At 47.5% G+C, this 130518-nt stretch overlaps 6 protein-coding genes across 8 annotated transcripts; 2 read left to right on the forward strand and 4 right to left on the reverse strand.

Annotated features, from left to right (window-relative positions):
* Positions 1–30665: 30665 nt before the first annotated feature.
* Positions 30666–32932, reverse strand: mrpl19 (mitochondrial ribosomal protein L19). The gene is made up of 6 exons (XM_062559710.1): positions 32792–32932; positions 32465–32588; positions 32268–32386; positions 31878–32012; positions 31425–31606; positions 30666–31211 (listed from the first exon to the last, which is right to left on the reverse strand). Exons 1-6 carry the CDS (start codon positions 32868–32870, stop codon positions 30990–30992), a joined length of 861 nt encoding a protein of 286 aa, XP_062415694.1. The 5' UTR covers positions 32871–32932; the 3' UTR covers positions 30666–30989.
* Positions 32933–33491: 559 nt separating this feature from the next.
* LOC119194525 (protein eva-1 homolog A) lies at positions 33492–92392 on the forward strand. 3 transcript variants are annotated; one of them, XM_062559709.1, is made up of 8 exons: positions 33492–33764; positions 48986–49209; positions 50537–50660; positions 51978–52130; positions 57957–58100; positions 88822–88965; positions 90870–91076; positions 91515–92392. In XM_062559709.1, exons 1-8 carry the CDS (start codon positions 33656–33658, stop codon positions 91892–91894), a joined length of 1485 nt encoding a protein of 494 aa, XP_062415693.1. In that variant the 5' UTR covers positions 33492–33655; the 3' UTR covers positions 91895–92392. The 3 variants fall into 3 exon arrangements, with proteins under 3 accessions (XP_062415693.1, XP_037304508.2, XP_037304509.2); XM_037448611.2 differs by having other exon boundaries at positions 88822–88956; XM_037448612.2 differs by lacking the exons at positions 33492–33764; positions 48986–49209; positions 50537–50660; positions 51978–52130; positions 57957–58100 and adding an exon at positions 75540–75711.
* A 1665-nt stretch (positions 92393–94057) lies between these two features.
* Positions 94058–98421, forward strand: efhc1 (EF-hand domain (C-terminal) containing 1). Its single transcript, XM_037449929.2, has 10 exons — positions 94058–94142; positions 94882–95103; positions 95206–95493; positions 95610–95759; positions 95939–96128; positions 96410–96636; positions 96809–96949; positions 97085–97292; positions 97417–97563; positions 97633–98421. The coding sequence occupies exons 1-10, from the start codon at positions 94080–94082 to the stop codon at positions 97665–97667; spliced, it is 1671 nt and encodes a 556-aa protein (XP_037305826.2). The 5' UTR covers positions 94058–94079; the 3' UTR covers positions 97668–98421.
* Positions 98138–104945, reverse strand: tram2 (translocation associated membrane protein 2). The gene is made up of 11 exons (XM_037449930.2): positions 104384–104945; positions 102531–102594; positions 102215–102324; positions 101321–101437; positions 101087–101145; positions 100567–100651; positions 100220–100290; positions 99853–99957; positions 99563–99706; positions 99020–99177; positions 98138–98911 (listed from the first exon to the last, which is right to left on the reverse strand). The coding sequence occupies exons 1-11, from the start codon at positions 104501–104503 to the stop codon at positions 98835–98837; spliced, it is 1110 nt and encodes a 369-aa protein (XP_037305827.1). The 5' UTR covers positions 104504–104945; the 3' UTR covers positions 98138–98834.
* Positions 104946–105081: 136 nt separating this feature from the next.
* Positions 105082–111088, reverse strand: xkr5a (XK related 5a). The gene is made up of 7 exons (XM_037449985.2): positions 110847–111088; positions 109764–109947; positions 109375–109559; positions 108911–109123; positions 108481–108650; positions 108217–108328; positions 105082–107565 (listed from the first exon to the last, which is right to left on the reverse strand). Exons 1-7 carry the CDS (start codon positions 110974–110976, stop codon positions 106610–106612), a joined length of 1950 nt encoding a protein of 649 aa, XP_037305882.2. The 5' UTR covers positions 110977–111088; the 3' UTR covers positions 105082–106609.
* Positions 111089–111722: 634 nt separating this feature from the next.
* prdm1c (PR domain containing 1c, with ZNF domain) lies at positions 111723–120374 on the reverse strand. The gene is made up of 7 exons (XM_037449984.2): positions 120154–120374; positions 118545–118802; positions 117069–117188; positions 115851–116103; positions 113453–114447; positions 113138–113266; positions 111723–112864 (listed from the first exon to the last, which is right to left on the reverse strand). Exons 1-7 carry the CDS (start codon positions 120178–120180, stop codon positions 112334–112336), a joined length of 2313 nt encoding a protein of 770 aa, XP_037305881.2. The 5' UTR covers positions 120181–120374; the 3' UTR covers positions 111723–112333.
* Positions 120375–130518: the final 10144 nt, after the last annotated feature.

The following is a 130518-nucleotide window of genomic DNA, read 5'->3' on the forward strand; positions in this document are numbered from 1 at the left end:
AGCTGTCGTCTGCTTTATAACAGATGAACTGCGACTTTTGTTGTGGACTTGTGAACACGCGCGCAGGCGTGTGCGTGTGCCACGTGCACGCTATGCAGTTAAGTGGCTGGAATGCAATAAGGACATATGAGTGTTAACAGGTCCCCTCGTACTTATAAGCCGTTCCCACTCAAATTTACTCAATGCTTCAATGACACATTACGACATGATTGATAACCGGGTCTCCCCCCCCCCGAAATGCAGAAGCAGCATCAAACATGCTGCAGCAGTGTCAGACCTCCCCATCTTTATTTTATTTAATCTTAAAACTTGCAAAAGGTTTCTAAGCAGGGCCATTCCTGGTGTGGCACTGTTTGCTCTGTATGAAATGTTGTGTTATGAACACTATGTTTTCCCCCTGACGCATATGAACATATTCCTCTGTGTGCAGTCCCTGTTTATGCATCTCCACCCATGTTTAGCATACGTTAGGCTCATGACTCAGCCGTTCCACCGCCGCCACCGGGACAGTTTGGTCGGCCTCCTCGCTCCCTCCCGCAAAACGAGGGCTTTCTCTCTCCAAGGACTCTCCCCTACCCTTTCCCCTTGGCTCACATGAAGGAGCCTGACGAAGCCTCCTTTAATTGTAGCGTGTAATCTGCCTTAAACACAAGGCTGATAATAGCGCTTGTCTGTGTGGAGGCCGGGATTTAGAAAGGCCCCTGATTCCTAGCAGCTCTCTCATTATCCCCTCAGCCCCAGCCGCAAGGAACCGAGGGGCCGAGGAGCTTGTTTCAAGCAGCGCCAGTCACCCTGTGACTCATCGAGGTTGAGGAACGTTCGGAGGAGAATGGAGCCCCTGTTTTGGCGCGTCGGCGCGCCGCTTGCGGCTCTCTGACAGATGGCCCGTGAGAGACGCAAAGGCGGATCTCCTTCCGCGCCGCGCGAGGATGGAAAATGCAGAGGCCCTCACCTCAAGCTATGCAGCCGGGCCGTACTCCCGGAGAGCCACTGGGACCGTCGGAAGGAGGCTGCATAGTTGAGGTTACAGTGTGAGCCATTCCTTAAAGGTGGAAATGAATGTTTTTACTGGCATTGCTTTGCTCAGCTCTTCCCAAACACATTAATAGTGAGCTCTCTTTTTCAAACTTAGAAAAACACAAGACGTGAGTAATCACGTCCTCGTATCCGCTTCTCCTATCATTTGATATAATACCGGGGGAAAAAACAAGACGGTTTTCAATTACATAATACTTTCCTCAATGAGAGGGTATTCTAGGGTTGAAGATAGTTTTGAAAATGCCAGAAGGAGAAAGTTCAATAGTACAACACTCCAACAGAAAATCCCATTCAAAATGCATGGATTATTGTAAAGAACCAAGGTGGACATTGATTTAATGATATTAGTATTTTCTGTAAAATAGGTTCAGATCCCCAAACACGACTCCACTGTGTAAAGATAATGAACGGCCACACGTTTTCCATTTAACTTTGCCCCACACTAATGCTGAACTAAATTGCTTTTAAAAGCAGCAGCAGCTAAATGGTCCAAGCTCTCGCTGGTTAGACGGCGTTAACCGTGGTCCTATGGATTGGTGTTGAGCTTAAACGACCAGCAGTGTGCATCAGGGAATATTCCACTCAAACACCCCGGATCGATAGACGTGTTTAATGCTAATCAACCCCCCCCCCCACCCCCCCCCGCTCCTCCCATCGGTATATTGATTCTCAGATGCCGCCATAAGAATTACTCCAGCTGTAGTTGGGATTAGACACACACACACACACACACACACGCACGCACACGCATGTTCACCCAAACACAAGCGGATGCAGCTTGTGTTTGATGAAGCCGGGGGCGAGCCCTTTGTATTTATTGATCCTCCGGCCTCTGAAGGACAAGGTCGTCGGGGTCATCCGTCACGCGGCTCGAGGAGACGGCGACACGCGCGGGAACATCAAACAGAACCGACGGACAAACGGCGGCGGGCCAGAGGTAAGGCGGTTAATGAGGGTCACGGGGGGGGGGGGGGGGGGGTGCGGGTTGCGGTCGGGGCAGAGCTAACGTCGTTGGGCCGCATTTGATCATGTTGGACGAGGCATCTCGGAGGTTACAGGAGATAACTGGAAAACTACAAAGGCGGCCTGTGCTGTCAACAAGTATCGGGGGATTTCCTCACCTTTTTACCCACTTATCAGATTTCATCATCTGGTGTAAACTCTTCAACTGATTACACACTGGATGGCAGTTTACTTGATGTGATATAAGAGGGGACTCACTATTGTACACACTACGTCTCTGTGTGTGTGTGTGTGTGTTTAAGTGCAGAAATAGAAACTTGAAGGGAGTTTTTTCATCGACGCGATATCTGTATGTTTTCACTGTATCGGCACATCAGCTGGGGCTCCCGAAGCTGAAATAAGACAGCGGCTCACTTGAGTCCACTGCTGAATGCAAAGCATGCCGCTGACCCAGCCTGAGAAGTATTCCTGCTATGCTTTATTGTGTTTCCGCGCGGCTACATCCTCACTTTGACATTTGGCTGTGATAAGAGGAAAGCCTTGAATCCCACACATGTCCACAGCGAATTCCGCCACAGCTACAGAGCGCTGGATCCTCGCTCCCCTCCCACTCCGCCGTACAGTAGGACTACGGCGCAGTCCTTTAGACAATGCCCGGATTCAGGCTGCATGCATGAGGCCCATTCACACTTCCTATCGCTAGCATCTGCAATGCTAATGAGCGAGCGTGTCGCTCTCTCTCTCTTTCTTTCTCTCTCTCTCTCTCTGGAAGGGCGGGTTGTGATTCCTCTATGCGTCTCTGTCCCTGACCCCCTCTTTTTTTTCTTTTTTTTCTTCCTTCTTCCAACAAATTTCTTTCTGTGTCCCTCCTTTTCGTGGCGGCGCAGTTGCGTAGGCGGCGCATCACAAGTCGCATCAAAGCTCAAAGACGTCAAAGGAGAAGCCGCGTGGCTCGGGCCAGTTCTCGGTAGCGAAGGTCATTTGAAAGATTGTTTACGGCATTTCTCCGCGCTTGCGCCGTCACGTGACTATCAGTGCCGTGCAGTTGAAACGGATGGGAGAGCAGTTCTTCTTTCCCTCATCTCCCCTCCGAGGTTCAAATATCCGTTCAGTACCAAACACCTCCTTGTAAAGTCATGAGTCTGTTCCCACCGCGGAGGATTTATTCATCCTGAGAGATGTTCTTTATTAATCTCAAACAAATCCTCCCCTTTCCCAGTCTCTCCCTCCTGCAACTGCTCTCCATCCGACATCTCTGGGATTGACACACACGGCCCGAGCACACTGGGATTCTTTATTAAGACTTTGTTGTATCAGTCTCCGTTTTGACTTCCCTCCCTTAAACCGGCTGCCGGCCAGGCAGCGATCAGGACTTCAGGCTGCGCGGGGCCGTGCCGGAGGTGACTTCCTGTTCAACAGCTGGGCCCTTGTTCGGGGCCCCCGGCCCCGGCTCCGCAGCCATAATCTCCCATGAGTCTTTCCACATGGGCAGAGAAGCCGCCGTGTCGCACCACTGTTTTTCCTGCTGTCCAACAAAGAAGAAAAGGTGATTGTGTTAAGACCTCTCAGCCCCCTGCTTGGGGTCCAAATGTGTTTGTGTAGCGTGTGTGTGTGTGTGTGTCTGTGTGTGTGTGTGTGTGTAAGCTGTGAATCATTTTGCTACCGGGATGAATGCATGAATCAGCCTTTTGACGAGGTCTGTGAAGCAGTAGCTGGCTGAGGTGTAGGCCCGCAGATTGGGAGCGTTCAGCTGTCACCAGCTGACCTCACCACAGACATACTTTGTGCTCAGAAGGAAACAGGGCTTCTCTCTGTCTCCCCCGCCCCCCCCCTCTCCTCCCCTCCTCCGGAGAACACTTACACCTCAGTTGGTTTTCCTTAGATAATCAGGACTGAGTTGTGTGCGGCGCATGTTGGAGGGGCCAAAACTTCCATCTTTTTAAAGATCCCTTTTCACATCGTACCCTCTTCCTCCCCCTTTCCCCCCTCTCCCTCCCCCCCCCTTTGCCATGACCTTTGGCTCGCTGCGAGCCCCGAGGCGCCCCTGGGCGCAGGAACTGACCTGCACAGAGGTCGCCCGGGGTCGCCTGAGTCTGCCTGGGTCCTTGTGTGCACTGATAGGACTTTGATGGCTTATTAGTGAACGTAATGGTGGGTAAAATAGTGGGAGTCCCAGACTGCACCGCCTGCTGGGAAGGGAACTAGACCAACCTGTTATTAGAAGGATTATAGAGGAAGAGGGAAAAGGTAAACACTGAGCTACCATGAGAATCAAACATCAGGCCGCTGGGTTGTTTTTCAGCTAAAACAGATCTAAACTCCTCTCTGAAGCGGAATCTCAGATATCAGTATTATAAATCTGCTTCTGAAGCTTAGTACTTTAATTAGTCCCAGAATGTATCGGCGCGCATGTCTCTTAAAAATCTATTTTGAATCTGAATGAGACTCGTGATAAATGAAATCCTTTCTGCTGCAACCAAAAGGAGAGACGCCGTTGGGTTCACACAGTGCTATTCTGAACTTCATTTCCAACTGAAAGGCAGATGACACACGTGCAGCTACGATTGGACGCGACAGCTGCTCCCAGGATGTACAGAGGGCTTTGATTGGCCTTGGCAGCTGCCCATGCCGAGCTTAGTTTTAGTGCTCGCTAAGTGTGTGTGTGTGTGTGTGTGTGTGTGTGCATTATCAGTGAGGTCACCACTTTACCATACCATACTAATGCCTTTGAGCTGATGTTTATCCCGCTAATTAAGTTATGGTTTTGACCGTTGTGGCCATCATTGAAAGGAGGGTTGTTCAAAAAGCTGCATTGTGTGGGTTGTGTTCGGCGCCTGTTTCAAACATTATTGAGTTGTTTTTGTGCTGGGAGGGTTTCAACCTGCATAAGTGCTTTGGGATTACTTAAATGTTGATGTTATTCTCCAGGTCGCGGAATAATCAGACATCTTTAATGGTGGCTGTTACAAAAAACCCTGATGTACTGAAGCTGTTTTGTATTTACATTTGCATTTAAAACAACATTTTGCAGGCAAATCGTTTAATTCCAATGCAATCAGAAGATCTGCTCATGGATGTTGAAAATCGAAGCTTTGCAAATATCTGCCAATGACAAATATCAATTTGAAACAAACTTTATTAAAAACTGAACTATGCTAATAAAGCAATAAGGTACAAGAGGCTGAACTTTATCTTCAATTATGTAACTGTTTGCTGCGCGTCGGGCCTAACAACACCCTCGAACTGTTACATTGAAGATAAAGTGCGGCCTCAAGTACTTTATTGCCATTATAACACGGTTACCAGCAACATTATAAATGGTAAGTCAATAGCTGCCTTTCAGCACAAAATAGTTGCAGCCACCAAACGTTTTGTATCACGTTGCATCAGTCTAGAGGAAAAATAGTCCCTGTACGTGCATGTAAACAGCATTGGGTCCCGCTCCATCTCATTCATTCACATCGCTCATAACGTCCACCTTAATTGTCCGGTTGCAAAAGCTCGCATTGCCTCAAAATGATCATTTGTGGGATTTTCGGCCTTTTTTCTGCGATCGCTACAGAGCTGAAAGCTAAAATGTAACTGAAATGTCACTTTGAGTGCCCAGTGATGTGGAACGCTCGGGTCAATGTGAACAGCAACTGTACATTATCGCTGAATAATGCACCCCTCATGACTCGCTCTCAACCAATGAGAACGCTGGATTTCATCTACCCGTGTTATGATACAGCCTACGAGTTCCACCATTGATCTTTATTTTACTTCTTCATCAATCAACATTGTGCAACAATCAAAGGAGCGAAAGGACTAGTCTCTACACCACACACCTATTTCAGGTGGACGAGCAGATTCGCTCAACGGGACGAAGAACGGCCAATGACCAGTTGCTTTGAAACTGATAGCTGACCCCTAAAACACACACACACACACACAGTTATTCATGGAGTCCTGTTGGGAGTCCGCAGCACCCATCTTCCCTCCCTCTGTGGTTAGATTTGAGCTGGACCGACAGCTGAAGTGATTACATAACCGGGCCTCTTACGGAGGGCCGCACCACCACTGCGACGGGACGGGTGCCACCGCCGGCCGCGCCGCAGATGGCGGTCCGGCCTGGCCCGCACCTGTGAATCATTTGGACCCCAAATTGTTTATTTGGCTTTCCCTAAGTGCTACCAGTGTTTCCTCTGCGCATTTGTGTCCCCTTAGAAAAAGAAAAAAAAAAGAAGAAAACATCCACCGCAAACAGCGTGTCCCTCTGGGCGATGCACAGCTTCAGCGTGACCATCAACCAAATAGGGCCAAATTAACCCAAAGGACACCCTCCACTTTCCTGCCCTTCCTTCCTCAGGCGGTCCACTAGCAGTAACGCACAGGACCTCAACCAAATCAAGGAGCATTTCAAACAAGCTTTTGAGAAAGACACACACGCGCCGAGCTGTTGTTTGTTGGTGTTTGTTGTTGTTTTTCTTTCTTCTTTGCAAAAACATCTCTTCCCCGCTATTCTAAATGTATTTGTGTTTGTTGGTACGGGCGGCTGGCGTCTCATTAGTTAGACGTTCCTCTGAAACCATCCAAACAGCAGTGTGCCGTGGCTGACAGAGGCATGCGGTTCAAATTCATGGGCCGCAAGCCGCGGCTTTAAGGTTGCAGGGCGATGCACACCGACCACGACTGATGATGAAGTAACTCTCCAGCACAGCGAGTCCAAAGGAAAAAAACAAACAACAAAAGAAATGTCAAATAAAATGCATATTGTAAATTAAGCTCATTAACAAACAGCGCTGTGTTAACCAGCAGCGTCCTGGCGAAGCGTACAGGTCCCACCAAGGCCCCCCCCCAACCTCCTAATGAGACAACCAGCAGGCTAATGAGGCCCCGAAAGAAGGTCATGATGTAATGGAATACCCAGCTCTCACCAATACGGTAATGGGAAAGATGTACTCTTCTGGGGAATAAAATATTTTAAAATGAATATGTAATAAAGTAGGCTATTAAAACTAATCCCTGGTGGGGATGTTTCTTAATAGGAGCTTAGATGATTATAGTCAAGAACGGCAAGTGGTGATGAAAAATAAAGATTAAACCAAATACAATGAAGGGGAGATGTTTCTGATGATTAGAGGATAAGTAAAGAATGCAAGGACACGAGGAAAACACATCTTCGGTGTGCATTACTCAGCACAGTTTAAGTAGATTTTCAAATATAGTCTGATGATATCTCTTTTTCATTGTTAACGTTTCTGCTGTGTCAATGTTTGAAGATTCTTCTTGAGCAGCCGGGGGGGGAGGGGGGGGGGGCAGTGTGTGACTGATTGGATGCCCCGTGCCTTTGTCTAATGGCAAAATTGTCCTCCACTGCCTCCATAAATTCTCCTTATGTATTGAAAGAAATGTTTTAAACGATCTTGGAAAGTGAACCTAGTCCATATTCAGATGGTCAAAGCATATTCTGTTGTTCCAGTATTATTTGTGGTATGTGTGAGTACTTACTCTGCATACTTGTACTCACATCGACGGTGCACATTTTTCTGTGATTGCGTGTGCAGACCCCGATCTGCAACACCTCTGTTCCTACGAATCAGTGGAAAATTCCAAGGTTGCCTTTGTGCCGGTTTAGAAAACACAGAGGCTGTAACCAAAGCTGCGGCTGTTTCAGCCATAATCCCTGGTGCCTCTCCCTGCACTGCTTCCCCATCAAAGGAGCGCTGATTACTGGGAACTCCGCTGGGAGCCGGGCTGGGAGACTGGAAGTGGGCATGGAGAAGGACGTGCAGACATGCTTCTGAAGACTGTCACCGGGGATGCAGTGCTGAATTTTAAAGATACATGCCGCAACTCCAGGAATGAATCTTTTCCATCGTTGCCCAGCTGTTATGAGTTCATGTTTGTTTATGCAGGACACCCGCTTTTGTTGTTACAAGTAGCAGTTACGTTAAATTCCCTCGCAAAGTGATGGCGTTTCTACTCATTGAATGAGCCTACGCTCTGTATTTATGTCTAGTGATCAAAGCTGCTCTGTGTTGTGGAGACAAAGTGGGGGCGGCCGTGTTTGTGTGGCCGGTACCTAAATACATGCATTTTGAAACAGGAACAAATACAGATGCAAACACATGTGTCCAGCAAAGTACAATGTGTTATATTGTTTTATGCTAAAAACCATTGAATTGTTAAACAGTGGCGTGAAAGGTGAAAGTAAAGAAGAGGAGAGACTCGGTGAACTATTATTCATGTCAGTTAGGCACTATTGAAATAATATGCCAATAACCGATATTAAATAATGCCAATTAAATGATTAGAGAGACTTCTTTTCGTTTGATGAAGAAGCATTGTGTTGCACGTTTTCCAAGATCAAGTGAATCATTCCAACATCTGAGTTTGCACTGAAACACTTATTTTGTATTTTGTTTAAACGGCAACGCTTTCACTGTCGGCTTCCAAAAGGAAGAGGTATTCAAAACAAATCACGGCAAGAGTAAAATCGTCTGACTCACTGGTGGCAAAAGGCAGGAAGCAAAGGATGCTTAGTGTGTGTGTGTGTGTGTGTGTGTGTGTGTGTGTCTGTGCGTGAGTGAGTGTGTGTGTGTGTGTCTGTGAGTGTACGTGTGGCCCAAAATAGACTAGGGAGTGCATCCGCACATTCTCTACTCGTGTTTTTAATCTTCCTGTCCATTTGTCCATCATGTAGTGGTGCAAGCACTTCCTGTCTGCGTCGTGGCGGTGATGACTGCATGCAGCCAATAAAAAGTCAAACAGGAAACTGAGCGCAGACCCTCTGATTGTTACGGAGGTGTCTGTAGCGGGAGCGCCCATTGTACACACGCCGTGCTTTTTCCCTTTTCATAGCACACGCACACACACACATATGAGCACAGAGGTATATGCACATAAGCAAACAAACACTCAAACAAGAGAAGCAGGGACAAAAAGGAGCATGAAACTGTGATTTCGGCACAAAAAGGAGATAAACAACTCCACTCAAACATAAACACGGTGGAGCGCTCACTTTGTGCAGAGAGATACAAACACACACGTAGGCTCTGCGGGACACTAAGGAGAGTGGAAGTAGCTTGATGTGAGCAACAAACAGAGAACACAGAGCTGCTGGATTTGTGATGGAAACGGGCCAAGAATAGTTAAAAATGACTTGCGTTTTGTTATTTCCTGCAAAAAGGGAGGGTGCGAACAACGTTTCAGTAGCAGTCAAATCACACTATGTTTACTTCCTGGTATTTCCCTTGTCACATCTTTTCCACATTTTGGTTATGCGGCAGGATTACCCAGATCCAGCAGATCGTCAGGGTGTCTCACAGAGGACGCTGCGTGCAGACGCTCCAGCGAGGTGCTCTCGTGTCCCAGACAGGGTGGGATGTGCGGGGCTGCTGTCCGAACAGGAGCCACCTGGTGAAAGGCCAAGGTCTGGGCTGTAACCCTGGAAGGAAGCGGGGGTCCTGAGGAGCATATGAGAGGCTACGAGGGGGCAGGATGTGTGGGAGGGGGGAGGGGGGGGGGAGGCTGGAAAGAATCTCCCGCTTTTCGTTATTGTTTTGCACTTTGCGGCTTTTTTTAACCATTCTGCTCTGTTTTGATCGATTGCATTCTGTTCAGTTCTAATTGGTACTTTTCTATCCACTCCATTGAGGCTTATTCACGCTGTTCTTCTTTTTAGCTCGCCGAGTGAAACGTTGTGTGGATAGTGATGCTTGTTACCCGGGAATGGCCTTTTAAGGCCTTTTAAGCCATGAATGATGAAATTGTTGTAAAATGCACCGCAGTGGCTCCCGGTGAAAGTACGCAAAAAGCCTGAATCGGTGAAAGCATCTTTTGTTTTGTCCTCGCTTTCACTCGTTTTAGGCTAAATACAGCGTCACGGTGTGCCCGCGTGCCAGTTTCAGCCATGCCAAACCCATCCACGGTACGTACGTACAGACATGCTGCTGCCCATGGCAAGCATGCTCTCGCTTGTGTGTTTGCCCACAACACACACACACACACACACACACACACATACCCTGGTATAATGAAGCGATTTAAAAAAGGAATTATTTATTTCCACATCATTTTGTTCACACACACACACACACACACACACACACCTCAGTGCACTTTAGTGAACAGCAAGCCTCTGTAATATGATTTTATAATAAGAACGTTTATAGTGCTCGGTATAACCAGCTCAGTGTGTCTTAATTGAAAGTCTCACAAGCTCTCACACTGTTTTCCTCTGAGAATCAGCTGGGGAGAGGCTCTGGGGTGTTGCTGGCGCTGCGTGCAGAAGCTTGCGCAAAAAAGCCAACCAATTACAGACAAAGGCCTGAAGTTTCATTTGGTTTTGATTCAAATGTTTCCCTTTATTCTCCCAGGACATCATGCCCTTCAATGTGTATCCCCCCCCCCCCCCCCCAGTGGGAAAGGTTGACACGTGCTAAGTGGAGGCTCACGCCTTATTGTCTCTCCAATACAATCACCAGACGGAGGCAGTAGATTTGATTCGTTCTGCAATAATACACGAGTGGAGTTATCTAATTTAGCTAGGATTCTGTCAGAGGTCAGAGAGCAATCCCCTCCTGCGCCTTTGAGCTCCGTCTCGTAGGGTCAGCGGGGGGCGAGGGCACAGCCGCAGGCGGCCGCTAAGGAACCGCGCAACATGCGTTATTGCGTTAGACAGCCCCGCTCTATCTGAGGATCAACACAAGGTTCTCTGGGGTCGTTCAGCGGGGGGGGAATCGTTGCGTTCTGGTCCCGCGGAGATCACAGCCACGGGTCAGTCACATTTCTCTGAGTCCACACTGCACGGCACTGTTGCTGGCACCCAGGATGCAAGAGGCCCCCCCCCGGTCACATGTTACATCTTCGGGACGAAGGACGAGCCTGAGCAGATCAAAGCTCGCCCGCTCCCGGGTTCTCCGTAACCGCTCGCAAACACAGTCGGACCCACAACAGAGACACCCCTTCGTGTGTCCCCCCCCCCCCCGCCCCATGACCCTGTGAACTGTGCGTGTACAGAGCCGAGGCGTAACTAAACGGGTGGCTCCGGCGGCGTCATGAGAAGAACTCGCCGTCATCCATGCAGAATGCGTGTCAGGGGATTGGGTAACTCCGCCGCCGAGGGAAAGAAAGGCAGGCTGCACACACTGCACACATTGTTGAAACAGAAGACATCTTACTTACTCAAGACAAGTGCGTAGTGTGTGCGGAGGGCCCATGTGTGTGTGTGTGTGTGTGTGTGTGTGCGCCCGTGTGTTTGTATGTGCACACGAAGACTGCTCGTGTGTTTGCATGTTTTTCTCTGCTGCTATTTATGTGTGAGTAGGATTGTGCAAACACGCAGATATGTCTATTTCCATGCATGTGCATCAGTGTATGTGTGCGCCTCTTTGTGTGTCCGCATGTGTTATGCCCCTGGTCACATACCCCCTATAACCTAAACATATTTAGCCCAAGCAAATTACCCCTCATTACTCAATGTGCCACAATCAAAGGTGAAAGGTCACTTGTGTGTGTGCACGTGTGCGTGCGTGCGTGCGTGTGTGTGTGTGTATTTGTTTGTGTGTGCACGAGCATCCTTGCATTACAGCAGGTTTTTGTGTCCTTTAGACTGTGTTTGTGTGTGTGTGTGTGATTTATCACAGAAGCTTTGTTTCCCCTCCTCTCACAGTGTTTTTGTTTACCTGTGGCTCTGATCCGGCCGCACAGGAGGTCAGAAGTGTGACAGCACGCCCACGCAAGGTTTCTGTTTGGTTGATCCCAAGGACAGATCAGCGAGGGGTCGGCTCCCGTCTGGCATATCACTCGCGCGCCGTGACACATGAAAAAGGCGGAAGACAAAGACCCTTCCAACACTTCACAAGCGAGACGAGGCTGAAACTAGACGTGTTTAGAGGGATTGTTCAGGGAGAGATTTGTAGCCGGGCCGGTAGCTCCGGGCCGGTGTTGATGGATGTGGTTCCATCCGTGCACTGAAACGTCTCTCTGGTTTGTTCATTCAACAATTTGAGTTTCACCCTGAAATACTGTTGTGCTTCCCTGCAGAGCAGAGGCAGCTTGTGCTCCATCAAAGCCACTTGAAAGCGCAGCTTTGGCTGCTGTTTGCAAGCTGCACAGACTGTAAAGACCCCTTTCCCTTCATTTGCTATTTAGTAACATTGACATTGTGTTGCTGTACTTCTAATTGACTACTAGTTGTCAATCACAGGTATAATGCTCCCACTAAGTTAATCTGGTGTTACTTTTAGGCAGCGCGTGGTCAAGCTTTAATTAAACTAGTCCCTATTTCTTTAATGGTTAACCTTAAAGGGGCCCTCCACTGATCTGACCCATCAAGGTTTGTTTCTGTTTCAGTGCACGTGTGAAAAAAGGCACGGGAGTCAGTATGTATGGGCTCGCCAGACATCTGCACCTCCTCGTTTTCCAACCGGTTGAAGTCAGGTTGCATTGTGGGTAATGTAGACGCCATATTTCAACAAGTAAGATGAATGCAAATTAAAAAGGACAATAAACCTGTTTTTGCTTCATCCATTTTTATCCTTTGGTTATAGTGTTACATTATATTGTGAGCACTACGTTGACCGGGTTTAGTGTCAACATTTTGTTTCTTGGCAGAAGTTAATTAATAACATTTCCTCATGATGATAGAAAAAATAATACAGGCTGTGTTACAACGTATTTGCAGCTGAAGAACAGTAGGATACTATACTTCTGTGTTTTCTAGCAGATAGAGCTGTTTAGAAAACTTGCTGCTTCCTTCTTGATTAGTTAAAAAGTGATGTTTTTCTTATCATCATCATCATCATCATCATCACTACCACCACCCTTGGCCATATCCGTTTCCCGTGAACCTCGCAGTGCTAAAAGACAGCAGTCATCCAGACAGCGCATACAGTGAGCCCCATTATGGGTTTCCTGAGTCACATTCCAGCCAAACGAGCCGGTCGACTGATGGGAAGGGAACGGCATTCCCATCCTCACGCTGATCCCAGCACATGCTCCTAACCATACCCATGCTTTGAAAACATCCGGGGCCCTATCGGATGCCTGGCGGAACGCCGCCTGGCGACTCCTCGCGTCCCCCCGCGACTCCTCGCGTCTCCTCGTGTCTCCTCGCGTCTCCCGACCAGCTGGCTCACATAATCAGGAGCTTAAAGGAGACACTCGGGAACGCTGGCATTCCCTTGGATACCATTCCTGCTCTCGCCAGTGTTGCTGTCAGCATGAGTGAAAAGGGGCTCAGGTTCGGCACCAGCTATGGTAATGGGATGGACAGATGTTTAGATGTGAGGAGCCGGGCCCCCCCCCCCCCACCCTCCCCCCTGGGGCCCCTACAACAGTACTCTCTGACAGAAAGCAATCAGCTTGATGTGGAGGAACAGAACACTGTACGGTATATTCACAGAGAGCTGCAACGTGAGCCTGGGGGGAAGGATTTAGATATGGGGATGGATAAGAGAAAATGCAGCAGAGAAGAGTGAAATCAAAGAATTAAGGTTCACAGAGATGAAAAAAGGACGGTTTGGAGAGGTGCTACATAAACAAGTCGTGTAAATAATACCTTTAAGAAAAGGTGCAAAAAATATATTTTTAAACAATTGGAAAAAGTGCAAGAGACCCAGTTTTAATTCATGCGATTCAATTCTTGGATAGGCTACTGAGCGAGACTGGGAGTATGACAAGAGGGGGAGAGGGAGGAAGGCGGGGGGGGGGGGGGGGGGCGGATAAAAATGAGTCATGTTGGCAGGAGTGAAGGGGGAAACAGCTGAGAGGTTTTTGAGGTGCGTCTTTGGCTCTGATCACACTTTTATTTTGGCTGAAGTAAGGTGATACTTAGGAGCAAAAAGGGTCTCTTTCTCTCTCTCTCTCTCTCTCTCTCTCTCTCTCTCTCTCTGCACACACACTCGTTCTCGATGTCTTTTTGCCCTACTCCCCCACCTCCCATCTGTCCCTGCCAAGTTTCTTTTTTGTCCTGGGAGTGCTTCCACGTGTGTAAGGCCAGTGCTACTAGTTTGGCTTGTAACACTGACTCGACACAAAGACTTTTTATGGACACACCAGCGCTGACAGGGACGAGGCCGTGATTACCTCCTGCTGATTTACTTTTAACTTCAGAGAGTCGGCGGACATATGTGCGCTGCATCACAGCTGTCAGCTTATTACATTGAGCCATGTGCCACCATATTATAGTTATAAGACGTTTTTAAAGCATTTGTTTGTTGTTCTTTTTCATCTACCATTCTGCACTTGTGAAACCACTGGGGCGGGGTCACTGTGACACACATCGGGATGGATCAACACAAGAGCCCGCTCCGGAGGCTGAGGATCCTTCATTTAAGTGAAATAAACAGCTGGCGGCCGCACACTTCATCCGAGAGAGAAGATGGTTCAGTTCTGTTTGCTTCTGTACCGTTTCAATCGGGGCGAGCAGGGCCATCATAGTGTTTCCAGTTGCTTTATTCTTATAATATTAATAATTATTATATGGATATCGATGATTGCAGCAAAATAGGTATAGTTGCTCTAAGACAATATTATTATCTAATATTATATCGAAATGGGTTGCAAAGATTAAAATATTTTGCACGTCCATTACCAGAGGTCAGTTTTATATTTTTTTACTCAAGAACAAAATGTAGGGACCCTTTCCTTGAGTGTTACATCTCATACTATTACATTTCAGAGAGAAATACAGGGGAAGCAAATGTGGAAAAATGTTTTACTCCACTGCATTTACAGATTGTTCTGCACTTTTCCTTTTGGTATACGATTTGTCATGTAGAACTTGTGCTTGTATCGGATCGTTTTTACACTGACCTATTGCAACAGTCACCGAAGTAAAGAATCTGAACACTTCTTCCGGCCACTGAGCCAAACATTGTGAAATCACCTTAGCTTTTAGTAACAGAAAGTCGACCATTTAAACGCAAAATGTTGTTAATCTTCATTCTTTTAAATTTGATATTTTGTTGACATTTCTGTGGAGGTGTGCGACCGCCGTGGCGAGCACAGTTGCTCTCTCATGTAGTCATGTATTCATGTAGTCATGTATTCATGTAGTCATGTAGTCATGTAGCCATGTAGTCATGTATTCATGTAGCCATGTAGTCATGTAGTCATGTATTCATGTAGCCATGTAGTCATGTAGTCATGTATTCATGTATTCATGTAGCCATGTAGCCATGTAGTCATGTAGTCATGTAGTCATGTATTCATGTAGCCATGTAGTCATGTAGTCATGTATTCATGTAGTCATGTATTCATGTAGCCATGTAGCCATGTAGTCATGTAGTCATGTAGTCATGTATTCATGTATTCATGTAGCCATGTAGTCATGTAGTCATGTATTCATGTATTCATGTAGCCATGTAGTCATGTAGCCATGTAGTCATGTATTCATGTATTCATGTAGCCATGTAGTCATGTAGTCATGTATTCATGTATTCATGTAGCCATGTAGTCATGTAGTCATGTAGCCATGTATTCATGTAGCCATGTAGTCATGTATTCATGTAGCCATGTAGTCATGTAGTCATGTATTCATGTATTCATGTAGCCATGTAGCCATGTAGTCATGTAGTCATGTAGTCATGTAGCCATGTATTCATGTATTCATGTATTCATGTAGCCATGTAGTCATGTAGTCATGTAGCCATGTAGTCATGTAGTCATGTAGTCATGTAGCCATGTATTCATGTATTTATGTAGCCATGTAGTCATGTAGTCATGTAGCCATGTAGTCATGTATTCATGTAGCCATGTAGCCATGTAGCCATGTAGTCATGTATTCATGTAGTCATGTAGTCAAGTAGTCATGTAGTCATGTAGCCATGTAGCCATGTAGCCATGTAGTCATGTAGTCATGTAGCCATGTAGCCATGTAGCCATGTATTCATGTAGTCATGTAGTCAAGTAGTCATGTAGTCAAGTAGTCATGTATTCATGTAGTCATGTATTCATGTAGTCAAGTAGTCATGTAGTCAAGTAGTCATGTAGTCAAGTAGTCATGTATTCATGTAGTCATGTATTCATGTAGTCAAGTAGTCATGTAGTCATGTAGTCATGTAGTGGAGCATGGTGGAAGGAGAAGCAGGAGAAGGAGGAGGTGGAGGAGGAGGAGGAGGAGGGGGATGGTGATGAAAAGGAGTTGGAGGATAAGACACACACACACACACACACTTTTCTCAGTCGTCCGTTAGTGCCTGCCACCGTCACAGTGGGGGGGCTGTGGCCTCTGCATAGCCTGAGAATGCTAAAGGCTAATCCTACAGGAATTCTCCAGGAATGTGAAAGTTGAGTCAGGGATCGAACAAGAGAGGGGTGGAGAACAAGTGGAGGGAGAGGAGGGGGGGGGGGCAAAGAAAAGGGTGGCATTCAGGAATAAATGAAATGAAAGAGAGAGACAGAGAAAAGGGGGGGGGAGGTGGATTTAGGTCCATAGAGAGTAAAAAAAGAGGTGGAAACGAGGAGGAGAGGTTGAAAATAAAGAAAAGAAGAGTTGGGCAAAAAAAAGGAAAAACAAAGCAGAGAATAGGAACAAAGACAGAAAAAGAGTGGAAGAGGGGGATTGGCAGGAGGGCTAACGGCTGAGTGTCTAGTTCTAGGATAAACGCCGGGATGCTTTCTTCCTTTTTTCCCACCGCCATTTAAAAGCAGTTGTTTTGGAAACAAAGCAAAACCGGCTGGAACACCCCGTGTCCTGCAGGTACGCGTAGATCGCCCCGATAGTTTCGCTGAGAGAGAGAGAGAGAGAGAGTGTGTGTGTGTGTGTGTGCGAGCCTGTCTTGTCATGAAACAAAACGAACTTTGTGCAGGCTTTCGTAACAATGGCAGTTAGGCGTCCACCCTTTGCGGCTCTAAGCTGTCAGGATGAGTCTGGGCTTGCCCCCCCCCCCCCCCCCCCCCCCCCGGCTTCCTGGTCCCTGCTACATAGATGGCCTTTCCGCCTCGCGGGTGACGTAGAGGCCTCGCAGGCAACGCTGATCCCCGCCGGGAGCTGGTTTGTTTGCACTCGACAATCTGCTTTCTGTTCCACGTGAGGGAACTGCTGGTGCTGTTTTACCTGAAATTGGGAGAGGGAAGTGTTCCCTTGAAAAAGAAAAGTGGACAAAAAAAAAAGCGAGGGGAAAAAAAAAGGGACAAACCGTGCCGGATAAAATCATATGACGTCTTCAATTACCTGTAGGCAGGTGTGGGTGTGTGTGTGAAGTTATGTGTTTCTGCCTGAATGACAGCTTCCATCTGTAAAAAGAGAAGCTGCCTACACTGCACATGTGAGTGTGTGAGAGTGTGTGTGTGTGTGTGTGTGTGTGTGTGTGTGTGAGAGAGTGTTTTCTTTGTCTGGCTGCTGTTGTGAAACATTAATTACAGTTGCAGTTACGGTTACAGTTAAACTTGCTGACAAAACAGTGCAGGCAGCACTTGCACACAGGCAGCTGCTCCAATGTTGGATGTGGGTGAGTGTGTTTGTGTGCGTTGATGCAAATTTGTGCGAGAGTGTGTGTGTGTGTGTGTGTGTGTGTGTGTGTGTGGGTGGTTTCTGAGAAGAAATGGGGGGGGGGGGGTTCTTCATATGATGAATTCATTAACGGAAACATTCTTCTGTTCTGTAATTTCAATGCTCCCGGGTCGTGGCGTTGTCCACGCTGTCATAACACTTGAATATTAGTGAACACTTGGAATTTTTTCTAATGTGAATTTTTTTTCGGCAAGGAAAATAATCGGTATCCATCTATACAGAAATTGATGAAACTTTGTTGCACAATACGTTGCACATATTATTATTTGGTCTTTTTTAACAGCCATCGATAGTAATGATTTGACTGATCAGAACGACGCGTACTCTTGTACGTACTCTCATGACCACCGAGAGCTTGAGTGAGGCGTTCAAATTCTGCCTACTTACACCGAGGTGTTGTGAATGACGAGCTGTGCTGAAGCCATACTGTCTGTTACAGCCCCGTTGAAGAGTTGTTCCTTCAGCTTTTTATGTTTTGTTTTACCATCTCACGGGGTAAACTAGCCGCTTAAATGTCCCACATGTCGTCCGACCGCACGCGTGAGGCAAAGTCGGTGCTCGGAACCGCCACACGGGCCTGTTGAGAGAGCGCCACACCCGCCCTGGATGCGGCGTGGTCGCCCCCTGAACACCCTCGACTCTTTGTGTCCTTTATGTTCGTCGCTCGCTGGGGGGAGTGAAAGCATGTAATCCTGAGTGGCAGCGCAGGAAGCAGCCCCTCTCTCACCGTATCAGCTTTTTTTCACCTTCACCAAGCGTACAGACGCCAGAAGGCTTTTGGGAGCAATTGGGGAGGGGGGAGCAATTTGCTTATTGGGAGATCGGTGGTCTGCATGTTGAAGTGAGATACCGAAACCGCCTATGTGTGAGTGTGTGTGAGTATGTGTGTGTGTGTGTGTGATATGCATGCAATTAGATCCTGCTGTGCAGGCCGCCACCTCGCCTGACATGTACACATGATGTGATGTTGACATGAACTGTGCGGCCTTTTTGAAGTGGTCGGATGCTCAGAGAGGCGCTATGTAAATGCAATGCTAATAAAAAAAACTTTATGTACACTACTGGTATTTAATCATAAGCAGGTGTGTCATTAGTTGAACATATCTAATAAAAGAAGAAGCCGACTGGTTACAGTTGATCATCTGTCTTGTAGATTCTTTGGCCGTGTGAGTATAATGTGCGTATTGTGAGCTTGTGTGTGTGTGTGTGTGCGTGTGTGTGCGTGCTGGCTCTTCAGGAAGCGCTGACACCATCAGGCCGGCTGGCTTGTTGTGCCGCTGTGGTCCCCGGATTCCCCAGGAGACAAACTCCCTCACCTACCAGAGGACAGGCATCACACATAAAAAACAATACCACCGAGAGAGCATCGAGGGAGGGGGGGACGAGTGATAAATAGTTTGAAGCTGAGTGTTTGAAGCACACCGAGGGTGAGCGGGAGAGGAAGAGAGCAGATGGAAACCGAGCGGCGATGAGAGATTTTAAGAGGGAGGGATATGGGGAGAGACAATAGGACCCAACTGGGGGGGGGGGGGGGATACAGAGAGTCATGCAGTTGGAGGAAGTGCCCCAATAAAAGGTTTCCTGTCTCGCTAAGCGTCCTGAGCCTCTGATGGCTTTTCACTGGGGCCTGCTTGACACCAATTAAACTTCTCTGGGGCTGACTGCACCCCCGTCCCCTCAAGGCCACAGCAGACAGACGTGCAGATGATGGCTGAGGGCTGGCTGAGAGGACATCCTATGGAGGGATACAATAAACACAGTAACACTGACACACACACACACACACAGTCCGGGGGGGTTTCAGCAGAAATAAAGTTGTAAATTCAATGAATTCTACAAAGGTTTGTCAGCCAGTATTCTGCTGACGGCGATCTGGGTAAAAAGATGATATTTGCACTTTGTCTCATGGATCACTGCATTCCAGTGCAAAGCTTTTTGCAAGTGAAACACATCAGAAAAAGAGGTCTCACTCTGGCACGAGCGGTCTGTTTGTTTCATTGGTGCAGTTCTCAGAGCAACAGTTGGGTGCCCTGTGGTTTGAGGGTTAGGGTTAAGGCTGGTGCATGGATCCGCGTCTGCGGAGGAAAACTCAAAATGTTGTTATTGGCAAATTACATTTTGATGAAGTAATGCACAATTCCAAATGAACACCCAGATCTGATTCAGACTTTAATGCATACTCCAGTTCTGTGATGTCTGCATGGGAATGTGATCTAACACGTGTTGGTCGTAGAACCTGTAAAAACATACATGACAGATTGACCTCCAGGATAAGTTCTCCATTTGTGTGGCCCTAAAGATCCTGGTGGATCTGGGGTGACGCGGTCCAGGATAAAGGATTGGGACGTAGATTACAGCAAGGGGGTTGATTGGGCGAATTGGAAATTGGGCCCAAAGCCCGGCACAGCATGCCACGCTCCGGGCTTTATCCAGCGCCGCTTCAAAGAGCCCCGCAATCTCTCCAGAGCCACTCAGACAAATTGTAGTAATAAACAACAAGTCCCCCCCCCCCAATCTCACCCGCCTCACCTCCCAGGGGGAAAACAAACGGCCCGGGACCCCGTTGCCCCAGCGACTGAACCTTGACCAGCCCGCCCAGCCTTCCCCGACCGCCTGTTTCCGACTTTGTTTGTTTGTTTGTTTGTTTACTCAAAAACACCAGGGACCGCGACGGGAAGGGAGGGCTATCTGTACTGAGCTCAGACTGAAAGGAGTTGGAAAAAAGAAAGAACCTGCAATTACATGCGATTTAGTCCATCCTGGGGTATTACGGGGCTGCTGTATTTGATTGGGGGCAGATAAGCCGGACTGTGAGTGGGGCCCTAATGACCGACCGGGCCTTACGGGAACCCCGGGTGCGCTTGCTGTAAATCATCAAGTGTCCGCCGATCATAATCGCATCCCCGTTTCACAAAGCCCGCATGGAAGATCTGTCGTCTGTCATTTCCGTTTTCAAACAGATCCGAGAGAAGGGTGGGGGGTTCGGGTGGGTCTGAGGGCAGTGTGGCACACGGGGAGGACACGTCAGGTACCGGCAAGGTCCATATTTGCCAAGAGCTCTGTTTGTTCCCTACAGCCTTTTACCATGTGTTCAGATGGTCTTGAGACTAAAGTCTAAGCTGTAATCCCGATGTTGTGTCTGGTTGCTTGTTTTTCTTCCACCCCCCCCCCCCCCCCCCCCCCCCCCCCCACCCCCCTCTGCCATCTTTCGCACAGCGTGACTAAAGAGGCCGAACAGACTTCATCAAAGACAAAAGAAATGGACAACGCGCACGCTTGTGTGCAGCAGGGAAAGTCCTTCCCTCCCGCCTGAAGCCAACGGCGCTCGGGAAGGTGTGGAATTTGCCATGAGAAGAACTCGCAGGCCTCTGCTATCGCATGGACCTGCTAACGGGGAACCCGCCGAGGCCCGCCGCCCAAGAGTGGCCGATCATTCACGACTCGCTTCTTTTATCTGGTGTGCAGCTGGTGGAGGAAAGCCGGATAAACAACGCTACCGGTACCGTTTTTTTTCTTCTTCTTTTTCTCCACAAGGTCAATCTCTGCGTGACATTCAAGCCTCGCCCCCGGAGCTCCGCCAGACGTTCTGGGGCGAGGGACGGAGATAGAGATGTGCAGACACACACACACACACACACACAAAAAAAAAGAAGAATAGATCGAAAGACTCGGCGACCAGAACGTAAATGTTTAAGTTCAGGAGCTTAGTGGGGAGTGTACCTCCCAGAGCCTCGCTCCGGCACATCCATCATGCTAATATCAGAGAGTCGTGGGAGGAATGTCAACAGCACTCACCTCTAACCTCATGTGTGAAGGCATTACAGTGGAGCAATGACCCCCTGATTCTCCTCGCGCCGACCTCTCGCCAGCCCTGCTCTAATGGAGATTTTATGGACGGCGGTTCACTTTATAGAAACCGTGGGCCTGACTTCGGTGCCTCTGGGAGCCAGATGTGTTATATGTAAGCCAATTATTTGCGATGGAAAGAACTTTTGATGTGTTTTTCAGGTACGGCCACGGGAACGTCGCTTCGGCTTGACTCAAAGGCCGAGAAATTACTAATGGAAAGAAAAAGAGAGCTTGCCTTCTCCAGAAAAGAAACTAAAGACTTGGTACTTGCCAATTAACATTGTCATGCTGTTATAAGACATTGGTGATGCAGTTGTTTAGTTTACGGTGCTGGAAAATGTAGATTTTTTATATTCAAAGATTTAAAAATAATATAAGATATTGATCTAAAAGAAAAGAAACTAGTAAGCAGACGCAGTTTCTTTTGTGCAACCTTTTTTCCTATCACAAAGGCACTAATTAACTGTTAACAGTAACAGTTAAGACACTGAAGCTTTTATTGTGGAGTACAAGACTAATAAAGATTGTGAACTAGCTTTTATATGAAAACCCCTTTAAGAACCTGAAGTTCTATAGGAAGCATCATAAGACGCAACTTTTAGATGAAATGTTAAACTGCACCGTTAATGCATGGATCAATTTAAAATATTTTGTTCATGGCCGTGTGTGTGCTTACAGGCCTACAAATGGGGTTTTTTAATGCAACTTTCTAAAAGCCTATTCTTTAAGTTCAGCCAACTCTTTACTTTATCCTTGTAGATCGACAAAGTAAAAGAAAGACAGACAATGAAAGGAATGATTGAGCAAGACAGATACAGAGTTAGTGCACAGAGAGAGAAAGAGAGATAAAAGGACTAGAAAGAGAGGCAGTGAAAGAGTAGAGAGATCAAGTGTCAGGTCCACTGTGGTCCATTTTGCCCGGAGACAGCTGCAGCCACAACTGTCAAATCCAGAGGGGCCCCTTCCTCTATAGGCATCGGGAAAGCACCGGGAATTATCCAACGTCTCAGCTCTCTGCTCCTTAGGGATCCTCTCTCTGTCTCCCTCTCTCACACACACTCCCTCTCTCTTTAGTTAGCAGGGAAGAGGAGGAGGAGGAGGAGGAGGAAGAGGAGGAGGAGGAGGAGGAGAGGGTCACGGCCAGTTCCACTTTCAGTGCCTCCTCTGATACCCTTGCTCCACATGTCTTTGCCGCTTTGCAGTCCTGTGACGGGGTAAATCCTGGACATTCAGGGGCCACAATCCCCTCTCCCCCCTTCCGTGCTCCCACTTCCTCCTCCATGCGTCCTCTAATAATGATTTTTATACGTTAAAGGGATTGTGGAAGGAGAGGAAGGGGCAAGTGTGAACAACGGTGATGTATTGTCGTCGGGGGCATGCTAACTTACCAATGTCATTAGAGCTGGACATTGCTAGTACGTGTGTGTGTGTGTGTGCGTGTGTCTGTGTGTGTGTGACGGTGGGTTTTGAAACAAGCTAATCACAGTTCAAAGGAGGCCACGGCGTGCGAGCAAAGCCCCGATACCTGCTGCGCCCGTAAAGGCAGCAGAATGACGCGGGTCGGGTGCAATCAATGCGAAGAAAAGACTCAGAACAGGATGCAAATATTAGTGAGAGAAAGGGGCTTTCAGGTGTGTGTGTGTATGTGTTTGTGCTAGAAGGAGGGGGCGGGGGGGGGGGGGGGGGGCGGTAGCTAAAAGGGTGAGAAAGGTAGAAGGTTTTGATGTTTGGAGAGAGTGTGCAGCAGGGGAGTTCGTCGTAATGTATCCATTGAAGTGCAGGCCTCGGCGTTTGATACAGTACATCTGTACCCCATTTCCCTCTTTTCCCCCAGCTGTGCGCTCTCACGTGTGCACGAACAATAAGGGAACCGGGGACCATAAATTCCCTCGCTCCCTCCCTCTCTCCTTTCGCATCCATCTCCCTTAGCCCCCGTGTTTCTCTCTGTTTAATCTCTTCTTTTCCTCATTTTTTCCCCCCCATCAGTTCTGTACACCAACAACCTCTTCTCGCCCCCCCTTTCCCTCCCCCCACACCTTCTTTCTGATGTAATGCAATGATACTAGCCTTTGCTATTAGCTCTGTCGTCCACCCCTCAATTGCTGACTTGCCTGCGGACACAAAGCCTCGTAAAACAGGGAGAAGAAGAATAAATTGATTTCCTCTCAGTAAACGGGGGTCGCGTGTTGTGCTCCGGTTTCCTCCGTCCCTTCCGCGCGTTTCACCATCTCCTCGCCCACGTCCGACCGTGCGCCGCTCTCCGGAAGTACCCGTTGTACCCATTGGCCCCCACCGGGCTCCATGAAATATGGTAGCTGTCGCATTAAGGAAAGCTATTGAAGTTAATTAGGGCCGGTGTTCTCCGCGGAGCCACATCTGCCGCTGCTTAGGCGCCAAACAACTCCCCCCCCCCCCTTCCCCCGTAGGGGGGGACTGGTGCTGGGGAACAAGAGGGTGGTGGGGGTTGATACCAATGGGGAAACAGGACCTGGGGTATTGAGTGGTACTGGCCAGCGGTTGGCTGGGGAGAGTGGCAAGGAAGCCCAGTGGCTCCGAGGTCGTGACCTCCAGGTAATTTGTAACGGTGGCTGGATGGGGAATGGAGTAATGGAGTAATGGATACTGCGTCGCTATCGGGGCTATCAGCTGGCTAAGCTGTTGTAAACCAGCGACTCCACACACACACACACATGCTACGATTAACATACGATATCGACCAGCCGACTGGGATCGTTTCAGGATGTATGGTCCTTCAGTCCCATTGGTTGACCGCCCTGTTGGTTTAATTGCGGGTCACGCAATAAAGGGGCAATAAAGTAAATGAAACCGTCCTCTATTATTTGTCTGTGCAAAGCTGTGAAACAGATCTCAGTGATTTGGTCTGTGGGGTCTATTGCAGGGACGTGGTGTGGCGGCGGTGGTGTGGCGGCGGTGGTGCGGCGTGATGCTGCACAGGACCCTCACAGCAGCTGACTCGCGTCGTGAGGCGTGTGGGCCAGAGAGTGATAACGGAGAGCAAACAAACTGAGACAGGACGAGTAAACTCACGGCACGACACGGACGGTAGTCACAGGACTCAAAAGCGACGGACCCGGCGGGGGGTCAAAGGTTCAGCGGCTGTGTGCGCGTGGTGCGCGGCGGGACGTGGGCAAACGGTTCAGAGCCGCCTCGAATGGACGGTGCTGGACCGATAGGTTCTAAATTATCTGTCGGATTCAAAGAGGGCCGAGTCTGCTGGAGCCTTCTTCTTCTTTCTTTTGTTATTTCAGACTATTTTGCTAATGAGTTTTACTTTTTTGGCTTGAGGTTTGCAGAAAGGAAATATTTGACTTGGTCTCCATGGTTCAAAAAGCGTCTGGTTTGAGTGTCAGCGTCACTGAGTAGTAGTTGTGTTGCCTTACAAAGAAAACCCACCTATCTGGTTTAGTTTAGATAGTTTACTAAAAAGATGACTAAAAAACACTATGTTTTGGAATGAGCCTTAAGGAAACCCATATACTGTATATATAAGCCCATCTTTTACCCTCCACTCTTTAACTCTAACATTAATCTCTAAATTAACAAAAAGATGTGTTCCAAAGTGTTTCTTTAACATTGACGGTTGTTATTTGTCTAATAGTCATTAACTTTACATTCATTGAGAGTGTAATTGCACTTTGTTGACATTGTAAAGTTCTTTGAAGTAAATACAATGAACCTGATGTGACTTTCAGTTATTTGCTCCCAAAGAGAAGAACATGAAAAAGGCGTGATTAGATTATCTGTGGGTCTTCCAATCAGCTGGAGAAGAGAAGGTGAAGAAATGGTCACTTAACCTTTTGTCTAATCACAGAATAACCCACCCTCGGTCAGCCACAGCGGGGGGGTCGCTGCACCCAACCGGGGGGCCGATCATTTGTCACCTACAGTTCAGTTCAGAGAGCGTCTTCACCCTGTCATCCGTCTTCACTTTGCATTCAAAGTGTGTGTGTGTGTTTCACGCCATTTGTCAATAGTTCAGGGTGCATCTCCACTCATTTGTCTTCAGCGAGCGTCTTTAAGTGTGCATTCTTTGTGTCCATCTCAGGCCATTAGTGGTCAGCGCGTATAATGGATGAATGGGGTGGGGGGGCGATCGGGGGGGGGGGGATGATGTGAAGGGTTTCTCTCCTTCTTGTCTAAAAACTGATTGGACAACGTAATGCGATTAAACAGATATCACAGAAAGGAGGACAGGAGGAAAACAACAATAACTGTGTTTAATGGCGCTGGCACTGTACATGCATAACAATGCCTCTGAGACATGTGACTTCACAGTCCAGTTCGACCTTTTAAATATCGTGCAGACTTTGACACCAGAATAATATTTTCACATGCATCTGCAGAAGGTGGAAGGAGTTTCTGAGCTCACCTTAAAAGGAAGATGTGTTTACAGACCAGCATGATTTGTGACATCACAGCCAGTTCAGAGCCAATCATGCGCAAATATAAAAATCAATGTTTTGGCATTTTGTACATCATTTTACAAGATAGTTTTCAAATACCATCAAACCTTTTCTGGAGGGGACGTTAAAGTTGAACTTAAAGTGGCCGTGTTACCTCACAGGATCTTATACGATTTGTTTGTTGACCCCGTTGACCCCGGACCTGGCAGTGTTTGGCTTGACTTCCTCCCACAGCCATATACAACTCTGGATTCCCCATCAATGTGAATGACTTTCAATCTACGTTCACAGCACAGTGCAAAACATACACTGCAGACGATCTGAGGCGATTGTGATCCAAACGTCGCTCCGAGTATATCAATAGCAATTTGCCTCTAAGCTGCTGTTTGATATGGGAAAGAAAAAAAAATGAGAAGAGGCCGAAAGCTGAAGCTGGCAGTACCAAGTCCTGTGAATGCGGTGTTCTGCCTGCATACTTGGCATCAGATCAAGCGAGGCAAAAAGCTAAGGAAAGTGTGTGTGTGTGTGTGTGTGTGTGTGCATTTGCAGCCCTCATTAAAAAGCTCCAGCCCCACGTTCACAGTATGAACACACCACTCCTCCTCTTCCCCTCACTCTCAGCCTCTCTACTAAATGAGGTTAATAAACTCAAGCGTTTACCACCATCACCAACACCATCCCTCCTCCACTGCTTTCTCCTTCATCTCCCCCCCCCCCCCTCTCTCTCTACCTCCACTGCGCTTTGCACTTCCCAGAGCCAGCACTCCTCCGCATCCCCTCTCCTTTCCTGAGCCTCCCTCCTTCTTTCATCTTAGCTGAAATGCTTTCTTCCTCTTTTCCTCACCTCCTTTTTTATTGTCATTGTTGCAGGGTGAAAGCTCTGGGATTTCCTCCCTCTGCTTCCCAGGACAGAGCTGCAATTACAGCTCAGGAGAGAAGAAGACCAGCTGTACGGAGGAATCACCAGCAATGCTCCAGCAGTGTGTGTGTGTGTGTGTGGGGGGGGGGGGGGGGGGGGGGGGGGGGGGACAAAGATGAGGGCGCCCCTCAGAGGAAAGGACATGAAACTGCTCGTATTTCTTCATCGCATCAAAGCAGAGGCGTTCATTTCAGAACCACATTCAGGTTTCCTTTTCTTTATGTACCAGGCAGGGTCATCGTGACAAAAACAGGAGCAACAACAACCTACCGCGGCGAAGGATGCTCGTTGTTGTGATGGAGCTCCGGAGCGCCGGAAACACAAGGGAACACCCGCCCACATTGGGTGCAGGGGGCCGTGGCTGGAACACCCTGTTACACCGGGGCAAATGTGAAGAATGCTTTTAAACAGCCTTGGGTGCTCTTATCTCGGGGAAAGCGCATGTGGACGGGGACATCCTAAAAGGCTGGAGGAAAACACAGAATGTGATTAAAGAGGGAACACGTAAATATAAAACACCCGAATACGTGAAGGTGTGCTGCTGGGGCTGTGCAGAATGGTTATTTGGCAGCGTGTTTAAAAAAAAAAACGAATTCAAGTTACCTCTCAATGCTTACGGCCTCCGGGCATAGAACACATGAAGTATAGTATTTCAGGCGATTTAGTATTACATATTACATATTACCCAGATGCGTGAAAGTACCTTCTGTAACAGTTCAGGACACGCAGATGGAAGTGAAACAGCCTCTGAGGCGATCCATCATCTGACTGGAACTACCCCTCAAACAATAGAATGATTTTCACCTCACGTCTGGTCACTGTGTCCTTCTGGCTGAGGGCCTGCTATCCGTCAAGGTCGCAGGCTGTTCAAGGGGAACGATTTCCTCCACTGAAGCAGTGAGACCTCCTCCGGGTTTTCACTGTATTGTCTTGTACGCGGCAATGACGGGGAGGTTGGACTGATTTTTGATCCCTTCATCTCGTCACTCATCCTGCTGCCCTGCCAAAACACTCCCAAATATATATATATATACATATATTTTTATCGTCAACACATCCGACAAAACAAAGTGTTTATTCTTACCTCTATACCTTCTTTGATGCAGCTAAACATTACTCAAACGGAGGATACACTCAAGGCGTTTCATTGACAATAAAAAGAAGGAAAAAGAAGAAGCCAAACACAAAAAGCGCTCGCCTTATTTTGAGGAAAGTATCTCGACTAATAACATCTCATGAATTCAATTTGACTATCAAAGTATGTGTGCTAGTCACAGGAAGTTCGAGGGTCTGAGGATCCAGTATTTTATGTCTATTAAATCCCTCAACGTCGTGGTTGCAGTAAAATACTGAACTGCGGAAGTAGTCTTTCGACTGATCCCTTTCCTGCCTTTCCTTGCACACTCATCCCCGTCCTACTTTGATGGACACTTTAATCCGCACATTTTTCACATGTTCGCCCCCCCCATCCCGACTGGAAACGATTCTGTGACCCCCGGACAGCGGTGCCAAGACCCAACCGAACGGCGTTATTAAAACGACTGCGATGTGTTCCCGTTCGACTTCGGCCATCAGCTGCTGCTGGCCATGTAATGTTTCCTAGCAGCTGTCCCACCGTCGGCGTGTCTGCGCGTAACAAAGAGAGAGTGATGGCAGCAGGAGCTCCCGTCGGGGCCCACGGGACAGTCGGGGGGGGGAGCAGACGGTCGTGTCGTTTCACTGGAAACATATGGTGAAACTCAAGTGTGTAATTTACCTAAGACTACGGGTGGCCCCCGAGTAACACGCACGCACGCGCACACACACACACACACACACGCACACACAGTGACAGGGTGTAATTTACCTGGAGCCTATGGGTGGCCCAGTATCCCGTTGCACTTGTCATACACACAGACAACTCAAAGTCAGTTCACACTCCCTGGCTGAGACGAGAGAGAGAGAGAGAGAGAGAGGGTGAAACTCATTTCCCCCCGGCCTGCAGGGAGGGTCGTGAGAACAATGGCGGCAGACGTCAGAGATCAACGCGCTCGGAGGGGCTCGAGAGGAGGGGCCCGCGAGGAGGAGGCTGAGGCAGCGTCCGGCGCGTCGGGCCCAAGTGGACGACTTCAACCCCCACGGGAATCTCCACCTGTGGGAGTCGCCCCACGCGCCGCATCACATCCCGTTCACTTCATCAACCCGGGCTCCCTTTTCAAAGACGCCGCGCTTTCCTCCCTGGGAGAGAGAGAAAGAGCTGAAGGTCATGGGAGCACCAGCGAAGGGAAGGGAAGACAGATGAGAGGAGTGTGTCCCTCCCTACATTCCTGCACTGACCTTCACAATAGTGTGGCACTGTAGCCATCATCGGCCCACCATGTTTTTTCACGCTCGCCGTTTGTTTGAGGGGTGAGATTGTGGGCTCTCCCCCTCCCCGGAACCCGCGTAGCCCCACCCCACGTTTCCACGGCAACCGCAAATGGAGCGTATCTTGTTTGGCGACGGGGATTGACGGACGGGCAGTCCCAGACACTTGGCACTGTTTGAGGTGTCTGTCTGTGAAGGCTGATATGATAGTGTGTCTGCAAGTCGCTGTGTGTGTGTGTGTGTGTGTGTGTGTGCGTGTGTGTGTGTGTGTGTGCGTGCGCAGGAGAGTGAGAGCTGGTGTTTGATCTTCTTTCCCAGCCAAGGGGCTTTTACTTTTACTCCAGGTGCAGAGAAGTCAACCTGAGGGCATGGGAGGCACGTACAGTTGAGATCACAACACTGTAGGACACACACACGTGCACACACATACACACACTGTGAGGCAGGAAGTTTCCTTGAGGCAGTAACTCAGACTGAGTAACTTTGTGGTTTAAACTGGTTTACCAGTCCAGTGGTGTCGCCGTCTAGAGACCCTGAGCCTCGAGGATGAAAACCGCCTCCACACGAGTACATCAGTCAGGGCCCAAACACACAAATACTGGGAGCAGGAGAAAAAAAAAAAAGGAAAAAGGTGAAAGGGCCGGCTGGTCCAGTGGGCAGCGTAATGACAATGTGCAGGACAGTCTACTGTAACCACACGACTTGGCCTCCTTCGCTGTGGTTGGGCGGAGAGCAAACTAGGTGAAGAGTCAGCGACCAACGCGTCGAAGGGAGGCAGAGGCCCGCCGTCGATCAACAGGTGCACAATTAATTTGGCTAAAATAATCTGCAAACCATTAACTCTATCCAGTATAGGGGATCGCTGCGTAGTGGCGTTAAAAGCTCTAAGCGGCATTCCTTCCATTCCATTACCTTCGAGCGTAGCAGGAATAATTCCTGTGTATCTCCACACGGGAAATGTGTGTGGTCCATAATGAACTCAGTAAACATCTGCTACTCCTGTATTAAAGAGCATTTTCTCTGCGTCTCATCCTGTAATATGGAGAAATTAGAGTGCAGGGACTCATTCGGCGTGTTTATATGCACACACATTTACAGAGAGCAGACATAACATACGGAGTCCAAGTGTTTTTATGCTAGCCCGAATGACGCTCCAACATACCACCTCAACACCACAATTTTCCGTCCACAACAGTAAAACACTAGCGGGTGTCCTTGGTGCACGGGCCCCGAATACCACGGTTTGGGTTTTTCAAAGTAAAGAACCGATGCCTGATCGAAGAAGCAGGTTCACTATTTAGTGGAATTCTTCTCGTAATCTATATTAACGTAAAGCCAGAAGCACCTCAAATCTAGAACATGTAGGTGTAAGAATATTTTGTTTTTAAGTTCCAAACAGATAACTTGGTAAATATTATTTTTACAATGAGGCGGCATTTGTTCAACTGAAATAATACGTTTACATTCATTTCTGTTTATTTAGCTTGGAAACGTTTCCCTCAAAACACTACAGGGCACCACGAAGACTTGGTTATGCAACTGCTGATAAGTGCAACATTCATAGCACAGCAGCGCCACCTAGTGGCAATACTCCACAGCAAAAAGCTAGCTAACGGAGATCTGACAGGAGTGAACAACAACATCTATCTTTAGGGTTTAATGGTTTTATTATGGAAACCGCTTAATGGATGTCACAACTGGGGACAATGACATTGAAGAAGCATTTACAGCACAGCAGACTGGCAAAACAAAAAGAAGAGAGCATGCCTCCTCAGACTACGAGACCGTTCTCCATGCAGGCTTCTTCCCCGCTGACACGCTGTAGTGGCTGAAGTGACTCGATCCGGTGCAGTTTTTCACATCCTTGCCCACTTTGTCTTCCCCCCCCCCCCCCCCACTCTTAGAAAGTCTGTTGATGGTGCGTTGATCCTTTTGTGGAGGGTCTTTGTCACTTGCTCATCTCCCGCTGGACCTCACTGAGGATCCGCTCCTCCAGGTTGGACGTGTCGTAGTCCCTCAGCATGTCGTACTCCAGCCATGGTTGTGCCCACTTCTGGGCGTGCTCCATCTGCTCTGGGGTCAGTGCCAGGTCAAAGCGAATGCCCTGGATGTTGAACTTGGGTCGCTCCCAGCGTTTGGACCAAGGCTTCGGCCGCATCCTGACCCTGATCTGGTGAATAAACCGGAAATGTTAATATGCTGCAGTTCTATAACATCAAATCAAACCCATCGAGGGCACAGGTTTATCTAAATGACTGAAAACATTACCTGCATTATTAAGAATAGAGATACATGCAGGTGTATGAAAATGTCAAAATATTAAGTGCAACGAATGAGTTTGGAGAAGCCCCACTTAATCCAGGCCACCTTGAAGACCTCTCACCTTGTTGACAGGCACCTCCCCGGTGGGGGAAAAGGGCACAGGCTTCATCTCCGGGTCCACGGTGCTGTACTCGCTCAGAGCATCTCTCAGATACATCAGGTTGTCATCCAGCCTCTTCTCAAGCTTCAGCACGTCGATCTTCTGGATACGGGGGCTGTACATCTCGTAGCAGATTTCCACCCCTGAGCGACACAGACATGAAGAAACAGGAGGTTTAGCTGAAGGACAGCTGGTTCACGTCTCGTAAATATTGAGTAACTCTAAACGAGGAAAGATAATAAGCAGGCATGTCATCTTCCTCAACCAGCCTAATAACTGGCAAACACTTCCACAGAGATGTGTACATAGACACAGAGACTGACTTGAATCAAGGCGTTCCTTCATGTCAGGAGGCAAGGATGACACTGCAGCATGTGTGACATTAATCTAACACAGAAAATAAATAAAACTCACCTTGATTATCAATGATGTTCCTCAGGACAAATGTGGCCCCCAGCCCCTTCCCACCTCTCTGGATGCAAATGCCCACGAAGCGATTGACTTTCCCGCTGGCGTTCGGGTCGGCCATGGTCACCGCCAGGATGCTCCCTTAGAACGATCCAAAGCAATTGATACTGTTTAAAATAGTGCAAACAACTTTTTGCAAGAACATAATTGAAACCAATGCAAACTTTCACTAAGTTTAGGGGAGATTAACGTCCATTAAAAAAATGATCTGAGGAGCAACTTAATGAGGACAGGACTTTGCAAACAGGAAGTTCAATAACTGAGGAGCCAAGACGGGTACGGGCCATCTTGGAAAGGTCACGTGCACCTGTTGAGCCAATAAAGAGGCTTTCTCACCTACGTAGAATTCGGGGATGTGAAGGACTTTCCTCCTGCGAATCATATCTTTCCGCTCGATGGCAAATTTAAACGGATCGGCCCTCTGTCTCGGGGGGACAAACTCTGGGCTCAGAAACCTGAGAAGCAAACAACAAAGACATCTGTGTAAGAACACACACACACACACGCACACACAAATTGACGCGGCTTCATACTTCCGCAGAGACGCCACGGTCTGTGTTTTGTCTATGATGACAGGTTTAGGTGGAGGAGAGAACTTCGGCGGCTCCTCGCTGCTGTGAGCTGAAGCCTGACGACGCAGTGACGTCGATATGAACCCTGGGAAATACAAGAAAAGCGCGACGGAGGTGAGTTGATCGCGTTGCTTAAAGCGGCGGTCGTTTGTCACGTTGAACGGCGGCTGTTAGCTAGAAGTCCAACGTTAGCTACCGCGACGTTAGCTCACAGTTTACGCCTTCAAAGCCCGACATGGGAACCGTGAAGTCTACCGGAGAGACGAGAGCGTGTATTAGTTTGCTTACGTTCATTTTGGAGCCGCGGGTTCCGTAGTAACCTTAGTGAAAACATGCATTTGTGAAGCCCTTTCGCACAGCCTGCCATGTCTGACCTTCTGTTTTCACATGGGAAGTTTTTACGGAAGCCGCGTAGGGGAAACGTCTATGAAACGCGATTTCGTATGAGCTGCGGTAACGTCCATCGACCGCAAGATGGCGCAACCGTTTCATCATTCACCGGCTTCCGGTTCCATTTCAAATGCAATGTGCAATATAGGAAGTAGCACTGCCATACTATGTATAGAGTGCCATATTGGGATGATTCAAAACCAAATTTGTTAAAGTATATTTTACTTGATTCCTCTAAAACATGTATTAGTGGTGTGAGCGACATAGCACTTTAAATACACACCCAATACAAGGAAATGCCATGTATCCAACATTTTAATTCAAAGCTAAAACTATCTAACAGCGTAGTCTACATAAACTATTTAAATAAATATATTATAGTCATTCCGGAGAGGGGGGGGGGAGTAAATGGGGGTGTAATTGGATAATAGCATGTGTCTTGGTAGTGAAATGTGGCTCTTTGAGACCATGCAGGGGGAGCGGCGGTCCTCCAGGTGGGCTGCCTCCAGGAACACGCAGTCAGAAGCGCGCTAGGGAGAGGGAGAGAGAAAGGGAGAGGGAGTGAGAAAGGGAGAGGGAGAGCGAGAGAGAGAGAGAGAGCGGGGCACTGCTCGACGCACGCAGGGAAGGATGAGGGAGGACTAGTGAGACCCGGGAGCGCACATCTCCCGCACGCGACGCGCCACCTGGAGAAAACCCGATGCGGCTGCGGGGACTTTCTGGCGCTACGGAGAAACTCCCGCACGCGTTGGGGCTTCAAGGATGTTCCTCTCAGATGGGACTCTCTCAGCCGTCTCTTCTGCGCTCCTGTTGGGAATAACGTGTCTGAGTGTCCTCGGCGATCTCACCAAGGGCTCCACAGACTTTTCAGGTTGGGAATCATTTCGTTCGCCTTCTTGTTTTTGGAGACACAAGTGGTCTAAAGCTTCTTTTTTAATTTGTTTTATACACTTTCAAAAGCAAATATACAAGCGCACGCTGCAACGACCCGTTGGGATTCATATTGTCGAGGTAAACAATTGGCACCGGAGATGAAACGTGACGCATTAAGTCATTGCGCATGCTTTGAACGCGGGGCACTCTGAAATAAGTCCGAGCAGTGTGTCGCATGAACTTCTCCTCCCAGGACGACCCGCGGCGTGCTGCAGCATGCTCACTACTATGCTTGTTCCAGAATGAACAACTTTAACACGTGAGGGGGGGGGGGGGGGGCGTGCTTATCTTATGGCCAATTCTGACTCACGTTAAGGGCACTGCGAACAACAGGGGGTCCCCTTTCCCAAAGCCACCTGGCTGTAAGGATTAAGGCTTGGTTTATCGGTACAAGCGATACACACACATCCCACTGATGCAATGGAGATAGGTGGGTTAATGTGTTACTCTACATGAGAACTGTGGTCTAGACCAAGTGCGTGGATTTATGGCTCAGAGGATAAAAAGCAAACTTCAGAGCAGCCCCCCCCCCCCCACCCCTCCCCCCTTCCTTCCCCATCCTCTCATGCAATCAGTTTGAAAGGTAAAGTCAATGTTAGTCATATCAGTGCCTGGGTCCCGCCAATTACTTCAGGTTTATGTGCAATCCGGTGTGACGGAATCCGCAGGCTTTAAAAGGCGGCGTTTGGCAGAACTAATTGGTTTTTTTTGTGGGGTTTTTTGCATTAAAGGCCTCCGAGCTCCGTTGAGCCCTAAGCCGGCCTGCGGGTTTTTGTTTACTGTGCCATAAAGCCGGAAAGCAGCGTTGTGTCGGTGTTAATTGGCCTCTAATGGGTCTAATGGTTGGAAAAGGGCAGACTAACACTCTGGGGGGGGGAGGTGATGCATGTAACATACCCCCTCTCTCTCTCTCTCTCTCTCTGTGTGTGTGTGTGTGTGTGTGTGTGTGTGTGTGTGTGTGTGTCCAATGTCTGCTCCTAATGAGCGGCAAAATATCGCGGTGAAGCGAAGGCCGTTAACAGGGTGAAACGGTTGTAATTACCATCGGTGTGGTTTTATCCATGAGCCCCACATGACTGAGTGGCTTTACTGATTCCCTGGTGGCAGGAGTTGATTTGATGGAATCTCGGCTTTCGTGTGGTCTCATGTTTTGGTCCTGGAAGTGGCTCCATAGAGACGTGGGGAGGAGCCGCCCGCCGTCATTTGCGTCACCTGAACTTTTTTGAGGTCGGTTTTGTCCGGACCTCAGTCCCTCAGATCCGGTTCGTCCGTCAAGAACTCTGTGCGACGTGCATGTGCAGAAAATGCTGACCAAGCACGGCCCGGTGAATGACGCGAGAGAGACGACCAAGAATCCCTCCGGGACAAAGAAATCCTTCAGTCCTCGCATTCCTGGCCCGCAGAGTCTCCCTGGAGAGTGAGGGGAGGGGTCGTTTTGATTGGCAGGTGCTGCCAGGCCGATGGACGTGGTGGATCCCAAATTCCCCCCGTGGCCTCAGACCTGTTATTGGCGATGTGGTCGGACCAGTGATGGCGGTCAGACGGGGCCAAGTCATCTAGCCGTTGATTTCCAAAGACGCGCACATCATTTTTTTCCTTCTGTTTGTTGACATCTGGAGTAATAGCACCACCGGGCCGTCATGTCGGCGGGTGTTTGGGTTCTGCGTCTCCCCCTGTTATCATTTTCTATTATACAGCTGCCTCAGCGGGTAATTACACGTGTGGAGTGAGCCCAGCAACACTTAAGAGCCCCCGGGGCCAACGTAGCGGGGCCAGCTAATTATGCTCAATGTTTAACAAGTCCTCCATGTTGTTTGTGAAGATTTGCTGCTTTTCTTTGTTTTAAGGTTTGAGTAGCGATGTTTTTTTTGGGTTTTTTTTTGTCTCCGTTGGAGGATACAAATATAGCTGAATGCTTGGGATTGTCGTCCAGGGGGAATTTGTGTGATGGATGTGATGGATGACCACTCACGGTGTCTAGAGTTGGTTCTCAGTGCTTGAGTTAGTGCTGCAGTCGGCGTTATTTCTGCCTCTCTGTCCGGGTTATCATCTTTGTCAACAACCAAATGAAGTAAGAGGAATCTGGCATCTGCCTACGGCCGGGCCTCTCCAACGCGAGCTACTCGCCAAACAAAGATGTATTGTTTGTCTCCTCCAACCGCAGAACCTTTTGGACGCATGTGGTTTGGACCCAATGTATACGACGCTGCCGAAGGGCTACAGTGCAGCAACTTCTCTTCTTTCATTGAGCCCTTTAGGCAAAAGCCCATTTAGACCCTGTGAATGGGATGTGAGGCTGTTTAGGGGCCGAGGGGTCAACCGAGGTCGTCCCATAGTAAGTGACTGAGTGTGTGCTTAGGGGGGGAGTTATCATCCGTCTTGCTCTTTGTTCCCCCCTCCTGTCCAGCCTCATCACACATGTGGACCGCTGTCGGGAAGGATAGGTCATGAATTTAAATTCCGTTCAGATGGTCGGCTGTGAAATGGGAAACTTTGATTCTCTTCAGTTTGCAGTTAAATTCTGTGATTGGAATTTAGAACAGAATTTGTGTTTTGCGGAAATACTTTTATTTTAACAGTTCAAAAATATCCAAACCAAATTTATTTAGTGAGCTTTTGCAAACTCAAGAAACGGCATAATTTGATTTTGTTTGTTTGTTTTCCGATGTTAAGTAAGATATAAACGTATTTTACTGCATTACTTGTCTTCTACAAAAAATGAATTCCTATTTTTAAGTAATTTATTGAGCAGAAGTGGTTTGACTCTGATTCTCAAATGTGAGGATTTGCTGTATGTCTCCTTCTGAAAGTCTGACATTATTGCAAACCTGAAGAAGCTGACAGACAAGTAGCATATTTATATTTGAAGAGCTAACATTTGGTGTGGAGAAATGAACTCAAGACAGATCTGAGGATCCGGAAAATGGAAAAGTACCATCTCAAACAATCAGAGTTGTGTGTATTCTGACACACACACACTGCCCCTCCCCACGTGGTTGTGGCCTCCATGTGAAGCTGGTAGTCTGCTTAACGTCCCACCGGCGCTGATTAATGACCCCCCCCCCCCCCCCCCCGCCCCCCCGGCCCACACAATCACCCGACCCTCGTCGAAAAAAAACGCGGGGAGCTCCATCCTTTCAACTGGGACCGATCAGCTGGTCGCTTCACTACGGGAAAGTGCTCGAAGCCTCCTGACACACACACACACACACGCACACACACAGCTATGCTTTTACCCCATGCCCTATAGTCCATATCACTGAGCGCTACCAGAGGCCCCCCCCCCCCCCCTCACATCTTCATCAGCTCTGCTTTTCGGTAGCACACTGAACCCCGCGCTCTTCTGTCGAAGCCCCCTTTCCCTTCCCTCCCCCCTCCCCCCCCCCCGGGGCTCTGGTGATCACTGTTTGTGTGTCTAGTGCGCGCCAGGTGAGCTCTGTCTAAACGAATCCCGCCCTCCCACTTGTTTTGTCTACCGCGGCGGAGGAGGCAGGCGGCGGGGCGGGCGGCGAGGGCCTGGCGCAAGGCCGCCTTTCTCCGCGGCTCAATGGAGAGAGAGGGGGGGGGTGGTGGGGGGCGGTGGGGGGCCCTGCTGTTCAAAGAGTGTTCTCCCTGTGAGCGATTTTCCCCCCCGAAGGAGCGGAAAAAGTCAAGGTGTTTTGATTCATTGCGTGATCGTATCACAACACTGAGTTGTTGTTGGGCGTCAACGAAGGAGGGGGGAGGGGGGGGGGGTTCTTTAATTTGATGTATTGTTTGGAGACGCGCTGTGTGTATATAAAGCAGCAGACATTTTTGCAGTTTCAACGGGTCTAGACTCGACCTTATTTGTCGTTTCTAAATCCACTAAATTCGCTTTGTAGACGGGAGAAATGTTGCAGAGGGATTTCGTCAGAGCTTTCAAAATGTTTTTTATCAAATTTGAACCTGGTTTTATATCCGCTTATAAAATCTAAATCCTTTCAGATCCCTTCTGACATCCATTTAGGTGACGCTTTAAAAAAAAAAAAAAATTTACAACATAAGTGCTAAGCACCAAAACCCTTTATGTCCACAAAAACCTCGACATTCTCCCGTGACGTGCGCTTTTAGGTGCACGTCACGTGGAGAACGGCACGCCCCCCGCGTGCATCCATGGCGCCGGGGGTTGCCATACAGCGGGAGCGTGCGCTTGTGTCACTTTGGAGCGGATGTCTGGCTCACAACGCGATGAAAGCCCGTGTTAGTGCTTGCCCCTGGATACAATAAGCACATATACAAACACACACACACACACGCACATCAAGCAACAGCGTGGGGCTGGTGATGAGAGATGGGTGTTTACAACAGGAAACGACCTTCAGCGGGAGGAAGGGACGTCACTTTACCCCGTGAGGTACGCAAATTTGTCAACTTGAGCTTTTTTTTTACAAAAGGAATATCTTTTCTTTTTGGACTACATCAACACCTCGCTGCAGGGGGGGGTGGGGGGGATTCGGGACAAAGCTTTTAATACAAAAGTGTTAACATGATTAATGTGGAAAATGTGATGCAACTTGGACGTAGCTTTAAAAGCCAGCTTTGTATCAACTGAGTCAAGTCTCGGCCCATAATGCCGCGGTTAAGGTGCACCAGTAGAAACCCGCTTGGTGCGTCTTTGCCAGGATGTGTGTGGGAGGTCCTGACCGTACGTAATGCTTCATTCATGGTTTGGCTGCTGTCGGAGTAAGTAAAGTCAGATCTGTCCTGGTACTACAAACCCTACCCAAGTGCTTTCTTTGAGCATTTCTACTGTTATTCAGCAATATCCAGTCACTCCGTCTGCATGAGCTTCCAATGGGACGATGTCCTGTTCCCGCCTGTAAGCATTGGTGTGAAGGGCCGTGACTGCAGAGAGGGGTGAGCTCAGGCTGCACGGGGGGGGGGGGGGGCTGGGGGGCTGAGGCGGGTGTCTTCGGTGTGCGGGAGAAGGCCCCCACAGGTGGTCGTGGCGCCTGGTGGGGCAACCTGGACATTTCCTAAATTGGTCTCGCACAATCACGGCTCTCAAAACGAATTCACCGCTGAAAGCGCGACTTTTGCAGCACAAATGGAGCTTTTGTCGAGATGCTTAAGAAGCAAAGAGGTCACCAAAAGCTTCCTTTTTAGATTATACATTTTACCAGACGAATCAACTTGTTTTCAGGATTCCTTTTCCTTCTTTCAAATAAATGACACTGATGTTGTATCTTTAGGGGCTTGCACAAAAGCAACACATTAGGCTGACACCTAGAGTTCCTGGCTCTCGCGCTGCATCTGCAGAACGCTGTGGCGCCCAGATGTAAACCAAGCTCAAGTGTTTGTGTGTCCTACCTCTCTGACGAGTGGTGTCTAGTGCCCACGCTGTAACTATCTGCTGCGCACGGCGAGGAAAAAGGGCTTTGGAAATCCCAGTTATGATACTAGTCACAAATTTCTTTAGTTTTCACAATCAAGTGGTGAATAACTTGGTTGATTTGTAAAAAGTCTTCAACAGTTCATATAGAAACTCAACAATTCACTGTTTTCTTCTCTAAATTCAAAAAACCAAACATGTTATCTGTATGTTGACTGAGGGGTTTACACAGACTGAAATATCACTATAATCTGAGGGAGAGTAGGCGTCTCCAACTTGCATTTTGGGAGGAAACTCCCAAAATTAACTGAAAATGACCTGCGTGGGCTGTGGATGACTTCCAACGAATCAGCTGAACGAGGCATTATGTCTTAATCGAGGCTTAAAATCAGCCCATAATTTGGTAATCATCATTTAGCGTGAATCACCGTCGATCCCTAAAACCACCCAAATTTCTGGTAATAACTGTAATTGGGGATAAAAGGAGGGGCCTCATTCCTAAAGCGCTTAACTGCGACGATGTACACCAAGACGTCGTCGCAGGTGTGTGTTTGCACTTGCCCCCTCGCGCTCCGGCGAGGTGCGAAAAGCCCCAAAGAAAACAGCCACAAAACGTGTGAGGGCAATTCTTGAGTGACTTCACCCCCACCCCCCCCCCCCCCACCCTCAGTTGCACACGGCTGCAGTTTAGTGAGCGATTCCCACGTCTCTCTTCGCGCAGCCATCGACAACGCAGCTCCGGTTTGTCATATTCGGGAGCACCGACGGGGGTTTCAAGAGAGACAGTTTGTGTCTGGGATCTGACAAGCGGTGATACCGGGGGGGGGGGCGCACACCAACCCTTTAAAGGATGGAGCTGAGCCATAAACACAAACAAGTGTTGAGAAAGAGGCCCATGGGCGTGTGCACATGTCCTCCCCACTTATGTGCAGGCTGCTAAAATTGTGCTCTCGGCGGGCCACATGACGCACACACACACACACACACACACGCACGCACACCTTTTTTTGTTCCTGCGTCTCAGAGAATGTCAACCATGCTTTGATGCCCCCTCCTCTTTTCTCTGTTTCCTGGGATCTGATTTATGTTCCGTTTCAGAGTCAACTTGTCCGCCTTGATCTGGCTTCCTTTTTTTTTTTTTTTTATCCGACGCCCCCCCCTCCTCCCCACCCCGCCGCTCCCTTCCGTCCTCCCCTCAGTCTTCACCTCATGCTTTGTTAGGAAAGAACGTTCTGAACGCCATTAGTTTTTTTTTATGGTTTGATTAAACCCCCGAGAGGCAAATAGGGGGAGAGGGAGAGAGCAGGGAGAGATGGCGAGGTAAGGAGGTGGGGCATGGAAGGGCCAGTCTGAACAAGGAGGCATTGTGTAGCCCCCCAACTGTGTCGGACTGACAGTCTGCATTACAGCACGCTACAGCAGCCCGCTCCCCAAAGCACTGCTAATCGGCTGCTTACGGGCCCCTCCGGCCAGCTCAGGTAAGGGGGGAGGGAACCAACCACAGAGGGTTTTTTCGCTCCATGTTTAACCCCCCAACAATTACAGCTTTTCTAGATTTGTGGTCGATTGGTTGGTGGAACTTCAGGACTCGATGTCATTGGTTGTTTCGTGGTATGTTTTTACAACGGCAATGGACATCCTCATCCTTTTTGTAACTATCGCCCGTGTGAATTGCATTACGAGTACATTTGTACCAAAGATCAGCCTTTGAGCTAAAGGCTAACCTCAGCATGCCAACATGGTCACCATGACATAAATAGGCTGATTGGCAAGTTCAATGTCTTATAATCACATGTCAGGCATTTGCTTATTTGCTTAAACCGATACCTGACACTATATAAACTAAAACATTGGATGGCTCATGCAGGGTGCACGGATGCACGGTTCATCCTCAGGGAAACATGAATGCGTGCACCGGATGTAATGGTAATTCATCTAATAGTCGTAAGGCTGGCAAGTCCAGAGAAGCAATGACACACCAGGCAGTTTAAGGGCAATAATTGGAAAACAATGTGGAGATTTATTAAAATAATTTGAGTACGTTCGTAGTACAGCAAAGGTGTAGCACTGGGTGTTATACAGAATGCAGACCCCGGTCCCTTGGTAGCTACAAAAACAAACCCCGTGTGAAACACAGAGTGAAAAGGGCAAAGTAAGCTTTCACATCCAGTCTGTTCATTCCTGAAGATGGGTCTGGTTTTGTTGTAACTGGGGGGGGGGGGGCCTCTCCCTGCTAAGTCCCATTGGACATGCTTCAGGCAGCTTTTCCCTCCCTCGGCTCCTGAGGAGCTGCTCTATTGCTTGTTTTCACAGAACAGTCCTCAGATAAGCTTGTTAATTCCCCCCCAAAAAAGCCCGGCCTCTCAGTGCCCACCCACTTCTACCTTTTTTTTTCCTCTCAGAGGAATATATTCTCACAGCACATGCACGCACCTGGATAGAGGTTTGCTAAAACTCATTAAATGAAGGGAAAGAGGAGAGAGTACTTTCTGTCAGGGTGTAATAATTAGAATAATAGAGTTGCGTAGTGTGAGAGTGTCGGGTTGTGGAGGTAAAGCAATGATTCTTGAACGTTTGCTGACTTAATATAACAAATATGTAACTTTGTAATGTATTACTTAATTATCAAGGGCAAAGATTCTTATTCACCATCATTGTATAGGATTTTTCATTTCACTGTCGTGATTGATAACACTCTGAAAACAACAAGTAAAAAGTCCACAGAATGTTGGGCCTACTGCAAAAAAACTTTCACTTTCAGATCTTAAAATAATTTTGGTGCCAAATGCATCAATGAAAGTTTCCAAATTTGTGCTTCTCGTCTTCCATCACCTCAGCAACGCCATCAGGTGCTCATCGGTACCAAAGTGTTGTCCAGTTGTTGTTTTTTGGGGGAATAGTTGGTTTTGTTGAGGGCTCCCTCGTAGAGAACAGCCTTCTGCGACTCTAAACCCTAGATTTTGGCTGGAAGCGAAACGGGATCCTTGCGTTTTGACCCCTCTCTGTCACAAGCTGTCCTCTCTAAGCCTCGGACTGCCGCTGCCCCACCCAGCGATCACTTAAATCCAATCTGCCGGTGAGAGGACGCCTAAAGGAAGGTGCATCTGTCAGTCACTTTGGGACACTAGGTCTCTCTACCAGTGACGAGGCCGTCTGGGTGCCACCCAACTCTCCCGGGCCATAAAAGTGACCATTAAAATGACAGATTCCCCTTCCTTCCGGCTCTCCGGGGCCCTCTCTCTGGGCTTTTCTTTCTGTCACACGCCTTTTTCTTTTTCCACTCTGGCGGCCGTCTGGACTGGGCATCCAAACATCACGGAGGCCCTTAAACCACCCCCCCCCCCCCCCCCCCCAAGTCCTGTGTCTGAGCAATGGTAAGAGACATGCATCTTCAGAGGCTCTTGAGTAAAAGCGTCCTCTCACCCAGTGCCCTTTGACCCCTGGGGGGGGGGGTCATAAGGAGGGGCACGTGCTCACAGAGGTCACGAGAGGTCTCGGGTGGGACCAGTTTTACGGGGATTGCGTCGGTTAGACTCCTCTGTCCAACCGGGAGGCCATCTCCCCGAGCCCGGCAGATGTCTGGTACCCAATCACCCCCCTCAGGATGAGCTTAGACAACAGACCCACAGGGGGGGGGGGGGGGGGGACGTCCTCCCATTGTCTGCAGCAGTAAGCTGACGCTGATATCCCGAAACATTCACCGCTGTCTTTTTGGCCACCGTGGCCTGGCTGTTGGCCTCAGCTTCTCTTGTGATTTTGTCCAGGCCGAAAAAAAACATTTATTTATATCCATTTTGAGTGCAAAGGTTCCTTAGAGCGCCAACTTTCATACGCATCGTCCTTTTGTAGATACTCAACTGTAGCAGTCTTTGACCACACTGTGTTTGCCACAACAGTCATCTTTCCAAAATCATAATTAATATGTGCAAAAATCAACAATTTAAAAAAACATTTAATGTAATAATGAAGCTCAAGTTGTCTGGGCTTATTTATTGTCTTAAGACGTCCCTTTTTTGGTATAATGAAAATGTATCTTTTATAGTTTGATCCTATCCAGTTCCATTCGTCCTAATACACACACACACACACCGTCCACTATAAGCCCGGGAGACTGCTACTGTTGGACTCGTCTGCAAATAAATGAGCTGTGCTCCTGTCCAGCAGATTGCCATTACTAGGCCTCTGCATGCCGCCGTGGGTTTAAGTGCATATACACACGTGTGTGTGTGTGTGTGTGTGTGTTTGTGTGCATAGGTGTTCGAAAGATAAGCCATCGGGTAAGAACAGTGTTTGTGTCTCCGCTTTAATGACTTCAGCTGCTCGGGCTGCGGCCCCTGTCTGTTGGGAGAGGAAGGGGGGGGGGGGGGGGGATGTGTGTGCAGACTGTAGGAGACCATCACCTGTGGATATTTATGTGCGGAAAACACACAGCTAGCCCTGTGGAAACATGTTTCAATGCACTCCTCTCCTACGGCCGGATCCGTATTCCTTTGTGCGCTGTTCACACTTACATTAGCTGATCAGTGGGATGTGACGCTTTAAAGCAAAGTGGGAAGCACACGCTGCTTTACATCCTGGAGAGAAGGGGAGGAAACTCTTTAGTGGAAAGTCAGAGAGCAAAACCACTGCTGGGGTTAAATCCAGGGGACCAACCTCATGTTATTAAGCCCACTCAGCTGACACTCCCCCCCCCCCCCAAAAAAAACCTTGTACGGTGTGTGTGTGTGTGTGTCTGTGCTAACGTGTATAGTAAGTAGTCTAGGAATCCTGCACCTCACTCACTTCTTCAGCCGTCACGCGGCACCCAGTGATGCTGCCAATGCGACACGGCCCCCACTTGTGCTGCACATCAATGCGCTGCCAATGACTAAAAAACACATGTATTCATGGTATTTAAACTGGTCAGGTTTTTAAAACGTGTTGGAGAAGGCTCAAAGCCCTCGACGGGGAGCTAGCTACCTGTGTCTTGAATAGCGAAGCGCTACGTAGAAGGAGTCCCTCGTAGTGACAAGCCTGCAGCGTGTGAACAGCCAGCTTTTGCTTTTACAAGCTTTAAGTTTTATCCCCCAAAAAACTGTAAGCTCTCCCTTTTCTGGTCGACTTCGTTTCTGAAACGGCCTCCTATTTTGATTAAAATATTGCTCAAATCCCCTTTTTGTCGATCTAAATCCTGCCTTGTGAGCAAGGCACCGCCCAAAAACAGAAATGGAGAAAATAATTAAACTAAACCACAACAATTCGAACAGGAAGTCTGTGTTCATACTCTTGCACAATAACAAACTGAACAATGTTGCTTGTCTGATGTGAGCCAGCAGCATGTTTGTTCATCCAATCTCCAGATCACAACAGTTCATCAAATATCATCTCTTTGCCAAGAGGGCAAGAGGTGCGTGCTTGCAATGGTCATTTAGTCACTCAGCACTTAATACCTTTTGACTTTGAATGTGCAGCACTTTTAAAAGCAATCCTGCTCAACTCAAATTGAAGGTTTGAGCAAAATGCTCTTTTTCTGCCCTTGAGCCGAGATAAGTAGGTAGAAAGTAGGTTAATCCAAAACATGACTATAGCTGCACGACTAATGCATTGTGCGCATAGGAATGCAGTGCATTTTAGGAATGCTTTTTTTTTTTTTTTTTTTTTGACCAGAATTTAAAAAGCTTTCACTCTGCAGTTTTCTCTGGCATCTTTACAGCAGGCCGTTGGCCGTAGCTTTCTTTCTTTCATCATGTCTGCTGTGCAGCGGTGTGTCCTCTGCGGCGTCCCACGTCTCTTCATGTCTAAGGTCCCATTTCATGTCGAGACACCTCCTCGGCCCCCAGTCTGAATCGGCCTCCTCGTCTTCAGCCCAAGTAAGTTCGGCTATGAAGAGGTGTAATGCAGACTTGTGACGCGGCGGTTGTCCTTATGCAAACGGCGTGCCCTTGTGCCGCCTCTGGGGTCGGAGCAGGAATGTAATTACTACGAGGCCTAAAGCCACCAACTCGGGCCTTTTAGACCTCTGCTGCCACATCCTGTGAGCATTGGCTTCCTCTTAAAGTTTCCCTCAGCTTTTTTTCGTCCAGAACAATACGCTGTTTTTCCTCTTCTCTCGTCCATGTTACGCCTTAATTATTTTGCAATTGTCCTTTGGTTTCAGTATGTCTTTATCTTCCGCTTTCCTTCTCCGTCACTTGTCGTCTTCTTTTCATAGTCCTCTTTGTCTCCTCTAGAGTGTTGCCAGAGCGCCTTTGAGAGAAAACCTTCGCTCTTCCCAGTAATCACCAGTTGACAGAAAAAGCTCCTCCTCCTCCTCCAGCAGCAGCAGTCCTCCATCTTTGAACATTTGATGGCTATAATTTGCCTAAAATAACACCAATAAAATCATGAAGCTGTAAATGCCTAAATAGCTAATGTACCAAGATGAAACGCGATACAGCCTTTGATTTGGTGATTCTGAAGAAAGTCTTGGTTCCTTTCTTTCTATGGAATGTTCTTTTGACGCACGATCTATTTGAAACTATCAGTTACAACTCTTATTCCTTCCTGCTGATTATCACCACAAAACAATGGGAACTGGAACCTTTGAACCACTAAGCTAAGATTTAATGTTCTACTATTACTGCAATATTAATCATTCTTTCCACACACAAGAGGCTTTACAAACCTATTACCTCACAAGCAACATGAACGCCCGTTACATGAGCAAGCTGTGCGATAATGAGCAGCATAAAGCCTCACCTCCTGGCTCCAGCCAATAGGAGGAGGTGGCATCTTTCAAATGCAGTGGAAGCCCTGACTCCGCCTGAGCTCCACCTGAGCAGCGCTCTGGAGTCGACACCCCCACGTCGCTCATTCGTAACAGACACTGAACACCTCAGCCTAGTGGACCATGAAGAAATTGAATGAAAGCTTCCCTCTGGTCTGATCTGAAAGGAGGGACAGGTTGCAGATCGCATCGATTGCATCCAGCTGGGGAAATGCACGTTATGTAGAAGTAATAAAGAAGCATATTTACCCACAACCTGCAATGGTACGCTACCTGCGCCAGGTTGTGTCCAGTCCGTGAACCCCAGTGGGGAAGGACCAAACAGGACTCTTTCTTTGTCATGTTGACACAACATAGCAACCCGTCACTAATCTCCATCACACCGGACCTCTCAAACGACGGGTCAGACTTCCCGGGTCATTACATGACCACAAATGATGAGCCGGCGATCACAAGGGGTCTCCCATACAGTCTTTACAATTTGCTGAAAGGTTACGGAAACTCTTGCCCCTCGCATTGTGTGACAAGCCCCCATCAGAATAAAAAAAAAAAGCAGGAGCTGCCGTCGGCGTTGTTGTTTATAACAGAATAAATTGACCTTTTTCGACCCGCTTCGCGACAAAAGCTGGTTCCCGGACATCATCGCGACCGCAACCTCCTGTCTTTTTAATGATGGAATAAAGAAACCAGCAGACATAATAGAGCAGTGCCTTTTGTCAAGGGAAAAGGGCAGAGAGCTAGTTAAGGAAGGGGTCTGGCCCCACATGAAAAGGAACCGGGAGGACAAGAGACGCCTGGGTGTTCCTCCTGCATTGTTCGGCCTTCTGCCTCTGAGGGACACCTGTCATTGGCTGGCCCGAGACGCACAGGTGCCTCAACCCCGCCTGATTCGTTGGCCTTGAAAGGAGTCTTCAGTCAACAGGTATAGCGGGAGGGGAACAATAGTGATGATCCTGAAGAAGACAGAGGGGGAGAGAAAGGGGGAGAGGATGTCTGAAAAAGAGATTCTTTAGAAAGCACCTGAGGGTTTGTGTGAGATAATCTGTTTTTGGCTTTATCCAAAATCTCACTTTGTAGGAAGGAGGAAGGCGGGATCAGTGTTTTGGTTGGTGCGCGGCATCTGCAAAAATGTCAGTCATCCACCTTCATAACCTCGCCGCCATTTCCACGGTTACACCCCTGCAGCCGAGGCGTCGGTATAACTGGAGGTGGTGGGGGGAGGGGGGCGTAGCTAACTCGTGGTTTCTCATGGCACGGGCGCTCTGCCAACAACCAGTCTTAATAATGTGATACTGTTACCCCGCCACGCCACACACCCGCGCCTCAAGAACCCAGCGCCATGGCTTGCCCCTACTTTGTTTGTTTTCACGTGTGTGTGTGTGTGTGTGTGTGTGTGTGTGTGTGTGTGTGTGGTCTGACTGCCGGGGGGAATGCCAAGTTCCCTCTCACCCTGGTGGAATGTGGCAGACCTGTGTGTGAGCCGGGGATCGCTGTGGGAGGCAGAGAGAGAGACTAGTTAAGTCCACAAGACTCAAAGAAAGAATCTAAATTTCAGTAAGTGACGGCATAAGTGCAGCGGCTTTAAAAAAAAAAAAGAACATTAAGTCGTATAAAGAGAACTTATTTTCATTATTTAAAGATGTTCTTTTACCAGATCTTATCTCAGGGTTCCAATTTCTTTGATATTAAACCGGTATGGCGGATAGAACCTGGTTTGGATCAAATAAAATAATCAATTTAAAGGCAGCTACTGTTTCTAGTTCACATACTGATCATTTTGAAATGGGAACGCTCGTGCACCTGTTTTTCCATTTTCACAACCCAGCCCCAGGTGGAAACCTGTTACTGTGAGGTTTAAATACGCATCTCCATTCAAAGCGGCCGACCTTTCAAAGCCTGAGAATGTTGCTAGTTTTCCTTCAGTCTTTTATCTGTGGCCATGGTGATAAGGGGACAATGTGTGTGCTTTGCGTCTGTGCATGTGTACCAACGCGTGTGTTAGAGAACGCCGTTGTTTCCACTTCTCTACCCAAACACTAACCAAATACAGGTAATTTAATCCCAGTGTTTCCACTTTGTGTGTGTGTGTGTGCGTTTGTGTGTTCACTTCTCTTTAAATGTGTTTGCAGAGCACTTAGAAGGAAGCTCGAGCTCAACCAGGAAGTGGTTTTCAGTTAAAGTTGTACAAATTGTTGCATTTCTTTGAATTGTCTCCGTATGAGTTTGATCAATTCATAGTAACCTTGATGCATTTGGGAAATGAGACATTTGAGACTCGGAGTCTATTATATTATATGCTATTATTTAAGTATGTCTTTTTGCTGTTTTAAAGGAATCAGAGCTTTTATGTGATTTGAAGCGGCCTCCAATGCTCTGTCCAATGAATGGTTTATATAATGTTTCTATTGACTAGGTCTAATACCAGCTAGCTGCGTGGGCAAGACACACTAATGGAAATAGAAAACGTATGCATGGAATAAAGCCCGCTCCGTGATGTCTGAGGCATCAGGTGGCTTCTCAGTGGCAAAGCGAGGCCTCAACACCGTGGAAAACTCCCAAAGGGGAGGCATCTGTGCCTCCCGGTAACAGAAAGTGTAATAAAGTCAGGATTTAAAAACCCTCCTTGTCAGGTATTCAGCTCATATCAAGCAGATAAGCGTGGGTTCCACGGGCATTACCGTAGGGCCGAAGCCAACATAAGCTCCGGCTTCACCTTCTCTGTGTTATTGTGGCGTTCTAGGCCTGGAGGAGGGGGGGGGGCTTCTAGATGTGAGCAGTGATCTGCAGAAATGCAGCGACTGTCCGTGGAAACGCGCAATTTTGGAACAAAAAGAAACCATAGCATGCCTCCAGCCCTGTGCGTACCATGCAAATGAGGGATTAAATGGTTGTTTAGCTCGGTCAACGCAAAGCAGTGGTAAGAGCTTTAAACTGCTAAGTAAGGATTTTCTTCTTCATTGGTTCCAGTTTAGTTAAATGAACGTGCGGCTTAAAGACGCGCACGGAGCGCGAACGATGTCATCGGGCTGCGGCTCATTTGGCCTCTTTTGCTGTCCCGCAGGGTACCTGTCCAAAGTGTTGAGGAACTACACAGAGCAGGCCTGTGACGGGGACTTCCTGTCCGCTCGCTGCCCGCCCCGCACCACCATCACCGTCCAATCCGCTTTCTATGGGAGGAGAGGTGCCTCTGACCTCACGCAGTGCCCTCAGACCTACCAGGCCCTCCTAAGTTCTCACGACGCTTGGGAGGATGAGCGACAGTGTTCTGTGTCCACCGCACTACAGGTCGGTAACCGCCTTTGTGTCCGAAAATGGTCTTTTTCTTTTACCTTTTCTTCTATTCCTCATAATTGGTGTACTAAGACTCCGTTAAAATGTGTCCCGTGTGTCTCCTAAGTGTCGCAGACCTGGATCCTTTCGCTCTTTGGTATTGGCTCTTATTCTCACACACAAATACACATGCACACACCCGCAAAAAAAAAAGTTCCTCCTGAGAGAAAGTGTCCTATAAAATTGACCACGGGGTAATATTTCCGAGCACCATAACGATTATGTAAGGCTTTGTGAGGAGGTTTTCCGGCAAATTACGCTCGCTAAAGAGGAAGCATGCTTGTTCCCGTGTACACACAAAGAGATTTCATGGGGTCTTTGCCTCAGCATCCTCTCCTAAATGGGGGTGCGGCTGGACTAGAACCCTCCCCTTTCAGCGTCAATACAAACACACACACAAACACATCCTGTTCAGCATTCATCCTTTGGTTTATTCCTGGTGGCCCCTGCCTTCTAGCATCGAACACCCTCCACTTCCACAATAGACGGGGCAGCCATGAATGCCCGGGCACAGAGGGGGCTTTGTGCTGAAGTGAGAGAATGACTGACTGCTGCGCCACACGCATTAGCACGACCCCAGAGAATCCCATCATACGACCCGTTTGTGACCCCGGGTCGGTTGGTATTTTTCATGTACGTCTCCGTAGGAATATGGTCGCTGCCAATAATAATAATAATAATAATAATAATACTGTTGCATGATACAAAATACAAATAGAAAGGTGGTTCCTTAATAGACAAATTGTTTCACTATTACAACTAGAAGCATTCAGCATTGCGGTACTTTTATATTTGATTGTTGGTGTCTAACATTTTCCATCGTACTACAAAACGAGTTATGTCTCTGAACAATGTTACCTTGAAATGTTAAACTTGCTTTAATCTATTCTTTTCTATTTTTCTAAATCCCCCCGTGTCTCCTCCTGCATTGCGTGCTCTATCGTGGTAGATCCTTCTCCTCCTCTGTTAAACTCTGGGTCAAACGGAGCAGAATCCATCGAGTCAATCCCCTCAAGAGTGGGATTTCGGTACCGGGGGAAGCTGTTGTGTTGGAATGTGCTCACCCGGGTTTCAGCTGGCTGAAGAAGATGAAACCAGAGAAGCTAAAGGATGCCATGAAATGAGCGGCGGTGCTTTCTCTCCAGCCTCCTGATTCCTGTGGCTATGCGTTTGTAGTGGTTTTAGGTTGTTGTTTTTTCTGATGTTTGGTCTCACCATCATTGGCTTTTTGTCCCCTCCCCCCCTTCCCCCACCTACCTGCTGTCACTCTGTCCTGCTTTAGAAAATGCTGGACGAGTGCCAGGACAGAAGGAGCTGTCAAGTCCTCGTCAACAGCCGCGTGTTCGGGACGGACCCGTGTCCTGGCAGCAGTAAATACCTCATTGTCTGGTACAAATGTCGACCCAGTAAGTCCCTCACCGCCTCGTATTTTGACCGTGATACATGTTTGGGTCTTTCCCTCCTTTCTTAGACACCTCCACATAACGCACCGTTGATTGATTACATTATAAACATTCAAAGAGGATTATTAGTGGAGCTAGAAGTGTTGCTTTGGAAGTGGATCTTCGTTTCAAACAAAGGCAATGAGGTGAATTGATGATTTGTCCTCTGCATGTATTTCCTCACTTAGTATTGCACATAGTTTTTCATCTGGTATTTAAAACATCAACAGTCTCACAACGCTTTTCGGACTACCCTTCTCTGTTGGTGGTACCCTGCTGCACACCTTTTGATTCCTACACAAGATGGAAATGTTTAAGAATGTTCTAAACGCCTTGAAAAGTGAAAGAGGAGAAATTTCCAAATAGCTGGCTAATGTAGTTTTTGACACCTGCCACTCAAACTGGAATACAAAGTGTTTTTGTTTATGTTTTTAGCAGCTATATCTTTTACAATTGGGATCTTTATATAATTTACCTCTCCACTGACTTAAAAATCGGGTCGATTCTACACCGAATCAAGCATTGCAGTATCTACGCGACTCTTTCATTCCGTTGCTTCACTTCACAAAAAAAACCAAAAAACTCTTCACGCCTCTTCCCTTTATGCCTCTCCTTCCCTCTCCCAGTGAGCCAGGAAGCTAAGAGTATCACTCCAGAGGGGAGCCACAACAGTGCAGTAATCCCACCCACATTCTGGTCCCCATTCACGGCTCAGTGCTGCGCAGCAGCTCACACTAGAGCGACCAGTAGTGGGCATTAATCCACTCCTACTTTTTTCTTCTCCCACTGGACCCGGGAGGGGGGGGGCCCAATCAACAGATCTTTGTTCCCTGTCACTTAACCAATGACTTGTCAGTGAAGGAGAGAGAGAGGCTGCATGGGGGTGTCAGTGAGCTGCAACGGACAGGTGTCGCTGCCTCTGAAAGGAAAGGACAGGCGGGTGAAGGACAGAGGAAGTGAAGGAGAAAGGAGAGAGGGAGCAAGGCCCACCAGTGGAGCCGCTGCGTGGGTCACAGGTCACTGTGGCTGGCTGGATGTGTGTGTGTGTGTGTGTGTGTGTGTGTGAGGAATGCCTCTGCGTGGCTCTACACGTCCACGGAGAACAACTCCACCTGCCTTCTCTGCCCACGGAGCCTTCTCTGCCCACGGAGCCTCCTCCTCCGGTCCTCTGCTCCCAGGAACATCTGCTACTTTGTGTTTGTTCGTTCGTTTGTTCGTTTTTTTTTGTCGCCGTCAACCCTTCCTGACACACGTGCGCGTGCTCTGCCCTTCTGCCCCCAGACGAGTACAAGAGCAAGGTGGTCTGTGAGGAGGAGCGCATGAGGCTGAGCTGCAAACCGGGTATGCAGATCGCCGTTTACTCCGCCATGTTCGGTCGAACTCAACAGGGCACCCTGGAGTGTCCCCTGCACCACAGGAGGGCCCCGTCAGTAGGTGAGGCACCTCGTCCCCCTCGCACACTGACGTTAGCAAGAGAGGAGAGGGGCGACATGCTATCACGTGATCATACACGTGGGAGAGTCAAAGATTGGATATGAACTGAGGCGGTGTTCAAAATGCTGTTTGATCATGCTGTAAAATGTGAAGACTTAATAGTAATATTTCAATTAAAATCACCAAAAGCCAAGCAGATGATTGTACACAGTATAAGTGCACAATATAGTACCAACTGTCAACCACACACACGTGCACACACCCGTAACCAGTAAGCAAGTTGACCGTGAGACCTGGGCGGCTAAAACTGTACATGTCGCCATGTCCAACACTTTCTTTGACAGTTATTGAATTTCAATGTAGTCTTTTTAAAATTGTCTTTAATTGACCACCATGCGTGCAGAACGCTGCCATTTTTGTTGGTGGGTAAAGAACAAAGACACGTTTTCTCTTTGTCATGACAACTAACTGTTGGCGTACTGACAGGTTCTGTCAGACAGAGCTGAAAGCCTCACAGCAGAAGCCTGAAAGACATTCCTATGGGCCTGAGGCTGGTGTTTTGTAGTGAGAGTGAATCATAACATCATCAATACTATACCATCGGTGTTTTGCTCCATTCACAGCTCTAGTCTTGGGGTCAGCGTGGGCTCAGGAGAGGAAACAGATTTCTTACATGAAGACACAAGCTGAGGATGCAAACTGAGCCAATTTTGCATGATGTTCAAATGGGTCTCCTTGTCAGGCTAACGTTCTCATACATATTCATGATGTCGGAGAGAGGAGCTTCCCTCTCGGCTTTGACTTTTTTCTTGTTGCTGCCACACTCCTAAGTGGTTGCATCTCTTCCTTGCCTAGAGATGCCGTTGTGGTTGGGTAAGATTTCCTCATTTCCTCCTCAGCCTGATCTTAAAGAAACACCGGCCTTCCACGCCCCTCCTCGATGTCAGCTGTTCACACCGCTCCATAGCGACTACTCCAATATCCTAACTTAAAAAAAACAAAAACATATCACTTTTTAACATGTATTCCTCTTGTCATGTAAGGAGATGTGTGGAACCACCCACTCAAGCTCCGGAAGCTGCGGAGATCAAACATGCAAACACACATTGGCAGGAGAATTGGGGTGGAATGTAGATCAGGTGTCTCTGTCGTCCCGTAGAAAAGGGACAGTATTGAGTTCCCTGTGTGTGTGTGTGTGTGTGTGTGTGGGATATCCAGATGTAACTTCACTCTTATTTAGAATGTTAATGACTCTAAGCTTGGATCCATGACAAGTTTTACTAAAACCACAGCTAGTGCTGATCCCAGCGTGCTTTATTTTGCCTTAACTTGTTCTGCCTTTGTTTCATTAACGTAGGGATGGAATTGTGAGCTGATGTTAGTGCTTGTGAATAAGTTGCCCGAGCAGGGGCCACTTTACTATATTAAAACACACAGGCGTCAGCCACCTAATAATAAGACCGATATAGAATGGCATTGTGTGCGTGTGTGTGTGTGTGTGTGTGTTATTGTATACCATACAAGCATCGAGGTCTGCTTTGAAGGAATCTCCGCCCTCCTCCTCATGCAGGTGGACCAGGAATGTGTACGTAGGTGAGACAACGTTGGCCTGATATCTGGTTTCACTGAGGATTAAATACAGTAGCCGAGTTCTGGAAAACTCTACTGTTACAGTCGTACAAAAGCCGGATTACAGCAGAAGATAATGGTGGTGTTTACCATCAGATCTCCATGACTTTGTTACACAAACGGTTTCGTTGACTTTACGTACACAAACGCCTTGCTGTTCCTGTTCGCACGTTACACTGCACGTATTTTTTTCCCTCCCTCTCCATCAAATTCACACACCCACAGGCGTGTACACACTGGGAAAACGCCTCCTCGGGCGCCTCCAGACTGCCGAGACGTCCCTCTGTGGGATTTTCCCCCGTCCACTCTGCCTTTTGATGATGTGGCTCCCACGTCAACCAGGAGCAAGGGGCGAGGGTGTCTGGAGTGACAGCCGAGACGCACGCAGTCGATTCACATGAAATGACTTTTCCTCCCCCCCCGCCTGCAGGCCGAGGTGGTGCGTGGTTCCTCACTCGTGTGTGTGTGTGTTTGTGTGTGGCTATTCATGACGGAATCATCTCTGATTGGCAGCTTGTTTTGTTTTCTATTTGTCTCTTTCAATGTTCAATGTGAGTTTGAATCAACGAGGTGTGTTATCGTGATCCCGTAAAGCACGCCGCGTCGGCAGCCTCACTGCTAAGCGAGGTCGCACACGGCTGGCTGCACCTGCCCAGGTGCACTGTGCGTGTATATTCAGTCAGACATTACAGTGTGCAGCAGCCACCTGTCGCGTAGAGCTAGATTTGTTGTTGCGGCCTGCTAGCGATCGCCTGCGAAGCCTCTCGTGGATGTGGTTTACCTTGTGAATTCCGCACGCAGCGTGTTTGAAAACACGGGAGGAAAAGACGGCTTGTCGCGGAAAATATGAGCAGTGCGTCCCCGAAGGTAAGACCCCTTTGATCTCGGGGGGTGGGGGTGGGAGTGGTGGAGCTGGGGCAGGTCTTGGCGGCGATGGAGAATCCTCAAAGCAAAGGGGCCTGCTTCAGCCCTCCTCTCTCATCTGCCCCATTACCATCACACACACACCTCTTGACATCTAAATAGCCCCCCCCCCCCCCCTCGGCATGCAGGGTCTCAGGCTGCTTCTTTTACTTTTTGAAAGCCATTGCGCTTTCACTTTTGAGGTTTGTGCTCCGGGGACAACAGGGCAAGCAGCAAGACGTGTGAAGCCATGAGCGCGGACGGACCGGTGTCTCATGTGATCACAGTAGCTTTTAAAAGCCCAGCATGCACAGCTGCAGGTCAAATTTAACGCCTTGCTTTTAGAATTCGGTTCCAGTTGTTGGCGTGAACGCTGACTTTCTGACTCTGATGCGTACAGAGCCGATATGACGCGGTATGTAGGTGTTATGCTGGACTAGATTAGATCAAATACAGCTGGTTGTGTCGAAACCTGTCCTATAGTCTACCTAAAGCAGGAGTGGACTGATTTCTTATATATGTTTATATTCCAGGTAACAATAGCATCAGTCTGCATATGTTTTCAAGGATAACCGGTTCAGGGTGAAGGGTCCCTACTGATTGGAATGGAGATGTGGTGTTTGAATGTATGAAGTAACATGCTGTATGTCAGGGATTACATACTTGAGTTTGACTGTTTTTGTACCAAGCGCCTCTAGAATAAACCTGATTGACTTACAAAGAGCTGCAGAGGATCTCTGTGTATTCTCAGTGACACGTTTAGACTGCATGCTGTAATACTCAAATTCATGTATTATTATGTTCTAGTAGCATTAAATCCTGCTGGAGGAAGTAGAACTTAAACGAGCTGTCACAAATGCATGAAGGCTTTTCCTAGAACACACATGTTTAACCTTCACAGCATCACAGCATCTGAAAGTCTTTAGTTTTTTTTAATCCCGCAAAAAGGACTTAAGCCACCCGAGCAAATGATACGCATCTCCGGTGAGTCGTGGTAGAGGAGGAAATAAGTGCTTTTTTCCCAGCCCATTGTCTTGTAAATTCCAGTTGTGAGGATTGTTGTGGAGCGTCGCCATGAGGATGTTTCTGGGAAAGGTTGCTTCCTGCTCCTGTGTTTATATTGGAAGATGCGGGGGGAGGGACAACCGCTGGCTGCACCCACAACACACCCCACACTTCCCGAAGCTCTCAAAAAGTCCACCATCACAACACACAACAGCTCCCATTGGATGATGTCACTGTTACACAATCCTGGGGGGGGGGTTGATGCTGGTTTCAGGGCAAGCGGCCAGAAAGTCCGATACACAATGGATGAGTGATGTGACACACTGAGCTGCTGGTACGTGGCTGCGTACCAAGGCACACCTTAAGAGCAGGAGCCTCACTCCGCTTCAGCAGGTAACGGCAACAATAACAGGCCGTGTATCACCCATCTGAAGAATCTGCTTCCCCTCGACACTGTGTTGGAGGGAGTACCCTTGAGGGTAAAGGTCAGAGGTATCAAGAGTTATATGCATGCTCTTGTAGGTGTGTGCGTGTGTCAGGGAGAGAGAGAGGGGGGGGGGGGGGGGGGTTGTATCGAATAAAAGCCGGCAATGACAGTCAGAGGAGGTCAGACCCTGAGGAATGCTCATTGCAATGTCTCTATGTGCGTATGTGTGGCGAGCCAGTGGACAAAGAATAAATGTGTGTTTGTCTTGTCTTATCTGTCCCTGAAACCCCTCTCTGGACCCCCCCCCCCCCTGCTCAACGAATCACCCAGCTGCAGCTAATGGGGGGGGGGGGGGGCTGCTGTCTGTCAGTGGCCTCCCTCGTCAGAGAGGAAGGTCTTCAGCGTCGCACACCAGCTCAAACGAGCCAAACGGAGAGCAGATGCTAATTGGCAGCCAATCAGGGAGGCCAATAGGTCTCTGCCTTGCAACATCTGCACGTGGACACGGGTACAGATGCAGGCAGAAGTTACTGTGCTCCTGGGTGTGTGTATTAATGCTGTCAACAAGTATTCTATAATCGAGTACATATTCAAATAGTTCACGTCCGAGTGGACGGACGTTGATTCGGGTTCTCAAGAAGCTTTCTACGCGCTTTGTTTGATCGGGTTTCGCTACTAGCAAAAGAGAAAGTAAAGTGTCGCCCTTTGATTCAGATGGTTGTAATCCAAGATGACGGGACTGCACAGTTGGACCACTCAGTGAGTTCCCACTGGATTGCTCTCTTTTCTCCCCCCTGAGACTGGGATGTTTGACCCTTTGACCCTGTGCCATAACTCATTGTGGCCTGTCGACGTGTGAGCCCAGCTTCAGCCGTCTTTTTCTCCCTACCTGTCGGGTCCCTGGGTGTGTTTGGGGGCCCACCGGGGCAGACGCTGCCCAGTGTCCACTTTCAAAGGCCTGTCTCCTTGTGTTGTTTTGAGCGGTCGAGGGGGGGGGCCGCGGAGAACCCTCGGCCCATCCACGTTCCCACAGGGTTCAGCGCTGCGCTCTCCTCCAGTTTGGGGTGTCACGGGAGTTCACTTGGTGGAACAAAAAAAATACTGATTCCACCTGTCGCGCCCCCTTCGCCAATGCAGTTGAAGTTGAATTGCATTTGGGCTAGCAACACGACGCTGGTTTGTGGATGGCTGAAATCAAAACCAAACTGAAATTAGTTTGTCAAAAGACAAAAAAAACACTTTCAAAATCCTTTAAATATGTAATTATCTCTGTAGGTTAGACAATCACTGTTGTCTAAACCAAACAATAACTAATGAATCATTAGTATGCAGATACTTTTAGCTCAAACGTAAACCCAGTAAACAGTTGGCTTTAAAGAAGGGGAAAAGGCAAGAGAGCCTAATCGTTCCGTCCACACTCCCCCAGAGGAGGAGATCTGCAGAACAGACGAGCTGGAGGAGCTAGTGATGACGTATTTAGAGTTACAACCGTCACTAGTTTTCTGGTCACACACACACACACACACACACACACTGGATCAGGTAACCTTTAGACAATGTGAGGCCCCTTTGAGGTTTCTGTGGTCTGATGAGGATCCACCTTGGAAGCTGAGGAGACTGTATCGTACATATACACCGGTTTTAAGAAGGAAATGATAGTAGTTACGTAGCAGCTAGAAACCTTTTTTTACTGAGAAATGCATAATCACCAAAGGCTCAGTGATTCATCTCCAGATCATTTCATTTTCTGATTCATTTAAAGGAATCTCATCATAGGCTCAATATCCCAGAGCCTATGATGAACTCCTCCGGATGTCTGATACTCACTCAAAACCTCCTCTTCCTCTCCATCTTTCTGTCAGACTGCCAGTCGTCGGTGGCTCTGCAGGTTCTGACCGCCCGCTGCCAGGGAAAGAAAAGCTGTCTGGTCCGAGCCTCCACCAGAGACTTTGGGGACCCGTGTTACCCCGGCACCAGGAAGTACCTCAACGTCATCTACACCTGTGGTGAGTCCGCCATGCGCCTTCACCGAGGGCTTAACTCGCTGCCACTAGGGGGCAATGTCCGCTCACTAATGTGCTTGTCCAGGAGGGAAAAAAATGGTGCCATGTTTTACTGAGAAGGTCTGTGCGTATTTTTAAGGTGTGATGATGGTCATGATGAGGATGATGCTGTTGGGTTTTTGTTGTTGACCTCTATTGATCTCTCTAAACAGTGCACAATAAAGGGGCCACGTTTTGTGGGGCCAGCAGTGGGACTATTGCTCCTTGGCTGCTTTCATTAGTCGTTTGAATATTATTTCTAAGTAAATAGAAAAGCTCTTCAAAGATTTAAAGGTCATGATTGCTTTGCAGCCCTTTAATGGTTCCTGAACAAATGCAGGGTTGGTTTCTTGGCAAGTGAAGGAGGATCCTGGCGCTATACCTTCTATTTTGACCTAATGTCTGGAGAAAGACAGTCTTCCTTATCTGTTCCCCACCCCTGGGATTATCCTGACTTGTCAAAGCTGTAATACATTAACCTCTTGTGTTGAGACAAACTGACACACACACACACACACACACTATCCAGACTACTCTAACACCAGGAGTTGATCAATCAGCACCATGGTGTGATTACACAGAAAAGACATTGGCACATGGTCTATGGATCACTGTTACACTTGACCTTTCAGTGGGTTTTTGAGTTCTGAATTTAAATCTTGAGTTTCATAAGATATATTCTCCCCTGGGCTTGAAAATCTATATAATGTTTCTCTTAGGACTGCAAACGGACCCAAATCGTGTGTGTGAGTGAGTTGCTATTCCCCCCCCCGCAGCCCTTTTGATGCGTGAATTTACGCACAAGCCCGAACTGTAATTCTGAACTGGTGATCACACTTTATGGCCGTGGCGTCTGGTTTATAAAGATCCACCACCATAAATCCTTCGTCTCCGAACCCCCCCGTGCGCTGCTCCAAGAAACCATCCATCCTTTATCCCAGCGACAACAGCTCCGCACCAACGAGAACACACGGGCTACCCGGCTGTGTTTATGGAGTCTTTTTTTTTTTTTTGTTGCTCCGACTGACCTCCCCTTATCGCTCTCTGATAACGCCACCTACTCTCCTCACAGCTCCGGTGCTGAGTTGGGTCGGTAAATGTGCGAGGTATGTGGGACGGTGTAAATGTGTGTGTGTGTGTGTGTGTGTGTGTGTGGGAGGGGGTTAGAGATGGAGGCTGCTGGCGTGGGTGGAAAAGGTTGAACGTGAGTAAATCACGTCCAGCCGCCGCAGACGCGCAGTCACCGGTCGCTCCGGGCTGCAGCCAAAGTGGTCGTTTTGTTTTTTGGGGGGGGGGGGGGGGAGATCCTCTTTCATTGAGTGTGTGCAGAGTTGACCCCATTTGTGTCGGAGTCGGGGGACGGAGGATGTCTGTCTGCACATGATTGGATGCATTACTGCGTGTGCGAGGTGGTCGTTGCAATATTTTGTTTCCGACTGATAAAAGTGGAACTTACCCAAAGAAAGTGATGGTATTCAGTTCGGCTCTACATTACATTACATTACATGTCATTTAGCTGACGCTTTTATCCAAAGCGACTTACAATAACTGCATTTCCACATAGAGATACAAACTCCGAAGAACAAGTAACAAGAAAGTACAATTTTCATCAAATAAGCAGTTTCAAAACATGTTATAGAAAAGTGCCATTATAAGTACAATTTAAGTGCTACCAATTTGTTAGTGCTACGGTTTGCTAGTGTTTTAGTCAAGGTAGAGTCTAAAGGGGTGTGTCTTGAGTTTTCGAGGGAAGATGTAGAGGCTCTCTGCGGTGCTGAACAGTGATTTATTAAGCCATCAGACCTCGGAGCTCTGGCTTTTTCTTTACACGGCCCTCGGGCGTAGACTCGCTCGTGAGCAATAAGACTGAAGCAAATGGCCCGGAACCGGCCATCAGACGCGCCCCACACGGGCCGCCGCTGTCGCGCTTCACTTCCATGCATGCGCCCCCCCCCCCCCCCCCCCCCCTCCTGGAGGAAGTCCTTACGGTCTGTTTGTTTGTAGAAATGAAGCACTTCAGGCAGGAATCCGATCGCACCTCGAGATGTTTGACATCTCTGTATTTTAACGCGATGACGTTCGAAACCAGCTTGCAGCAATGAGTTATGTCCTTCGCAACTCCTCTGTAGTTTCAGCTTGGAGATATTTACCCAGAATGCAACTGTTGATGAATGAGCTTGCTTAGGGCACTTTCTTCAAAAGCGACCTTCAAATGTGGTCCCCTTTTGAAGTATTTTTTTTGTGTAATCTTGTGTTGGATAGTTTGTCAGGCCTATTAATGTATCAATTTATGTGTTTGAGGAAAACGGCCACTTCTGGCTGATGTCATAAAAGTAAAATGTGTCTTTTGTCATGTGTAGTATCCTATTTTTTTTTTACAGCTCGCTGAACCAGACCTCTGAGGGCCCTCGGTGTGCCTTTGTACCATAAAGCACAGCGATGGCTCTAATCGCATCGCACCACACGTGGTGCATAGACGTCCTCACATGTTGCTCACATCTTATCCGGAAGAAGTCACAGGCTTCCCTGCACAGTTCTTCCTCCCCTGAAGCGTTATTAAGGCTTCAAGCTTCATATCGAGGCCTCTCTCCTGAACTCCGCCCTAGAGCTCTCGCGCTGTTGTAGCAGATCACCGATTGAACCATCTACACACTAAGAGCAGACTTTCAGGGGGATAAAAAGGTTACGGAAAGCCTAATTAACAGGTCCAATTTCTGCGCAGGAAATGGATTGATTGGGGGCCGTTAGCTGGTTAACACGAGGTCTGGTTTTGGAGAAGGGGGGGGATCTCGCGATGGAACAGGCGGCTTGAGGCATTTCGTATTCTAGGGTTGAAACCCCAAAAGGGAATTTGAATCTTCAAGTAAATCCTTATAAAAGTATAATTAGTCCAATTGATATCCTTATGTCTGGGTTCAAATACGGGACTACTGTGGCTTTTGAATAGGATTCAGGAAAACGATATGCAGTCTAGCTTCTGAACCATTACTGTGTATCAAATATGACGAGTCTCAAAATAGTCGGTGCGGCGTTATCACAAAATCTAATTAGCCAAGAAATATTTTTTTTCCTGTTGAGCAAACCGATAGTAACATTTTGAAAATGTTTGTGAGGTTTTAAGGATTTTTCAGTTATGAAATTGCAGTCAATAAAACCGTAGAGAAGAATCACTGGGCGTGATTTAAACCCACATTATATTTATTAAATAAAACACAGATAATGGATTGTTACCTCATTGTCCAAGCTGGTCTTGAAATGAAATTCCCCTCTTATTTTTTTATAATCCTTTATTTCTTTGGCAATGAGGATCCCGAAGTAGCTTCTAGAGGAGCGGTGCAGTTACTGAGCCGTGCTACTGCTATTTTGAATGCACACAATCCGAGCAGCAGAGGCTCTGTCAGCCTCCATGTGGCTCGGACGGGTCGCTGGCGGGTCAGCTGCAGGACGGAAGGCAAAAACACACATGTGGATTCAAATGTTATGCTATTGCAATGTCATACATTGACGAGGCTTGTCAGTGCTGCTCTTATGATGAACGGCACCTCCATGAACGGCAACGGTCGCAACGGCTCTCTTCGATTGGCCGGCTTGTTTTACCAGCTGACCCTGCGGGCAGGACGCGCACCATCGGCGCACATGTGCCCAGATGCCTGGCCAGTAAAACCGGGCCATTATCCGGTCCAGTTTTGTCACTACCCACGTGTCTGGTCATCGGGTTCTAGTGAGCCGCCTGGAAAGTTTTTTCCAGACGGCTTTTCGGCACCAACAACTGGGTGTTCTCCTGACCGGTTTGAGTGTCACGATTCACCCTGTACAGCCTGTCCCTGATCAATGAGAAGTGCGGGTATGATAACGTTGCGTCGGGGCGCACCATTTGACCATCACTTGGTCTGAAGCAAAGCAAAGCGTAGAGTATCATCACCAGACTGTTTGCAATTCGAGAGCCAGCGGAGTCTCCGTATAGGAGGCTACGTCGGTTCCCCGTCCCTGTCTGCAGCGTCGGAGCACAGCACACATCCCCTATGTCCCTGGCTGTCGTGACCGCAGCCCCACGCACTGCCCCGCTAATTTATGAAACCCTCACTAGTCCGTCCCCAAGATTAGAGGGTGCGTAAGGTGGGGAGCCAACCTTCACTTTATGCTGCCCGCACCTCAAACACTCCTGTCCTGCCAGTTGAGGTGCTCTCTGCGGGTCAGGAAGAGTGCCGGGTCAGGGTGGTTCTGGAAGCTCGCTCCCCCGGGTAGGGCCTAGTGACTGCGGGGTCTGTCGGGGCCGAGTCCCGACCAGCGGTTCGGACCTCCTTCGCGGCACGAATTTATTATAATTGTATAATATTTATTTATTTATCTATCTATTTATTTTACACAACGTTTTAATAAATGTATAATTTTATGATGACATTATTTGTTTAATATTGAACAGTTTTGAGAGTCCAGTAGTTCCGTATAAAAGTAGTTCCTTGTTGCCAAGCCAAGAGCAAATTTGTTTTGTTTTGTTGTGTAGCCTGATTAAAAGGACGAGACAGGACACGAAGATACATTTATTTTTCTTTAATGTGGGTTCTTTATTTCCCCCGACTGCACTCTTGGAGCACAGCGTTAATGGGTCAAATTAAGAAAATACTTAGGACGGTGTACACAAATAACAAAGTGCTTTTCTTTACGCAGCATAACCTAGCATAAAACTAACTTACAAAACAACCGTAGCGACTCTCTCCTGTTTAAACAGAGACAAAGAACATGTACATCGGTCTCGTACCAAACTACTGTCGTTCCTTCAAAAGCTATGAAAACGATGAACTCACTCGGCGCCGGAGTGCACGGCTCCATACACGTGCACACCTCAATCCACGGCAGCTTGTATCTCCCCTCCAAACGAGACAGTAGCACATAACCCAAGAACACACGGTGAACAGTTAAATAATCACAATTTACATGGTAAGTCAGGTTTATTAATGCACAAACACTTACGCTGAAACGACACACTCCCAGAGGTGTCCCGATGCTAACCGCCAATCTGTTGTTGTCAGTAGCCGCCAGGTCCCGTTCGGCAAATCCCGCGATTAAAGTGGCAGCACGCCCGCACCCTCCTGCCCCCACTTCACCCGGCAACACATGCGTCACTCCATTCCAACCAGTGACATCATAGGAAATTACGTCACTGGCCTCGATGCGTCATTGTTGCCAGGTGACATCATAGGAAATTACGTCACTGGCCTTGATGCGTCATTGTTGCCAGGCAACAAGGTGACGTCATAAGAATTGAAGTCAACAATCCATTCTGTGAGTCATTATTTCTTTGCTGGTGATCCAAAGGAACACACTCTTGGTTATTGGGGAGAAATTCTCTGTTCTTGATTGTAAGTCAGGTCATTGGCTCATAACCTTTTGAACACTGACAACAATACAACTGTTTTTAAGTTATCTAAACCAACATTTAAAACAACAGGTGAAATGGCTGAAGCAATCACACCGGCTTCCCTTTTAAACCAGGGACCATCAGTATCAAGGTTCAGCGCAGATGATATGAGCCTGCCGGAGATCTCCGAAGTTCTCAAGGTTCTTCGCATGAAAATTCATATGAGTGGAATAACGGTAGCAGGATGGGAATCTTTAAAGGTAAAAAATGATCAAATCGAACACCACAGAAAGGAGGAAGCCATTTTAAGGACAGCTTGTGAAACCCTTCAGAAAGAGGCGAAGAGTCTGATTGATAAGGTCAAAAATCATCAACATTTTGAAACAATCTACAAAGACAAAAAGGAATTAAACAAAGAAATGTCCTCTAAACATAAAAGACTGCAAGAAGAGGTGTTAAAAGAGCAGGAAAAGCTGACGGCTTTAAAGAAACTGATGATGGACAGTGCAGTCATGACAAAAAATAATGAGGATTACGACAGAAGGATTCAACACCTTGAGGCTGAACTGAAAAATGTATCAGATGAATTTAAAAACGTCTCCAAGGCTAATAAACAGCACATTGATCAGCTAACAATAAGGAAGGAGACTGTTAAATATTTGATGACTTCCTTGGAGACCACAAGAGCTACGAACCGCTTGGCTATCCAGCGTCAGCAACATAAGATGGATGAGCTGAACACAGAGATAGGGGACATAAGAAGCAAGCTTCCAGCTCTCTATAATGAAAAAAGGGAATTCAACCAGATAAATATAGATCTGCAGCAGGAACACGATCCTCTGATCAAAAGGGTGAAGATGTTGCGTGAAGAGCGTGACCAAATGCTCCACGACACGGACGCTTTGAAGAGCCAAAACATCAGTTTAAAACAGGAAATCCAGGACTTCAATCAACAGCTTGCGTCTTTGCCGAACCAGTTGCTTGAAGTGGGAGTCCAGAGGACGATTCTGGAATTGCAGCAACAACAATTAATTAAGACCCACACGGAGGCCTCTAACCAGCTCCTCTGTAAAAAAGACTGGAAGTCAGAGTATGACGAGAAGAAAGCTCTAAATGACAACTTGCAGCAGAGCATCAATGAATGGAAAGAAAAGATCGAGCCTCTAATGAACAGTCTCACGGATCTGGATGCCTGTGAAGCAAACTACAAAGCACTGAAGGTCAGTATAAAAGACTCAGTGAAAATGAACAACAGTCTGAAAAAGCAACATCGGTCCCTGGAAGCCAAGCTCTCAAGCAGACAGGAGTATGTACAGAAAAAGAAGGCAGTAAAATTAGAGAACCAAACAGTGGAGGCTGAAAACCGCACCCTTGAGCAGCAGGTTGAGGAACTGCGCTCTGCAGTTCCACAACCTGCCCTTCAGGTAAAGGACAATTTGCCTCGTACCAAAAGGCCCTGGTTTAGGGTAAGATGGCCATTAAGCAAAAGTCGGAAGACCTGAGATCTGAGAGGCCGGGCATCGCAGCGTCGGCAGTTCGATAACCAGCCGCTCAATGTCCCTGAGCGAAACAGCCGAACTGCTCCCCGGCGTGTTTACGGCAGCCCACTGCTTCCGCAGTGGGTCGAATGCAGGGAACAATTTCCCCAAGGGGCCTTCTTAATGAAGGTGAACATCTTGCATGGTACTTTACTGTGCTAATGTAACGTCAATAGGCCTCCTATTGGAGTAACATCTTCGGTTTTCTCCCGGTGCTCGGGTTTCCTAAAAATACTGTAACATGGTACTCTACTGTGCTAATGTAACGTCAATAGGCCTATTGAAGTAACATCTTCGGTTTTCTCCCGGTGCTCGGGTTTTCCTAAAAATACTGTAACATGGTACTCTACTGTGCTAATGTAACAGCAATAGGCCTATCTTCGGTTTTCTCCCGGTGCTCGGGTTTTCCTTAAAAATTACCGTACATGGTCCTCAACTGTGCAAATGACGTAATTTGACATCACCTCGTAAGGTCATTTTACATTACATTTAGACATGGACGGTTTTCTACCGGTGCTCTGGGTTTTCCTCAAAAAGAATCTTTCTTGGTCGATTACATTCGTTCTGCTATAAAAGTCCCTTATCCGAAACAACACAAACCAACATCACAAAAAAAGAATGTCTCTCGGTTACGTATGTAACCTTCGTTTCCTGAAGGGAACGAGACGCTGCGTAAAGACGCTTGGGAACGCCCCTGCGTGACCGCGTCATGAGGCACGTGTAAAAACTAGCCAATGGCGAGCTGGTACATCATAGGCGGGGACGCCGGACCAGGGCGCTATAAAGGGACCCGAAGGGCAGGACCATTCATCTCTGAAAGGCCGAATCGAGTACCATGGGCAGGCCGGGAGTATGGCAGAACGTTTACGCAGCGTCTCGTTCCCTTCAGGGAATGAAGGTCACATACGTAACCGAGAGACTCAGGGAACTCAACCTTTCTTAAAGACGCTGTGGGAACCCTATACCCACTCACCATACGAGCAAGTGACCGTGGTGTGAAGTTTTAAAAACGCACACTCGATGAGAGCACCTGTGCTCAAGGCGAGGGTCAGTCCCCAACAGGAGGGCTTCTGCAGCCGCCATACCCAGATGTTATACGCCTGGTCCGACGTCAGGAACGGAGGACAGGGTGCCACAAAGGAAGAGAGATGCCCAAAGGCAGACGGGAAGACCTGTGGAAAACATAACAGTAACGTCAATAGGCCTATTGAAGTAACATCTTCGGTTTTCTCCCGGTGCTCGGGTTTTCCTAAAAATACTGTAACATGGTACTCTACTGTGCTAATGTAACAGCAATAGGCCTATCTTCGGTTTTCTCCCGGTGCTCGGGTTTTCCTTAAAAATTACCGTACATGGTCCTCAACTGTGCAAATGACGTAATTTGACATCACCTCGTAAGGTCATTTTACATTACATTTAGACATGGACGGTTTTCTACCGGTGCTCTGGGTTTTCCTCAAAAAGAATCTTTCTTGGTCGATTACATTCGTTCTGCTATAAAAGTCCCTTATCCGAAACAACACAAACCAACATCACAAAAAAAGAATGTCTCTCGGTTACGTATGTAACCTTCGTTTCCTGAAGGGAACGAGACGCTGCGTAAAGACGCTTGGGAACGCCCCTGCGTGACCGCGTCATGAAGCACGTGTAAAAACTAGCCAATGGCGAGCTGGTACATCATAGGCGGGGACGCCGGACCAGGGCGCTATAAAGGGACCCGAAGGGCAGGACCATTCATCTCTGAAAGGCCGAATCGAGTACCATGGGCAGGCCGGGAGTATAGCAGAACGTTTACGCAGCGTCTCGTTCCCTTCAGGGAATGAAGGTCACATACGTAACCGAGAGACTCAGGGAACTCGACCTTTCTTAAAGACGCTGTGGGAACCCTATACCCACTCACCATACGAGCAAGTGACCGTGGTGTGAAGTTTTAAAAACGCACACTCGATGAGAGCACCTGTGCTCAAGGCGAGGGTCAGTCCCCGACAGGAGGGCTTCTGCAGCCGCCATACCCAGATGTTATACGCCTGGTCCGACGTCAGGAACGGAGGACAGGGTGCCACAAAGGAAGAGAGATGCCCAAAGGCAGACGGGAAGACCTGTGGAAAACATAACAGTAACGTCAATAGGCCTATTGAAGTAACATCTTCGGTTTTCTCCCGGTGCTCGGGTTTTCCTAAAAATACTGTAACATGGTACTCTACTGTGCTAATGTAACAGCAATAGGCCTATCTTCGGTTTTCTCCCGGTGCTCGGGTTTTCCTTAAAAATTACCGTACATGGTCCTCAACTGTGCAAATGACGTAATTTGACATCACCTCGTAAGGTCATTTTACATTACATTTAGACATGGACGGTTTTCAACCGGTGCTCTGGGTTTTCCTCAAAAAGAATCTTTCTTGGTCGATTACATTCGTTCTGCTATAAAAGTCCCTTATCCGAAACAACACAAACCAACATCACAAAAAAAGAATGTCTCTCGGTTACGTATGTAACCTTCGTTTCCTGAAGGGAACGAGACGCTGCGTAAAGACGCTTGGGAACGCCCCTGCGTGACCGCGTCATGAAGCACGTGTAAAAACTAGCCAATGGCGAGCTGGTACATCATAGGCGGGGACGCCGGACCAGGGCGCTATAAAGGGACCCGAAGGGCAGGACCATTCATCTCTGAAAGGCCGAATCGAGTACCATGGGCAGGCCGGGAGTATGGCAGAACGTTTACGCAGCGTCTCGTTCCCTTCAGGGAATGAAGGTCACATACGTAACCGAGAGACTCAGGGAACTCGACCTTTCTTAAAGACGCTGTGGGAACCCTATACCCACTCACCATACGAGCAAGTGACTGTGGTGTGAAGTTTTAAAAACGGACACTCGACGAGATCACCTGTGCTCAAGGCGAGGGTCAGTCCCCGACAGGAGGGCTTCTGCAGCCGCCATACCCAGATGTTATACGCCTGGTCCGACGTCAGGAACGGAGGACAGGGTGCCACAAAGGAAGAGAGATGCCCAAAGGCAGACGGGAAGACCTGTGGAAAACATAACAGGACCTCCAGTACTGAACCGACCGGGCAGTTAACTGGGTCCGCAGTTGTTCCTACAGCAGGTGGCACCATCTACCGGCATACGCCCTCCTAGACAGGAGTATGTGCAGAATAAGAAGGCAGTAAAATTAGAGAACCAAACCGTGGAGGCTGAAAACCGCACCCTTGAGCAGCAGGTTGAGGAACTGTGCTCTGCAGTTCCACAACCTGCCCTTCAGGTAAAGGACAATTTGCCTCGTACCAAAAGGCCCTGGTTTAGGGTAAGATGGCCATTAAGCAAAAGTCTGAAGACCTGAGATCTGAGAGGCCGGGCATCGCAGCGTCGGCAGTTCGATAACCAGCCGCTCAATGTCCCTGAGCGAAACAGCCGAACTGCTCCCCGGCGTCTTTACGGCAGCCCACTGCTTCCGCAGTGGGTCAAATGCAGGGAACAATTTCCCCAAGGGGCCTTCTTAATGAAGGTGAACATGTTACATGGTACTTTACTGTGCTAATGTAACGTCAATAGGCCTATTGAAGTAACATCTTCGGTTTTCTCCCGGTGCTCGGGTTTTCCTAAAAATACTGTAACATGGTACTCTACTGTGCTAATGTAACAGCAATAGGCCTATCTTCGGTTTTCTCCCGGTGCTCGGGTTTTCCTTAAAAATAACCGTACATGGTCCTCAACTGTGCAAATGACGTAATTTGACATCACCTCGTAAGGTCATTTTACATTACATTTAGACATGGATGGTTTTCTACCGGTGCTCTGGGTTTTCCTCAAAAAGAATCTTTCTTGGTCGATTACATTCGTTCTGCTATAAAAGTCCCTTATCCGAAACAACACAAACCAACATCACAAAAAAAGAATGTCTCTCGGTTACGTATGTAACCTTCGTTTCCTGAAGGGAACGAGACGCTGCGTAAAGACGCTTGGGAACGCCCCTGCGTGACCGCGTCATGAAGCACGTGTAAAAACTAGACAATGGCGAGCTGGTACATCATAGGCGGGGACGCCGGACCAGGGCGCTATAAAGGGACCCGAAGGGCAGGACCATTCATCTCTGAAAGGCCAAATCGAGTACCATGGGCAGGCCGGGAGTAAGGCAGAACGTTTACGCAGCGTCTCGTTCCCTTCAGGGAATGAAGGTCACATACGTAACCGAGAGACTCAGGGAACTCGACCTTTCTTAAAGACGCTGTGGGAACCCTATACCCACTCACCATACGAGCAAGTGACTGTGGTGTGAAGTTTTAAAAACGCACACTCGACGAGATCACCTGTGCTCAAGGCGAGGGTCAGTCCCCGACAGGAGGGGTTCTGCAGCCGCCATACCCAGATGTTATACGCCTGGTCCGACGTCAGGAACGGAGGACAGGGTGCCACAAAGGAAGAGAGATGCCCAAAGGCAGACGGGAAGACCTGTGGAAAACATAACAGGACCTCCAGTACTGAACCGACCTGGCAGTTAACTGGGTCCGCAGTTTTTCCTACAGCAGGTGGCACCATCTACCTGCATACGCCCTCCTAGTGGCGGGGCTCTGGAGTAGGAGGTGGTCTCTACGACCTCAGTCGAGCGACCGGACCTTCAAAGGCGGGCCCTTTCAAGGTCCACGCCCATAGCTTCCAGAGCTCGGGGCGGGGGTGAACTATGGACCCCGACGCCTGAGACAGCAGGTCCGACCTGATAGGGATCTCCACCAGGGGGCCTGCGAGAAGCGATATTAGGTCCGCAAACCATATGCGGGCCGGCCAGAACGGGGCTACTAACAGTAGGCTGACGCTGTCCTGACGGACCCTATCCAGAACCCCTGGGAGCAGAGCAACCGGGGGGGAAAGCGTACCGGCGCATGCTCTTTGGCCATGCCTGTCCCAAAGCATCCAAGCCTCATCGAGCCGTCCTCATTGAAGAGAGCTCGACGGAAGATGTGAGATTGCCACGGCAAATGCTCACAGTCTGCACAGCGTAATCGTAATATAAACAAAACGACCAAAGTCTGTGTGTGTTGTATGGTGCTTGGTGTGTCCCTAACTTCCTCCTTGTCAGACTTGTGTCTGCCTGCTCAGCACATCCTGCTTGCCCTCTGACCTTGAAATCTTCAGCAAAACAGGGCAACGATTCTCTAACTTGGCACTACGAAAAAGCTTTTGATTATCAAAGACACTGCCGAGGGGGAGGGGGAACCGGCGGAGCCTCCCGTGGCGTCTCCAGCGGTTCCAGAGTTCCGCTCCATGGAAGATTTTCCACTCGAGCAGTCTCGTGATGATACTCTATGCTCAGCCTATGACCAAGTGATAAAAATGTATGGTCAACTGGTGCACCCTGACGCAGCACAGTCGTACCCGCACTTTTCGTTGATTAGGGACAGACTGTATGGAGTGAGTCGTGACACTCGGACGGGGCAGGAAACACCCAGTTGCTGGTGCCGAAAATCCGCCGGGAAATGATTTTCCAGGCGGCTCACTATAAATCCAATGGGGGGTCACATGGGATACGGGAAGACACTAGACCGGATAATGGCCCGATTTTATTGGCCAGGCATCCGGCGAGACGCGCGCCGCTGGTGTGCGTCCTGCCCGGAGTGTCAGTTAGTCAATTCACCAGCCATTCCGAGGGCCCCATTGCGGCCTCTAACTTTGGTGGAGGTTTCCGTTCCAGCAAATTGGCATGGATCTTATCGGGCCATTTCACCGGAGCTCACGCGGATACCGCTTTGTGTTGGTCCTCATGGATTACGCAACACGATATCCGGAGGCAGTGCCATTACGCAATATCTCTGCAAAGACCGTCGCGCAGGCTCTGTTTCAGGTCATCTCCCGGGTTGGAATCCCGAAAGAGATTCTAACAGACCAGGGCACCTCGTTCATGTCGCGCACACTGAGAGATCTTTACGGGTTACTGGGCATTAAGTCGGTCCGCACAAGCGTGTACCAACGTATGAATAGGACACTGAAGCCCATGATCCGTAAATTTATTAGCAAAGATGAACGTAATTGGGACCAATGGCTTGATCCTCTGTTGTTTGCAGTCCGGGAGGTCCCCCAGTATGGAATGCCGTTTTAGTCAAAATTAAATAAATACACGGTAATGCATAATGACACTGCATTTCATAATAAATAAATGAATAAATACACGGTAATGCATAATGACACTGCATTTCATAATGAATAAATACACGGTAATGCATAATGACACGGTAATGCATAATGACATTTAGGCAGATCTGGAAACCTTTGCCTCTTTTAAAAACCATATAAATGAGTGGGAAAAAAACACTATTCGCCATACAAGTTTAAGTTGTTTTAACTCTGGCCTACTAGGGGTCTTAAACTACGGCCCCGGTCAACCACACTGTTCACCAGTCGGACCGTAATGCCCCCCCACTGTTGACCGTAATGGTCTGGCCCGCGTTCGGTCAAAGTGGACGGAATCTGGCACGAACCTGAATTGAGTTTCCTAGAGAAAGGAATGAAGCGGCCTCGTAACGCAAGTCGGACTCTGCAGAAAAACACACAGCCCGTGACCTCAGCCCGGGTGTGTGTGCGCGTGTGTGTGTGTTGCATTAATAATGGTAATGAGTGGTTGAGCCAATGCCCATAAAAGGTATTGAATTTGATTGGTTTAGTATAATGTGGAAACTCTCCAAACTTAACCGGCAAAAGGTTTAAGCCACCTCCCGGGTGGGGTCTCCATAGTAGAAATTTTTGGCAGGAACACACTGTTGGCGTGGTGAATTGCTGACGTAAGCGGTCGTGGGACTGTGCTTTCAGGTTTTGTTCAGCTGCAACTGGCCCTGATCAATATCCTGTTGACTTTAAAAATCGACTTCGAATTCTGGTCCCTCTTTTCAAACTGACTTTGCAACACACAGTGTGGTCACATAAAGTCGAATTTAATATCTTAACATCTTATCTGTCATCCTCGGTTTTTCTACAGCCATAACAGCTGCAAGTTGACTGATTAATGTACCTGACTGTTACAACTTGATTTTTTCTTTTTGTAAAAACTTAGTATTTTATATTGCATCAAAGTCAAGTTTTTTACTTTAGTTAAAAATGCTCTAATTTTGTTACAGGCAAATTGATCAGCTTTCGTCAAGTTCAATTTCTCATTCAGTACAAATTAAGATGATTTAGACTCCACTGAAAGCGGACCACTGTACGTCAGACGTCCCTGTCACTGCCTGTTTGTTATGTGGACTGAGTGGGTGCAAGAACTGTTGACAGTTCGGTAAATTTGGCAAGATATTGGATTCTGACTTCAAGGTTCAGTAGCTCACAAACCACACCTCTCTGTAACCCTAGTGACGTCAACAACCAGCTGCAAGGAGCCTGCGCAAATCCTAAGTCACAAGGCAGAAATGGGCTTCCATTGTAAAACACAAATTTCTCTGAAAACAACAAAAATTCAAACTCTTACCCTTTTTAGCAAGAAGTTTTTTTCGTCCTGCAGAAGGTGCTCAGCTTCCCGAAGGAGCGTGGTAATGACGACAGGCAAAATATAGGATGATTTGGTGACGTCATGTAGTCACGTGACATGAAAACTTCTGGTTTAAAATAAAAAATAACCCTTTAAGTAAAAGTATTGCTTTTCATTTACTCTGGGGGGCGTATGTTTTAGTTTTAGGCAAACTGAAAAACGCTGGTGTACACCAAAAATGACAATTTTCACTTGGACTAAAGTGCAAATTCACTTTAAGTCAATGACATGACCTTTGACTTTTTTCACTGAACTGCAGAAAGCATCTCGAGTTGCGTATTGAACTGGTTTTAAAACCCATAGGCTTTAAATAACAGCGTTTTCAACTAAACTACTAAATTCTGTTAGTGGCATCATCATTTAACAATAAATCGCCGATGGCCACAGTAAAGACATTTCTTATCTATGTGTGGTAAAGTTCTTAAGTGCCACCAATTCCTTAATCTGAGTTAAACCTGTTCTTCTCAGAGCTCAGTCATTTCTCTTTTCCCGTGTTTGGTATCCATCATTGTTCACTTTTTTGCTGTGTCATGGTGCCAAAACTTAAAAATGTCCCCCTTTTAATAAAAAAAAGAAAACCAGGCTGTGTGTCGTACGTTGGTGCTCCCCTGATTAACTCCATCACAACCTTTTGAGACAGTCAAAAGGCTCACCAGCTCTGTGGTACCACATCATTATACTACTAGTTAGACTATACGTTCTCTTTACTGTTGATACTTGATATTATTTGCTAATAATACTTTTTGATGTTGTCATGGAGTCTTTATTTTTTCATATAGCTAAATTTATTTGAAAGAAAAATGGGAATTATTAAGCTTATTAAGCAAGTCTGGCTCCTTCAGGATGTACTATTTTTAGTTTTTGCCTAATTTAGGAGTCAGGCATTGTTGAATCTCTGTAAATATTGTGGTCCTTGCGAAGTGTGTGCTCTTGGCCGCCTTATGTCAAAATCTACAGTAATTACTGATGATTTGGTTTTCTTTATTAACTGCAGTAATGCAGTTTGCAGAAATGCTCCCTGGTTAGATTTCCTTTCCTTCATTCTGCAGGCGGCCTCATGACGTTGCCTGGAATCAAAAGTCCATAGTTTATAGTTGCCCTGCTGGCTCAGATTTAGACATTAGTTCTCATTAGCTGGGGTCTGTATGGTAATTGAGAAAAAGCGGTGCCCCTCAGATGATCATTTTTGGGGTCCCTCGCTCCGCTGCTGCTGGTTAAAGCCACTTATGCGGAGGAATGTTCTACGTTTGGCTTTAGGCTGTTTGTCTGCTTTAGAAACGTCGGATAATAGGAGCTGTGCAGTTAACGTTGACGTCCATACAGTCACATGTATACAAACAGGCCTAAACATGCGTGAATAGATAATACCGTGAATGCGAAAAAAAACTGAATGCACAAACATTGTACCCCACCCACCCCCATCCTGTGGTTTTTTACTCGGCTGAAATTAGCAACGGCGTCATTGTTGGGTTGGAAACTGCAAAATAAGCAAATCTCCTGGACGAGAAGTCGCTGCTAACTTTGTCTGATTTCTCAAAGTCGTGAACTGTGTCCACGAGCCGTGTCCCCGGGTCGCAACGAAAACTCTTCTCTCCGGTGTGTAATCCATAGTTCTTGTGGGGGGGGTGCACACAGAGTAAAGCTTTCCAGTCTGTGGCTGGTTTCAGTTTTCCTCCTGCGGTGGACAGAGGGGAGAGAGGAAGGCAGAGGGGGGAGTTAGCGGAGGGGGTGGGGGGGTAAGCTAGAATTATAGTTCTGCAGGGTACATTTAAATGCTTCTGTGGGTCCGGTGTGGACGGTGTTCTGGGTAACTTTAGGTCTGAGACCATCGCAGAGGAGTCAACGCTCACAATTATACTTGTACTATTTTCAAGGGCGGGTCCCTTTTTTTTTTTTCCTTTTTTTTTTATCACGGGTGCACACGCGCCTGCCAACGCAATAGACATTCCTGATGGTGATGGTTTCCCACTGTTACTGTTCACAGCCAAGAAAGGGAAGAAAAAGACTGCAAGCTCCCAAAGTGGATTCAAGCAGATTAACTCTTAGCTCTTATACATTTAGTTAAACACTCTTCCAAATTATAGGGAACAGAAATTGCATTCTCCAGGCATAACTTTCATTTTTTAGTTATGATTGGGGAACGTTCAACGTTGTTGAGAAGTTGCAGCTCAATGCATTGCACACCTTTGCATGTCCAACAAGCTGATTGGTTTATTGGTTAATAAAATTTACTATAAACTATAAAAACTAAACTATATCCACCGCTACATGGATATTAAGAGAATGATGGTACGTTTTCTACTAAATCAATCAAGAACAAACGTGTGTGATTGCTGCACAATGTGAGCGTGCACGCTCCCTCACCTGCAGCCACGAAGGAGCACGTTCCTCCGATCGGAGCTGAATGAAATCCTCAGGTCATTTCCTGCAGCTTTTCATCTCTCTCTCTCTCTCTTTCTCTCCCCCCTCATGCACCCATAGCCCCCTCCTCCTCTTTTCCCTGCTCCTTCTCTCCCCTTTCCCCCTCCCTGTGACTGCTCGCTCACACACAGCAGTGGGCTGTGTAGGTGGACACTACATGTCCCTGCTTCTGTCTCTCTGCTCCCCCCTTGCCCACCCCACTTCTCTCTCCCTCTCTCTCTCTCTCTCCCTCACCTCCTCGTTCTCTCTCCCTCGCTTTCTCCCGCTGTCACATTCCAGTTGTCTAAAGCCGGGTTAAACTTTCTTTCTCCCTGAGTGCAGGAAGGAAGGAGGACCTAAAACAGGAGAAGCATTAGAAAAGCATTATTCTCCGTGGGAGAAAAGAAGAAAGAGGAAACTCTTCACTTTCCATTAGACTTAAAAAGGGGGGAGTCATCCTAAAGGATCATGCCTTTTTAAAAGGGGCTATCCTTGTTCTTTTACTCCCTCCCTTCCTCTCTCTTTTCCTTTTTTGGAGTCGTAGTCTCTCGCTCTGGTCGCACACAGACGGTGGAGTATTCACGTGAGCGTCCCGTTTTCACGGCAAAGTTACTCCGAGCTCTGCTGGCGGGACCGAGAGGAGGAGGAGGAGGAGGAGGGGGAGGAGAGGGGCGACGGCGGCAGCATTTGACAAGACAGACACCCAAACACGCGCTCAGAGAGAGAAAGTTCTAGCCTGGACCCTCGGAGGATTTCCCGTTCAGCAATGTGTGTGTAAGTGTCCCCTCGTCTTCACCCTTCAACACGCTTTGAATCTCGCTGCTTTGATCCAGCTACTTTTCCCCTGTTGGTGTCTTTGCCGAATGCTGTGTTGTTCGAAGAAGTTGGAACATCCTTCTTGTTGACACAGCTTTTTAATGATTCAATGTAATTTTTTTTTAGTGACTGTTGGTTTGCCTCTTGAAGGGGTTTAAATGCCTCGGCGTGCGCTGGCCCTCAGGAATGTCTCGCTGTTGAGCATGATGACTTCTGAGTGGACGACTTAACGTGCTGTTAATTATTTGGTAGAGTGTGCGCGTGCGGTTGTGTGTGTGTGTGCGTGTGTGTCAGTTCAGTCATCCAGCAGGTTAGAGTGACTGCGACACAGATCTGTACTTTCATTTGGGGGCAGATGATGTAACGACCCCGTGAGATCACTTGGACACACACGCTTGCATACGCCTGTAATAGAGCGATACCTGACAACGTCTCACTCGCGTGTGTGTGTTTTTTCCGTAGATGGTGTGTGTGTGTGTGTGTGTGTGTGTGTTACCTAACAGGCTGCTGGTAGAGGGCGGGCTGTGCTGGCTGGAGTTTGACTCCACTGTAATTGACCACTTGGTGCATAATACAGTAAAACCAACAGTGGCAGCAAGGCGCTCACACGGTGCAGAGGGGGGGGGGCTGTGAAGAGAAGAAAAAAAGAGTTTGATTTGTTTAATGCTAAAATAAACATCTGAAACAAATAATCAATTAACTAAATGGTTGCTCATTATTTTCTACTGATTGACCAATCATTTGGTAGTGTAAATCACAATCACTGTCACATTTATCTCCAAAATGTGTTTCCGACAATGATGTCTCCTTTCTGGTGCCGTCTTAACTTTTATTTATTCATGTTTGGGAGTAAATATTGTATGGCTTCTGGGCCAGAAATCAGGTGGATTGATTAGTTGATCTTCTGTTTATCAGTTTTGGGTTGGGTTTAAAGGGATTTCAAACATGAAAGTCATGAAATATTTAGGAGATTTTATAATCAATATATATATATATATATATATATATATATATAATGTAACTTTTAACCTTTAACCACGTTTTACATGCAACGTGTTTTTCCCCCGGCAGCCTACCTTGAGCCCAACACAACTGCAGCCTCACAGCAACGCCCAACAGCGCATGACCTCCACCTTCTCTCACACACACACCTCGTAAACAAGATGGAGGCAACCAGCGGCTCCTGCGCTCCAAAATGACACAATTGCTTAGATGGCTTCCAAATGGTGTGTGTTTTAAACGCGTGTACACACACACCTTGGTTTCTCCCTAATCGACACGTAGCCGCTGTAGCGGCAGTCTGCGGAGCCGACTCGCTCCCCTCCCGAACCACAAGGGACTCTTTTGTTTACAATTCATGAATTAGTGTGCGGTTTGGGTTACGAGAGGTGAGGGCAGGCCCGGAGGAACGGGAACGACCCCCACCCCCCCCACTGGCCCCCCCACCGGGCGCTCGTTTGGGATCAGCCCGACGTTAACTTCATTTTGTCATAACTCAGTCCTCTCTGAACTCTTTGTGAGATCCACTGGCTTATATTGTGAGTCTGGTTTTATTACTCGCTCTGGTCTGAATGGGACCTGGCGCTGTGCTGAGCTTTGGCCCCCGTTCTCTACACAGAAAAGCAAAGCCCCATTTCCTCTCCAAGCCCCATTTTTTTTTTTGTTTACTTGCCTTGACTTGATTTGTATCCTTCTCTTCTCTGTTTTCTGTCTTTCACGCATGCATTCAGAATGGTTCAACTGTCCCGGGGGGAAACTTCCTTTTTTCCTTTTTCCTAACATAATACCAATTCATCGTCAATGTCTGCATGGCTCTCACCCCAGTTCCCTTCTCGTCCACTGAACGTCCCCAGTTCCTCTCCTCCCAAATCCCTGCTGCCAGCTCATTATTATAGACCACAATTCGGTGTATGCTGACATTACAGACTGTAGTTCTGCTTCCAAAGCAAATCTTTTACTTTTCTTGTTGGCTAATTCCTTCAAACGGTATCCCTCCAATGATACCTGCGTTACTGCCCGGACTGGTCCTGGATGGAGGGGCTTGAGGAAGCTGTGGGGAGTAGGTTACGTCCCAGGGAGATCGTGGGGTTAAGTCCTCTGGATCAGTGGATCTTGCTAGATTTAAAATGTTGAAAACCCACGCGCTGCTGTGAAGATGTAGTTCTTTTTTTGTAAGTTCTGTTCTGACGTTGCAAAGGCAGGAAATAACATCACAAGCCATGTCCACCCGGGGTGAAAGACGCTGCCCCTTCTCCCTCCATTAGAAGAACCTTTACAAAAGTCCAGTAAATGGAACCGGAGATGAATCGAGGTGTGCGTGTACCAGACGTGGTACTCTTTGACTCTTTGACTCACTGTATACCCGCAGTTTGAAAGTCAGTGAAGGGTTAACTATTTCTATGATCGGCCTTATGCAGTATTTAGTACACATCGATGGGAACAGGATTATCCATTGTTGTGTTTACAAAACAACGTTTTAAAAGTAACCCAAGAGAGTCACCCCTCCGCCAGTGGGTGAGTTCCTGCGTGATGTTTGTGGGGTCTTTGACGCCGGATTTGGGGGACGGAGTAATGTTGCTTTTCTCCCTCGTTGGGGGACCGGCATGGGAGCAGCGTGTGGTGTTCCTCTACAGCCTCCCGCGTGTTCCCCTCTCTGTTCACCCTGCCTCACTCCCATTAAACTCCATCTGTCCTGAGAGGCCAGAAGTCCAGCAGCATGTTCCGTACGGGCTGAATAAAGTGATTTAGGGTGCAATTGTGCAATAGTGACGTAGTGGCAGAAAGAGAGGAGAGGAGATATAAATGCAGAGAGGGAGACACATTTCTAACATTTCAAGTAGTTAATCATCAGCATATATAGTTTGGATGTATGAAATGTTGTCGGCAGGCTTTGGCCATGAGCTCGCAGGGCCTTTGACAACGTCGTTGATTTTAAAGGGAAAGAGAGAGAGAGACAAAGACAGACCGTGAGATGAGAAAAGGCCGAGTACTCCTTTCATATCAACACAGTGTTCTTTATGTTTGGCTTGGATGACTTGTTATTAGAAGTCTGGAGACTTTCAAAAAGCCTAAACAATCCTTCAGCAATCTACAAAGACCTCCAATAAAAGGTTGAAATGTTATGCAGCAGGATTACTGGGTGCCAAGTTAATGACAACTCAGACTCTGGGAGGAGGTTTCTATATAAACATGTGTTTTAAGTGGGCATATATTTAGAAGCTTTTAATATACAATAAACACGCGCGTGGTGTAAAAATTAGCAGACGTGCTTAATGATGTCTGTGGATTATACAGCACAGGGGTTTTTTTGAATGAAGCGGCAAAAGACCAGATGCAGATGTCGGCCAGTTGAAGAGGGAACAGCTGCTGTGAGGTACATTTGTGTAAGTGATATGCTATAAAGCAGCTACTGTTTGTGGCTGAATCGTATCCCACTGCTGTCAGAACTTCAAGACGCGTTGGCCAAAATGATGTACAACAAATCGCGACTGATGACAACAATTTGGAAGGGACTATTGTTACAGGGAATAGGCTTGAAATCCTCCGGTTGTAGTTGATTTGCAGGATATACTCAAATAGCTCGAGGTCAGCCAAATGAATTGATTGCTTCAAATCCTTCAGGCCTTACTGAGGCTTTACTGAAGAAGGTGATCTAACATAGAAGGTGACAAAAGCTGCACAACGATACAAATCTGAGATTAAAGATTCAGAGTCAGACCATGGGGCAGGTTTTGATCCTTACTTTTAAGTTAAGCAAAAACCTTCTGCTAAATGAAATATATATTAGTGTGCTTCACAAAAAATATCAATGTTAAAAGCAGCACTCTATTAAAAGTACTCTTCCTTGAAGGCTTAACGATGTATCCTCACTGATCGGCTTGTGTCCTGAATAGCCTGCAGGCTCTACGCGTACCCAGCCTACAGGGGAACCATGCTGGGTCGTTATTTAAAAGTCTCTGAGAGAACTTCATCACTCTGATCTCCAGCCAGAGGGCTCTGATCGAGCCTCCCGTCACCACCGAGGCCTCCCTCTTCCTTTTCCTTCCAACCGAGGATGGAGGGATGATAGAAAGCATTCTCTCTGGCCTTCTTGGGCATATTCTTTTTCTTTTTTTTTTACCCAGCACGCCATCTGTTTCCTGTCTGCAACATGACACCCGCCGTCCAATAGGGTTCTGCTACTCTCGGGGTGTGTGTGCGTGTGCACATGCGTGTGTGTCTGTGTGTGTGTGTGTGCTAGGATTTATGATTAGCTACTATCCCAATACGGCCGGTTTATTTCTGTTGGTACAAAGTGGCCCATGCGAACCCATGTGATTGAAGTCTGACCTGCTTTGCCCCCCGAGTGTGTGGGAACTGCTGATTTGTGTGTCATTGATTTGTATAGTGTTTTCATTGACTGATGTGATGTGCCGATGCAATATGTTCTTGCCCTGTGCCCTCTAAAGTCATGCAAATATGCTGCCTTTTTCACACTTATTTGTGTGGAACAGTGTGAAATGACGTGTGCTGTAATCAAGTATGTAGTGTGCTAATTGTGCCCGTTTAGTTCGGCCACTTTTAGGTCTTGTGTAGCCAGGTCTTTGTTGGGTCTGTCTTATAGAGGTGGAAGAATCAATCTGCATAGTCTCCGCTCTCTCATTTCAATTCTTTTTGTGTGCCAATGAAGTGTGAAAGTGATTCAGCTTAACTCTCATTTACATTTGCTCTTTATTTGGTATTAGACACCTCGTCCACCAAACTAAATCTGACTTCCCTGTCCATCAGCTAAAAGCAGCCTTAGGTCTCCGTCTGCCTGGCACTTCCCCCCCCCTGTCTTTTTCCCTTTCTGACCATTCAGACGGGGATGTTTCCACCTCTGGGCCCACACGGAAAGGCTGGATATCTCTCTACGCCAGTGTGTTTGTTTTTAATCGGCGTGCATAATGACGTCTGTCAGCTAAAGCGAAGCCAGACCTCCGAGTTGTGTTTGTTCAGCCAGGCCGCTGTGGATCCAGGCCTCCATGGCCAAACCAGACACATTCGGGGATGCTGCTTATATGCTATCCCGAATGTTGGTAGTTTGCCTGCTAAGGTATGCAGACACACACCAGGGCTCTGTTGTCGTCCGTGCCCAATTCGCTGTAGTTTGGAGTAGTCGGGCAAATAAAGACCACCCTGGTAACGGCTTTGTTTCCATTGCTTAAGCTAGTTGGCGTTTTCCAACTTCAGCCAGAAAGAGGGAGAAGGTGAGCTCCACCGACGGAGCCCTTCTTTCCTCTTATCTGGATGGTCAGCTGTGTTGTCGCCGCATTGGGGGGCTGAGTCCGTACCTAATAAAGGGTGTGACTGACTCCATGACCTCCGAGGTCCGTCTCCGAGCCCCGGCAGCAGGTGGTTCGTTTCAAAGGCGCCTGTGTCTATCGCTCCTCTCTCGGGGGACATGCCTGTGCATCTGTTGTGGCTCGGGCTGTTTCAGGACCATAGCTGAGGTGACAGGGGAAGAAGAAGAAGAAGAAGGAGACAGGACACAGAGGGCCTGTAGCAGGACATAGAGGCGGCAGGACACACCGATCACCCGCTGTACCCGTCTCAAACGCCAACGCTCTGGGCCACACATTTTAAAACCTGAGGTACCCAATGAGTGCACCGCTGGCCGTGGATTTGCAACAAACAGTGTGTTTTTGTAAAGGAACGGATTTTAGAACATTATATGTATTCACGGCTCCTGTGTGCCAAGAATCTCAAGCTGCGAACGGAGACGGGAAGGGAAATGTTTATTATCATACTCTCCTCTCTCCTCTGCTCTTCCTTTCTCCCCCTCTCTCCATCACAAGCTGCTCCGTGTAGCATGTGATGGCACTGAACTCTATTTTGGGAGTTGGTTTTTCTAATAATAGTAGCACCCGAGCAGAGAAATGTCAAAAGACTGCACAGATGGAACACATTTGGTTCGCTACTAAACTTTTTATTCATTTATGGGAAGTTCTGGAATAGCTGCTTATCTTTAGACTAAATTGATTCCTTCTGCAAATTAAATAATAATTAGCTTTTGGCCTGTTCAAAAACCTGTCTTGAGTAGCAGACCAAACAGAAGGTGGAGGCCGTGCGCACTTGTGGCAATAAGACCGATGACAGAGTCGGGATGACCTTGACCTCACCGTCTATTATCTCTGTCCAGGCTTGACTTGCCTCTCTGGCCCAGCACCCTGTCAACACAAAAAAAGAAAGACATGCCTCCCTTTCTTATGCACGCGCGAACACCCCAACTCCCACACACCCTACAGTCTGTGGAGGAGGTTCGCTATAACGTACTACTGTGACCCCCCCTGACTTAGGGCTTAGGACAATGACACACACTGAATGAGGCAGGTGGTTGTGTTTTACTAAAATGACAAAGAGGGAGTGCATCAAATCATAGAGCGCGTGATGACACACACAAGCTGAAATTGACTCTGCTGTTATTGTTTTTTTTTCATGGGTTTATTCCCTGGCATTCTAATGCCTGGCATCTAATCCAGTCATTCCTGTTGTTTACTGAAAAGGTCAACGTGTCAACGTGCCACTCTGAGGGTCTACTGCCTCTCAATTAACTTCTTTGATCAAGTTCGTCTGGAAGAGGCCGGTTCAGGGAGTTAGTTTCCCACCTCGGCCCACTTTGTGTGTTTGGAAGGAGTGAAGGGCATCTTTCCACATCTGCGATTACACGCTTGGTTCATCCATTTAGACTTTTTAACATTAGAACACGTATAATGTCATGAAAACTCAAGCCCCAAACAGCACATTGTTCATCTGGCAACATTATGAATTGTTACGTTTTGATGGATGGAAGTGAACCTTGGGTTAACGTCTGCTTTCAAGTCAGTTTTCATGGCACGTCTATCTCTCATAATTCTATATCAATAAGGTTAACAAAGTGACAATAATCAATCATCATCCTGATGACATGTTCTCATGTTATATGGAATTTTTACCAGACCACACCGTCGACTGGAATGAACATTCCTCTTTGTTATTGTCACTTTAAGCCTCCATCTGTCAGACCTTTTGATGTATTCAACCACGCAAGAGGTTGAGACTGTAAGGAACAATGTGGACAGCCAACATTCATCTTGCCCGGCACACTTTTACAAAGACTTCTGCAAAGTTAAACCCATTTTTAACTTGAGAGGGGATTCACTTTTAGCTAATCGTAGGTTATCTTCTACTGAAACACCATTCATTCATTCCTCGGGTCCCAGTAGATGTTAAGTGTTGGTGTGCCATCAGCTGTTTGCCGCCTGCTAAACATAGCACCATTGTTTAGACCAGCCCGGGACATGTGTTGGAACATGCTCGTTGGTGCTGATGGGACTGACCGTCTGTGCTGTGTGGCTCTCTCTCTCTCTCTCTCTCTCTGCTCCACGTCAACAAATCGCAATCTCCGTCGTTTCACGACCTCAGCAGCTCTGTCGCCCAATCAGAAAACCCCCGGCATCCCATTACCTCACAACTCTGACACGAAGGAGTGAGTTTAGGCGGGCGGGTGGTTTGATGATTCAGCGCTGGTCACATCCTTGTTGACCCGACGCAGCATCAGATAGTGATGAGGCAGCGCTGACTCCGACAATGTACGCACCCCTCCCCCGTCCGGCCAATTTGTGGACGTGGAAATACAAACATCGGCGGGATCCGAGGGGTCAGAGGTCAAGCCTAGCGGACACTAAAATGTCCTTTTTCGACAGGTGACGAAATGATTTTTATTTCTTATGAACGCAGAAAAGTCCTGCAATAGAAAGTTTATGCCTTTTTTTTTGTTGTACATTTTGCAAAATATATATCTTTTAAAAAAAAGCTTTGTGCATGTTTGAAACTGGGCACCAGGTTGTGTAAGTTCCCAGAATTGAAGGCACGAGTGGCATCCTTGTCTGTGTGGGGTCCGAGGAGGGATCTTCTCACTGATTGCTATCAGCCGCATTCTGTCAACACGACATCTATTCCTGTCTCTGCCTCCATGTCAAACACACCAACTGTGCACGTGGGTTTTCAAATAGCACAAACAGCTGGGATGTCTTAACTGACGGTTGTGTTGAAGCCAGAGTGGTTGTGTTCACGGCCCGTGTTGTGGCACGTGTGTGTGTGCGTTAGTGCATGCATTGTTATTTATGGGTGTCACCCTCCAGCTCTGGTACAATATACCTGTATTATGTCCAACAGATGCATGAGCACACGTGTCTTTAGCAGACAGGTCTTGTCACAAGAAGCTCCTGCCAACTAAGTTTTCTAGCAAACCCAACATCCTCGCTGGCTGGATTTCTTGAGACCACTGGTTCGATGACGGCGTCATGTGATCGGAGACAGAAGAACAAAGCGCAATTGTTCCTGGGTCTCCAGAATTAGTTCTCGTAACATTCTGTTAAAAAAAAAGGAAACCACTAGAGAACTTCCAGAGTCAGTTTTCCATGAGTGTTCATCGTTAAGGACACATTGATGGTCTCAACTCATTTATATTGTTTCTCTAAAGATTTTGAAAGGCATCAACAGGGATTTTATGAATTAGACCTCATGAAAGACGAATAAGTTGAAACATCATCCGAATCTGTTCAAACGCTGTTTTTTTCTGTCTGTAATGTTCAACGACAAAGATGAAAAATCATCCAGACGTCTCTTGCGCATTGTTTTGTAGAATGACTGTAAATCAAACCGTATGTGTCGGGCAATTGTTGTAACTGGGGCAGACGCACACACACACACACACACACACACTCGCAAGTAAAGCCAATAAAGAAAAGGTTAGATTGCCCACACTGACATAAAAATGCAGCAGAACCAGAAAAAGGCCCACGGCCCAACACCAGCGGTCCCTTGGTGGAGTTCCCATTACAAAGTCTACTCCTACACATGAGTGTGTTAATCGGGCCCTGAGGGACTTGGATACGGTGCACTCATTAGATACGGTGCCCCGACCAACGTGACTGTAACGCCGGATGTTGTAAGAGGGGGGAAAAGGAAGAGAAGCAGAGAAGGAGAGGAATGCAATCCCAACACCTTCAGCCTCTGCCCTGTTCACCTCGCACGGTGTTCTGTCAGAATTCCATTAGCTGGGTAAAAAGTGTGTGTGTGTGTGTGTGTGTGTGTGTGCGTGTGTGTGTGTGTGTGTGTGGATAGGCCTATGAATGTGGGAAGCAGGAGAAAGAGCTTGAACAGAATACATTTTGCGAGAGTCTTAAGTGCGTCTATAAACAGTGATTTGAATTCTTGAGGCACTGTGTGTGTGTGTGTGTGTGTTTCAAGTGAATGTTAGATCTCTGACAGCGCTTTAATGTTGTAGATTAAGTAAGCTCTGGCTGTGTGCTGATTGAAACCAGACCCTTTTGCTCAGACACGTGCCCACATATGCCAGCACATTGTTTCAATGCACTTTTTTCAAAACGCTATTCATCCCATTGGGAGAAAATTATTGCCCAAAATGAACTTTTTATTTTATTTTAGTTTTTATTCCGATTTTGAACAGAACTCTTATCTCCATGTGTGCCATCTCCTGTCATAAATGTGTGGTGTGCACACTGTGCGACACTTTTTGCCGACGCGCTCCCTGTTTTTTAAGAGTGGACAGTGAATCTGCTGGTCAAGTTGCATGTAATTCTTGGTCTTCTTCCTCTCCTTCTTCTCCTCTACCGTTGAGACTTTAGCTCACAGAGAAGTGAAGTTTTTTTTGCCCCCCCCCCCCCCCCCCCCCCCCCCCCAAAAATTCAGAAGGCTAAAGCAGATGAAGCATCAAAGACTGCCCTGAAACACCGACCCGCGTCTGATCTCACCTCGGTCTTAGCTCTGTTTAATATTTCATTCCACCCATGGCTGGTACATGGCTTTGTCTCAACCGTTTTCTGCATAGGTCAGCACATGTCCCACAAACAGACACACACACACACACACACACACACACGCTGTGGCCTGCAGAGCCCAGTGAAAACAGAGCCGGGCCCTGCCAGTGTAAACACGGCCCATTGTTACGGCCGCTCTTTCCCGCCTCGTAGCTCCGCTCCCTGTGGCGGTCCAGGGCCGGTGCCATTATATATATATATATATATATATATATAATATATATATATATATATAATTAAGACTCATTTGCCAATACGTTTATGTGACCGTGTCATTATAATGCAGGCTGTAGAGTGTGATTTATGCCCTTCGGTTACTGCATTTTACTGCTTGGCTCCTCCAGTGGGGTTTGCGGCCGTTTGCTTCGAGAGTTTTTTTTATTTTTTTTAGCTTTTTGACAATTATATTTAGAGGGGCAGAAGTGGAGTTTTCTATAATGTACTAGTTTATAAAACCGGAACACATGGAAAATGGCCATTTAGAAGGATGGGTATTCAAATGGTAAAGGTGCGTTGGACTGTATGTGTGTGTATGTTCGTGTGTGTGCACGTATCAGGAGGCCTTGAGTGTCCATGAGCTCACGTCTCTTATTCATAGGTCCCTTAATTTGTGTTAAAATGCGCGAAAGAGAGAGAGGGAGAGCGAGAGAGAGAGAGCCTGTGCGTCGCAGCGCTTCTCAGCTGTGACCCCGGGCCACATGTGCAGCCAATTAGGGCCAATCAGAAGGCTGTATATTCGGGGTGTGGCGTTGGGGGCTGGTGGCAGCGCGGCAGTGGGGGAGTTTTTAAGACCCGTGATTACTGTGTCAGACTGATGAGGAAGGACAGGGGAAGCTGCCGGGGCCCAATCCCGCTGCAGCCTTTCTCTGCGTTCTTCACTTCCACATATGGAAGCGGCTTTGTTTATTTAGTTTGTACCAACTACATCAGAATAAAAGGGGGGGGGAGGGGTTTCAAATGTGTGTGTTTTTAACCTATTTAGGCAACAGATTGGCGTGGTTGGCCACATGAGATGACGGAATTACAGAAAGGAATTTAAATGGCAAAGTAATTTTTTTTACAGCAACACACCTAACGCCATATGATTTCTCCTAAAGTGGGATGGCAAGAAGATTAAAACACAGTCCGGCATCCTTCTCCTGCCTCTAAGAAGCTATATATATATACTTAATGTATGGCAACATTCATTTTAGAATCATTTTAGTACTATGACTGTTCTTATGGGCTGTTTTTTAAGTCAGTGTGGACAAATGGATCCCACAGTGTTTGAACGACAGGGCTGGACTGCTAATCTGGAATAGCGGGCATTTGCCCGGTGGGCCGATGCACTTGGGGGCCGGTCTATAGGCCTATACAAATTTTTATTTTTTAATTTTTTTGCTTTCGACCGGCCCATAAAGCAGGGACAGCGGCCCATTGGTTCATTTTCCATACTGACACTGTGCTGGCCCAATCATCTCTTAGCAGGCTCCACCCCTCCCTCTCAGTGTGTCAGTCAGATGCGTCAGTGGCTCAGAGCCAGAAAGAAATCTGTTCATCAGGATGGAGAAACAAAAACTTAAGAGCAAGGGGGGTGCGGATAAATTGCGGGCCAAAAAAAGCGGTCGGCGGCCGGGCTTGCACAATCTTTTTTTTCTTTGCAGCGCCAGCCTCACTGCTCATTTCAACAGAGAGGACAGCTCTCACCCGGCACCCGCGCGCACTGATCCATAATGGTTGGACATCCCGAATTATGGACAGAATAGTATTTCTTTTCCTACTATGGAAGTCAATGGGGTCCATCAACTGTCTGATTACCGACATTCTTTAAAATATCTTTCTGTGCTTAGCAGAATAAAAAAATCATACAGGTTTGAAACAACTTGATGGTGAGTAAATGATGACACAATTTTCATTTTTGGGTGAACTATCCCTTTAAAACAAAGTAACCTATACTTTCAATTGTAAACTGGTCCATGGCACTTACAGTAGTTCTCAGCTTTGTATGGGTTTTTGGGAACGGAACAGTAGATATACTTATCTACAGGGACCGCAAGGATAGTGTACTGGTTGGTGGATGTGGTGGGCCGGTTAGAGCAAAAATGCCAGGTTCCGGTTTTTGTCCCAGTCCAGCCCCGTTGAACCATATAGGCCGCTGTAATTCTTGTGTGTTTGTGTGACTCCCGTTGACTCGATAATATGGCAATCAAATGGGGGAGGAGTTCAACCTTTTAATGATGCTGGCGGGCACCTGCCATACACTCAAGTTCATCTCTGCCCCACCAAATTGGCACAGAATTTAGTTTGGTACAGATGGACCGCGCAGTTTTTTTCAAACTGCTCCGTGATGATTGACGTCTCGTCCGCGTTCCCCTCAGTCTGCCCTCAACGATCCAAACGGGGACAATCTTCCCGCACAGTGTTTTCATCTTTGGTGCAAGTAGTTTCCAGTTGGGGGGGGGGCTTGTGAGGGCTGCGCCTTTGATTGACTCTTGGTCCAGTGCCAGAATCCGTCACTGGGAATTTGATCAGCGTCTCTATTCACCGGCCTTTGAACAGCCGCTCCAGTTCGACTCTTACTCGTGGTCGTTGCCACTGATTACTCCCCACTGCGTGATTTGTTTGTCCCGACCGGCGGCAATGCAAAAACAGTTAGTCAAACCGCCCGGTCCGCCCGGAGCGTGGCCCGGGCCCCCCTCCCCGACGTCCACATGTGAGCAGCCAGGAATGCACGGCCCACTGCATTGTGGGGTTTGTGTCTGTGGAGGGAAACCGAGCGCAGGCTCTGTGAAGAATGGGGATGGGTGAAGGGGGCAGAGAGGGGGGGGGGGGGTGTCGTAAGGAGTGTGTGTGTGTGTGTGTATGTGTGTGTGTGTGTGTGTGTGTGTGTGTGTGTGTGTGTGTGAATCGCGGCCATCCATAGTCTCATTCATTGCTCCTCCTCCGTACCATCAATGAAGTACGGACAATACAGCTGTGTGCACACCTGGGAGGTGAAGGTCTCCTCGCCTTCAGTCAATGCGAGTTTATTTAACATTTACAGACTGCATGTTCTGATGTATCTAATGTAAACATATTTAGGCAGAACACATTGGTTATTGTTTTGGTTTTGGGCTCTATGCGGAAATGAAAAATAAATGACTGCTTTATTGATTTAAATTTAGACATCACCTAATTACATTTCTCTGTGTCCCTTTTTTCCTCCTAAAATCCCCTCTTTCGCTCGGCCGTTCCTTTTTCTTTGAAGTCCCGAAGAAGTTGCTCCAGGAGCAGGGAGCCCGACCGCCGGCGTACCCGCCTCCGCCCAGCGCCCATGACCCCAACATAGTGGGAGACGGCCCTCCGGAGGGCAGCTCAGTCAGAGGCCCCGACGTCGTGCCAGGTGAGCAAAGTGAGGAACGAGTTCGCCCTTTCACTCCCGCACACGCACACACACAGACACGCACGCACGCACACACACACACTCGCCGCCTCCCGTGGAGAGCAGTTAACACTAAACAGCCCCTGAGGCCTCCGGGGGCATCAGGGGACCTCAGCTCTCAAATCAGGTGGATATCTGTATGTTTATTTGAAAGCCACACGGCTTCAAATGTTTTCCACATGCAGCCAACCACAGCAGTCGGTTTTTGGCGCATTTGGGATTATTTGTCTTTATAAAAATATATATATATATATATAAAATACTGCTTTACAAAAAAAGGGACAAGACAATGAAGTGAAAGAGAAAAACGGCACCGAGGAAGGAAAGTTCAAACAAAGCTTTATTCAGGAGGGATGGCGGCCGGCGTCCAGCACGCTAATTCCTCTGCTCCGCTAGAGGCACCGTGCTGATTAGGAGGGTAGACAGATGGATGAGGAGCCGAGGGAGGGAGGGAGGGAGAGAGAGAGGGAGCTGGCAGCTCCTGAAGCCTGCATGGCTTCCCCTCCTCAATAGCGGATTCAAACTCTGCACTCAAAGGCTCATCCAGAAAAACCTGCTCGTGCAGCGACAGGCCATGAAAGGTACGAAGGTGGAGCGCAGAACCTTAAACTGTAAATATTGGTAGCCGGATCGTCTCATACCTCTTTGTTTGTGGAAAGATTGGATCTTTCTGCCTCAACGACATGTTGCTGCGTCGGCATTCATTAGGTCCACATCTCTTTTCATGTGTTCCCCCGTGTATGTATTTGTATTGGGGGAGTTATACAAGACAAATTTGTAATGGAAGTAACATCACATGAAATGGAAATGATCTATTTTTCTGTATTTTTTTGTTATTTGTGTCAGATAGAAAAGTACAGGACCATATTGTAGAAATTGAAACCACCGGTTAAAAAGGTAAAATAGGTTGGTTTTATTGTCTCAGTATCTGGTCTCTGTGGTGTTTCTACAATATCCAGAGAGCATTTGGCCCCGGTGGTGTTTTCTTTTTACTGGAATGTTCTATCAGTGAAGTCCTGTGTTTATCGATTTTTTTACATTGACAATTTTTCCAATTTGTACATTTGTTACTCAATGTCTGTTGGTTGAATGTTGGCCGATGTGCACCACCAAAACATTTACCTCCTCAGTGAGCTGTGTGTGTGTGTGTGTGTGTGTTTGTGTGTGTGTGTGTGTGTGTGTGTGTGTGTGTGTGTCACTTTGACAAAGCAGACCTGTAGTGACAAAGAAACCTTTGAATATGCACAAAGACTTGAGCCTTCGGCTGCTGAACGCTTTGGTTTATTTTGGCTGCTTGAAGTAGGGGGGCTGTTTTTTCTTTCCAGTGGATTATTGCTTATTCATAGAGCTAAATCTACATTAGTGACACATCTAACCTAAATTTGTTTAAATCTAGCAGATCAAACCGAACCACTCTGCTGAGCTCGACTCCGCGTGTAAACACAGAAAGAAGCTGTTGCTCTCGTCTATGAATAGTTTTCTCGGATTTTGGGGAACGTTTTTTTTAAAATGTTGCCAACGTGAAACCGTTCTCTGAAAGGCCTGAGTCAGAATGAGTTTGACAGAAGCGGACGTGGTGTTATCTTCTGAATCACAGGACTCTTAAGAGTCTGTTTGTGCGTCACGCGTCTTTAATCGGATTCTTGGAATCGGAGACCGCTGGCAGATTGGAGATGACTCAGGGGTCCGAATGCTGTAGTCACACTGCCTCAGAGACAATACACCCCGACTTTACTGAAACTGAGCTCACAATCCTCCACCTCAGAGCGTAGGCCTAAACATCTGTGTCTATATAAAGAGTGGACATGAATGACCTCCCCCCTCAGAACGCAGTCTACGTCGCGTTGTTCAACTGAATGTTTCTGCTTTTGCAGATAGAAAGAAGATCCGGGAGACTAACCCCGACGAGGAGAGGTTTTCAGAAGCAGAAGGAGGAGGAGGAGGAGGAGGAGGAGGAGGAGGAGGAAGTGGAGGAAAAAGTCCACCGTCGCCCCCGGGCATGAATCCCATCATCAACTCCACCTCCAGCGGCCACATGGCCCTCATCAGCAACGCACTGGCAGCCTACAATTACATATCAGGTAGGGGGAGAGTGACACGTAACCTCTCTTCACATGGAATCCCACCACAGGGACAGCAGAGCTGGGACTTAAGATGTTTCATGTGCAGTGCGCCAACTTTGGGGTTAAAAAAAAAAACAGCCCTCTTTATTTTTCCTGGGACTGGAAGGTATGTCCATGTGGTGAATGTTCATGTTTAATGACCTGAAATAAACCTCAGCGTGTGGCTGAGTAATTGTGTGACGGCGTGGAGGATGCTGCCAGTGTGAGCTGAATAGTAACAAGTAGTAGTACTAGTAGTAGTAGTAGTAGTAGTAACAGCACATTGTCTACTACAATCTGGACGAGCTGTGAAGGAGCTGCGAGCCACTAGTCAAGCCCGAAAACAGCATTAGATTGAACCAAATGATGCTTGATCCTCTCAAAAGTTCTGATGGCAGCTTCTCGCCCCTCAAACAGCCCACCCGGAGCGCGCCGCGCTCTTCTTCGTCTGCGGCGTGTGCCTGGGCCTCTTCCTCACCCTCTTCGCCCTGGTGGTCCAGATCTCCTGCCGCACCGACTGCCAGCCGCGCCGGCGGCCCCCCGCCAAGAAGCGGGCGCGCCCCGCCGAGTCCTCCTCCGACTCCGGCGACTCGGACTCGGACTGGGAGACCACGTCGGACCTGTCGGCGCGCCGCCACCGGCGGTTCGAGCGCACGCTCAACATGAACGTGTTCACGTCGGCGGAGGAGCTGGAGCGGGCGCAGCGGCTGGAGGAGCGGGAGCGGATCATCCGGGAGATCTGGATGAACGGGCAGCCCGACATCCCCGGGACGCGCAGCCTCAACAGGTACTACTGAGGACCTCCAGAGGAAGCAGCGTTCATTGGGGGCGGACATGGGGGGGGGGGGGGAGGGGGAGGAGACGCGGTCAGACTGTGGACTCGAACCCGCGTCGGGAGAGAAAAGGTCGAAGGGTGTAGCCGACCTGGGACAGAAAAGTTGCACCCCCGCCCCCGCCCCCCCACCCGCCCCGTTCCGTAGGAGAAAGGAGCTCCCGGCCCAGCGTGGTGCGTTCAAGACGTTCTTACCGGGAAAGACCAGAGGTGAAAGGGCTGCGGTGCCTCGGCCCTGACCTCAGCGCCCCTCCCCCCCCCACCCCATTTTGAAGTGTGGATTTATGGGTGGGCTGCCTTAGACACACACACACACACACACACACACACACAGGCCTGTAGGAAACTACACTACGGCGAGGTCCCGGGTGGTTCTGTTTGACACGGAGCGCGAGTGACCTGCAGAAGACCAGCACCCTCCAGTATTTAAGTGTGGACTTTACAGAGGGTGGGTGGGGGGGGGGGGGGGGGGGGTAGAAAGAAGGGTACTATGGGATAACGTAAGACAATCTTTCCACAGTGAATAACCACGCTGCCTTTGGAACTTTAAAAAACCAAAATATATTTTTGGGGAAATCATCTCAACCCTCTATGAAATCTATTTTATAATATTTAATAGTTTATTGATGTTGTGTATTTTTGTTTTCAAGTATGGTTTATCGTGAGATTTCTTTTTTTATACTTGGCAAAGGTTGTCTGGCACCTCAGGGATGCAATCCTAGTGTTTCTGTGTTTGGTTGCTGTATTTGCTTCTAGGAAGGGGTTTTAAGGCCCATTTAAACAGATAATGTCGGCATTTAAAGAAAAGAATTAGAAATACCATACATATATCTATCTATATATATATATATATATATTCAGCCTCAAAGAGGTTTTGTGATTTAACTTTATTTTTGATACAGTAGGTTTATTTCTACAGGGCGGTGCCTTTTCTAGCTATTAAGTCACTGTTGTGAAGATTGCAGAGTGTGTAATCAAACAACTTGTCAAATGATTTATTAATTGGATAATCCCAAACTCATCTTACTGTTGCTTCGCTGAAGCGGAGCATCCACAACACGCTATGCGCGTGCTGCTGTCCCCACATGTAAATGTACGGAACCAGAATAGGCCATTTTTGTACCAGTGAATTTGCTAGAAATATTTTTTAGCGACATTTCGGGTGTTGTGTGAACCGTGCCCTTATTTCTAAGACGCCAGGGCTGAACCAGATGCTCGGGGGGTCATCGCTGCTCGTGGCCATCTGGAGAAGGAACCAGCACCGACAAAAGGTTCACAGAGGACATGCAACCTGCGTCTCTAAAATCATGTTGCCAGTTTGTTAAAATAAGCTATCGTGAATCCAGCTCTGTTCGTTCTGCCTTGGATTCAAGCATGGAAATAATTATAGTTTTCAAAAAAGCTTGGTATTTTCCTGACTGAGAGTTTAATTGAAAGTACACACATTAGGGTCATCCACATAAAGACTGCCACTCTATATAGTTTTTATTTTAAAAGAAATGGATGGGGTCACGATGTGCTGATAGCTGGTAGTGAGACCAAAACATGACCTCTGTGTTTGGAATAAACTGTCTTCGAAATAACGTGCCCACTGTTCTGTTTAATATTTCAATTGTGCAAATTTTCTTCTGAAATTAGAGACAGAGTTGACACACTGTACAGTAAGGCCACCATCGTGAGATCATTCAGATTTCTTGGTGTTGATCGCCCCCTGGTGGAACATTTGGAGATATTCACTTTGTGTAAATACAAATTAAAGTATGCCATTTATCATATTTCTTTTATGGCTATTGCAGATTAATTTCTGATATAACTTATAATTTAACATAATTTGACAAGTGTGTCAAAAACACTTTAAGATGTATTTTTAGTAAGGAATGCTTCAATAAAACTTAAACTAATGACTAGCTACTGTCCATTTGAATGCACCACGGCCATCGGGATTAACGACGCTCGAGTCATCACCCTCCAATCCTCCTTCAGCTTGTGGATGACCATTAATAAAGCTTCGAGCAGCTTTCAGGTCGGACTTCACAGGAAGTAGTAGTGGCGGATCCCCCCCCCCCCCCCCCCCCCCTCCGGTGCTGCGCCTCCTCTCCTCCTCTCCTCCTCTCTCCGGCCCGGGGCGCAGCTCTCCTCCACCGGGCCTCATGTCTTGGAACCGCGGGCACGGACTGCCGCTTCTCCCGGGATACACCTTCCTGGATGTAACGGTGAGGTTAAACCACCGAGCCCGGTTCTGTGTTTTATCTCATTTGGAAAGCTCACGTGCCTGAGCTTGGTTTGAGAGGTCTTTCGTCTGATTCCTTTGTTTTTTGTAATTTAACAACGTGTGGCAATGCATGAAGGTCCTTTAGAGTATAAGGAAATGTTGGTAGGTGTAAGTGATTTAGTAAGAAATGCCCAATTGTAATATTATGGCCACCTTCGCTAAAACTAGGCTATAGGCGAACATCGGTTGACACTTGTTGCCATGGCAACGACAAACACGTTCAGGCATCTGGCTGATTAAGTGCGGATTGTAAGTATAAATAACATTGCACTCTGTAGAATGATGAGAAGCAGCCCGACCATCTGACTTAACTTTAGATGTTACGGGACGCACGCGAGCGGCGGACTAATATAAGGGAAATTAGAACGTGATCGTGTTGTCACACGTGATCTCGACAAATGTAGTTCCGGCCAGAAACTTGAATAAATCCAGCTGTTTGAAGGAGATTTGTTCACATTAAAACAGCATTTATAATCCATCATTAGAACTGCTAATAACGAAATTATTTTCAATTGAAGAATTATTTGAATTGTGTATTTTGTATGGGGATGGGTTGGGGGGGGGCACTATAAATACAGTGAACGGATGACTTTTAAAATAGTTTAATAGTTTACAGACTTTGAGTGGTTGATTTGATATATACGGATACAGATACTATATTTATATATAATTCCCTGCAGAAGTCAGCCTTCCATCGTCCCCAGACACTGACGTATAGCAGAGGCTATGCTCTGGCCCCTCGTCCCACCGTTGGGATCGGACAGGATCCTCTTTTATCTGAACAGCTGATCCAGCAGCAGATCAGTGAGTTGTCTTTTGAGGCACCGGACGTTACTTATGGCTCCTCCGACCAGGGCATAGTCGAAGACTTCATCCCAGCCCACGTGGCCCTTGACAAAAAGGTACCATACGTTTTTCCATGCATTATTTATTCATCATCGTTTATTTATTCATTTTCTTCCAATGAATTCCTTGTTTTGTTGTACAACCCCCATGTCTTGTAGGTGCTGCGCTACTATGCATACTTCCAGGAAAACATCCTGTTCTCCCCGGAAGAGGAGCTGCGCGTGCGTCCCGTGGTCATCCACTACTACCTCGAGGATAACAGCGTGTGCATCCTGGAGCCCGTAGTGGAGAATTCTGCATTACCTCAGGGGAAACGGGTCAAACGGCAGCGGCTGCCCAAGAATGAACGTGGAGAGCACTACCATTGGAAAGACCTCAACATCGGCATGGACTTGGAGGTGTACGGGGTCACGTACCACGTCACACAGTGCGACGCTTTCACCAAGGTAAACGAATCCTCCGCCAAGTGCATTATGCAAATTTCACATCTTGCATGTTTCATATCATGCATGTCCAAAGAAATGGATGTGTGCACATCCTGTGTCTCGTTCATCATATGAAGGAATTCCTGGAAAGCGAGGGCATTGCTCTGAACGAGCCTGAACCGATGCCTGTGGATCCGTACAGCGAGCGGAGGAAAAACCCGCGGCCTTCCTTCACCACTGCCTCGGGATCCGACAAAATGCACCAGTTTCTGACGATGGATCGCAAGGTGGAGTAAATGTGAAGCCAGTTTTAACTGAATTTAGCTTACTAACTTGCTTTGTTTAATTTACTAGAGCAAAGTCAACCCCAAGATCAGCTCTGCAATAAACCACTGAGATTTGGGGTTGGTATTTTGCATTTGACATCACAACTCAAATGAAAGCTTCTAAACGTCTTCTCGGTCAGGTGCTGCGTTTCTTTGCCCTGTGGGACGACACCGACGGTCCGAACGGGGAGACCAGGCCCGTCACCATCCAGTATCACCTGGTGGACGACACGGTGGAGATCAATGAGGTCTACGAACGCAACTGCGGCCGATTTCCCTTCCCTGCCTTGATGCGCAGGCTGAAGTTGCCCAAGAAAACCGAAGCGTCTGGTGAGTTGCCACCCTTGTTGTGCCTGCGTTTTTTCTCTTGAGCTTTGTGTACAATGGATCTGACGCAGTGCATTGGTGTTTTTTGTATCCAGTCACATGATCAGAGTGAATGCCTTAAAAAGAAAAAAAATCTCTGATATTAAAACTTGCATCACGTGGACACAATTCCCATCATATGGCATCATCTGTGATTGAGTGTGGTCATAAATGTGTCCATGGGCTGTTGGTGCAGACAAAACCGCAACCTAAAAATAGATGTCCTACTCGTATCTCCACATCAGGGACCTTCCCCAGCTGCGTGCTGGAGGTTTCAACCGCCGAGGTGGAGGAGTACTACTCCCCCAGGGACTTCCGGGTGGGACAGTCGATAACGCTGCTGGGCCGCCGCTTCCTGCTTCGCGACTGTGATGGTTTCACTAAAGAGTATTACCGAAAGAATCACCCGGACCTCGAAATGAAACCCTTCGAGGTACCAAAGAAAAACGACCCGCTTCAGCAGAGGAGGAAGGTATGAAGTGGAAGTGTGTTTTCCAACTCTTCACTTCTTGTTACCTGCGGATAAGTCACTCTACAGAATTGGGTTCATATTTCAGGTTTCTTTATCGTACATTTGTTGACTGTGTTGACTGACTAGATCGTTTTGTTGTACTGCTCTGTCTGTGGCTCTAATCTGTCCACAGGAGGCTCCACCCTACAATGGCTTTGGCTCACCTGAAGACTCACTTCAGAACTGTTTTTCGTTAATTCCTGCACCTCCCAAAAAGAACGTTTTAAAAATGCTGGAAAACGAACACAAGGTTTTGTGCTACAGGGCCAGGCTGGTGAGTCATCGTGAGAGAGAAAATGCTTGTTCCACCAAATTCTCGGCATTCACCAATACCCCAATTCTTTGAAGAAAAAAAAAAAAAAAAAGAAACTGCGTGAGCTTAAGTCGCCCCGTGTCACCGACATTCCAGGACTCCCAGAACCCCGGAGACGAGAATCGCCGTTTCATACTGTCCTACTTCCTGTCCGATGACACGCTAAGTATTTTTGAAAAGCCCACTCGCGGGATCATTGGAGGAAAATTCCTGAAGAAAAAGCGCATTCCCAAGCCAGGCTCCACGGTAGACGACCCGGACTTCTACTCACCTGCAGACTTTGCAATTGGAGCCACTGTGGAGGGTAACATTCAGACTCTCTATCGGTTTATGGAAGGAATCATTTCTTTTAATTGGAAAAAAAAACTAAATTCTTCCAGTAAAAGGCAATTCTCTCACCATATCCATAACTCTCTCTTGGCTGTTAGTTTTCAGCCACCGCTTCGTGTTGACCGAAGCCGACCACAATGTGCTGAAGTACCTGGAGTCCAATGCGAGTCGGATCCCTCTTCAGACCCTCGATTCCTTGCGCCAGAAGCTGGGGACGGCAAAGAGCCAGCCAGCTGACCCGAAGGGTACGAGCCGTCAGCTCAGCCAATCCACAGCATTTTGAGCAATTCTGTAAATGCTCCCGTTCTTCACAGGCGGCGACCACGTGGCAGCAGAGCCGTCGTTGTGATGTCACGGAAGGTTGGATTGCTTTGACAGACCTCTCCCCCAATAATTCAGACCACGGGATCCAAGGAAAGCCCTGTCAGATTGTTGGTTTCCGAACATAATAAAAGTGTTTCCCGGTAAACAGACAGAATGGCCCTTTTCTTACCCTCTTCATCCTCAGTGTGCCGTTGCATCCGGGCGAGCAGATTGAAAGCGAAACAACAGCTGCAGAAAATGTCATTTGTTTGACGGAATCTGAAGCGCCTGGAAAGTCATCGATTGTGTGCCGATGCCCTTCTTCTATGCGGCACATCCCAAGTGGTCTGCAAGCTCGTAAAATGGTAAATAGACAAAGTCAGGGAAAGGTTATTTATCGGCGCCCACGTACGATGTTCCATCCATATGAAACCAGCAGAGGACTCAACACGTCATACATTAGCAACTAACTTAAAAGGAAAATGTAGAAAAATGATTTAACTCACAATATTTCTGAAAATTGCATCATTTAATATAGTAATTAAGAAAAAAAATGGAATGGTGTTTGTGAAATCCAACATACATGCTTAATCATTGAGCAACCTGTGATGGATTTAGCATTTTAAACGGACATTATTCACTGGGAGTTGCCCATGTGGCCACTCTATTAATTGTCCAAAATGCCTTTTCCCGACATGGTGAACGCATAATGTTAAGTCCAGCATACAGTAAGCTTTTATCATACAATATCACGTGTTTCTGCTCCAATGGTCCAGACAAAAAAAAAAAAGCAAAGCCAATTCAATGTGGCGAACTGAGAATGGCTGCGACCTCAGACGACACTACAACCAATACAGTACTTACGCATGAGGACATGCATCCACACAATCACGTGTGTGTGCTACATACGGTCTTCACTTTACATTTGAATCATTCTGCAAACAATGGTGCTGCTTATCCGTGGCGTAGCATGCGGCGTATAACAAAGAAATAAAATACTGATATGATGAAGGGAGTAAAATGTCTGTTGTGCTCAAGGGATTTCCTTTGATTTCATTTTCCAGCATTCAGTCTGTAAGCGACTCGAGTCCTCGTAACATCTCAGGCCATTGTCAACTTTCCCGTGGTGGCGACGACCAACCTTGGCCGGGTGTCGGGGGGGGGGGGGGGGGGGCGGCTAAGGTCACTGTTCAGGCCACGAGGTGTCCGATCTTTAGGGGGATTTGAGTTTTTTGCTCCGAGGAGAGGCTCCATTCTCGGCTTTAAGAACTCCGTTTTCGTGCTGACCGACTTGCAGGAGGGAGACAGAAGGGAGAGGTCAGGATCTCTACCAAGTAGCAAGCGTTCAATGCCATCAGGACAAAATCAACGAAGCAGCTACTGCGTGTCGTTACTCACGCGAGTCTCTCTTCAGTGGCCGTAGGGGTTGCTTGGCGGCGGCCTTCTTGCGGAGCGCCTGTTCGAGTCTGGACTCCCTCCAGCGTCTCAGCTGGAAGCGGATGAACTTCCAGAGGAGCCACGATTGGGTGAAACATACCAGCAGCAGAACGGTCATCCTGCAGGAGCCCCAAGGCCAGAAGATTAGTGCGATTGTGTGCTTATTTTGGGAGGGGGGGGGGGAATAGACCGGACATTGCCGGAGGTCAGAGGTCAGGTCCGAACAACATTTCTCAGGCTTTGAAAGTTACGGTTGCCATTGACGACAAGGGAACCACAGTCTAGTTTGGTGAAGTTGCCACATTTGCACCGTGTGTGCCAGTAATCTGCTAGATCTTTGTGTTTTGAGTTATGTATTGTACTTTTGTCACTTTTGACATTGAATATTTATAATAAAGTGTGATAACAATGTATGGAAATAAGTTATGGAACTGTAAATGCAACATAGGACACGTTTTTAATAACAGGGCCACAAACGAGTTCATTATGCAGAGATGTTGTTACCTTATCAGTACAGTGTTGAAGTTGCCCATCTCCAAGTCCAGGCCCTGGTTCTCACTACGAGCCAAACCGAAGCCGACAGCCAGGAACATCAGGGTCAGAGTGACCATCCGTGTAAACACATAGCCGATTGCCCACAGGTCGAACCTGAAAGAAAACAAACAAACGATTGAACTATTTGTCAAAGCAATAGATCAATTAATCTGTAAAAAAGGGTCAAGTCATAGCGAAGAAAGGCTGATCATTAAAAAAAAAAAAGAAGACAAACCACTAAAGAGAGAGAGGGTACTGACATTTTCTGATGGTTCTCATCAGTGAAGTAGAAGAGTCTGGCGATGTGAAAGCCCAGTTCGGAGACATACTGGAGGAAGAGCAGCACCAGACCCAAACGACTTAAGCTGAACCAAAAAATAAAGCAGGTTATAAATGAGTTTGGCAAAGAAGATCATCCAGTGGTGAACATCTGTGCGGGTTTCTAGAGCCCCGTACAGTCATCTCTGGAACACAAACAGCCGCGAAGCGGAACCACCGAGTCGAGTAGTGCAGAGAAATCCTACGAGTTTTAACCTTAAACTGCACTTTCCGGGGAGTCTCTTCTCACTCTTCCCTCTGACATTGAAGGTTCTCAAAAAGAAAAAGCTCCTTCTGCTGGGTGCTTACTTTAACAGATACGCTGCGGCGATGTGCAGCAGGTACAGGCAGATGTACTGGAGCTGACGAGAAATCTCCTCCTGAAGGGGAAACAAACAGCCTTCATTTGCAAGTGATATTGTACTTGAGCTTTTTTTTTTTTTTTTCCTAGTCACGCTCTGCGGTTCTATGCAAAACAAAAACACTCATTCCTGTAGTTGTGTCTTTAAGAGGACACCCGTCGACACTGCATTCCCAGCATCGCAACTAATTAAATACAAAACCCCACGAAACTATTTGAAGAAGAGAGGATTGTGAAATGGGTGCTCACAAAAGATGGACACACACAGACACACACACACGGCCTACTTACTAACCTTGCGCACTTTCTGGAAGTAGAGCTCCGGCAACGCATGGAGCCAGTAGGCCAGCTGAGTGAGGTAGAAAAACTTCACCTGAAACCTGAAAGCACATGTAGGCAGAAGGGAAGTAAGAGAAGAGGAAGCAGGGCAAGAGGACTAATCCTCATTGCTGGTTTGATTATGCTCCCATGACGATGTGACTGTTTAAGAGCAGACTCAGCGGAGGAACCCAACGGAAATGTCCCCATTTTAAACGGTTGAATTATTTATTTTTAATTCCCGTTTTAAAATATTTTTCAGCCCAAACTGGAGAATAATGAGACCTCATCAGGCAACCGACTCTGTGGCAGTACTCTTTACAATGAAATGTAACACAATTGAGCACTATTGCCGAGGGGCCAAGTCAAAATCGAGCTTTTAAGCGGTTATCGAATTGTACAACTGACACAGAGGTAGAAATAAATTATCGTCTTTCAAAACCATTTGTATTTTTTATAAATAAACCCTAAAACAGCACGTGTTGCAGCACTCATACCTGAGGTGAAGATGGGGGTAGTTCTCCCATAGACTGCTGAGATGAAAGAGATATCCTTCCTGTGTGCAGAAATCAAAGAAAAGAACACTTTAGATAGTCTTTCATTAGTGTGTGTACGATTTGCATATTCCTGATTCACGTACGTACGTATCCACTCATGCACGTGTGTGAAATACACAAGTTAACCGTGGTAGCAAACTTCTTAAGTAGTATAAGTAGAATAATCTCACTCACTGTTATGACGATGTACAAGCTCCACACGCTGGACACCAAGTGAAACACGCACAGCTGACCCGACTCGTTAAACTTGGTATTCTTGCTCTTGGAGAGGTGGAGACGCCGGTTCACTTTCTGCAACGCAGAACAACGCAAGGGATCGTGTGAGATGCCACTGGATCCCCGTCACAATGGGCGACCGGATGACGGAAGAATGCGTGAGTAACAGTAAAAGAAACTAGGACAAGAAAAGACAACAGATGCTATTTATGTCTGCCGCCCGAAAACCCTCCTCTACTTTGTCTAATCGTGGGGGCGGTGCTAGAATAATACCTCGTTCCTTCTCGCTGGCCTATTTCTAAACAATGACACAAGGGCCTTACCTTCAGTCTACTCTCGCCCTCTTCACAACATTATCCATTAGAGAACTGGAGCAATGTCAGCCGCTCTAATTTAGTCTAAATGCCACGTTTTGACTGGTACCGTATCTTCAAATATTTGAATACGTTCATCCACAGGATGCTCTTAAAATGAACAATAAGATTTAGGTGGATTGACTGCAAAGAAAATGGGACCCTTTCATCTGTGAACATCCAATTTAAAAAGGAGTCATCATTTAACAACTTAGAAAAAGGAATTATAAAGGCAGCGTTGCGTTAGAACACTGGCCGTCATTAATTTCACCAAATGTAAGTAACTATTTAAACAAATATGCATGCAAGCTTTCCAGTTATAACGCTATAATGAATGTACTTGGGTTTAAACTCTGCATTTATCTCACGGATTTCCAGTTCACAAGAAACCTCCTAGAAATCGGTGGTTTGCTGTGCTTCTCTTGCCCTGCTCCATCACTCCGACAGCATACGGAGGGACCTCCGTGTGTGCGATGCATTAGGCCACGGCGACACTCACATCCAGGAGATACTCCTGCACGACCGCGTGGAGGATGATGGCGATGAAGGAATAGAAGAGGATGGTGGCAGAGTCCTTCCATCCGTAATGGTAGAACGTCACCTCGCCCTCTAAGCACACATGGGAGGAGCACATTGCACGCTTTCAGTGGAGGTGTGTTAAACTTCCGGGAGCAACGTAAGCTCATTTTTTAAAACGCTCAATTCCACAGTGGTAATATAATGTTGTTACGGGCAGGAACAGCAGGAGTGAAAGTAATGGGAGACTGTGAATGAAGTTTAGTGTTTAAAAAGAACTGCAGGAGTGCAGTGCGTACCTGCTGACAGCGTGGTGACGTTGTGCTGCGGCTGAATGAAGAGTATGGCCGTCTTGGCTGTCGTCTGCTCAATTGGATGAGATGGGAATTAGCGGCATATTTGGTAGAACATCAACAGGACAGTCCGCAGGGTATCATCATGCATGTACAGTGTGGGGGGTTTGTGGCAGGTGTCCGCGTGCGTGTTGGGCGATAAGAGAATCCGAGTGTCAGTCAAGTCAATCCTTCCCCTTTTTGGAGTTGAAGGAAATCCGTCTGTTTACTAAAAAAAAGCGTGCCAAATTATTCCATAACAGGCAAGTTTCTCCACCTTTTTAGCTGTAGTCTACTTTAAAAAGGGAAGCGAAAAGTGAATCACATTTTCTCACTTTTTTTTTTTTTAGTATTGCCCGTTTTCACAACCAACAACCCCAAAAAGCTTACAAGTGATTTTAATTACAAACAAATTACAAGTGCCCACACTTTAGAAGCTAGAAAATCAAAAAATGAATGCACATTTTGATTGATACATAATTGAGGAAGAAAATGGACCAATGGTGTTAACAATCACAGAACGCCATGTGTCTCAGAGGCCTTTCCGATCCCATTCACCAACTTCATATTTCTCTGGGGGGGGGGCACAGCATTGGGTTGGGGGGACACGGTGGGACATATAGGACGTTCTGCCTGAAGCCACCTCTTTTCTGTGTGGTTATGACTTAACTACATAATGAGCAGGGGAGTCGTCATTGCAAGGGCGCAACAATCCAGTCACCAGTCATTCCTTGCAAGCCGAGGGCTGCAGTGGGCGTCAGACTGTCACATTCAAAAACTAGATCCAGCATGGTGGTTCTCTTTTTCCGACCAGGGGATAGAAGAAAAAAGGAAATGAAGGAAATCCCCTGCTTATTTTATGCCTCACGTGTGATCTCAAAACCAGGGTTCCGGGTTGAAACTCTGCACTGGAGGAAGTCAGTGGGGAATCCCTTCGGGACGGAGAGGTCCGAGGAGCCGATGAGCCCCGCGGACACCGAGCGGCAACGGCTCAAAAAAAAAAAAAAAAAAAGATTGAGACGTGGCAGTTAACTATCACTGTAAAGCACGCGACGGATAGTCACACCACTTCCGCTGACAATTTTAGAAATAAAAGCCCCCGCTCTTCGACGTCTGCTGAATCGCATTCCGAGCCGCGGCGGCGCTTTTATTTTGAAAGCTGAAAGGTGCGTTTTGTCGCGTTCTCAGCTGGACTCCCTGCGGGAAATCACCATTTGTTGCGATCGAAATGTTGCAGAGCTCCGTGTTTGCTGGAAACTAGAACAGGACAGCGATTTTTTAAAAAGCGGTAAAACGTACCTTTTTAGGAGACGAATAAGATACATGTTACACTACATGAGAACCCACATGTCCGATGAACTTTAAGTCCTATCCCGGTGTATTGAACTCCTTTTGAATTTAACTTAACTAAAAAGTAGTAAGGAGGCAAAATACCGACAACTTTGAACATATCGCAGTTTAACAAGCAATAAAAGTGTTTATTCCGTACTGTTTACAGCTGTTCCTACTCGACTACGTGTTAAACCTTACGGTCACCGGTACTTTGAATGAGAGTAGAGAGACATTAATTGTTCATAAAACTTGTCAAACGAAAAAACGGCAGCAAGCATAAGCCACAATGTCGGCGGACCCGATGGCCCCGGAGGAAAGCGGAGATGCAGTCAAACGAGACCATTTTTACAAAGCAGAAGAAGATCACTTCGACCCAAGAGAGGTTTCCGCCGTGCGCCAGAGTCCCATCTCTGCACGAGCAGCGGACCTGCCACCTTAAAACAGCTGAGCGCGACGAGGGAAGACGGAGAATCGGGAGTTCAGCTCACCTCAAACATCAATCCAATCAAAACCAAAATCACCAGACTGAACACGATGTCGGCGTGGTTTTGAATTAAGAACTCCTGGCTGAAGAAAGGGTAACTCTTGTTTCTCCGGCGAAATGCCATGTCAACTCAATGCGGTTTTCCCTGCTATTTTATAAATCTGAATTTTTCTGACTACGAAGTTCAGGAGTTAACTTTCTCACTGGTTCACGCATGCGCGACTTCTTAAAGGGCCAGTGACATAAATACCTTTCTCGATAAGTACAGTCATAGTTAAGCGCTGTGCACACTTTGGTACTATTTTAAGCTACTACCACTATTTATTTAATGTTTACCATTTTAATACTTTGCAATTACTCAATTTTTCTTTAATACAAATTCGATATCAAATAATGAATTATGAAAATGTATTCGGCTACCCAGAAATTAGCTTCACCTATGGCAGCAGCGACATTTAAGTAACGCTCACATTAAAGGATCACTAAATATAATCCCAAACTATAATATACGCTATTCCAAAATGGGCCATGCTAAGATTAAGCATGAATGATCTTCACTTGTAACATCGATTTGGTGATTTTACTGAAGCAAAACTACTGAATACTTTGTGATCCACTGGTTCCTAAATGCTCGTACCGTTTTAACTCAAAAGAAGGATTACTTTGACAACTTAAATACCAACATTAAAACAATAACAAACATTTGTCACCCCAATATGCCGGTTATTTATTGCTTATCTTAAGCCACCAGTGGCCTTTCACTTTACATTTCAAAATTTCATAAAGGCAGTCTGGAGCAAGAGAAAACCCAGCATCATCTCACTGCTTTGTCTGTGGATTTCACCCCTTTTCAGAGCAGTAATGAGCAAAATGCATGTGTGCCCTAGAAAAAGCATCATATGGAGCAGTGATTCTCAACTGGTGGGTCGCGACCCGCATGGGAAAATAAAAATTAGAAAAAGAAATTCATCGTGTGATTTTATTTTGAAGGGACTTTTTTTAATGCAGCGGAGTGTCGGTTTTTTGCAGGCTCGTCCGTCCATGTTTTCAGCAGCTTGTGCCAGGTTAGGTCAAACCATTCTGATATGGGGGAGACATTGGGTTTTTAGGATAATTAAACATCCTGAATGTAAAATTCAGCTCATGAACTTGATTTTGAATAAATTTGAGATGTTGAGAATGTTCCTCGATTTGGGCTTGTCATTAAGGGGTGATGGTGGGTCCCGGAGCCAGACCAGTTGAGAACCACTGATATAGAGCACATAAAAAAGTCACTACAAGAACCCCATTTGCATCTTTTCAATGTCTTACACTACACATTTGAAAGGCTTTAAAGTCAGTGCCTGAGAATTATTTTCCCAACAAATTGTAAATCCAAACAACATCTTAGCAATTCCATGATCAACATGTAAATAAAGATAAAACATCAAACACAGTTTTTACCAGGTGGACTCAACTAGTCCTGCTCAAACGATTGATTATACGAAAAATACAGTTTATTATTCCCTGAAGGGACCGGGCATTTGTTTCTTAATATGGGAATATGAAAAAAATCACAGCAATAAACATTTGGTACGGAAGATACCTGTGCTCTTAAGAAGCCAACAAAGCTCGGACTTGTGCTGAGATGGTAAAGATTAAGAGGTCAGTCACAAACGTGTCCCCCTTTTGATCTAGGAATAGTTTCCCTAGTCGCATAACCGCTGGCAATTATTAACATGAACAACAGCAGCTTCGGTATATAATATTTGAATTGTTCAAGATTCTATAAACAGCTGCACACTTCCAAGCGCGTTTGTTGATACAACTCATGGCTACTTCCTCCATACGGCGGGACCACTGTTCCCTTTGTTTCACAGTTTAATTCTTGAGGCCCCAAGTTTGCTCGCTACCTACCAAAAGAGTATAAAATGTCTCGTCGGGTAGACGGTGTGACACAGCTCCGCGTACTACCGTTTCACCTTTAACTCCCTCGTTGATGTCTGATGAAAACAGTGCTGAAGTTTTCAGCTTTCTGCGTGTCCAGCAATTGGCAAAAAGCAATAAGCTTTAAAAAAACGTTTTTTTGTGGTTTGAGGCGAATGCAGGTACGTTTAGCACGATACCAAAACGGTTAAGAATGCTGTGCCCCACAACCTACTAAATATATATATATATATATAGACGGATTGGAGAAGCCGCCTTCCAAAAAGCTGGTGTGCCTCGTTCCCTGGATTCCGTCCAAGGAGACCTAGAAGATGTCCTCTTCATCCCTCCGCGACATTATGAGCTGCCTCCTGGGGCCAGTGAGATGAGGGACGGTGGCCGCAGAGTGCAGCGCTCCGGAGTCCAATTTCGGAGCGGAGGTGCAGCGTGGCCCCACCCGGCCCATGAGCCCGCGGACGTCTCTGTGAAGGGCCGGGTCGCTGGGAATCGAGTTGAGGGGGACCCACAGTTCCAGACCCCCCGTGTCCCGGTCCAAGCGGGTGGTGCTGGCACTGCTGGGGGACTGGGGGTCAGCGCTGAAGTACAGGGTGGAACTCGACTCGGTGGGACAGAAGTACGGCTCCGGGCTGTCTCCGAACACGGACTTGCCCTCCGGCGAGCTCCGCTTGAAGTCCGACGTGGGCGACTCCATCGGGCTCTCCATCTCCAGGCTGTCGTCCTCCTCCTCCTCCTCTTGGTTGTCGCCGGACGTGGGCTCGCTCACACTCTGGAACTCGTCTTTGCAGTCCGAGAGAGGTGCCGGGCCTTTCCCCTGCGACTCGGACGCGGAGACCCCCTCGCAGCTGCCCCCCGCCGTGATGGTCATGCCCTCGTTGCTCTTAAAGTGCTGGCGGTACTCCTCCATATCCAGTATGGCCGCCGCTCCGCCGGCCCCGTACGCCGCGTTGATCTTCCCCAGGTCTCCCGTTTTCAGGGCCAGCCGGATCAGGAGCCAGTGGTGGTGGTAGCAGGGACAGGAGCCGTTGGCTCGCCCCCCCCCGCAGGTTCCCGGGTGCTCCAGCAGAGAACCAGCCACACCCGAGAGCGAGAAGCTGCCGTGGTTTTGAACCGAGGCGGCCGGCAGACTTTTGTCCCCGAAGGAGAACGAGGACTCCTCTCGTTCCATGCACGTGCTGCCCATGTGGTCGTGGTTGGTACCCTGGGAGATCTCCGTTGACTTGGGGTGGAGGAACCTGTAGTAGAGGACGAGAGAGGTCGCGCCTGCGGAGCGGGGGGGGGGGGGGGGGACAGGAAAAAGTTGATTTGAGTTTTACTGTTTGCATTTATATTTTTACTTAATGATTATCACTTTTAATATTTCACGGGTAAATGAAATCCAGCGTTCTGATTGTTTGAGAGCGAGTCGGGGGGGGGAAACACGTTAGATTTTGCGCAATCATTAGTATTTTTTACATTTTAGCTCTTAGCGCCGAAAATCCCACAAATGATCATTTTGAGGCAATGTGAGCTTTTGTAATCGGACAATTAAGGTGGACGTCATGAGCGATGTGAATGAATGAGATGGAGCGGGACCCAATGCTGTTTACATGCACGTACAGGGACTATTTTTCCTCTACACTGAAAACGTTTGGTGGCGGCAACTATCTTGTGCTGAAAGGCAGCTATTTACTTACCCTTTGTAATTTTGCTGGTAACCGTGTTATATAAGCAATAGGTAGATAGGTACTTTATCTTCAATAATGTAACTGTTCGAGGGTGTTGTTAGGCCCAATGCGCAGCGGACAATAAAGTGCAGCCCCTCGTACCTTATTGCTTCAATCCACTTTGCCGCTATGCTACGCACTGAACCCCAAAACATATCAGACAAATCTGCTCCACAGCAAAGGGAGGGCAAATAAAGAAGTGACTCACCGAGGAGGAAGCTACACAGCACGGTGGCGGGAAGCGTCATGCTGTCCCACGATGCTTCGCTGAGGAAGTCGGAGGCGGCCAGCAGCAGAGTGGCGTTCTCCACCAGCATGAACTGAAAGGGGAGGAGAGTTGGTCAGCACCATCCGTCAGCTCTACGTCGACGTGAGCCAAGCACGCGCGCAGGTGAAGGTGACTTTGAAAACTGTCTGCAGCTGTACGTAAGGCCTGAACAGAATCCAACACAGCGAAAAGTTTGTATCTTACCGCGTAGAAAATGGCCATGCGAAAGCGCGAGGGTCCGTCCTTAACGTTGAGGAAGAGGAAGACGTGGACCAGCCCCATGACGCCATTGAAGGCGCGCCAACACCAGGGGCCGGTGCAGATGTCTGGCTGCTGGGACACCAGCCAGAAGGAGGCGGTGAGCCAGTGGAAACCTAGAGGGCAACGCAGACACAGCCATTGGTAATCCATATGCAGGGTATCCAACTGATACAGAGAAGCAAGTGGAAAGGTTCACCAGGAGGACATGCTGGGGATACTTATATCCCTCGTTACCTTAAGTATGAACTAAGAGGAATGTCTACCTGGGTTGAGCTCTATTTGCATTTGTGTACTCGGTCGCTATACGGAGATCATTTTACTGTAAATTTTGCAGCGTTGGCTGCACAAAAACACAATGAAGCCGGCTGCTTACCTGCTACTCCACAGACCCACCAGTTAAAGACCCTGGCGAAAAACATGAGGCAAGTCACCCTCGCCCCCAGCATGCCAGCCCTCCACACCAGCTGGCACAGCAGGGCCGCCGGAGGCATGGCCAGGTGGCCCGGTCGTATCAGACAGCAGGCTCGGCTGTACAGCACCAAGGCCCAGGAAATAGACAGCACACACAGACCACAGCAATAGGCCACTGAGGAGGTAAACAGAAGGAGAAGCTATGAAAAAAACTACAACAACTGGCATCAGGGCCGGGTCTAGGCAGGGGCAAGAGGGGGCCTGGCCCCCTCAAATAAATGTTGTGCCCCCTCAAACTAAATCTACTAAGCACATAAACTAAGCACAATGCCCCCACAAGATTTGTGGCTGCCCCCTCATACATGCCTGTCTAGACCCGGCCCTGACTGGCATGCCAAAAGACAAGTCGTTGAGCCAATAAGTTACCTGGGGACATGATGCCCACATCAGTGGACACCACCACATGAGCCTGCAGCAGGCTCTGGGGCAGCGTGAGGACGAGGGCCTCCAGCAACCAAAGAGCAGCCACGTCTGCCTGCTGCATGACAGCGGCTCCCAGCTCGGCCACCGAGTCCTGCATGCGCAACACGGACCTCGTGCAGTCCCAAAACCTGCCCCAAGAGGGAGACAGAGGCAGATACCAGCGAGGTGACACACAGTAACCTTCTGTTAGAGGTTTCAATGACTATTTATAGAACTAGTAGTTTTTTTGCAACGCATTGATGGCTTTGTCTCTTCTACGTTGGCACACAATATATTATGTGTTTGCAATGAGGGTACATTTTGGAAAACATCTGGAGTTGCAAAGACCTTACCTTTTGAAGATGCCCAAGTGCAGTATGTGTATGACGGAGAGGTAGCAGCGCCTGTCATCGCCGTCGTCGTAGTACCATTTCATACTTAGCAGCTGAACTGCGGTTCCCGGTAGAAAAAGGCCGAGAGTGATGCCCGCCCACTGCGTCTCCTCGTTCCAAAGGTAAAACCCAATACAGTAGATGACTAACGCACAGAAAGAAAAACACATACAGATATACAGATATGAGTGAATACTTTTCGTTTCCATATCAAGTGAGATCTTAATGTTTTTGAATGATTAAGTGCAGTCTGATTCATAATTTTAATGAAACATCCTGTGTTTTTACCTTGGGAAATTAAAGAGTACACACAGCTTGCTCAGGTGAATTTCTCCTTAATTTAAGAACAGGCTGTTCTGGATAACCAATGAGACACAAACTCCCCGGGGACAAAACCAGACTCTAACACAACGTGCAATTATTTGTCTTTAATGACATTTTCAGAAAAAATAACATCTCATAAAATGAACATTTAATAACTTCAGTGCAGCACTGACCCCGTTCCAAGAAGCAGCATAGTTGTATTTGTTTTTATCTACCTGCCGGAGGCAAAGTCACATTGTGTACACATCCCCTCGCGTCCTGCCCTTGCCCTTATTGATCTGCTGAGTCAGGGAATCATCACACCTGGTTTCCACGGTGCTTTAGACGTGCATTGATGGAAATTTAGTAGAAATAACGATAAAATAAGTATTATTGACATTTTAATGAATAATATTGTGTTTTTCTCGTATGTGTTAAATCGAACGGCGGACCCTTATTTCTGCGACTCAAGGGCAACCCTTTTTCTGCGGCTGCGTGACTCTGCTGAATGACCCCTGGAGGTCAAATCTAATGTTACATAGCTGTGCGTGAAACATTCAATGCAATGGCTGTGACACGGCGAAACGAAGCGCGGAACGGCTGAGCGACACATTTCTCATTCATCAAAGCCAACGAGAATTCTCCACACGCACACGCGCACGCACACGCGCTCTCACGCGCGCAGCAGCCCCGCTGCCTCTTTTCGATTCGTTCAAATACAGGAATTCTGTGCCCACTTACGAGCGGTCCGTTCGGCCACGATGACCAGCGCCGACACGCCGAACAGCAGCGCCTGGCAGCGGGCTGCCCAGCCTCCGCCCCGCCGGGCCGCCGACGGCATCCTGCGGGCGGCCGCCCCGGCGGCGTTCATCACGATGCGGAGGAAAGGAGGCGGGGGAGGGAATGGACCGGTGCCATTGTCCCGGGCATCCTTTACCCTGGGTACGTTCCGCTCTCTCCCTTCTCTCGCTGCTGCCCGTGCCTTCTGCCGACCCCCCCCCCCCTCCATACCGTGACGTCACTGCGCGGTTTAAAGGGGCATCGGGTTTTAGCAGCGTCTGCGGTTACTGTACCGAGTCCCCTTCCCCTCCCCTTGGAAAACAGCGACCTGTTCCCCACCTTATCCCCGTGATAACTCTATTGATCAGATGTTTAATGTCTTGGGTAATGGGAAAGGGTCCATACCACGTTTGGGGTTTTGCTGGATTTATTTGTGTGTGTGTGTGTGTGATTCACAAATTATAGCCTGTGTAAACAGATTAATATCCATCTTCCTCCATTTCAGGAGGGCCAAATATCGACCAGGTCAGGAGTGTGTCATCAGGATGGAAAATGGGTCCTTTCTATGTTGTCATTTGAATGTCACCTGACACCCCTTTTGAATTGTTTAGTGAGCATCGAAAGAACACTGCACATGAAGTCAAAGAGCATGCTAGGCCTTAATCACATTTCTATGTTTCTGTAGTGCATTTATACATTTTCTACAATAAATATTCTACAAATGTTCTTTTGCAATGAACAGTATGAGAGCTAATTAGACAAATTCCCACATCTGTGTTTGTATGTCGGAATAAACTCTTGTGGTGTGTTGTCTGTCAGCTCACTTAAGGACTGAAAAATGTATTAAAAAATGGTACAAAAATAGCAGCAAGCTCTTATTGATAGTGAAGATACATTTGTTGTGTGTGTGTGTGTTCTCTTTTTTCAGGGAAATGGGAAAGACATCTACTGGTAGTGAGTGTTCCAGGAATCATAAGAGGATGTTTATCTACGTCACCACAAGGCAGTTGTATATGTTGCATGCAAACAAGTGCGGCTTTCTTCTGTGTTCACTTCACAGCTCAGTGACACTGCAGGATTTGAATGAGAGGCTTACCGTAAGTACGCACATGTAAACCGAAAAACTCCAATTGACAAACTCGTTTAATGAAAAATCACATGTTTAAATATTGTTCAATCAAAATGTTTCAGAGATACAAAAAATAAAGAAAATGCCACAAATAAATTTGATGTAAATTTGACATTAATGTTAGCAACAGAATAAATTAACAAAGATGTATACATTAAATCAGTCACTGGTTCCCAAGCCCTGCTGTTAAAGTCTTGATTCTTTGCAGCGTCAGCCAGGAAATCCATGATTGAGATGAGGCTTTACTTTAAATCGGCCCATAACAGACGGCTGCTGAGTTGACCTGTAAGGATTATATGGCTGGATTAGCAAGCCTGTTTTAGGGCTCTGGTAAGCAGCCTGACTCCAGCTTGATGCTGGTTGAATGCAGAGAGTAAGGCAGATCGGCAGCGCACTCCTTTGCTGATTTGTCGGTGCTCAGCTCCGTCTTCCTTTGGTGGTTGAATGTATGAGTCTCCCTCTTCTTTATTAGGTCAGTCACATCCCCCCTTCCCATCGCGGCATCTGCTGCCATGAACTCGAGCTGCTCCGCCGCCTCGCTCATGTCAAACCTTTCAATCTCAGCGTTGACCTGGTGCAGCTCCTCTGGCGAGTGTCTGCGCGAGGCCGAGGGGGAGAGAGGACAGAAGCCTTGCAGGTGCACCCGGAGGCTGCAGTGGTGGAGATAGGCACAAGGGCAGCAAGGACACCTGTGAGGTCGTTCTCCGGTGTGGAGGCGTTTGTGGAGCTTGAGGTGGACGAATTGCGTGAAGCGGGCGGGGCATAGCTTGCACTGGTAAGGCTTCTCACCTGAGTGTAGCCGCTGGTGGGTCTTTAAGTTACTGGTGCTACTGAATCGCTTAAGGCACACCTGTGTCAAAACAAAGCCAAGAAGAAATGGTGAATTTTCTATACTGCAATTTTTGTATGGATTAAACAAAAATCTATAGCATGTTAACTATAAGATTCAGAGGTTAAGATTTTGTAATCTTACAACAGTCAGACAAATTCTTTCTACATGTTTCTCATCATTATGCTAAGCTAACTGACTGCTAGCTTTGACCATTTATCATACAGACGATGGAGTGGAATGAATCTTTCCCAAAATGTCAAACAACATTATTAATTGAAGATATAGTTATACCTTGCATTCGTGGGGCTTCTCTCCAGTGTGAACCAGGTAATGTTTCTGCAGGTGGGCTAATTGAGTAAAGTTCTTACTGCAGGTCTGACACTTATAGGGACGCTCTCCGCTGTGCACTCTCAAATGGACCTGAGGATGGTAGGTCAGAGATTAGTACTATTACTATTGATGCAATTATGTCAAACTCTAAAAACCTTAGTTGCTGTTAAATTCAAATCACGTCTAGCCATTTCTAACTATTTACAAGTCAAAATACAGCCACTCAATTAAGGCATTTTCCATGCATTTTAACCAAAACAATGAAGAGGAGCTTACCTTGAGGTTCGACAGCTGCCCAAAGACCTTTTCACAGATGTTGCACTCATACCGGATCTTCCCATTCTGTCTGGTGAGTGGGTAAGACAAGTTCTTGTAGCCCACAATCTGCCCACCTTGTTTGATCTTCCTGAGGTCCATTGCATCCTCAGTGTTGCTCTCAGTGGCAGAGGAGGATTTGGAAGGGAGGCAGTCTCTAAAGGCATCCAAAGGCGAACGAGAAGGCAGTGCTCTGTGCATTGAGGGGACCACGGATGAGGCACTCGATGTGGCTGGTGTTGTGAGGTCTGTCTGGACATGGCTCTGTGGAGAGTGTTCTCTAAGGTGCTCTGAATGGAACCTGAGGTAGTTTGTCCTTTCTGATACCAGTTCCTTATTGTCTCTGTGCTCCTTGATTGGTGAACGAATGAGGTCTTGTTTTGTGTTGGATAGTGCAATCGTCATGTCTTTGGGTCTGTTGGCCAGAGGATGAAGGAAGTGTGAGTACCCGTCAAAAGGCAGCAAATGAGACGAGAGTGTTAAGTGAGGTTTCAGTCCATCTCCGTAGCACGGGTATGAGTGAGGTAGAATGCCGCTGAGGCCGAGGGAGTGGTGAGGCAGTAGATAGGGTGAAGGCCTCAGAGCAGGAGGGCCTCGATGAGGCACGGAAGGCTCTTGGTACGGTTTGGCTACAGCGGGGCGTTGACTGGGCTGTATTGGGAAGTGCAAACTGGAGGGAACAGGACCTCTAAGAACTGATCTCTTGTCAGCTCTGCTATCGGGAGGGCTGCCGGACAGCAGAGGTGGTAAACTTGCATATCCATGTCCATGGATGGAATCTGACTGGGGCTGGTTTGGGTACACAACACGGGGACACAGGGGGAAAACTGCTGGGACGTTGGTCTGAGAGAAAGGTCTTTCCAGACGTTTGGGGAGGGATTTGGAATGTTCGTCTCTGAGGATTTCAGAGACGCTGTGTCCCCGTTTCCCTGTTGTCTTCCCCACTGTTCGGCTCTCTATTGTGGGACAAATAAATAGAGAAATGACATCAGAATCATGTGCAATCATTTTTAGACATTCAGCATTCCTTTGAGTGTACGCATACACTCATGACATTAACGGGACCTTGCACACAAGCTGCTGATTGAAATCTGTGTATGTCTTCATTTTATTTGAACTCTAGTCCAAAGCCTTACCCTGTGTGAGTTTTATAAGGGGTTTGTGGTTTTGCCTGTCTTTGCACCGTCTCCCAGACACTCAATGAAAGTGGACACCACATCTGAAACAATAGGCCTCTGATCAAGCTACAGATAGCATGGAGTTTGTGGGGTGTATTTTTTCCACCACAGGGGATAGTATGTTTGTTCTGTTTCGTGCTGACCAAGACTTGTTTCGCAGGATAACAAACTACTTAAAAAGACCCAAGTGACCAAAGAACCAAAGACGTCATCCAGATATCAACATAAGAAACTTAATGGGGTGAAAAAGATACACATCAACAACTGAACGGTGACCAATGTTTATTTTCCACTGACGTTTAAAAAACACCTCCATGAAATCTAGATCCAAACCTGTATTTCATGTGAGCACTTTCCTCCACTCTCTAAGTCACGAGGCACTTTTTGACTTAGTCCAGCATAATCAAAGCTGACAAACAGAGGAAGACCAAATATAGTAAGTATTCATCCACATTTCACCTACTCCTGACAACAATCAACATCAACCCTCACAAACACACAGCAACCCTTATCTACCGTGAACCCTCCCCCCCTTCTCCCGAGGGGCCAGCTCTCTGCAAACAAACAGGCTGCACTCAATGAGATATCAATCTGTCAGCAGGTCGTCTTGTCAGGAAGTTCAAGTAGTCACTGGAGCGGTTCCTGCCTCTCTTCCTCCTTAAGAGCCACATAAATAAGAGGATTCGTTCCAGAATACTGTCAGCACCTCGGGCAGCCTCTCGTGAGTGCGAGAGCGTGTAAATGAGTATTTTGCTGTGTGCATGCGGCCCCCCTGCAAGCATGCGTACTCTTTGTGTTTGTCAATGAAAACCAAAAGCTTTGTATGCCAAGGAGCGGCCAGCTGTGTTTCTATGTGGAGTTAAAAAAGCGAAACTGAAACATAGCCTAAAGTCCTGAAATAAGTCTCATCTTACTCAGGTACTGTTGCTATTACTGGAGACAGATCATCTTTGCTTTCAGGACCCTACTCTTCTCCTGCTTTAACAAAAGGGCAGAGGGCAGGACCGACAAAGGTGTCGAGCCGCGCTTTGATTGGTAGCTTTACGTCACAATAATAGATGTGTGTCTCAGAGCTTGGCCTCAGGAAATGTTCTCGCTAATTTGATGGGGCAAGAAACTCAGTCCTGGCACCACCCTAAGATAAGATAACAATTTAATTTCTATTCGACTCATGCGCCTACCAATATTGTCAATAGCCAGTTGGTCCAGTGGAGGGTAGTTGCAGCGCAGGGCAAATTCACGGCAGTACCACACCAGAAGCTCCTGGCCCGGCTGAAGTGGTTTGATTGTGTAGAAGTAGATCTCCAAACCGCTCTGGCAGGCGATCAGGTTTTGACCCTCCTCAGAACAGGCCGGGTTGACGTAACGCATCCAGTTGCTCCTCTCCTCGTTCAAACCATCCAGGATGTGGTGTAGACGCCCCTCAGAGAAGACCTACAGTGATATTGAAAACAAGTGGAGAGATCGGAGCAGAGTCAAGACAAGAGTCGGTAGATGATGACATTCTCTGATTCTGAAACCATGATGTCAATGATTTCCTGACACCCTTATGGTAAATACTCAGATGCTGCCACTGAGGTATTTGCTGCACCCAAACCCTTTAGAGTAACGAAAGCAGCAATGACTTTACGTATTTCACCGTATGACTGCAGGTAGTATCGGGTAGACAATCTGGCCCACTACAATTATCCTCCATAACTTTTGTTGTGACGTATTCAGCCCATTGTTAGATTTATCCCTCCATCTTTATTGGCCTACACAACTGTTCTTGATGCTATCTTCTCTTTGAAGCTGTTCTGTCATCTGAGTCATGACTGTAATATTAAAACATTGTCTCTGTTGTGTCTGTTTCGGATGGGTTGGCATGATTTCTAGGGTGCTAACTGTGAACTGAAGAATTACACCGGCGCTTACGTGTAATGGAATATGTCCCTTTGTTGAAACCGAACAGTTCTCAGGCTCAAAGCCACTTCCTTGCTTAGTCAGTGTGAGAGTTTATGAGTCTGAAGAAGCACGGAGACATGTATGGTGTATTTACTGGCAGCGATACCGCTGCCGAGCGAAGCGGAGAGAGAGAGACGATCCGCTGCGTCACTGAAACCAAACAGCTGTGTTGGTGTGTGTGTGTGTGTGTGTGTGTTTTTTTTTCTGTGACCTCAGGCAGCCATGCGGGGAACTGGCAAACACACATTTACCGTGCATGCATATTTTAACCCGATTGGATCCAGCGGCTTTTAAAAAGGTATAGCCGATCACTGGCAGGCCGATAGTTACTTGCACAGGATGTCAGACGTTGACCACAACTGCTAAACGTGTGCCAGAGCAGCGTCACCAGATGGAAATGCACGATGTGAACACAAAACTAAGACAAATTTGAGCTTCACTTGCAGCTCACTTACCCTCCAGAAGTACTTCCTGTCTTTATCTTTCGGAATTGTTTCGTTGGTGTAGCTTTCCCCCACCAGAGGGCCGAAACGTGTCCCCTTAGGAATCAGCTCCTTACTGTTCACCCCGAGCACCTGTTCAACAAGGAGGACATGAAATCAGCAAACAAAAACAGATTGGCTGACTAATTGGAGCCCCGTGCCAGCATGCGGATGTAGCTCTGTAAGAGCTGAGTTTCTCAGGAATACAGTTCTTCTTATCTGACTTTCCGCCCTGATGAAGGCAATTCACCAGAAGTAGGATAAGGACATATGGTACTAACACGTGATTTGTTGTTATTATTATGTTGGCCTTCATGGCAAATCTTCACAGGAGGAAAACATGAGCATTTCTCCTGACTGGGACAGTACCCGTCCGCCACTTCACACGCTGAATATTTCATGAGCCAATCGCCCACGTGTTCTTCAGTTTCTTTACGCTATTAAAATTTCACTACCACTCTTGTTTTGCTACCTCCAGGTGTGAAACTAACCCCTCCGTGTCAAGCCTCCAGGATGTGGGAGCGAGGATAATATGTCATGGGCACACCCCGACCAGTCAACGGCACTTTGAGCGACGGGTTCAAATGCCCTGAAGCAATGGTAATGTAGTCTCTCTTTCATCTCTGAGCAATACTGTCATGGTGTACGTAGCTGGATCAACCGCAACATGCTTAGTTTACCTCCAGTCAATCCAGCTAGTTTTACCCTCGCTTTGTAAAACCGCTCTGCTCGAGGTGCCCTTGTGTCACAGATTACTGTAACGTATCCTGCTCTTTGGTTTCAACCAGACTCCAGACAGCCCTCATTAGAAGGTCAAAGTATTTTGCCCGAGACACACAGGCTACTTCCTCTGATCTCGCTTGACAACCGTTTTTCATCTACAGGGGGCTCAACCCTAATATTGTGTAAAGAAACTTAATGTTTCCTTGTCATGGATAGCCCACTGGGCTAATCTTTTATCATGCATTAACTCAACCATGCTGTAAGCAATTCCCCCGTCCATCCAGTTAAACATAAACCATCCTCCAGTTTAAATCCCCGTAACTGCCACCCGCTTATTCCAAAAGATGGTTTATGGTGCTGTCCGTGAGGGGGGGGCTGCTTTACGGTGTAATTGTTTGCTGGAACAAAGGGTTTGGGAATCTGAGGTGGTTACTAATCATAGAGAGCTCAGGCTGTGTGCGCTCGGGGGCCTTGCCTTTCTCCGTCTATGCCTCAAAGCAAACAGAGCAGTGAGGAAAGGCTGAAATAAGACAACAACATGTCAAGTACTTCCCGCCCGAGGAGAAATGAGTGGATGGAAGGATGTTGGAGTGACGCAAGGAGTCGGAAGTTACACAAAAAATAACATACTTGCTTTCATGCCAGGTTTATAGGGATTATTTTCTTTTTAACTTCACTTTCTCTGAAATCTTAACAGCCCAGAAACAAGGGAGATTTGCTGTGTACCTCTGCAGAGCCGGGGCAGCGTTTCAGGGCCAGGTTTCTGGGTAAGGATCTCTCAGCTCGCGTCTTTCGCCAATTGTTTTGGGGCAGTTCCTCCAGAAGTTGGTCCTTCACGATGTAAGTGCACCTCTCATCAAACGTTGTCTCGCTCCATGATGTCATATCTGCATCCGGTGTCTCAGGCGTCGCATGCTGCGGTGACCCTGCGCTTTGCACTGAACTCTCTGAGGTCAACATGGCTTTGGTGCACTGGGACGGGGCCTGAAGAACAGATAGACATAGCAGGGAGAAGATGTTGTCAAATGTCCATTATTCCATATCTGTACAAAAGGCCCAAACAGACGATGTGAGGGTTTACCAACGGAAACTTCCAACTTTTCCTTTTACCTCAAAAAATAAGGAAGAAAACACAGACAAAGCAAACAACAGCTGGAGTACCAAGGGAAGTGAAGCTTTGAATGGAGCTAAAATTAGATGTCAGAGGGAGATGTGACCCGGGGCAAAACAGGGATGTCGGGGAGGTGGCGTTGAATATACCTTCCCCATCAACTGCTGCTACCGGACAAACAGACTTCAAAGTGGAGCCTTCGTGCTCAACACCTCCCCCCCCCCCCCCCCCCCAGTCCCCGCTGTCCCATACATCCTCTCTACCAAGTCACAACACCCGGGGCTATGAGGGGGGGGGGGTCCCTGTGCGTGTCAGCCCACGGAGCGGGACCACTTTCACGAGGAAATCAGCGCCCCCACTAAATCGACCAGACTTCCTCCGAACTGACCGGGACTTGGCTCTCAGCCACGTCTAAGGTCTCTTTCTCTTTCTCTTTGTCTGTCCCTCCCTTCTTTTCGTCCGAAGAAGACTGGTGTCAGCCGCCTCATCTCTGACAAAGGCTCAGTGTCCCGGCTGATGGGATGAAACGGTGGAACAGTGGAAGACGAGGAGATAAAAGGTCTCGTGATTAAAAGACAGTGGTAACGCGTGGCCTCTCAGAACTTCCTTGTTCAGGTTCTTCAGTTTGCCTCGGAGATAGTGATAGATAAGGTTGTCGTTGGTTACTTATATTTGGATAGCGCTCATGCAACATCCTGAAATCAGACCAAACTGCATGTTCGATAAATCAAATTCAAGAATCCTGCACAGTAACTTTTGAAAACACTTTTAGCTGTTGGCCTGTCTTAGAAAATCGTCACTCCTCTTTTTGAACACAAAAATGTTTTGTTAATCAAAGCTTACACAGTGATCAGGTAAATATTTTCATTAGTGGCATTAATGCTGCAAATGTCACATATTTTCATCTCATCTCATTAATCGGTGAGAGAAACAAAAGTAACACAGATAAAAGTTTCACACGTTTCACCCTATTTTCTTCTGAAGTGAGGCCACCACAGCCGCCCCGAAATGACTCTCACAATTGCGACAGCTCACTCCGAAACCACCGAACCAAGTGACACAGCAGAAACGATATTCTAAAAATCAAGACTATGAGTCAACTCACCCAGCTGGGTAGCTAGAAAGCATTCTTTACCTTACAGGATGTTCCGCCAAACAATGCAGAAATCATTTGAAAAAGATCTACGCGTCCATAAGATGCTTCTGAGGGAGCTGCACACTTACTGCGAGGCCTTGAGACGAGCCACACATAAGGCAGGCCGTAGGTGCCCTCCTTTGAAAGCTGGCGTGGCAACGAGCAACCCGGTGGCCCGTCGCCCCCCTGTCTCTTGTCCCCGTGAGTGTCTCTCGCTGGCTCTCTTGTGGCGGCTCAGCCCGACCTCGGTATCCTGTGTACCTGCGTGTGACTGACCCCGCGACTGAACACCGGAGGGTTTGACTCTTCCTCTTGCTTCTTGCACGGGGAGGAGGGAAGGTGTGTGCTTGAGAAACTGAGAGAGCGAGAGAGAGAGAGAGAGAGAGATAACACTCCCTTTTCCTCTTGCGCTCCCTCCCCCCTCCTTTGCCCCATGACTCCTCCTTAAAGGGTGTTTGTGTGTGTGTGTGTGTGTGTGTGTCACTCTCTGGCCCCGGGGCGTAAGGCTTTCTCCTGGGGGGGGGTGTACACTGGCTGTCACACAGCTATGTCCGGATCAGACAAATACATCTTCATTTACTGACAGTGACCCACCTCCATCTCTCCACCTCTGGGTGAGGAGAAGGATCCACTTTGTGGAAGTGGAGGGCGCGGCACACAGGAGCAGAGGTCTTTTTGGGGCCTTGTGCGGTGCCAAAAGTTTCAAAAGTTGTTTTTTTCCCGAATTCTTCTCAAAGCAGTCGGAGCTGTTGGTCTGTCGTAGGAGATCTTGTTTGGGTTCTGGTGTAAAAGCGGCTCACCGTATTTAAACCACTGGCCACATTCAAGACCATGTCCTGAAATAACAATTCTTCACCGTAACCTCAGTTTGATGTGAGTCTGTTTTTAAATGAATACAAAGCTTTTTGTGTAGTGACACTCTGTGAATATGAAGAAATCTTCCAGTCAGAATCAGAAAAATGTATTTATACAGTATGTTGCACATTCAAGGAATTTACTGTTCCTCGCAGCGACCGCTGCAGAAATGTTTCCACTTTATGTGTCAGTGTTGCCTGTAACTCACTGATACAGATGCTTGCTGATGTCAATCTCCAAGGAGTGTGAAAAGGTACATCGTTTGTTTTTGATCGTGTAAAATGTCACTAAAAGGAGTAAATCAACAAAAACATTGTACCTATAATATGTAATATTTAATCATGTAATATTAATATTTGGACACTTTTTTTTACTTGAAAAGATGTAGATCATTGCACATGAATGAACTCTTTTAATACGCCAGAAAGTCTTATTTAGTGTGATTATAAGATCCTAAAAATATCCCCGCAAAAAAAGAACATTTTCATCAGATTGACAGCCGCTCAGAGGTGCAGATTGCTGTATCATGGCACTACACAAATAGATCAAATAATCATCATTGACATCAGGCTGCACTTTCATGTGTAGTTTGGCCCGTCTGCTCTCCCCGTGGCTTCTTTGCTCCAAAGGCAACATTTAACTTGGCCTGCTACCAGCAAGCTGAAGGATTGTCGGAATTGTGGTACATGTAATCCACGCCCGTGGACACTCGCCGCTCCACTCTCTCCGCTTCGGGAGAGTTCGTAACGCACTGCCAGGCGTCAAGTCATATGCTGCTCCTCGTGGATTCTGCTTTGTTTCTGCTGGGTTTTGTCCTTCTTTTCACGCTTCCTGTCCCACTCATCACACCTGACCAAGCTGCTAATTAGGGACCGCTGACACGAGCAACCATGTCATTTTAAATCCACTTCTGTCTCTCGCTGTTTCGCTCTTCCTCATTGCCTTCGGTCATCTCAGTCATCACCTTCCAGTCAGCTCTTTTCTCCTCCACCTCCTCAGTAATGCAGCTCCATCTGAAGCTTTTCTTAACTACTATGACTCATATCTGCTGTGTGAGTAAGCCATATATTGACAACATGAACTTTTCATACGGGTCCCTCGGAGGCCTCTGAGACGAGATTGCACTCAGAACTTTGGTCGCGCGTGGGTGGGTTTTGAACGTTGTTATATGTCAATTGGTATTCGGCCTGGATTGCCTGATATTTCGCGTGAAAGTCTTAGAAAGACAGGGTGACGGAGACATGAACATGACTGCACAAAAGGAAGCGTTTGAAGAAATTAAACACGCTCGCTGGGAGAAATAATGACGTCAATTACTAATGAGGGAGCAGTCCAAGAAAGGGAGTGAGCAAATCAAATGAAAGTAACCGCCATGGTTATACGTTTTAATAGGTGAGGGTAATTTGAATTTTACAGACGCAGAAGACGGAAGTCTCGCCAAACGGGAACACAGAGAGCTACTTGAACACAGCCTGAGGTTGCTTTTCAGGGCCTCCGTGAATGCCGTAGGTATCTTGAGCCCTGTAATTTCTCTGCGTGCATGAGTCTGTACCTGCCTCGGGTCATTTCCCGCAGCGGGACTAAAGTCGACCACTCCTTCACCGCCACCTCCCCTGAAGGAGGAGGACAATGCTCTTTGGCAGACGTGACCGAGGCAGAGGCCATTTTATTGCCTATTACAGCGGAGATGTCGGACGCAGCCTCCACCTCCGCCTTTCTTTAAGTTTTACGGCTCACTCAAGGAGAAATATTTCGCATTCTATCACACTACTACCTTCTCGCCACAGCCCCGCACCCCGACTCCACGTCGCCCTCGCGTTATCGCGTGTTTTGCACCGTGTTCAGCTTGTGGTAGAGATATGGTCCGCGTGCACTTGGATGCATTTTGAGCAGGAAAACACTGACGGAACTTGCCGCTCTCAATCTTTTTATCACCCCCCCCCACCCGCAAATGTCAGCACTGCACCACCCAGCAAGAGTCTACCAACCATCTCCCCTCGACTGGTGGATGATCTCCTGTTGACAGGCCCAGGGTTATTATCATGGTTTGAGGGCTAATAGGAATGCTACTGCGCTTCACAACAGATGTCTTTTCAAATCCTGACAAAACCACCCACAGAGACGAGGAAGAAAAAAAACGCCGTCCCATTACTGAGCTGACCGACCGTCTGGGAATGATGGGTAATGTCCGACGATGACGACACGTGCGTGGCCTGCGCTCACAGTATTCCAAGAAGGCCAAGAAGGGATCACCATTCCGAGGAAGGGCTTTGTGTAGTGTGGCGCTTATCGCCAACGCCAGCCAATGTCATCACGACAGTCACGTTTCATTTTGTAAAATGGCCTTAATTTCAGACCTGCCCTGATACATGTGATACATAGATTCATAATTAGCATAGAGTAGAGTGTGAAGATACTTGTGTGCACAGGGTAGGAAAGTGAAGGGAGGAAATGCACGTCTCATTTCATGGCTGTCTGCGTGTGAGGCTGAGGAGTCGGCACTGTAATTAAAAAAAACTCACATTGCAGGAACATTTTTTTTATTTACTTCCGTCCCTTGACAAACTTTTCTCTGGTTCAACTGGAGGAGCAGCTTCGGATTAACAACCAGGTGCCTTTTGTTCTATGGGACCTGACATCTGAATGAACCACAGAAGGATGTCTTTGTCCTCTTAAATCTTTTAACAGCCGTCCACTCGCCCCTAGAAGACAGTTCTGGTGAACATCAGGCCCCAAAAAAACAACCCGTTGATTTGACCATCAGAGCCTCTGGTTTGAAAAGAGACTTGATTTTACAGGGTATATCCTGGTGGATTCCTCCCTAATGCATTTCAATTGACTATTTTGGAGTAACCGCCATAAACAAATGTTTTAAAAGGTCAAGGGTCAGCTGGATGAGCCACGCCTGAGCCGGGTTGGCTCGGCCTTAAAGATCTTCTCCATTCAGAAACCAGGGGTGGACTGGGAGGAAGGCCTGGTGTCTCCTGCGGGGACACCGTGGCTCATTACCATCCATTGTTTGTTTCGTCGACAATAAACTCGTCCGCTCTAGCAGTGCGCTCGCTCGCTCGTTTGTCCCTCTGCTCTGTTGCGGGATCTGACCCGTGCTGTTGTGGCTGAACAATTGAGAAACAACGCTAATCGGAAACCACCGTCCTCCCCCTGAGGACTCAACCCCACTTCTGTTGACCCTCGATTTTGTCATGCCGTGAAAAGAAACAGATTACTACCGGTGATTAATCGTTCTTTTTTTTTTTTAAACTGACCTTCAGTGAGAAATGCTTCAGCAACTACCAAGTTAAACTGTACCAAGAAGTCATACAATTATTGCCCAGCAATCTTTTATGGCCGTCCGGCGCTTTCCAGCCTCCTCTGTAGTCACCTATGACTAAAACGTCTTGTCCTTAGTTAAAGAATAGTTTTCCTACTTAACAGCAGCTGGGCGGTTTAGGAGGAAGTGTCCGACCCCCGGGAGCCGCACCTGACTGTATGAAAAAGGCTCCGTGCGTTGTTTTGTATTCCTTTTGATTACTAAGACGGACTGTAATAATGGTCAGGCACTGAGACACATCGTCCAGGAAGGACGCAAACAACTCACACAGCTCACACTCTCTCACACACACACGGCTTAAGACGTTTTACCCTTCAACTTTCACCTCAGCAAAGAAAGAAATGTTACTATTTGGAGGTGATGAGTTTACACCATTTGGTGGCCGTAGAATTGGGTGCGCTTCTTGTGCCTCTCTGGTTGTCTCTGCGTCTCTGTCCTTTTGTCTCTCGGGAGCAGCTAGCTGATTCAGCTCTGAGTGGCTCGCTGTTCTCGGATTCCTGCCATATTTTTGGATGTCCACTAAACAAACAGAGGTGAACCTGATCTATGCTGTGACTGTGGCACAGGGTAGAGTTTCTCCTATCTCTCTCTCTCTCTCTCACGCACACACACACACAACTTCCTCCTTGATATCCCAAATAAAGACACAAGAAGACCGAACGTGACCCTTTGCATGAACTGATTCAATATGCCGGTGTGTATTCTCAGCTGAGGGTCCTTATCTTTAAGTGAGTGTCACTGCTCCCTCTGACTCACATAGATGTTGATGCATGATACATGAATGTACAATTTCAAAGAAAGAATTCGATTGAGTGAAACCTGCTCAGAACACAGCAGCCTGGTGCTTTTATCGATCATGATGGATAAAGTGTTCCACGGGGTTTTTGTTCCTACCGCCTTAATGAGAAGATCACTCTGCGTATCCTGCTGTCTGCAAGAAATGAATACATGCACACGTGTTGGGCTATTCCTTTAATATGTGGCGTACGTTTATGGACAGTGTGTTGGTGAGAGCCTGGTGCATTTCTTCCTTTGTGCAGGTGCAGAGTGTCCAAAACGGCTTGAGACGACTGCTCCGGAATGGTGTCCGTCATAAAAGGGGGAACTTTAGTACCGCTTGGTGACAACATCAATGACATCACCAGGTGCCACGGTGTCTCGGTGTGTCTCCTACAACACCCACGCACAGGCGCACGCCCTCCCTATGTCAGGACCACGCACGCAGACGGCACCGTCCTCCACCTGTCTCCAGTGTTACCTGCTCCCAGTCATTACCAGGGTCCCAGAGCCCCACTGTAAGTGCACATGTCAACAGTGAAATTACAGGGCATGCACACACACATATTTGTTTTGCTTTTAAAAGGGTAATATCCGTCTGCACGCAAAGCGGTACGTTCATTTCCCCCCCTCCTTCTTTTCTTTTTTTTTTTTTTTGACAAACCCAGAAAACAAAGCAGGTTGGGTTCAAAGACATAAAGGGAGGCGATGCGTAGAGACGATGGACACACATGCGCGGTGTGTGTGTGTGTGTTTGTGTAATGACAAGGGGACACTCAGGTTATTCTGCTTTGTTCTCCCACTAAGTTGGCCCTGGCCTAACTCATTGAGACAAGAAAGTCTTCTTCAGATGTCTGAGGGGAGAGTCCAGAAATGTGTCTGTCAGTCGCAGACACATTTTGACAAGACTTGAGGTTCGACTGTTGTGGGAACGAGTGCCCGTACGAGTCTGGCGAGGAGCGAAAACAACAGGACCGAACGCGGGTGGAAAATCGCTTGGACTGAGAGATCTATTTTCAGACCACGTTTTTTCCACTACGGATATGCCCTGTTGCACGACACCAGACCGTAAACAGAACGTTTTTGACAACAACAAAAAATAAAAAATGCTCCTTTTATCCTCACTTCTTTCAGCGAGTTGGCTTTGGGAAACCTGAGTGCTCTCTTTCCCTTTTCAACATGATCACTACACCACAATGACAAAACCCCCTTCTGCTGCGGCTCGGGCCCTTTTGTCGCTCCCATCGTGTGTTTTCTGCTGACAGAACCCATGACTGTACGTCTGAATAGATACTGACAGAACCTTTATTAAATGTGACATCCTGGAAAAAGACAGAAATGAAGTCACCACAGGTCAACATTGAACTTGTATGGGTAACGCTTGTTTCTGACACTTAGTCACTGCATTTGCCTTTATCCAGGGCCTCAGAGTTACTCACACGGCCCTTAACACGAATCAACTTTACCTCAGTGGGCAAACACGCTGCACGATGACAGCAACGTAGCACTTCCTTTTCATTTGCGCACCGATCACATCCGTCCTCCGTGCGCGCTGTAATTCCCCCCCGACGGGGTCCTCACAGCATCCTGTTGTCTGACGACATCTGAGGGGCCGCGTTCGGAGTGACCTCCCCCCCACCCCCACACCACCACCACCACCATCACCCACATGACACACAGGACAGAGCAGAGACTGTTCTGTCCCCGGCCCGGATAATGACAGCCGAACGAGTGAGAGAGAGACAGAGAAAGAGAGAGAGAGAGGGGCAGGAAGCCGTCCTCTGTGATCTCTGTATTTAAAAGAGTCCCTATTATTGCTTGTGTATTGTTTTGTCGCCTTGAGATCCCTTTGGACCACTATTATTAAAAGAATGAGCTGTAGGTTTTACAAATAAACATGAACATCCTTTCTTGCTGATTACGGCGTTTGGGATGAAAACAAGGCAGAACGATCCTGTAAACATTTCAGCAACAAGAAATGTATTGAAGGGTTTAATAGATTCTCTTCGCTTTAAGTCTGTGAAAGAAAGCCATCAGCATGTTATACTGATATCAAGTCTAGAATACTACAAATATGTCTCTTTGAAATGTCCACAATATCTGTCCCCCAAATGTCCCCAAAATGAAACGTCCCGACAAGGAGGAATCAGCAGCGGCTTTGCGGTAGAAGGAAGTAGCAGTAATACATACAATAACATGGGTACAAGTAAATATGCAGCTTAACAAGTTGAACTGTACTGTCTGTTACATTTCAAGTGGTCTCTTACAGACTTAATATTGAGGAAATGAGTAATAATCAAAAGTTGATCATTTATTTCACTTGAGAATGGATGATCCGAAGGGTCCTGTGAGTGTTGAAAAACACCTCCCGAGAAGGTAGTTCAGAGCGTGGCCAAGCGTCTGATTACTATCAGAAAACGTTTGCAACCTGTTTTTCCTCCAAATACGATGGTGCCAGGTGAGTGTGTGCTGGTTCACAAGAAGAGATTGTACCCGTATGTTTGAAGGCAGTTAAACAGGCCCATCCAATCGCACAATCTTAGAATGGTATTATTACGTCAACTCAGCCTATTTGATTGATTTGATTCCAGGTCGCCGGGTTCCTTTCTTTTTGAAGTCTTTCACCGAAGCTTCAACAGGAGCCACTGGGAGCGGCGCCGTGGAGATGTAGGAACGAGTTGACCTTGTGTTGACCCCTGCGTGGCAAAACACAACAGGTGGTCATCCTCCTTTGGTCCGCGGAAAACGGAGACGGGCGCTTCCGGCTACGGGGGACACATCGCCGGTGACTCTGGACAATGGAGGAAGACGGTGGGAACAAGAAGGGCTAATTCACGCATGGCCGCTTCCAGCCCTGACCGGCTCTTTGTTGGAGGCACAAGTGCATACACCCAAACCCACTCTGAGAGAAAATAAGAAGGGCGACGTTTCAATGGAAACGCAAAGCACGCTCATTGAAACCGTCACTGTTTGTGTCTCCGCAGTTTGTTGAGAAAACAAGAGGCGTCAGAGGACAATAGTTGTGTGACCCGTAAGGAGTCTGATGAAGGCAAACAGGAAGAGATCCCCTTCGGGGGGATGTGCCGGACCCCAGATTAAGGAAGAAGCAAGGAGTGTGTGTGTGTGTGTGTGTGTGTGTGTGTGTGTGTGTGTGTGTGTGTGTGTGTGTGTGTGTGTGTGTGTGTGTGGGGGGGGGGGGGGGGCGGGGGCAGAGAACATCATCCTTGCGCCAAAAAAAGCATTCTCAAGTTTTTCAAGTCTCTCATCATGACGCCCCCTCTCACTCACACGCAACCAGCCACTAGGGTTTCCTTGGAAAGAGAAGCAGTCGACCCGCATTCAGCTCCTCCCCCGCCCTCTCTCTCTCTCTCTCTCTCTCTCTGCACTTTCGCTGTGCGTTCAACCACGAGAGGATGGTTAAGACCCTCCCCATCCTCCTCTGAACTCCGGCGTGGTGGCGTGACAGCTCCGACACGCTTGGAGCCGAATCCAAAAGTAACAACACTTTGGAATCCCCTTCGGACGTTTAACTGTATCAGCCGTGGAATCCAAACAATGCGTTTCCTTTTCAAACTGTGTAATTAAATCTGTTTCAAGACTCTTATCTGCCGAAATCACTATGAGTCACATTGTGGCAGATGTCAAAGAGAATTAACTTGACACATTCAAAGAGTCGTTCTCTGCGTGTCACCATGCATGAGGACATAGACGGCAGCCAAAAGCACATACTTTAGCAATTTAAAATACGGGACAAACCTAACAGAAATGAAAAAGGTGCCAGATTTTTTTCTTTAGGGGGATTTTGCCGGTAAGTGGATCCACTCATTTCCTCCTTCCTCAATCAGCCACTGCAGAGAATGGTGATGATGAGGGTCGAATCAGGATTGATTGATTAAGTATGGAGAGGAAGGAAGGGAGGGGAGGAGGACGAGCAGAAAGAAAGAAGAGTGAAGGGTTGACCCCGATCCTTTTCTATCGTGTAGATAAGGCTGGTGATGGAGCTCGCCGGTGAACTTTAACCAGAGGTGCAGCTTCACAATACAACTCTGCTGTTTAAATAGGGTCACAGGGGTCATAGTTGTTCCGTAAATACTTTTGTTTTATTTTCTAGAATTCTTGGAGCTTGATTTCTATTTCGATGAGTGATACCTTCAATCATAGAAGAATGAATCTTTATTTTCTCATCTGAGGGTCGAAAACAAAGACAAAAGAAAGGTGTCATTCTGAGCTTATTCAAAACTTGTTTAATAAAAAAAAGAAACAATTGAAAAGTAACTTGCTAGAAATAAATCATTAAAATGTTAATGCTGGCTCAATAATACAATTAAGTAAAATTATATTGTCACATTTAAATAAGTGCATTTTGTAGTATTCAATCTTGAGTACACACATGTATAGCAGGGGGGGGGGGGGGATTTCCTCCGTCTGCGGCCTCCAGCTCTCACTGGAGCGGTTTGGGATGAGGATCAGCACCTCCAAATCTGAGGCCATGGTTCTCAGCAGGAAACCGATGGATTGCCTGCTCCGGCTAGGGAATGTGTCCTTACCCCAAGTGAAGGGGTTCAAGTACCTTGGTGTAGGGGAAGATGGAGTGTGAGCTTGGTCGGAGAATCGGAGCAGCGTGGGCGGTGTTGCACTCGCTTTACCGCACTACTGTGACGAAAAGAGAGCTGAGCCGAAAGGCAAAGCTCTCGATCTACTGGTCAATCTTCATTCTTACCCTCACCTACGGTCATAAAGGATGGGTCATGACCGAAAGAACTAGGTCACGGGTACAAGCGGCCGAAATGGGTTTCCTCAGGAGAGTGGCTGGTGTCTCCCTTAGAGATAGAAGGGTGAGAAGCTCAGCCATTGGCGAGGAGCTCGGAGTAAAGCCGCTGCTCCTTTGCGTTGAAAGGAGCCAGTTGAGGTGGGCATCTGTTTGGGCATCTGGTAAAGGATGCCCCCTGGACGCCTCCCTTTGGGAGGTGTTCCAGGCACGTCCAGCTGGGAAGAGGCCCAGAGGAAGACCCAGGACTAGGTGGAGAGATGATATCTGGCCTGGGAACGCCTGGGGGTCCCCCAGTCAGAGCTGGTAGATGTGGCCCGGGAAAGGGAAGTCTGGCCCCCCGCTGGAGCTGTTGCCCCCGCGACCCGACCCCGGACAAGCGGTTGAAGATGGATGGATGGCTATTCAAAATAAAATTAATTGAATTGAATGATCTGCCTTGTTACAACGAGCATGTTGTATATTACCAGAGGAATACTCAATGGCTTGGATAGTTATTGTCATTCCTCCACTTATTTTAGCCCTAATGTTGCACGGCGTACCGGTACTAGAAAGGTACCGCGGTGCCCTTACATTGAAAACGGGACGGTTTTGAATATTGTTAGCACCGGTACTAAAGCTGCAACCAGAGCGCACTCAGTGTTCCGCTCCCCGTCCGGCTGCCTGCACGCATTGACTGGGTGGGCGGGGCTAACAGCTCTCACATGCAACAGGCAGCTGTCA

Source organism: Pungitius pungitius, chromosome 20, assembly GCF_949316345.1.
Source record: "Pungitius pungitius chromosome 20, fPunPun2.1, whole genome shotgun sequence".
Lineage (NCBI taxonomy): Eukaryota > Metazoa > Chordata > Actinopteri > Perciformes > Gasterosteidae > Pungitius > Pungitius pungitius.

Coding starts and splice junctions, on each gene's coding strand:
- mrpl19 (XM_062559710.1), bottom strand. CDS start 32,870: ATGGCAGGCTGTGCGAAAGGGCTTCACAAATGCATGTTTTCACTAAGG. Junction 32,387..32,464: donor ACCGTGGCGTCTCTGCGGAA/GTATGAAGCCGC, acceptor TTTGCTTCTCAG/GTTTCTGAGCCCAGAGTTTG. Junction 32,013..32,267: donor CATCCCCGAATTCTACGTAG/GTGAGAAAGCCT, acceptor GATCGTTCTAAG/GGAGCATCCTGGCGGTGACC.
- LOC119194525 (XM_062559709.1), top strand. CDS start 33,656: ATGTTCCTCTCAGATGGGACTCTCTCAGCCGTCTCTTCTGCGCTCCTG. Junction 33,765..48,985: donor GGGCTCCACAGACTTTTCAG/GTTGGGAATCAT, acceptor GCTGTCCCGCAG/GGTACCTGTCCAAAGTGTTG. Junction 58,101..88,821: donor CAACGTCATCTACACCTGTG/GTGAGTCCGCCA, acceptor TTTTCTTTGAAG/TCCCGAAGAAGTTGCTCCAG.
- efhc1 (XM_037449929.2), top strand. CDS start 94,080: ATGTCTTGGAACCGCGGGCACGGACTGCCGCTTCTCCCGGGATACACC. Junction 94,143..94,881: donor ACACCTTCCTGGATGTAACG/GTGAGGTTAAAC, acceptor AATTCCCTGCAG/AAGTCAGCCTTCCATCGTCC. Junction 96,637..96,808: donor CGCTTCAGCAGAGGAGGAAG/GTATGAAGTGGA, acceptor ATCTGTCCACAG/GAGGCTCCACCCTACAATGG.
- tram2 (XM_037449930.2), bottom strand. CDS start 104,503: ATGGCATTTCGCCGGAGAAACAAGAGTTACCCTTTCTTCAGCCAGGAG. Junction 102,595..104,383: donor TGATTGGATTGATGTTTGAG/GTGAGCTGAACT, acceptor CCAATTGAGCAG/ACGACAGCCAAGACGGCCAT. Junction 101,146..101,320: donor GCTTGTACATCGTCATAACA/GTGAGTGAGATT, acceptor TTCTGCACACAG/GAAGGATATCTCTTTCATCT.
- xkr5a (XM_037449985.2), bottom strand. CDS start 110,976: ATGAACGCCGCCGGGGCGGCCGCCCGCAGGATGCCGTCGGCGGCCCGG. Junction 109,560..109,763: donor CACTTGGGCATCTTCAAAAG/GTAAGGTCTTTG, acceptor CTCTTGGGGCAG/GTTTTGGGACTGCACGAGGT. Junction 109,124..109,374: donor TGTGGGCATCATGTCCCCAG/GTAACTTATTGG, acceptor TTACCTCCTCAG/TGGCCTATTGCTGTGGTCTG.
- prdm1c (XM_037449984.2), bottom strand. CDS start 120,180: ATGTGTGGCTCGTCTCAAGGCCTCGCA. Junction 114,448..115,850: donor ACTGGCTATTGACAATATTG/GTAGGCGCATGA, acceptor GTCCCACAATAG/AGAGCCGAACAGTGGGGAAG. Junction 113,267..113,452: donor GGCAGCTGTCGAACCTCAAG/GTAAGCTCCTCT, acceptor TACCATCCTCAG/GTCCATTTGAGAGTGCACAG.